At 41.4% G+C, this 121,896-nt stretch overlaps 1 protein-coding gene across 1 annotated transcript; it reads right to left on the reverse strand.

The window, feature by feature from the left end:
• Positions 1-41,349: 41,349 nt before the first annotated feature.
• ENPP2 (ectonucleotide pyrophosphatase/phosphodiesterase 2) lies at positions 41,350-120,618 on the reverse strand. The gene is given in 28 exon segments (XM_069854574.1): positions 41,350-42,135; positions 48,685-48,841; positions 49,466-49,598; positions 52,051-52,128; positions 53,292-53,427; positions 53,918-54,054; positions 58,052-58,103; positions 58,382-58,554; positions 59,451-59,538; positions 59,682-59,769; positions 63,266-63,393; positions 64,207-64,238; positions 66,131-66,256; positions 67,586-67,697; positions 76,105-76,177; positions 76,919-76,984; positions 79,488-79,543; positions 88,181-88,300; positions 89,527-89,606; positions 90,708-90,805; positions 92,042-92,102; positions 94,110-94,235; positions 96,427-96,582; positions 102,388-102,490; positions 120,417-120,479; positions 120,481-120,568; positions 120,570-120,600; positions 120,603-120,618. Coding segments are annotated over 28 exon segments (2,748 nt in total). The 3' UTR covers positions 41,350-41,964.
• Positions 120,619-121,896: the final 1,278 nt, after the last annotated feature.

Genomic DNA, 121,896 nt, shown 5'->3' on the forward strand with positions numbered 1-121,896 from the left:
CTATTTTTACCTCAACTTGGTTGATACAGCTTTTCATCTGGTATCAGTTTTGTTACATTAATTTAGGTTTGTTTAACTTTAATATGGACAAGTACTAGCTTAGATTTTGGGACAATTTCCGTATGTTTCTGCAAAAGGTCACAACACCAATTTAATTAAAACACAACTGTGTTGTGTCAAACCTCTGACATTTGTGTAAGCAGACTCCAAATATAAAGTCCTGACCTTTCCTGTTTTAGGGCTGTGATTTTTCCAAACAAACAAAGTTAAATTATTCAGATTGAACAAAATTAAATTATTCAAATGTCAGCAATTCATTATCATATCTCCCAGGATTCCCATTTGAGCATTTCAGGAAATATCACTTGACGTTCAGTGTACGAGTTCATACAGCGATATGTACTGAGCATGATATGTTGGTGGAATAAGCACAGGACTTGTTCATCCCATTCTCCCTGAACAAATTTACCTTTTCTTTGCCTCTGTCAGTCAAGGACTGTCCAAGAACTGAGCTGGTTAGAAACCCGTATTTTTATTTATTTATCCATTTGTCTTGACAGCTTTTGGTGCTAGTGACTGGTAGGCTAATGCACCTTCAGTGAGTGAAGTTGATGATAGCCAATGTTAACCTCCTACAGCACATACACCCAGTAGAGATGTTTGTAGCTACTTCCAGGACTATTGCATCTCTAAGACTTCATTACTGCAATGTGTTTCTTGCACTTCATCTGCTTTGAATTTGTCTAATGCCAGCAAAGACATATATATATCTAGCTTCAAGTTGCACCAGAGAAGGGTTAAATTGGATATTAGAAAAAAAATTCTTTACCAGAAGAGTGATCAAGCATTGGAACAAGCTGCCCGGGGAAGTGGTGGAATCACCATCCCTGGAGGTGTTCAAAAAGCATGTAGATGTGACACTTCATGATGTGGTTTAGTAGGCATAGTGGTGCTGGGCTGACAGTTGGACTTAATGATCTTAGAGGTCTTTTCCAACCCTAATGATTCTATGGTTCTATATTGCAAATGTGTCTTTTTTTTTCCCTTCACTGACTACATAAGGAGACCAGCTGTCAGCCTCCTCAACTGATGCCTGACGCTAAAGTGAAAACTTCACAGTAAGTAAAATTCTACAGTTGATTTCATTATGATCATGGCTTCACCTGTTCTGTTTTCCAATATAACTCCAAGAACAGCACAATAAAAGCTTCAGAAAAAATCAGATGTGACCTATGCAAAAATTCTGCTCTGATTTTCCCGTTATAAATCCCAATTTGTGCATGACACAGGTATGAACAGCTGTCGTATGACCAGAAGATACTGTGCTGGTATCAGTCAAAGGACCTGCCATGCAGCTATAAGAGGAACAGTTCACTTGAAAATATCTAGTAAATATGTTTATATCAGTTTAATTCACTGCAGTTAACACTGTATAACGTGTTAACTGAAAAAGCAAGGTTGAAACTAGCAGCCTGTTTTTTTATGGTTAAGCATATATTTAAAATCTCATGTTCTCTCCGTGGACTGATGAAGGAGCCCAGATGACTGCCTGCTTGCCAGTGAGCTTGCTGGAATAACATGAAATTAATATCACACTAAGCCTCTCCACTCAGAGAAACAGTAAGGAATAGCCATTGTTGATGGATTGATCTGTAGGTTAGCAAACAGAAAAAAAATACTTATTTATATCTCGAGAATTACATTTATCTGCCTTGTACATGCAAATGGTCACATTAAAATAATGGCAAAAAGTGCCTCACTGTCCTAAAACACTTTAGTGTTTGTGGATGTTAATCTCATGGCTATTTGTCTCAAAGTCAGAATAAAATCTCTCCCCCAAAATATTGCATTCAGTTCATACAGAGACACCTGTATCTCTCCTAGGTTTTATTTCCTCTTCTTTAGCCTCTCATTCTATCAGTATGTGCTGAGCCTGGTTTCCACCCTTTTCTGTAATTTTTCCATGCTTTCCTCCACAAAATACACTTTTTATCCCCATGCTCAAAGCCCACTCCTTATTATTTACTTCATTAGCACTCCCAAGTGGTAAATTAAAAATGTATATCTCTCTGCCAGAAGATATTCCATTGCCAGCATATCCCATTCCCCACGCACCCCATGCATCCTGCCTTCTCCCTTTCCCCATGAGTCTTGAGCCCTCAGAGTACGTTATATCCACTGTGGTTTAAAATATTCACTTGGAGTTAATCAGAGCTTTTTGAAGCATATCAAATTAATTAAATTGCTGAAGGTAAAGGACATTTTAAAGGATATAGTAAAGGATATTCTAAAGAGGAAAAGATCTGTTAAGGGAAGGGAAGATGTGCTCTCCTGTACCCTTGGGTCTGGCTTGTTAGAAACCCAGGCTCAGCACCTCATTTCAAAGAAGTTCAGAAAGAATCTATCCATTGGTCCAGACAGAGGCTGGAGCCTCCACACAACCCAGGACTCTGGTCTGACAATCAGGACAGAGAAATAAGCATGTTAGCTCCTGTGGGAGGATTGTTAGTTTGTGTTGTTTTGCCTCCCCCCCCTTTAAATTAAATAATGGCAGTTCAATATAAAGCTGTTTTTTCTGTGTAAAAAGAAGCAAACCCCAGAAAACCTTTCATAGACTGAAGCACAATTAAGTCCTCTGCGCTCCCTTTGTAAACAACTACAATCATGGAAATATTTGAAAAGTTGGACCCTTGCAACTTTGCAAAAAATGTATCTGCATACTGTAACGTTAGGTTGACCACTTCAGAAACAAAATGCAAATGGGAAAAGAGACAGACTTTCTATATTTTAGAAGTATATACCTTTAGCACCATGAAGCTGATGTTCTCAGTCTGTGGGATATGCATTTGTGATTGTGTATTGAACTCTGTTGGCCTCATACCAGAAGCATGCTAAGGGCCATGCTAAGGGCTGCCTTTCCACCACTAAATTTCTCAGAGGGAAGACAAAAGAGCCATCACTTGGTGGCAGAGTTACAAGCAGCATTTCACTTCAAATTTACAGTAACACATAGGTTTCAGCAGGGTGGCCCAGTTCTCCTGAAAACCATGGAGAAGGGGGACACCTGGTGGCTGCACGTCATTTGGGCTTGTCAGTGATATAAGCTGTCTTTGAGCCTGCTCCAGGGAGCAGGGATGCATCCAAAAGGATGAGGCAATTGTCATGACTGTCACTTGTTACAGGGACTTTAACAACAAGGGAAGACAGAAGCCTGGATAGTTTTAAGATATTTAAGTGTATCCAAATAATTATTAGCATTGGGGGGGCCTTAGCCCCATCGGGGACTTTGTTTCCCTGTTGTAGATCACAATGCAGAAAAAAGTTCCTTATCTCAAAGACTTCCCAGTTCAGGGGGAAAGACACAGAGGGTGATGGGGAGGCCCTTTTCTCTGGTTAGCACACAGGACACTAAAAGCTCAGAACATGGAAAGTCATGGCAGTCAGAACAACATCCTCCACAACATCATTCTCAAATGGAGAGATATGGATTTGATGGGTGGACTATTTGGTGGGTAAGCAATTGGTTGGATGGTCACATTCAGAGAGTAGTGGTCAATGGCTCGATATCCAGATGGAGATCCATGACAAGTGGTGTCCTTCAGGGATCCGTACTGGGACCAGTGCTGTTTGAATCTTCATTGATGGTATCAATAGTGAGATCGAGCAAGTTTGCAGATGACACCAAGCTGAGTGATGCAGTTGTCACACCGGAAAGACAGGATGTCATGCAGGGGGACCTGGACAGGCTGGAGAAATGGGACTGTGAGAACGTCATGAGGTTCAACAAGGCCAAGTGCAAGGTCCTACACCTGGGTCAGGGCAATCCCCAATTTCAGTACACATTGGGGGTTGATGTGATTGAGAGCAACCCTGCAGAGACGGACTTGGGGATCCTGATTGATAAGAAGCTCAACATGAGCTGGCAGTGTGTGCTCACAGCCCAGAAGGCCAACTGGGCTTCATCAAAAGAAACGTGGCCAGCAGGTCAAGGGAGGTGATTCAGCCCCTCTATTCCTCTCTTGTGAGGCCTCATCTGGAGTATTGTGTCCTGTTCTGGAATACTCAACATAAGAAGGATATGGAACTATTAGAGCAGGTCCAGAGGAGGCCACAAAGATGATTAGAGGAACGGAGCACCTCTGCTATGAGAACAGGCTGAGACAGTTGACGTTGTTCAGCCTGGAGAAGAGAAGGCTCCAAGGAGACCTTCCAGTACCTGAAGGGGCTACAAGAAAGCTGGGGAGGGACTGTTCACAAGGCTTGTAGTGACAGGACTAGGGGCAATGGGTATAAACCGGAGAGGGGCAGATTTAGAATAAACATAAGGAGGAATTTCTTCACTATGAAGCTGGTGAGGCACTGGCACAAGTTGCCCAGGGAAGTTGTGGATGCCTCATCCCTGGAGGTGTTCAAGGCCAGGTTGGATGGGGCCTTGGCAGCCTTATCTAGTGGGGTGTCCCTGCCCATGGCAGGGGGGTTGGAACTAGATGATGTTTAAGGTCCCTTCCAACCCAAACCATTCTATGATCTTATGATTCTATGAACAAATGACCAGCTCCCTCCCCATCTGGTTTGTGGTAAAAACAGGACATGAGACCATTTCTCTTAATTCACCATCTACAGCCTTAATCACAGAGACTGACCTCCTCCTTTTAGCTTTGCCTTTTCAAATTCCTTCTGCACTTCAGACAATCATGTTGCAGAGGAAATGAAGAAATATGCTTTCTTGTGAGAACAGAGGAGGGGTCTCAGGCACCACATAAGACCTTTACAGACTAGAAGGACAATGAGCTCAGGACAAATGACCGTCTCAGGAATAGTGACTGTTTGCTCCATCGTGAAGAGGCTCTCCATATATATGATACAGATGTACTTAACACAGTCTTACTTGATCTGATTGCAAACCACCACACTGGGTTACACATCGCCTAGCGGAATATGGCTTTGCCTCTCTCTTCTTTGGGATGATTGCGGAGAAATGTCTCACTTGCACTGACCATTAGTTAATGTGGTTGCCAAATCTTTCGTCTTCCAAACTGCAATGAACATTTTAGCTTCTATACCAGTGTGCAAAACCCTATGAAGCCTAGGAATCTGTATTTGCAGCCCACATACAACAGCAGAACCATGACTCCAGAGAGAGACAATGAAGACTAGGAGCCCTGGGTTTGGAAAGTGAGTCCCTGCCCTGCTTCCCTTGCACTTGGCACATAAAAAAAAAAAAAAGAAGATAGGAGAACTTTCTGCTGCAGCCTTCAGTCCTTCCTGAAGTGGGAGGAGAGTGAAGGGCAAGAGCATAATTTTGAGAGAGGGAAAAAGCCTCAATCCAACTGCAGCTGTTACACAAAGTTCTTTGAGGTATCTATGTTCTTTTATTTAAGCTGACTGGGGCTTTTTATTCCTGAAAAGAGATGATAGATTCCTGCCTTAATTCACATTTGTTCAGCATTTTAAAGCTGCCCCCCTGCTGCCCCAATCCACCCTACCTCCCCCCCTCAAAAAAACCAACAAAACCAAACCAGAGAGAATCCATTAAAATGCAAGTGCTGAGCTTTAACCAGCTTTTCAGCATTTCCATAAAACGTGTTTTTTACAAATTTACCACAAGGGGGAAGTAGCTTAAAAATTATCAGACACTCTTTCTTAGAACTCTTTTTTTTTTTTTTTTTTTTTTGTGAAAATCACAGCGACAGCCAGAAAGAGTGCAAGCAAATCTGACTTCAGGCTTAGAGAAAATGTTAACCTTTTCATGGCTGTTTTCAATTCATATCCTTTTATGTTTATTTTTTTAAATCTTATTAATTGCAGTTAGAATAAAATTTAGCATTTCCCAGAGGAAGGAAATTTGCTAATGGAAACAATGTTCTGTTTTCTACACATGGTATGAAATAATAGAAACAGCTTCTCCAGAATTTAAATTAACCAACAAATGCATCCTGTATGTTTGATATGAAGTAGATCAAAGAAAAAAATCTTGCTAACTTTCAGATGTGTTATAGTACATGTTGAATGAAAAAATACATTGTTTTCCTAAAAAAGGCAACTGCCGTATCTTTCTAACAGACTATTCTATACACTCCGAATCTGTTCCCCAACTTAATTAATTTGCTGTGTGTCTGAAACAGAATTTTTAAGGACATATCTAACGAAACCTAAGAATGTGAAAAGCCTTAGAGCAATAACTAAGGTCACCAGAAACCTTCCACTGCCCACAGCACAAGCAGACAAGGCAAAGAAAAAAGGCAGATGAGACAGAGAGAGTTCAAGTCCCTTCCCTGTGGTCTCGAGCAGATTAGTGGCAGATCAAAAAATACGAGGTATTAACAAGGTATCTCTTGGATGACTTTTCTTTTTGAAGTGATGAAAATAAAAGGAATTTTCCCTCTCGGTCTCTCTCTCTGATGGCTGTACTTCAACAAGCCATAGAGCATTCAAAGTCCAAGGTCAACCTGAACGTGGAGCTATGAAAAGCAGCTGGGGAACCCTTTGGGAACACTAATTATGAGTGTATGAGAAATGGTCTTCTCCGCTGTCTGACAGACCAGGCTATCAAAGATTGGCATTCAATAGCAATCCTGCAGAATAGGCCACCTTTGAAAGCTATAATGAGTAACCTCGAAAGAAACCCTTATAAAATCTTAAACATGCACAAGATACTAGCCAAGGGCTTAATAAAATACACAAGCCTCACACGCAAAAAAAACAAACAAAACAAACAGAAACCTATGGCAACTCCAAACATAACAACACGGACCTCATAAGGAGGAATTAACAGTAAATCTCTCAATAGCTTGCCTTTCGTGGCCAGAGGTCTGCTATCTCCCCAGGGTATGGAGCACAGAGAAACCAAATTGAACTGTGGTTATCTGATGTCTCTGGTGAGATTCACTTTGTCCCACGTCAGGGCTCAATGGGTAGCTAAAGTCTAGGGCCGGGAGTCAGAAAGTCTACATTCAGTTCCCAGTTCTGCCACAGGCTTTCCGTGTAGCTCTGGTCTGCTTACTCTGCCATTGTTTGCCTCAGTTTCCACAGTGGAAAAAGTCAGGAATTGCAACAGTGCAGGATGATGCTGCGATGTCCAGAGCAGGGCTGCTTGCACACTGGGGCTGGGTGGGGGGGTTCTAACCACTGTCAAAAGTGCTGGTTGCTAGAAGTTGATTATCACATATTTTTGAGTACCTAGGATTCCTGACGGGGAAGGACAGCTTTCATACCAGCCTAGCTCTATGAATGGTTGATTAAGCGACTGCTGGAAGATGCCACACTTCTTAACTGCAGGAGGTTGGCGTGCCTGCGTGCTGAGCAGCATGGTAAGGAGAGATGGCACAGCAGCACCCTGTCCCAAGAGCCTGAGACCGTGGTGCACAGTACAAGACTAACCAGGTTGGACAAGGAACCGTGCTCCCTCAGTACCCTGCTGAGAGTCCTGGCTGTTTTCCAATTACTAGTGACCACAGCTATAGGAACCCAGCCACGGAGAACCAGGACAGTCTGATATGGCAGCTGTTATGGGGAACAACTGTGTCACTTTTGTAAGTGTTTTACTGCGGAGCGATAAGCACAGAGTGCAATCAGCATAAAAGGCCCAAATTCTCTAATACTGTTTGAAATCAAGTTTTACTTAACTTATTGAAACAAGAAAGGTAACAAATGATTAGCAGTGATTAACAACAAGTTAACAGTAACAGCTTTAAAGACAATATGTCTAATCATTACTACTAGAAGAGTATAGTAATTAAGAAAGATACATCACCAGCTGTCTTATTATCATCATCCAGATCTGCAGTCACTAAGGAGCCCCTTGTTTCAGGGAGGATTTTGGAGAGCCTTACCAGACAATTGGGAGGTCCTATGCAGTGCTTCCACTCATCAGTGAGGTCTCCAAAGATCGCTGCAAGAGGGTCCAGTTTTCATATTGTTAAATAAACAACTTGCATCATTCTAAAAATGTGGCATCTCTGGTCTCAGCTGCCCATTGCCTCCCCTCTTGGAGTGTGGCCAAAACCCCAGAAGGGAGATAAAGAGACAGGTGAAAAAGCTACATATAAGATGGCATAGCCCAATTCTTCTGATAATGTGACTGTGATGCATTTTCCTATGCTCTAGGTATTAAGAATAGCACAGCACAATTCTAGTTATAATAGCAAGGTGAGAACTTGCAGATTAAACAGTACACATAGCAATGCAATACGAATCATCCATGGGTCACCTATATAGTTTTAGGCCTGTTGATCAGGCCCTGTCACTTCAGTCATATCTCCACTGAAAAGGTATCTTTAACCCTGCAGCTGCATGACGTGGCCTGCAGCAAAGCCAACCCCAGACAATGCACATTTTATGCCCTCGGTGATTCATGCAGTTTACAGATGATGCCTGAGTTAAACTTAATTTCGTAGGAAAGAAATCTTCGAAGAAATTCTCAGACTAGTGCAGATGTATAGCATCACTTGGCAAGCTCTCATCCCATTAGGCACAGTCATTTCCTATATTACCACAAAATGAAAATCCTACATCCAGCCTGAGTTCTGATGAAGGTATACAAAACCACACAAAGAGGAATTTGCAGAAAGCCTGTGGTGAAGATCAGGCTGCAGCCAGTAGCAAAGGTAACATAGATGGCATGTTGGAACATGGGACAGCAGCAAGCTAGACCCTAGCATAACACTGAGACTTATCCTGATTGAATATTATTTCAAATCACAGATGAAAGAGTCAACAGAGACTCCTTGATGCACAGAAGATCAGGCAATCAGCCTGCAATATGGATGCCACAGAAGGAAACATCTGTGCTAAAAATTAAATCCGTTTTATAAGAGATTAATCAACATTTTTGCAAATTCAAGCTCTCCACCAATAAGGCTGCTTGTGGGAGGTGTGATTTGAAGTGGTTCCCTCATCAGTCTCAACTCTTATTTGCTTTAAGTGTTGAATCTTAATGTTACAATCTCCACAAGATTAACCAGAAACTCACATCTTACCTGGGATCCGTGGTTAAACAAGTACCGTGAACACCAAGACCTCTCCTCTGAAGATACTGAGTGTACTGGGTATATCAGGTGTGATCCAAATTAGCAGCTGGAGGAGGCTTTGATGACAAACCAAGATGACAGAGGCCAAGGCAGTAGTAGCTGGTTTACCCTTGCTGACAGACAGGGAAGCAAAATGTGTGATCCCAACATTCTATGCTACCTCTGTAAAAGGTGAAATCAGCCAGAAAGGAGCTGACATGGTTGTAGTCATTGTTGATGTCATTCTTTACTACAGAGCAAGTATGCCACAGCCACTTTGAGTGATCAAAAGAACCATCCTGATTCTTCCAGGCATTTTCTCACTGCCAGATCCACATTTTGCATCTCCAAGGTCTTAATTTCCTAGTAACTCACCAGAAAGTGGCTAAAGGGGGTGAGGAAATAGCTCATTTATACTATTCTCCTCATCATTTTCAACACAGGACTCATACATAGACCTTACTTGATTCAAAACACTTTTAGTTTCTACAGCTTTGGAACGTATATTCTCTCCTGGAAGTATGAATTAAGGCTTGAATTTGTCCCACTAGAAAAATTAAATTTTAAGTAACTTCAGACAGTTTTATTGCTTTTAAATAGCCAAAATTACTTGCTGTGACTGACAATCATTAAAATAGGCAGTGTTTATATGGATTGTAATCTGACAGCACGTGCCATAGGAAGGGCTTTCCATGACCTGTGTCAGACACATCTTAGGTCCTATGATCCCATGTAGTTACTTTAGCTTTTCATGGGGCCTGCCTGGGCTCTTTGCTTTTACAAGGTCATTTTTAGATATTCCTATGTTTCAAATGATGATGTCATTTACATTTCACTTCTAGAAATGCTACAAGACAGCATAAAACAAGAATAAGACTGGGAAGCTAGAGGTGGTAGAAATGTATTAATAAGGTATTTGGGTAATCACGTGGTAGAAATGTATTAATAAGGTATTTGGATAATCACCCAGTAGAAAGGATACCAAGAACCACAGGAATCTTCACATATTGTCCTGTATGCATAGAGGAGCTCTGCACATGGGACATTTCCTGTAAGTGACTTTGGCAGCTGAGATGCAAGCAGTGAGGATGAGCCTTCCAACCTTCAGAGCTCACTCTGTTGTATGCTCTTTGCAGGTTTGCTTTCCACTGTTTAATTTCATGGTTTTGAAGTTGTTTATTATTTGCATCCAGAAAATCATTTCAGGATAATTGTGTCAAGATTTGGTTTAATACACTTTATTTTTCCTGGCAGTCCTTCTATCCACCTTGCAAGTCCTGGAATCATACTGCATATATAAATAAGAAGCGGGATTGTGATATCACCTTCAATATGATGTAGCCATCCTCTAAAAACTGCATTGTTCAGTCTGATCAGCATAAAAAGACAATGTAAAATGTGATTTGCAATGCCCACACGTGCTGTGGGTAGCAAGCCAGCCAGAGCAAAACTTGTCACTGCCTCTTATAATCTCTCTGCAGAGCAGTACTGTTTTAACCTGCTTCCTGTAGGTCTCAAGAGCTCTGAATAAAAGCCAATTGTACAAAAAACATTTGTTTCTTCAGAGAACAAGTCAGTATTTTAATTGTGGTAGAGATAAATAGAACAGCATAAAAAAAATTACCTGTAAGATTCAGACAAAACAAAGATACATAGCATCTCACAGACAGCAATAAAGTTGCCACCAGAAGATGATTGCCCCTGAGATGACCATGTTGTAGACTCTTCTAACTTTAAACCATTTTGGTTCTAAGTTTTACTCTTTCAGTTTCCTGTTTTACTGTTTCTGTTTGGAGGTTTACTCTTTCAGTCCCTTCTGTCAAGAAAAAGTATCAGGGGGCACACAAAAAGCAGGTGCTTACCTGAAACAAAAATTCTAAGTCTCATGGAAAATATTTTCTGAGTAAGGGAGAGGTTAAAATCTCACCATAATCTTTCTCCACATAAATTTCAAACATTTATATCACCACTTAGAAATAAATGTAATTATCTGTGCCTAGCATGATGGTGCTTGTACTTACAGCTCTAAGGCAATGTAAGTAGTGATAATTGATAACAATAATATGTGAAATGTGGAATTAACTTCCACATAAACACCTGGAACTCCTGTAACTGGGCACTTGTACCTAACTAAAACCTGAAACTGTCTGACCTCTGGGAGTTTAAAAATTGCAAAGGCATTCAGATCCAGCAAGAAAAGCACTATGTTTTGGCCAACCCTTCATCCTCTTGTCTAACCAAAGAGCATTTTGGTTTGGGCCAAATTAAAACAGTGTATTGGCCTACAGAGGGAGTTCTTATAATTTGATTTCATACTGCCTTGCCTTACTGTCCCCAAATGCTTCTATTGTTAAGACATCCCACTCTTTATATCATGGTAAGGTGCAGGTGCTGAGGGCTTCTGACCCTGGCTCACACCAACATGGGGAGTGTGCCAGGGAGCCTGGCCAATGGCTTGGAGGCAGCAGCCCTGATCAGCCTGCAGGAACACCAGAGCAGCGCCAAGGGAGACTTGATGAAACTCAGGGCTGGAGGAGCAGAAACAGGGTGAAACTTTGCAGCACATAATGCAAAGCCATGTGTTTTAAGAACTAAGAATATTTCATAGAAAACAAGAGATGGTAGTTTGGAAACATCAGAGGAGAATGACTGACGTTTATCCTAGCTTCCATAGTGAGGCAGCCAGGCATGTGTTATGGCATATACAAGGAGAGATATTTCTGTGAGAAAGATTATACCTGATGTTCTGGGATTTACCTGGACCAGGTTGTATTAGGTTAGTTTATACATACTAAGGTGCAAAGACAGGACCACTAAATCACGGTTAAATCAAACATACTTTATTGTTCAAACACGCTATTATACCTTAACCTATTACACCTACGTTAAAACTTATAAACTTACCAACCTGCCAGATGGTGCCAACTCACCAAGCAGGAGAAGGAGATGGAGCATGATGCTCAGATGGTCAGAGTTGATAAGTACCTGCCAGGGAGTTCCCTTGACAACAAGACATGCACGTATTTCCTTCCCGACCTGACCCATCCAGCCCAGCTCCTTTTATCTTCCTCTCAGGGACTGCAAAAAGGGTTAGCAGCATCATCCACCCTTCATGTGGCCAGGACGTGAGCAGGGTGAGTGCCAACTTGTTAATTGTCCCACGCTAACAGCAATTTCGACACCAGGCCCTGTTCTCATAGTACCTTTCCTGGCAACTCATGCTCCTTGGGCTCTGCTTCAAGGTCTTGTAAATACCAGGCAGTTCCAACTACTTTTCTACTTTTTTTATCCAATTCCCTGCCTGTTATCTGCCTAGTTAAGTACAGTCACATACATTCTCACCACAAATTGGCTAAAAATTTTGTTTAAGTTAATTCACTATTTTAAAATTTGAGTGCAAAATACTTTAACTATATATGTATAATTTGTCTATGTATCATGTCCAACAATGGACCTTTGTTTATTGTCTCTGGTACACAGGTAAAGGAATTTTTGTGAGGAACATTATTTGGTATGCAGTTTTTGTCTTAAATTGCCTTTTTTAGTGAGGGTGAATTTAAGCTAGAGTAGTTAGGGAGAAAAAAGGAGAGGGGGAATGCCTGCCTTAAAAGAGACTATTAGGAGTCTGGGTTAGCCTGAAACAAACACTCATGGAGAAAAGCTGTGATTACTCTCTATAAACACAGAAAACCAGACCAAAAACAGAGAAGGAAAAGAGATAATAAAGTAAACTAGAAAAGCTTGTCCAAGAACACATGAGCATAGAGTGGCAATGAAGTTTAGATTGGAAATTTAAAAAGGGCTCCTAATGGAGAAAGTCAGCAGCATATCCCAGGGAAAAAAAACCACAAAATCCAACTTATTTCGAGGACAGTGCTTGTTAAATTAATTTGAATCATCTGTTAATTTGAACCATCTACAAGAAGGGTCACAGGGAGGATCCAGGGAACTACAGGCCTGTCAGTCTGACCTCAGTGCCAGGGGAAGTCATGGAGCAGGTGATCCTGAGTGCTATCATGAAGCACATGCAAGAGAACCGGGTGATCAGGCCCAGTCAACATGGGTTCACAAAAGGCAGGTCTTGCCAGACTAACCTGATCGCCTTCTATGACAAAGTGACTCGGCTGCTGGATGAGGGAAAGGCTGTGGATGTATCTTCCTGGACTTCAGTAAAGCCTTTGACACAGTTTCTCACAGCGTTCTGCTTCGGAAACTGTCAGCCTCTGGCCTGGACAGGCGCACACTCTCCTGGGTGGAAAACTGGTTGGCTGGCCGGGCCCAGAGAGTGGTGGGAAATGGTGTGAAATCCAGCTGGAGGCCAGCGTCAAGTGGGGTTCCCCAGGGCTCAGTGCTGGGTCCAGCCCTGTTCAATGTCTTTATCAATGGCCTGGATGAAGGCATTGAGGGCACCCTTAGCAAGTTTGCCGATGACGCTAAGCTGGGTGGAAGTGTTGATCTGCTGGAGGGTAGGGAGGCTCTGCAAAGGGATCTGGACAGGCTGGACCGCTGGGCAGAGTCCAATGGCATGAGGTTTAACAAGGCCAAATGCCAGGTCCTGCACTTGGGGCACAACTACCCTGTGCAGTGCTACAGACTAGGGGAAGTCTGTCTAGAAAGCTGCCTGGAGGAGAGGGACCTGGGGGTGTTGGTTGACAGCGACTGAACATGAGCCAGCAGTGTGCCCAGGTGGCCAAGAAGGCCAATGGCATCTTGGCTTGTATCAGAAACGGCGTGACCAGCAGGTCCAGGGAGGTTATTCTCCCTCTGTACTCGGCACTGGTGAGACCGCTCCTTGAATCCTGTGTTCAGTTCTGGGCCCCTCCCCACAAGAAGGATGTTGAGGCTCTGGAGCGAGTCCAGAGAAGAGCAACAAAGCTGGTGAGGGGGTTGGAGAACAGGTCTTACGAGAAGCGGCTGAGAGAGCTGGGGTTGTTTAGCCTGGAGAAGAGGAGGCTGAGGGGAGACCTCATTGCTCTCTATAACTACCTGAAAGGAGGTTGTAGAGAGGAGGGTGCTGGCCTCTTCTCCCAAGTGACAGGGGACAGGACAAGAGGGAATGGCCTCAAGCTCCGCCAGGGGAGATTTAGGCTGGACATTAGGAAAAAATTTTTCACAGAAAGGGTCATTGGGCACTGGAACAGGCTGCCCAGGGAGGTGGTTGATTCACCTTCCCTGGAGGTGTTTAAGGGATGGGTGGACAAGGTGCTGAGGGACTTGGTTTAGTGTTTGATAGGAATGGTTGGACTCGATGATCCGGTGGGTCTCTTCCAACCTGGTGATTCTATGATTTTTACTGCAGTGGCGAAGGACTTGAGATTAAAGTTGAATTACTTTACAGAGACATTACAGAGTCCTGACTATGCACAGTCTTACCAGAGGAAGCAGCTGGGTACTTCACTGACACCTGAACTTAACTAGGATGCCAAAATTGGTCTGTAACTCCTCCTAAACCAGTTCAGAGGTTCAGGTTGAGGTATCAGCTTTACTCTGCGACTACCAGCCAGCAGTATCAGCCACCTAGACACACAAAACTGCTATTCTGCTTTCTTTGAGGTGACAACAGCAGGGGTGCTGATCTCCTATGTGTTACATCATAACAGTGAAAATATTTGTATGGGAAATATTGTATGAATCCAGTCAGAACTCACCCTGACCAATGTTCTGTAGGGCGTAAGGAACATATGGCTCAACAATACAGAGAAAGCAAGAGGAGGTTAGAAGTCCACAGGCAGACGAAACCATAGGTCCTGTCCCAGCTCCCAGAAGTCTCTCTTCAATGTTAACAGACTTCGGATAAGATATGAAAACAGTTCCGGGAGCAGAGAGGAGAAGCCAGGCCACCTCCTTCCCAGATAAATGTCCTGTGCCCTGAACTAAAAGGTCATGATTGTGTCCTTCCTCTCTTCCAATGCATCCTGAATTCTTCCCTACAGTTTCCCCAAGACAACAAGTCTATGACTGGTGACTAAGAAACTGATGTTTGGGGGGAGTCATGGTTTTGAAAGACAGGCAACTGTTGTAACCATCAAAAGCAAGCATGGATATACTCCCTCCTCCCCCCCTCTCTTTATCAGTAGATGTATGCAGTGGGACATGTGATGCAGCATATCTGCAGTATATCTCCTCTCCACCTGGTTGGAGGTGGGTCACACTGTTTTCAGAGGAAACAGTCTGTGAGGGTTTCTACATTGAGGATCACAAACAAGCTGGAAAGTTTTCCAGGATAACCCTCAGGGGTGAACATGCTCCTGCCCTCAGCACATCCTACTGGTTTCTGTGGATGGGGTGTACATATCTGAAGTGACACTGCTCTGTGAGTCTGAAAGTCACTGTCCCCTGGAGTATACGTGGCACTCAATAGGACCTTCTGCTGCAGCAGCATTCAGAAACCCAGGGCCAAGCAATGAGGCAGCCTGTCAAAACCAGCTCTGCTAGCTAAAGCGTAGACACAGTTGTTTTCTCCATAGCAGTCCTGTGGTGCTCCTCCAGGTATGGGAAGGGAACTGGCTTTCATATAGCCTCAGGCTGCTCCCACTTGCTAGCTGACAAAGCTATAAACAGCTTTCTTTAAAAGCTGTAGGCCTCTAGCCAGAGTTTACAAAGATCAAACAAACCTTATGAACAGACTCTTTCCTTTGCCTAATCCTAAACATCCAGCCTAAACTGAGGTACTTTCCCTTTTATAGAATTTCCCTGGTTTTAACCTAAGGAAGCAATAAAAGGACCAACAGAACTTCCCACAGAAAATAAAGTTCATCTCCTTATTTACTCATCTCATCCTAATCTCCTGGAACAGACTGCAATGACTGTCTCTCTGCCATTCAGCTCTACCCCCACAGCTGCCCAACTCTTACTTCAGTGAGTAAAACATGAAAAACACCCTTGTTTTCCTCCCAAAATACTGCATGTCTTTTAGCAAGTAATTCTGATATGTAACTACAGTAAAATATATGAAATTATGAGCAAAATAAGTCATAAACTGGAAAGACCAGACCACTAAGCATTATTTGTCACTACTTCATTATTTTTAAAACTGAGGAGCAGAGCAGGCAATGTAGCTCCTAACACATGAAAGGGGAGAGGGTGCTGTAACACTTAACTTCAAATGACAAAACATATATGATTGTTTAAGCCAGTGTTTCCAAGCTTTTAGTATAATGGACCCACCATTAATGCTCAGACCTTCTTGTGGACCACAATGTACCCTGTATCATCAAACTTGAAATCAAAATTGAAAACATGACTGAAAGCTGTCTGGTTTGGTTCTGCAGCACAGCTGTGGACCATTTTTCATAAGCTTGCAGACCACCAGTGGTCTGCAGACCACAATTTGGTAACTAGCAGTCCAAGTGACTCAAGGCTAGAACTGTGCCAGAAAAAGCAATGATGGAGTACTAATGTCATTACAAAGATATTACACATAACTAAATGTATGGATATAGAACTTTTTATACCACCTGCAGCTTTCCATGTGGAAAATGCAATTCCAGCTTCTGATTGCCTCCTTGCTAATGCCTCCCATACAGTGTATTTTTTACAGCACATCCTGGGACTTGTTTATACGCAAGAGCTTTGTGCCACAGCCAGTAGCTACAATTAAGGCATAATTATATGTGGTAGGGCAGGGAGGAAAACTTAGCTACCAGTAAATTTCACAACCGATGGTTCTCCTACATCTAATAAAATAGCTTAATTGGGCTCCTTCTCATTTGCCTCATTCTTTAACTAGTTACAAGCCTGAGCTGCTTTTTCAAACTCCCTGAGTCTTGTGGAACTATATTTTAAGGGTTGGTTCTCCTCCTCACATACAGGAGGTGGAGCAGTGCAAACCAGAAATCTCTAGCCACAAATGACTACTTCAAGTCTTGCCCAAATACAGGTTTTTTATATGTTTTGGGCATTCTTGAATTCTTGGCTTATGTTTTTAGGTCCATCCAAACTCTGAATGCATATTGATCCTTGAATAGCAGACACTTGTTTAATCTGCTGTAATATACATGTACATACACGTACACACATACACAGAGGGTTTATCTGCAGGACACAGTGAGGTGCTGTGCAGAAATGCCTTAACTGTCTCTAAATGACCTTACTCAGGACTGCACAGCACTGTGTAGAGCTGTGCTCAAAAGACCTTAAAGGCCATTTCTGATGTCAGTGGATACCACAAGGTAGAGAAGCCCAAGTTGTCTCTAAACAAGCTTACTCAAATACTACAAATAGTGTAGCCGCAACCTCATGGAGATATATTGTAAGAGACATATTCTTTATTGCTAACATGCTTCCATGCTTCCATGGTGCCTTCGGGAAGGAAAATTCACATTCAGTCCTCATGTACTCATGGAGAGGTAAATAAGCACCACAAGGCTGCAAAGTCCCCAGGTAGCAACAGGCTTGTTCCAACACAGTCCAAGAAAGCATGAAGGAAGGATTTCAAACTGCCAGATGGGATGAATGAGTCTCTTTAGAGCTTCTTGACCATTCCTAAGGTGAACCCTTGCAAAAACACGTAGAGGCTCAGGAGACATTTTTATGCAAAACTCATCCTTGGCATTTTCTGATTTGGACTTGGTAAGGAATTTCAGACACTGTTTATGGCTACTTGGGAAGCAAACAGCACATTATCATTTGGATACAGCAAGGCTGGGTCAGTTGCTCTAAATTGCACAGCACATCAGTGTCAGGGCCAAAACCAAGGCGAGGAGTGCTGATTACATGTTCTGTTCTCTTGACACTATGCCTACCTCCCACTGCTGCAAAAGGCATCTCTTACTTAAGACAACACAGAAGAGAGAGGGAGTAAAAGGAGAGTAAAATTAAAAAATCTGGAAAAGAGATTGTGGAGAGAAAGACATTGCATACCACCCCTAAAAAGCTGCTTGTCACATGGAAACAGCAGCACTTCTCCCAGGCCAAGGCTGTGGAAACAAGTTTATCTCTTGTGCAATATTAGTAAAGGAAAGAGACAAAGTTACTTCAGGAATGGACTTGGGCCAGTAAACGAACTAGTTTTTATTTGGATGTTAACAGAAACTTGACTTGTTCTTTATCCCTGATCTTTTATAGGGGAAAAAATGAAAGTAGGGCTGAGCAAAGCTGTTCTCTGGGAAAAAAATACATCAACAGCCATGGCTTCATGAGATGGAAGAACCATGGAGATTTGATTTTTTATACAAGGACAATCATTCAGGTATATTCAGTTTATACTAACACTGTGCTGATGCTAATGCTTGCCATTGCCACAGCACTCCACCATGATGTGCTATTCCAACACCACTCAGCCACTGTGACTGAGAAATGAATGTGTCATCTAATGAAGCAATCCTAAGTACCTCTGGAAAAAAAAGTACTTTCTCTTCTTTTGCTTCCAGTGCAAGCACATGTGAACCTATGATACTTAGAGTCCTGAACAAGCCTTGCTTCCCATGTTTGGAGCCAGTCTGTGGCAAGCTGCTCACACAGACACAGAGCTGCATTAGGACATGGTAGAATGCAGCAGCACGTGTTTCACTGCTTACCAGCTCTTGCATCCTGGGCTGAAGGTAAGGCAGCTCAGCTTCTAGGTATCCAGTTGCTTTATGTCCTTCTACAGCTTTGCTGCTCTTCAGCAGGAGCCAGACAAGTCTTTGCTTCCTGACAGGAGTGTACATGTGAATTAACATTTATACGTTTGGTTTTTTTCCATGTCTTACACAGACTGTTTTTGGAATCTGGGAGCTATGGGTCCAAAATAACCGGAGGTCTGTTTGTCTCATGATACCTCAGCTCCTCCTTAGAGGAAGTACAGCAAGAAGACCAGACATAATCTCATTTTATTTCATCCTGGAAGCTCCTTAAGGAATTTGAAAAGCCTGTGAAAAAAATAAAAACAAACACAGAAAGAAAAGAGAAGAAACCCAAAGACCAGCTTCATTTGGGTTTCCCCTAAACACATTTCTTAACTGCATAGCACTGAAGTGATATTTCCTCAGATGTCTTACGACTTACAGAGAAACACAAACAATCTTTGCCATTCATTAGGGCATTAAGTGCTGCATATTTAGTTCATCTCTATCCCTTTGCATTCTTCTCCTTATTTACTCTTCCGTACTGCCTGGCCAGTATCTCCTTCCATCTCTCATTATGCCCATAGTGACCTTTCAGGATAAGGAGACTAGGTTTTTTGCTCTGTGAATTTACCTCCTCATTTCAGAGGAGGTTTCGGATGCACTCTGTTTTCCAATATAAATTATAAGTTTCCATGCCCTTACTTTTCAAATCACTAGAGTCAAGTAAAAGGTACTGATATTGTTCTCAACAATGTAAAGCAAATGATCCCACCGTTGTTTTCATCCTTTCACTAAGCCTGTTATAGCCACCCCTTTTCTAATGCAAACTTCCCATATTCCAGTGCACTTGATGGATATATCTGTGTTGCATTATTAGTGCATTAGAAAGTCATATGGCCATAAAACAGCCCTGATGTCATCCAGTCACAGCACATCTGGAGTTTCAGCTGCTGAAATAGGGACTATTTAAAAGGATTCAGATTAACAAACGATCTGCAAATTTAGATATTTTCACAAGAAAAAAAATTTTTCCTCCCACCCATCCTAGCAGCTGACCTGGTGTCCTGACACTTTTTCCTCTCTGAGGCTTGCCACAATTTTTCAAAATAGTTTCCTCTTCAATTAGTTTTAATCCAGAAAAGAAAAATAAATCCATTTCAGAAGAAGAAAGGGATTGAACTCCCAAGATGCAGTTGGCTTTCATGCCACCTGGGAGTTAACAAACAAGTCATCTCTTTGAAGTTCCTCTGTGGGACTCACATGTCTCCGTTACTGTAGGCAGAGATCTTCAGAGGTCTACCTCCTGCCTTTAACACTACAACAATGCCAAGGAGATGTTCATATAGGGGGCAGTGTACTGTCCTGGGTCCCCACCTCTCTCTGCTCCATGTGGCACCACGGCCTCATCCAGTGCCAGACCCAAAAAGGTGCTCTGCTTTTCAAGGGCCGGCTTAAAGCTGCTCCCTATTCTACACATTGTTTGGACTGAGCTCCTGAAGTGATTTGCTCTCTCCACTGACAAGGCAGCTTGAACAGTCATCTAGATTTTCCTCATCAGACTTGGGCAAGTTGCTTGCTTTAACCTCAGTGAGTGTGAGGAAGGTCACACGCGAGCTCTGTGGAAGAACAAGAGGCCGAAAATGGGGTGCAACTGGTCTTCATCAAGCCACAGCTATCACACCCACAGTCCTGTGAAATGTGATGGCACACAATGACTTCAGTGACTAGAGACCAGACGATAGTATCATTTGTTATGATGTATGGCAGACTATGATATGCTGTATGGCTCAGGCACCTGGATTAAATAAATGAGGTGTCATGAGTCTTCATTTAACTGACTTGGAGCTGAGGGCAGCATGTTCTTTGCAAGATCTGAACCAGTGACCTAAAAATGAAAGGCTCTTTTTCCCATGCTTAAACTACTGGGCTTTCCCATCCATGAATTTTCATATTGGCTTCAAATCAACTGCTACTTCAAGAAAACAACATTTTGTTTGAATATTTTGAGGTTTAGAGAGGAGGCTTTTGGCTAAATGTACTGAAAAATAAAAGTCTAAAATAATGAATTGCCGAGAAACAGCAGTAAGCTTCAGCTGGTTTTTTTTTCTAATAAAAAAAGAAAAGAATCTTAAGAAGGATGGAATCAAAACAATGCACTACTGTCTTGCTATTTCTTATATGAAAAAACTTAGAGTAGATGTGAAAAAATACCACTTTGTTATTACAATAATTAGAGGAATTAGTGTAAACTGTAAAGTACAGGCATGCAAATCAAGAAGTCCCTAGTCCATGGAATGTCTTGACATCTGAAATCAGTTTTCTTTCCATATAATTAAAAGAATAAATATTTATGTAAAAATTTTTTTGAAATATCATTCTAGAACCATAAGACATTTCTTTTCAACAAAATTGCCTTGCCTCATTTGATAAACGACGGCATACCACATTTTAAAAACATGGTATTAATGTTAAAGCAGTCTTTTTTAATCTAAAAAGTGAAATGTTCCCTTCCAAGAAGGTCAAGCAATGCATTTCAAGCTGTATCTAAATGGCTTAATTTATACTTCCCCAGAGAAATAATTTTCAAAATAGTTACATTTTGGGGGAACATTTTTTATTTTGGTGTATGGAAAAATTATAAAGGTCTTTCACTGGAAAGTTTTCAACCCATTCTTCTGATTTAGTTAAGGCAGGCTGAAGCACACCAGCCATGCAAAGAAGCCAAGAAAACTTGCTGAGGTTAAGGCACTTCTCCACATGTAATGCTCAGACCTTGCTTACACCACCTCATCCTGTGTATTAAACTGCATAAATACCCTTCAATCCTTATGTCCAGCAGTGATACTGCAACTGAATGACCACCTGTGGGAGTCAGCAAACCTTGGGTTGAGTCCACTAACCAAAGCTGTGGGCAGAAGCTCCAGGGCAAGGTTGCCCCCAGGATGCTCCCATTGTCTGATGTTTGTCCTCACCTTGCATCTCACCTTGGGCTGTGGCAGCCAAAGGCAGCAGGGGAGGACCTTGAGCACCACTTGAAGACCCATGCTTCCAGCATCCCTACAGCAATGATGACCAGCATCTCCAGGCTGAGCAGAAGACTTCAGCAGTTCCTGTCACAGCCAGGGTGTCTTGGTGGCTGGTCAGGGACTCAAAAGCCAAGATTCATCCCCTGCAGCTGCTGTGGTTAAGCCATGTTCTTAATTACACAGGAAAATGTGCTTGAAACCACAGTTTACATTGCTTCAGCTCATCCTTGCCTGAAACCAGAGTAAAATGGGCAAGAGGAAATCACAAGTCATTGTAGATTTTGCCTATCTGCACCAGCCTCATCAGAATGCAAAGATATTTGGTAACTGGGAACCAAAGGCTTTTTCTGAACAGGGACAGTCATAACTGAGACTTTTCTTAAACCACAGTGTTTTGTCCATAGTTCGCTTTGTCATGGTTGGTTATTTAACCCATTCTCTAAGAAGACATTGCCACCAACATTTATGTTTAGCAGGCACTGAAGGTTTCCCTAGCACGTGCTCAAATGCTTATTTATGTACTTTTACTTGTCCTAGGCAGCTATGTCCAGAAACTCGAAACTAAGGACTCCAAGGTAGATCAACTTGCAACTATCAAGACTATTGCTTTGCTGTGTAACAATGTTTAAATTATACAACTTCATCTTTGAAAATGTAGGATAGATTACTTCAGCAGCTGTGCTTTTAGAGACATTGTAGTCTTCTTGCTCCAAGCAGACTGAAAATCACTTTCATCATACGGTTTGGAAAAAATAGCCAAACCTCAGGGATTACTAATGATGGGTAAATAACCCAAAGTTAGCAATCTGTGGAAGGAGTAAACAGTAGCCATGCTTGAGATCTGACATGGTGACCCAGGCAATGACACTGATCAATGTCTTCCCAGAGGAGAAAAAAATTAGAGAGTGTGGAATTTGAGACACCATTCAGTTTAAAATGAATAGAGCCTTAAGCAAAACAGAGGGGAACAACCTTATAATGTTATAACAGGGCTTTTTGTTCATACTGTACCATACCTCCTTTCATTGTGCAAGGCAGTTATCATCTCTTATTAGTGGCCCTTTTGGCATGAAAGTTTTCTCCTATGAAACATGTAGATTTTTATGGACCAAATTAGGACCATTAAATTAAAATCCTGGGTGACTGGCAATTAAATATGGCTGAGGAGAGAAGTTTAAAAGCACACAAGAAGCAATTGAATCACTTGGCCAAAAGAATAAGTAAATAAATACTTTGTGGCTTGATAAATGTTATTTTGTGTTACCCTTCAGGAACATCCAGGGACGTAAGACCGAGATAGGCCTCGGAGACCAGCTTCCCTGGGCAACCTGTGCCAGGGCCTCACCACTCTCATAGTGAAGAAATTCTTCCTAATGTCTATTCAAAATCTTCCCCTTTCCAGTTTATACCCATTCCCCCTCTTCCTATCACCACTAGCCTTTATGAACAGTCCCTCTCCAGCTTTCTTGTGGGCTGCTTTCAGGTACTGGAAGGTCGCTATAAGATCTCCTCTGAGACTTCTCCAGGCTGAACAAGTCCAAGTTTCTCAGCCTGTCCTCGTATGAAAGGCGCTCCAGCCCTCTGATCATCTTTGTAGCCCTCCTCTGGACCCATTCCTACAGCTCCATATCCTTCTTACACTGAGGATTCCAGAACTGGACACATTACTCCAGGTGAGGTCTCACAGGAAACAGAGGGGCAGAATCACTTCCTTCATATCCTGCAATCACTTCCCTTGACCTGCAAATATACATGACATCCAGAACACAGGTGACCACTGCTACTAAGCTGGGGAATGACTATTTCTTCTTCTCACTGCAAAAGCCCTGTAGGATAACCTGCAGTGGGAGTCAGCACCAGAAGGAGCACCTGGGACATCCTGGACTGATCTGCCCTTACCATGACAGCTGGTGTATGTGCCTGGAGAGTGGTACCTGCACAGAGAAGGTACAGACCTTCTCAAGGGGAAGAATGAACTGAATGTACTGTCCCCATCACCAATCCATGGGGACTGGCTCCAATACTGACCCCTTTCCTGCCTCATGTGGGATGCATCCTTCCAGACTGCGCTTTCTGTGGTTCCTCTTTGTGATAGATAACCAAAATGGGGGTGGGGAGGAGGTTGAGCCCCAAAATCAAACCAATTTGGTGGATTGCGGAATAGTGATAATAATTTTGGTGGCTGTCATGGCAGGCCCTGCTTTCCTGCAGCAAAGGGCCATGCAAAACTGAAGCTCTCTTCTGAAAAGCAGGTCACAAATACACAGTTCCTCTTCTACTCTGACCACAGTAAGACAGGGAGAAACATTTATTTGGCTTCTGTCACAGATCATCCATTCTTCTTGTAGTCCTCCATACTGGCAGTGGAAAAAAGGCAAGAGGAAGGGTATTTCTTACCCACTTCATCATGGTAGAGAGCATGACAAAACTCCCTCAGCTTGAAAAGGAAGAGGGGGAATCCCCAAAGACAAGTAGGAAAATATGATGTGAATGACTAGAGAGCACACACTTTTTACAGGAATGGACATGTAGCAGCACCCACAGAAATTCTTGCAAAGAAATATGGCACCCAGCTCGAGGTAATACTCTTATTAGACTTGTCGTAACAGTTACAAACAAAGGAATCAGAGAGGCTGGTTTACATTAATCGCGTGCAACCAGAATGAAATCCAAACCAGCAATTCTATATACTTCGTGCTTTCAAGAAGTCAAATTTCACAAAGCTGAAAACAATTATGGGCCAAATTATTTCAGAGAAAGAATTTAAACAGGAAAAATGTGAGTGATAATTGGGAACTATTTAAACACAATTTACTAAGTGCCCCAAAAGGCACATTCTCACAATGCACAAAGAGGTCAAATGGAACTGAAAATAAAAGCAAAACAAAACAAAAGCACAAGCTGGCTTACAGAGGAAATTAAATCAGCTTTTATAAAAACCTCCACAAACAATCCCCCTCTACCATTCTCCTAGTAACAAAATATTAAACAAACCAAAACCACATATATCATAATGAATAAGGAAGGAACAGCTGGTAACAACTGTGTATCAAACACCAGCAAAGGTAGGTGACTGGAGCTGGAAGCAATGGGATACCTAGAGGGGTGTATGGCCTTAGGAATGACAGTGGGAAGGGACTTTTAAGTGTATCAGAAGAAAAAGGCCCCCTAACAGTAGCAATTGCTCACTGTTAGATGGTAGAAGTGGAGAAACCATGGATCACAGTTTTAGGATTTTTTTTTTCTTTCTATTTTTTCCATTTGTAGGGAAAAAAAGGTTCTTATTTCAGTTCTGTACCGTTTTGACTGGAGTGGTGGTGAAATACAACAACAAGAAAGTTATAAAAAATAGACCCAAATAAAGTAGCAAGCTCACATCACTTTCCACCAAGTGTTTCACCCAGGAGTTAAGTTTTTCAGTTTGATAGAATGTGAAGAAACATATGTAACAGGAAGAAGACTAAAGTTTGGCAAGTTTTCAGAGGAGGTGAACAAGGGCAACTGAAGGAATTACAGACTTTGGTGATGATGGATACATGAGAAATTGGCATTACCAAACAAACATGCATATTTCTGTTAAGGTTACAGATGTTGTTGCTAAAAGACATAATGTAGTTACTATGTACTCAAATCTCCTTAAGGAGATTTTGATTTAGAACTCAAGAAGGTTCTGTCCAACATTATCATAGAATCATAGAATCATAGAATAACCAGGTTGGAAGAGACCCATCGGATCATCGAGTCCAACCATTCCTATCAAACACTAAACCATGCCCCTTAGCATCTCGTCCACCCATGCCTTAAACACCTCCAGGGAAGGTGACTCAACCACCTCCCTGGGCATCCTGTTCCAGTGCCCAATGACCCTTTCTGTGAAGAATTTTTTCCTAACATCCAGCCTAAACCTCCCCTGGCGGAGCTTGAGGCCATTCCCTCTTGTCCTGTCCCCTGAATCACACCTGCAGCAGAATAAACTGTGTGCTTAGTTACAAATCTGGTCTCTACCTCAGAAGCGCAAAAATCTACTTAGGTATAATCTACCCAAGGCTCTACTTGTTAAACACTGAATGCAGGCCTCCAGATTGTATGCCAACATCTGGTTCCCACAGCTGGTAGCAGCAAATCAGGCAGAGGTGTACAGCGTGAGTGGGGTCAGCACAGAGAGTCCTTTGCCCTCTATATCTAGCTCCCACATTCTCCAGCTTGGTGGGGCCTGGGACCTTACAGAGGCAGATGATCTCTTGGGTATTGTAGGCTTTCTGCCAGTTCATTTAGTCTCTAATACAGCCTGACACCCCACCCTTGAAAAACTATTGATGTCGGTCCTAATGCTCACTGGAATATGATCTTCTGCCCTGCAGGAGGAGTTCTTAAAGAGTCTGCAGAGCCCGGACTCCTACATTAAATCGATACACGGCATTTATGATGACTTCCAAGAAGTCAGGCCATGAGAACAGTGGTTTTAAATTGCTGTGACAGATGGTATGTGTTTTGCTCACAGCTGGTTGCATGTGAATACATTACATTCTTCTGAAAGGATTTGGCAGAGGAACAGAGAGAAACACTACCAATTTGCCTTGTCCTGGCTGCTGTGCTGCGGGTTAGGCAGAGTCGTCCATGGGGAAGGGAGATAACGTCTTCTATGAAAATCTTGGGAAGGGAGAAAACTGTCAAGCAGGAGGATGCTGTGAGCAGAGGGAACATCCCTCCTTTGGCAAAAGGAGAGCCCTTCAACTGGACAGAAGGTGGGACGTGTAGCAAGGCACTTTTCCTAGATGCCCGGAGAGGATCGGGAGGGCCGTGTGCAATTGGAAAAGCCGGTGCAAGGTGGCACGCCTAAGCCCAGGCTTGAAGAAAAGGACTTGTCTGTAAGAATAGAATGACAAGGAGCAAGATTTGTTCACAAAACTTCTTAATTTAATCTCAGTTTTCCTTGAAGCTTTCTTGCCATAATTTCTCTTCCCGTAAAGCCTGGCCATAGAGTTCACAAGCTCCTTGCTCTCAGTTAAGGGTATAGACCGTCCTGAGAGCACTGGCTACCACCAGCTCTTCTCACAGACAATCTCATGGAGAGCCAAGGCTCAAACCCAGGCAAGACACTGAGGGTTTTTCACCCATTGCCACAATTCCATCCTCTCTAGGTAAGTTTTCTTGCATTGACTATTACTCGAAAAGGAAAAAAAATACTAAAATAACTGTTCTCTAGCTATATAAGAAGTCTTAAAATAACATTTTCATGGTCCATTATCCTCAGGGACAAAAAAGTAAATAAATAATGAACGATGAAAGGAATATTAAGACAGTTGCTGGCTAAAAAAGGAAAAGACGCAACCACAGATTTTTCTGCAAAACAGCGCTGCTGCCTGTTTCTGTCACATTTAAGAGACAGCCTAGAGAGGAAAGAGCTACTAGGAAATGATCAGCATGTTGGACTTGATGATCTCAAAGGTCTCTTCCAACCTAAATAATTCTATGATTCTATGACACTGTGGTGCCAGGCTGAGGCTGTGGCTGGCTAGAACCCCTGCCCTAGCTCTCTACCGTGGAAACACCCTCAGGCAGTGCCAGTCAGGAGCTGAGAATTTCTTACAGGTTGAATGCGAGGTCCTTTTTCTGTTTTGCTTCTGAGATAGGATTCCCAAACTGTGGTGCAAGTGCCCATAGAAATAAAATGCAAACATATACATGAGCAAGGCTTGGTCTGCCACCTCCCTGCCTTGGTGCCCAGTTGGTCGGGGAACCAGGGGCTGTTCCTGCTGCTGCCACCCCAGCAAGGACACTTGGAGGGCAGAGGGGCAAACTACTCAATGGGGCACACAAGGCCTGGAAGCAAGGGGGTCAAGAAATAAAACACTATTTCTATATATTTCTACACAGAATTAGAAATTGGAGAAAAAGCCCACCAGGATTTTATTTGCAGCCACTCTGTCACCTCAAGCAGTGATGCTGCTGGTGGCGTCTGCTGCAAGGGCTTTCCTCACCTCTGGGGACTTTCTTCCTTGCTTAGATTATTTGATGACTGTTCTCTTCTCTGAGGTCTCTCATCTCACCTTCTTACCTTACCAAGAGGGCTGCAACAGCATTTCCCAGAGAAAGACAACAAGACTGTGGAGCAAACTAGTTGGTCATCTTTTTGGAAACTGTTCAGACATGCTCCCAGATATAAATTCTATTTAGGCATACAATTATCTCTGGCTCTATTATTTCAAAGAACATTGAGCATTTACTACTTTAAATCATGCCCTGCATTGCTTAAGAAAATTTTAGCTTGGAGACTCGTTTTATGAAGAAGTTCAGAAATACTAGGGATTTTTGTGTTCTGAACTCATGTTTTAAACTGCGGGAAAAAAATGGACTTGATTTGATCCTCTCCACTCAGGTAAAAAATAGACTGAGGTATATATGTAAAAGAGTTTAATTGGTATATGAAAGATGCTAGCTTGATATTTATATATTTGGTCTGGATGTAACTTAACATTTAGAAGCATTAATAGCTGTTACACCTGAATTTTATCTTTTACCTCATTGTAAACAGAGATTTTAATTCAATATTTAAAGATTATTTAAGAACTATTTTTAATGTTAATGTCTTGAAATCTTCAATGGTTCAACATTTAAAATCGCATCTATACCAAGAAGAAATCAGTTGAGATGAATGTATTACTTTAAAAAATACAGAGAAAAATATAACACACATTTGCAGGTTAAATGTATGTATTTAGAGGAATTAAAAGAGATTCTTTATTATGTTTTGAAACTCGTGCACCAAACCAGCACCAGAACAAACACTACAGGGTAGGCAACAGCCCATATCAAGAAAGCAGTCAAAATGCCAAAATTTATTTTGTTTTTCCCTCCTCCCCCCAAATTTTGCAGAAACAATTCTCTCAAGCTCCTGGATGACCTCAGGTCAAGGCAATTTATCTAAGCAAAACACAACTTCTACATTGTTGGATAATTTATGATACCAAACATCACATCAACAGATGAAAATTGCATTCTTTGTTTTTGCTGAGAGCTCACTACCTGATAAGCCATGAAATGTAGAGCTCACTGCATAACACTCACCTTTAATCAGCTTTTCAATGCCTGCTGTTTTGCAGGCAGCGTTGGAGACACATAATTATTTTCTCATTTTCTTTTATATGCCATCTCACATAATTGATGTATATAAGAATTTACTGCTGCTCAGTAAATTCAGATGTAAGTTCAAACTGAAGTTCAGAATACTTAAAGAACAACAAGCCCCCTAAATCCAAGTACTTTGGAATAAACTCAAGCTGGTTGAGCAAACAATTGCTATTCCAGACTGTAGAATAAATACAGGAATGCAATGGGCAAGTAAATTTATAATGTAGTTTGTAGCTACAGACTTAATGCTTACTTATAAAGATTAAGGTTGTTTTCAAACATACATTACCATTTCTGGAAAATCAATCACCTATATTATTTTTAGTACAGCTTAGGAACTAGAGTAACGACAGAGTGATTTGCCAAGGATATGGTTAGATAGACTTGGAAAACTGGAAACTGTGACTTCTTTCCAAAGGGAACACGTATCATAGTCACAGCTGGTATTACTGTGTGGAAGAGTTCAGTCCTACAATTCGTGGTGTAAGAGACCAAACGTATTTTAATAAAATATTCGTAATATTTTAGTCTCCTGCTGCCATTGCAACATAAATTAACTTTGAGCAGACCTTAGTCAAGTCTGGGACCTACACTGGGACTGCAGTTAGCAGTTTAGCACTGTCTAATCCTCATAAAGCTCTAGCAAATGTATATGAGATTACTACTTTTCTTCACAGGGGGGAGTCAAAGCACATCAAGCAAGCCAAAAGATATGAAATGTTTTGCAGTTTATAAATATTATTTTCCAACACCCTGATATACTTCTCCCCCAAAGTAAAACCCGATGTAGAAAGATGCTTTAAAGCTTTAAACACATGCTCAAGGATCCTCAAAATTCAAAGCAATTAAAGTATACAGATGTGAGCTAGGCACACATTTAAGTATCCTGCTGGATTACGCATTGACTCTGATTTATGTGACTGACTGAATCCACATTCCAATTACAGACATGCTTAAGGCCAAGTCAATCACATGGTGCAACATTTCCACTGCACCCAGGTATGCTACCCAGTATTTTGCCCGGGAGTTGTTCTGGGAAGCGACAGGCATCTGTAAAAAAGAGTTAAAAAGGGGTAGGTACGCTGTGAAGAGATTTCTCCTTTGCTGGCATTTTGCTTTATCCAGAAAAATACAACTTTTTAATTTATTTACAATTGGAGCTACCTTAAGGCTGTGTTTCCTGCGGAGCCTCTTCTTTCTCCAGTTGGGAAGTTTGTCCATGCAGCTCCCATGTTGAAGACTTGGTCACTGCTACCTCTTTGTCATGGCTTTCAGGGGCTCTGCATGCAGCTCTGGTCCTGACAAAGAGTACATGTGACATTCTTGTCTTGTGCATCTTGCCTGGGGCCAAGGGATGTACGGGGTTGCTGTGCTGATGGCTTCAGCATATTCCGAACACCCAGGAGTCCTGGGCAGGCTTTTTGCGTGCCATAGTCTGTCCTTCACTGCACCTACCTTCTTGACTCCCTGGCTAAATTACAGGAGAGTTCACTGGAAATAAGCAGTATCAGAGAAATGACGTTGCAGTTTCTTTCTCTTAACTTAACCAGCCGTGGAGACTCCAGAGTTTTGCACAGATGGCCAGGCCAGAAAGAAGTAATTGTTATTTAACATGATTGGATCTAACAGTCAGTGTTCATCTGTCCTCTCAAAAAATTATGTTGTGCAGGGTGAAAAAAATCATCTTTCATAGAAAAGTCTGGAATACTGAAATTCCTTGTGGTTTGAAAGAAACTTCCTGGAACTGCTTTATATTTATAAATTTGCTAATTTTTACAGCTTGAGTAACTAGGAAAATCCTGAGTTTTAACCACATGTAGGACCCAATGTAAAACTAATCTTGTTCCCTCAATAAATGTCGTTAGTAAATGGCTTGGCAATGTTCTACATGAGGAAGGAGGACAAGAAAGTAATACCCAGTGGAGGATCTCATCTAAAAATAATTCGCTGTAAGACCAGGGTGAAAGGCAGGAAGAGATAAAGCACTTTTCAGAGGGAAATACTGCCCTTTACATTGCAAATAAAGAGTATCAAAGAAAACATAGATTAATCAGATAATAATAGGAGCTTTTTCATTCCAGTGTTAAGCACATTTTGAGGAAGAGATCCTGCATATATTCATATTTGCAATGAAGTGTTGCAAAAGGTTTCTCCTGTTCTTTCAGCCCTGCAAGAATACCCACTTAAAAGGTAAAAGAGTGTACAGAAAAAAAATGTCATTGCCTAAAAGGGTCTTGGAAGAGTTCAGTAGCAGAATCTTCAGCTGGAAACAAGGTGTGAAACAACAAAGAAAGTGTTGGGTGCAGGAAAAAGTCCAAACAAGGAGGCCTGTGGGGAATGGCAACAGACTGCCAGTGAAGTGGTTAAGCCCCAGCCCTTGGGTCATTCCAAGTGAAGAAAGAACACACTGCAGGGAACATCTGCACAGGCAACAGTAAGATCATCTAACAGGACTAGCGTCTGGTACTGAGGAAAAGGCTGAAAATGCATCCTATCTGACCCTTCTTTCCCCACGGTTGGTTATTTGCTATCAGAAAACTGGCATATGCAGGACAGAAAAAATGTATAGGTATCAAAACATATCCCCAGTGTTTGCATCTTCTGATTCCTCCTCATTAACACGTCTGTGATTTACAGGTTTATGCATATTATTCTGCTAAGGTCCTCACCCAAGGAGCACTGGGCGGACTATCACTAATATTTATGACACCTATTGGACCCAGACTTTTCAGACCTTTACACAATGGTTATATGGGTTGAAATGGGTCCACAGAGATGAAGGCTGTTGAAGGAAAGAGAACACACAAATGGTATGATCACATTACCAGGTCAGAAATTCTTGCTACTCTAGGAAGGAGCGTATTTTCCCAGCAGCAGCAAACATTGACACACACATGGACTTAGACAGCTCCTGAAATGCTATGCTGAACAGAGCTCAGCAAAGTCAGAGTCTTACAAGCAAGGAATGAAACCTGTTGAATCCAGTACCATTAAAAATCAAGTCATATAGCTACTCAAGCAAATAGGTAGCTAGGCAACTACCTTAAAACACTGTAAAGTAATGATCTCAGCAGATGCAAGGTCCTCATGCTTTGGTTTGAAGTTCTCTTAAGCAAGAATCATAGAATCATGAAATGGTTTGGGTTGGAAGGGACCTTTAAAGGTCATCTAATTCAAACTCCCTGCAATGAGCAGGAACATAGCTAGTTATAAGAAAGCACAGCAAAATGAAGTTGCATAACTGCCCCGCTGCAACTAAGGATATATTCTTTGATACATGCATATACTCTTCAGACATACTCATTTTTACTTTTCATGGGCAGCAGCAGAGGTTTACTTTGTTAACACCTGGCAACCCCTGAGCTGAGCTGCCAGTTATTCCTTTCAGCCATAGGATGAAGTGCCAGGAGATGGATGGGCTGAGCTGAGAGCACACAGAATCCTAATGTCAGTAAGACCATACTTTTGGGTAGCAATGCATAGTTTAACAAGGTTCAGCTGCTTCGTAGCACTATAAGATGAGCCTATACCAACAAGGGTAACTGGATTAGTTTGAACTGTTAGTAAAAGTGGTGTAAAATATTCAGGTTGCTTTGTGTCTGAAGCAAATAAGAGCTGTGAAGAATCATCTCTCCTAATTCCAGCTGTGCCAGAGGCAAATATCTCTAGTTCCCACTAGATTAATTCAGTCCCTCCATCAGTAGCTTTTGGTTTTCTAACTAGGCGTATTTTGTGTTGCTTCCCAACCCATTTCCAAGTAAAATGATTCATGAGTAGGTCTCTAGCTTTCAACCTGTTCAATGAAATAATCATAGAATCATAGAATCATTAGGTTGGAAAAGACCTTAGAGATCATCAACTCCAACAATACCTATCTGCTACTAAATCATGTTCCCAGGCACCTCATCTATCCACCTTTTAAACACCTCCAGGGATGGTGACTCAACCACCTCCCAGCTGGAGTGGATTAGTGAGGAGCAACTCTACAGGTGCTAAGGAAACAAAAACCTGTGCACAGAGAGGAGGCAGTAATTTCTTCAACCAACTCAGTGCAGCTGAAAGAGTCTGTGTCCAAAGTCCAGAAACGTCACATGGTCCACTTCCTCAGTGTCAAGGAATTTAACATTCTGCTGAAGTTGGTGACTTGTTAAACCACTCCAGAAAGTCCTAGAAGAACATATCCTTAGGCAAAACCCAACACTAAACTATGTGGGCATGCTGGAGAATTAATATCTTTGTGCAAGCTTTATTTGCTGGTGTACATTTAATTATAAGAATGGAAAATACAATCTTATCTATGACCATCCATACTGTAAAACTAGAACTAAGCAAAGGCATTCAGGGCATAAAGTGTTGGCATGTACTCTCATAAATCTAAATCCATAAAATAAATACAAAAATGAAACAAGTCTTGTTTCCAGGAATCAGTTGCAACAGTTCATTTCCTTATTCAGAAGAGATTTGCTTGTAGCTTAAAACAAATCCAAACCCCCCAAAAATATGTTTTGGGAAGGAGTGGGTGGATTACTCAAATACTAGTGAGGAAGGAGAGCTTGCTAAAATAAGAATGATGTTGACACAAAAGGGATAAGAAGATATAATCTGACCATGAACACATCTAGACTTGTCATTTTTTATCATTATAGGTCTTGATCTAGCTTCCAGTTCGAGCAGTGAGGCCAACAGGTTAACTCTGCCAGAACTACAGCTTCTTGCCATTCTTACTAGTGGTTTCCTAGATCAGCTACATTCAGAGTCAAGATAAGGTGCATTAATCTGAGGTCTCACTTCTCAAAGTATTTGTGCGCTCTTTGGGGTACTTCTTTCTCTGTTGGGTAATGCCTAAGTTATAAGCAAAGTTCCAGACTCTGTCCCATCCTAGGCTAGCCTTTTGAGACCTGCTCAGTTCATACTTAATTCTTATGTTTTGAGTGGGGCTTGCCATGCTCCTCTATATCTTCAGATGTTGTAGCTGTTGTACAGGCTAGAAGCTTCAAGCCTTTTTCAAAGCCCTTGTGGTATGTCCTGTATCATGTCACAAAAGACAAGCCTTGAAGTATTTACTGTCATGAATACCCACCTGCCTTTACATATTCCAGTGCAGAGAAGGTACTATTAGGAGCTGAGAATCTCAGCCTTTCCCTGACAGTCACTCTTGTGTAGTGAATCCAACATTTCCAACAGACCATCCCGTGACCTGCGACGTAGACCACAAACAGCCATGATGTCATGGGTATTGGACAGCACAGTTGTGAGGCTGTTCCTCTCTTTAGTTACATAGCAAAGAATATACAGCATCAGCACCCTTAAAGGCAAAAGCAATGGGACCATTACTCCTCACGACTTTCCCCATTTTCACCTCACTCTTTCCTGCTCCCTCATAGACCTGCTCCAAATAACCGACAGTTTTGATTCTAGTGTATAATGAAACACTGTCAAAAAGCAAGCAATTAACCATGCAGGAAACAGAATTTTGCTGAGGGTCTGGGCAGAGAGCACTTAAACTAACCCCCTGAGGAATGTTAAAACATTTTCTCCAACTTCAGTGCAATATGAAAATCAAGCACACCAAGCCCTCTGAATCATGTTCTTCTCCATCTTGGAAAACAATAAAAATGGAATATACAACTACATTATTTAATGCACATCTGGAAGGTCCTTAGACAGACTAATGGTGAGAACATGGCTAGATCAGAGCAGAATAGGAGAAGCCTACAAAGGACACATGGAGGAGGACTGTTGAGGGAAGAAAGGTGAAATAATAGGCAGATTGTTAGGATTGTTGAATCCCCCAGCCTTGGAAAAGAGATGTGGACAGAATCAGAGAAGGGCCAAGGGGAGTTTGGTGTAGTACGTTCATGCCCCCCTAAAACCCCAGAAAATCTAAAGGATTTTTTGTTTTTAATTTATTAAATATTTTTCAATGAATACTCCAATGAAAAGGTTTGAAACTGGATTAAGGACTACATCAGATTTGAGGATACAGCCAGGAGAATAGCTCATAATTTTGACCACAGGAGGGCTCCCAGGTTTCATGAATGCATATGGAAACCTATTGAGAAAGACTAGAACTAGATCATGAAGCATGGAAGGTGAAAGCCATGGAGTTACAACCTTGGTTCAAACTGGATGCCTGCTAGGCCCTCTGAGCATGCTACATATAATGGCTTTCTTCTTCAGCAAAATAGAGAACCAAAAGGAACTATTTTTTTTTCTACAAACTTCTTTTTCTCTATTGTTATAAGAAAATTATTCTGAAAATGTCAAGTGTTAGATCCCTAAGGCAGCAGTGTTTCTTCTGGTGTTACCAGTAAGTAGAGTCTTTGAAAGTATAGGACTTTTTAAAAGTGAATAATGTTTGGGGATTCAATTTTGTTTTCACATAGGAATGGATTGTCAGCATCTAACCAGGCTACTGCACACGCAGATTAGATATAGCCTGCCAGAAGATAACACTTCATCTGTGACCTGCTTCCAGGTGTTTTTTTCTCTAGATGCTACAGATATGGCCAATGAGTGGACTATAGAGGAGTTCATCCAGAAGACCTTGGGCATGGGGAGGCAATAGTAGTCAAGGCAGATGAGCATCTGATTAAGTGAGGTGGGCAGAGACAACTGTTTGTGTGGTTGTGCAGTGGAGGAGGAAGAGGAGAGTGAATTTGCTGTTGATCCTGAAGTTCCCAGAGCAGCATGCTCATTCACCCCTAAAATACATTCCAAATGCCAGCTAGAAACACCAGAAAGACTAAAAGGAGAATGTCCATCAGGAAGAGAGCAGGTAACTACAGCCATCACCAATGTCCTAGGGACTTTGTTAGATCAAAAAGAGCAGATGAGCAGAATACATCTCTGCAAAATTGCCACTGGAGTCAACTCTGAGACATATCTTGATCTCTGGTGTGGTCTGACCCCCCCCCACCCCAATCCCAGAGGAGACAATACTTAAGTTACAAATCATTCATTTTCGCAGTTGCTCATCACAGTTTGCTTGGTCATGGCCTGTGTAGAGAATTTCTGGTTGATACATCACACCTTTGATGTCCTGCCCTCAATGACAGAGAAACACACATAGGTAAAGATCACCATCATAAACACTCTGAAGAGGATTTTCACCTGCAAAAGCTGGTACTGGGGTTATAAATGACCTAGATAAGAAACTGGGGAAATATCAGAATCTTCTATCACTTCTGCGGGAAGTCTGTGTAAGGCCCAACAGAACTGAGACCTGGCAGCAGTGCATGATGTATAGGCACTCATACACACAGAAACTGCACTGGCTAGACTACCACTGGAGATATTTGAAGCTAATGGACGGATCAAAGCTGGAAGAAAACTGGGACACCAGAAAAAAAATAAAAAAACCAACAGTGATAAAGAGATAAGAGAGGAAGCGTCCCAATTCAGGAGGCAGAGGAAGCTGAACAGGTCGAAAGCCCAGAAGATGCTGCCAGAAGGGAATCGGGGCTGGTTGAGATTTATTTGACAGATTTATTATATCCTTGTTTCTTCTGCAGCCAGCCTCTAATGTTAGATCAGGTTTTCACATACAACTGATGAAGTATCTCCTCAGTTTCTGTACACAGCCAGGAAAGAGAAAACTTCTCAGGAAAACTTCCCCTGAAAAGAATTTCATCCTTTTCCATTGAGGGTTTACAATGACAAATAATCTCACCTCTTTTCTAGTAAATTCTAGTTTTAGGGTCAATCAGTTACAGCCGTGCTAATCCTCAGTTACTGACTTTGCCTGCTGGCTTCTCCATGGTGAAACCTGCAGATGAAAGAATGATGACCTTCATCTGTCTTTCCCTACCATATTAAAAAAACAGCAGGCAAGGTAGAACAACTGTGCACATACTGTGGATGCTATAGCACGGCGGGGATTTTTCTTGGTGAAAGCAGGTCTGGATAAGTAACGTCCCAAACTTTTGACTTGTGAAGGCAAAGAAACCTGTGGTTTTGTTTACCAGAGTTGACTGCAGCAATGCTGCTTTTTATGTCAACGTACATTTTAGTAAATGTTAGCTTGTACTCTGTAGTGATGAGCTGTTTGCAGAAACCTTGGAAAAACTGCTCTTATCTTTTATTTACACAACAAGTGCAAAGAAAGGAGATCAGGTATTTCTCCACAGTGTTTAAAATGCCTTTTTTTTTCTCCTGTCTTGAACAAGGGCTGAACTTTAAACATTTCAAACACGTATGGCCCCACTTGGAAGATGTACAGTTAATGTTGTACTAATCGTTTGCTGGCAGGTCTGTCCTGATCAGAGTATGCTTGCACTACACTGGCTATACTCTGTACCTCAGGTCAAGTGCAGTTGTCTGGGACTGCAGCAAGAGAAATGGAAACTAGGGTCACAAAACTAAGATGGACTAGGAATAAAGATAGGATGGACAGACAGATAATGTAGTGCCCCCCTGGAGACAGAGGGGGACTCTGGTGAAGAACTAGGCTTATCACAAGCATTTTGATGGATGAGATGTAGGTAGAAAACTAATTCAGGATGATTTAGGGTCCCCATAGAAATGGAATATTGTTTCTATAGCCCTGTATTCAAGTTTTATTTCCGCCACGTGATTCTGAGGCTTCTTTATAAAACTTACCCTGTGCTCTCCCAGCAGTGCTAGCACTATGAGGAGCATTTTAAAAATACCAGATATCAAACCACATGGAGGAGACCTATGGCCATATTTACTAGGCACAACCTTAAACATATTATTCAGCCTTTCCATACCACAGTTTTATCCAGGCCTGTGATAACAGCCATTCCCAGGAAGGCTGTGGAGTTTGGTTTGTCCCCTGTGCCAAAACAGCATAATAATCTCCACTGCTCTAAGTGGACTTCATGATCTCAAAGGTCTTTTCCAACCTTTTCCAACATTATGATCTGAAAACATGTTTGAAGGGCACCATACTGGAGCAGAGGGGAGGTGGCAGATCTGCAGCACCCACACGTGCACCTGCCCTGGGAAAGCCCAGTTTTCTCCCATCTCTCTTGCAGAGCACAAGAAGTACATTTGCTGTGCTCTGGGGAGGGTGTAGCAGTTTAATTTAAAAAAAGGGGGGGTAGGAGGAGAGGGAATTTTCTCTGGCTACTTAGCATCTTCAGTAATATCTCCTCGTTCTTCTGCAGACAGCAGCTGAAGTATGCTGCACAGCTCTGTAATGCAACTCTAAAGATGTTTGGGGTGGACGTGAGACTGAAGGGAAGGACTGGTGGAATGTCAACTCCAGCCACTACAAATTTGTTTCTTTCAGGTCCTGCACTCTGTCCTCATTGCATGGAACCCAACACTTCTAGAGTTCATGTGTGGATCCTGCAACCTGCAACACAATTGGATGGGAACTCCTTCAACTTTCCTAGGAAGTTTTCTGCTTGCTGACTGTGTGCAAAAAGTAGGGAGCCATTTCATCTGTTGTATGCGGAGGACTGATCTGCTGGAAGGTGCCACATGCAGAGGGAACAGGGACATCATAAACCTGCCAAATAAATCTTCTCCAGCCCTGGTTCTCTTCTGGCAGCATGTCCAGGACCTTCAACCTGTTCAACCTCTTCTGTTCCTGAAGTGGGAAACTTCCTCTCTTATGTCTTTATCACTGTTTTTGCTTTCTGGCCTGTTCTACTGCTTTTGTTAGAATCTTCACACAATCAGTTGACTGACTGTCTATAAAGCACTAAGAAGCTGGGGACTGTGGCAGGGTTGTTGCAGAGCACCCTCCAGGGACACAGCAAATTGGCATAATTAAACATGGGTATTAAATTTACTCAAATGATACCCCCATGAGTACTGGAAAAGCTTCAAAAGATGGCATAGATCTGACAATTGTATTTTTTTTTTAATTTTTTAGTTCATCTGGAGGTGAAAGGTCTTTACCACACTGTACAAACTGATCTGCTGTTCCCAAAACAGTGCCAGTGTCCAAGCAAGTGCAGAAACTGTTGAACGTTGTACAAAACACCATAAAGGCATTAAAAGCTGGAAATTAAGAACAGGGAAGTAGCAACAAGCAGAAAGTATCAATTTAATTAAGCTATTAGCTGACCAGGACAGAATATAAAGAGTGGTAATAGAGTATATTCAGTATAATTTTGCCATCCTAACCACACTGTTGGTCAGGTTGCTTGACCTGCTTTCACTGCTTATCTATTTTGGATTTTGTTCTTGTATGTCATTGTGAAAAAGGGGTTAAAAAAGTAACAGTTTCCTGCAGCAGAGATATTCCAGCTGCATAACTACCTCTGCAGGGTTTTTCCCAGAGCAAAAGGACATTGTTAGGTTTTCGGGGCACCTACCGCTTTTGTTGCCTTGACAATCGCTCAACTGAACTGCCTCTAACTCATTAAATATACCTCAAATTCACATCACCAATTGCAAACAGTAATTACTGAAAACCTCAAAACTGGTGTTTGCTCAACAGAAAAAGCCATCACTTGTTCCCCTCAATGGACCTCTTGCAGAAGCTAGAGCAGTATCAAGAATAGGAAACATGTCACAAAAACAAGTGGTATTTCATATTTTCAAAATGGTCTGACAGGAATGGAAAGCAAAGGGGTTCCTTCCTACACGCAGCCTTAAACTAACATTCACCCTGATGAATACCGAAGGGAAATTACAAGTTTCCTTAAAAATGCCTGTTGTTCCTGCAGAGCTCATGTTGCTTAGAGGGATTTATAAGGCTTTAACTTTTCACTGGAGTTCTTGTCTTGATAAGGCATCTTTCAACAGGAAAAAACTCTATGCAATTCACAGAAGTCACCACAAACTTTGGCCAGCACAGCTGCTTCTGCCAGCATTGTAAAATAAAACAGCAACACCATGAGAGAGCACAGGGCCAAGGGCTGAAAAGAAATAAGCAGAACAGAAGTAAATTACTAGTATTTATTCTCACAGTAAGCAACTGAGTAAAAAAAAAAAATCACATTTACCTACACATTAATCATTATTCTTTAAGTGAATCTCAGAGTTAAACCATGTCTCCCAGCAATCATCACTAACTGTATTTCAAAAGCAAACTTCTCTGAACACAAGAACTTGAGTAGCATCATTCAGATCTTAAATGTTCCTCTGGTATAAAAGCCATTTTGGAAGAAAATTATAATTACATCATTTGTTAGATTTAAACAAACAAGTAAAGCAACAGATGAATGTCAAAGCAGAACAGTTGTTGTGGTCGTTAGTTTAGCTTATGAGTAATCACATTATATCATTGCTAAAGCTGGTGTTGGAGGAATTAGGTCTTAACTGAAAACTGGTTTAAATCCAGAGGAAATACTCTTTGTGGCACATATTAAAACATAAAGTTCATCATGGCAGGAAGCCCTGCCAAGAGCTTACAGAAAAATATTTCTGTGCTACCAGACAACCACAAGAGACAATTTTTAAGTTGCAACAATAGGATGTTTCCCAGAGCTTTGTACAGTTGTTAGAATTTCCATCCTAACATTGTGGAGGGATGTTAAAGCATTCAAATTTTGTACTCATCAAATTTAAACAGAATTCGGCACCTAGAATAATATATTTATTTACTGGTCACAAGATCCTTATCATCAACGTTAACATGATTAATTCTGGTTTACTATTTTCTCTTATATGGATGCTACAGGGATGCAAAGTCACTAAAATTGTGCCAGATTAATTTTATTTAGGAGACCTGGCTGCTAGTCTGTGCACATGGCTGAGATGCTTTCCAGCACTTCCTGCTTCCCTCCAACACTTGCAAACCTCGAAAAGAAAACAGACACAAACAACTTCGGTAGAGGGAGGGAAATCTGTAACCCCAAACAGTGGCTTCATGAAACTCATAATACCACTAGTGGATTCAGCCTTATGAGGCATCCTAAACAATAATTTTTCACATCATGTAACTGCACTAATATGCTCCATACAGTACGCTACCTCTAAAAGCCACTCCAGAAAAATTAGGCTGTTGTGTTTTAGTGGTGGACTTGGTAGTGTTCGGGTTACGGCTGGATTTGGTGACCTTAAAGGTCTTTTCTAACCTAAATGATTCTGTGACTCTCTAGACACTAGTACACAACAGTGTCTTTTCCATTGGCTTAAGACTGTGCCATCAGTGTCGCTCATAGGGGCTTGCCAGGATTATGAGACTGTGACTGCACAGAAGCAGCCAACAAAGACTTGACCTACTTGACCAGGTAGGTGATGGTTGTAAATTATGTGCACTGTATGAGGTTCACAGTCCCAGAAGTTCTATATTGCAAACAGGCCAAGGGGTTTTCTCTGAGAATGAGGGCTGGCATTAAGCTTCAGTCTTAGATTAGGGGAAAACTCTTCAAATTCTGGCCATGAGAACAAGATCATGAAAATCAGATTTTCTCTTCTCAGGCAAATGCCCACTGCTGGGTGTTTAGCAATGTCACTCCCATCAACACCTGCTTCATCTCAGCTTTCCTCAAAGTCAAAGCAAAAGATGATGGAACAGGTATCCTAGAAACCAGACCAGAGCCGTGGTTGTGGTGAAGGGATGTGATGCAGCCTGAGTGCCGATAGTGGTTGTTGTCCACCTCACATCCTCCTCACAGATCTAGAGCAGGGCCAAGTGGCCTCAAGCGTAGGGTAACCTCTGGTAGCTTATGACACCAACCAACCTCCTCTCCCACCTCTGCCCTATGTCTCTGTGGTCTTACTAGTGAGTACCAGGGCAGGGCATCTGGGCTCCTGGCAGCCCTCTTATCAGCAAACCTAAGCTCTTGAGAAGGGCTCTGCCCAGTGAATGAGAGATTTGGCAGCACACAGCTGCTCCCAAGACCCTCTGAATGTCGCTGTGAAAAGAAGTCAAAACACATTAAAAAAACTGAATGTGTGGTTTATTATATTTAAGATGCTATTTGTCTATAGGGTTTAAATATGTCTGTCACATAGTTAACAGTAAATGAATGTAATTTTACATGTTCAGTATTTTGATACACAGTACAGGACTACAAGTGTAGTAAAGGAGCATGGGAAATTAATATTTCCTTGATGCACGTATCAAATCCTGCAGCACCACTTGAAAGCTCAGAGTAAGGCCTCAAGCTGCAGTATTACAAGCGCTACTAAATAAACCAAGAGACATACCTATGTTAAACATTAGAGAAACAAAACAAATGAGACAAGGGTTTATTATTTAAGATTTGATACAGGATTAAAATACTAATATTTTTACTGTCCTGGTTTCAAATTAATAAATATAAAAACAATATAAAAATATACACCAGTTGATAAAAGGATGCACTGAGTAAGGTTAGAATGCTAAATTTCACTTTCAAACGTATGCAGGTATGTCTTTAAGGAGAGGATTTCTGTGTAGCTGCGACTGGTCTTGCGGAAGAAGTCCAAGCTTGTGAGCTGTTCAATGTCACGCACACGCGCAGTGTGCATCTTAAGAAGATCTTCAACCCACCTTGATTCATCCTCCGAGCTCTGAAATACAAAATCAATAGAAATTTAATAACATACCATGTCAAACTTCAGCTCCGAAAGCAAATGCAGCTTCTCTAAACATTGGGCCCATTTGAAGAATCTCTGTACCCTATTAGAATGACTAAGGTAAACAAGTTCCAAGAAAACAGATTTGAAACTCAGCATGCAAGAGGATTCCTACAGTTTTATTTTGAGACCCATTTCAGGATGGGGTCAAGACAATGACCACAGTAATTTAGGATAGGAAAAGCTGGCCCCATATTGCAAGTGTTTCAGAAGAACAGTCATATGATTTTAGAAGATCCATTGGTCACTATATCTTTTTTTTCATCTCACAGTAAGAGCTTCATATTAATCGTTTATCACCAAAGCCCAGATTCTAGGCTGTTTAGCTTTGAACCCTGCCATTACATATGATTCTCATCTGACCAGCATCTCATGTAACACAATATTATTTTAATCTTTCCACTTTACAGTTTGGAGACCATTGTGATTCATTACACAGTTGGACCTATACTTTATGTTGTTACCTGTAAAATCCAAGTTTTAAAGCATACATGTTATTCACTGATAGAAAAAAAACCACTTTCACTAAGCATTTCCCAACATGAGAAAAAAAAATAAACATCAGAAAGGTGATGCTGCCAGAGTGATCAGGGTCATGTTGCGTGGGTGTAATCTCTCTTAGGGGACTGCTCCTGCTGCATGCCTTGTGCCAGCTCTGGCGCTTGTTGGAGCCATCAGAAAGACAACCCTGCAAAACACTGCAGTTACTGGCTATTTGAGTGCATTAACCAGATCAGTGACGTGTCCCATGAGCATTGCAGCCAGCCCTGGGAACTGCACCATGGGGAGAAGACATGGGAAAACTACAGAGCAAACAGGACTTTTCCCCCATTGGCCTCTCAAGTTGGTACATCCACACCACTGTTGGAAACAAACTAGGAAAGGACAATTGTGCCTCTGGACATTTGAACCTCACGTGCCTCAGAAATCTCACTGCTAAAACTATTTCTAGGCTTACTCCTGAAAATGAGCCCCTTTCATAGAATCATAGAATAATTTGGGTTAGAAGGGACACCTTAAAGATCATCTAGTTCCAACCCCCTTTCTAACTGTCTCAGCCAGGGCCTCCTATGAAGTGATCCTCTCACCATTCAAGACTGAGCTTCAGGAATGACAGAGCCTACCCAGCACAGCAGACGTGCCACAGAACACACCATGGATCACACTACAAAGGCCAAGAGGGCAAGTATGATCATTTGCACAGAGAGGACACAAAGTACCAGACAGGTCAAAGCTGGCTGCTTTTAAGCAAATGCCCACGACCCAGTCAGCACTCATCTGTTTTGAAGCTTTTCAGCTCCAAACTGACTTTCCACAGCACTAACAACCTGAGGCTCAAAACACCAGGTCTGGAGTAGGAAAAGAAAGATATAAATTAAGAGGGAAAGGAAGGGAGCATGTCCTCCTCACTCCCCTTTGCTGGTAGTGCCTCCTGCTCAGCATTCAGCCTGGCAATCAAGTTGTTAGTCTGTAAAGGGGCCTCAACAAGGTTTTTACTGCAAATGCAATCACCGTGACATTTCTGTTGTGTTCAAGATTTCCATCTGAGCAGGAAACCTGCATTTTACAGACCTCAGAGGGAAATCTCATTGCTACAAAGCTCACTTTTTTTTGAATACGAGAAGGATTCCTAAGAGTTTGCAAAAGATCTGCAATATGTATAAATCACAGGACGGTGAGTTTGGTTTCAAACCAAGTCCAGCAAGACAACATTTGCATGAACCCACAGAATCACAAAAAGTAGGAGTTAGTAGAAGGGTCCTCTGGAGATTGTGTAGTCCTCTACTAAAGCAGGCTCACCCACAGCAGGTTGCACAGGAGTGCATTCAGGCTGGTTTTGAACATCTCCAGAGAAGGAGACTCCACAGAGCCTCTGGGCAGTCTGTTCTGGTGCTCTGTCACCCTCACAGTAAAGAAGTTTCTCTCCATGTTCAGGTGGAAATTCCTGTGCTCCAGTTTGTGCCCATTGCCCCTTGTCCTGTCACTGGGCATTGTTGAAAAGAGTCTGGCCCCAGCTTCTTGACACCTGCCCTTTAGATATTTGTAAGCATTGACAACCCCTTCTCAGTCTTCTCCAGACTAAACAGCCCCAGGGCTCAGCCTTTCCTCATAAGAGAGATGCTCCAGTCCCCTAATCATCTTTGTAGCCCTCCAGAAGTTCCTTGTCTTTCGTGAATTGGGTAGCCCAGAACTGGACACAGTACTGCAGATGCAGCCTCACTAGGGCAGAGTAAAGGCGGAAGATAATGTCCCTCGACATGCTGGCCACACTCTTCTTAATGCACCCCGAGACACCACTGGCCTTCTTGGCCACAACAGCACATTACTGGCTTGTGGTGAACTTATTGTCTTCCGTAACTCCCAGATCCTTCTTCACAGAGCTCCTTTCCAGCCAGTCAACCCCTAACTTGTATTGGTGTAAGAGGTCATTCTCCCTGAGGTACAGAATTCTACACTTGGCTTTGTTGAATTTCATTTGAAGTTCCTCTCTGCCCGACCTTTCAGCCTGTCCAAATCTCACTGAATGGCAGCACAGCCTTCCAGTGTATCAGGCACTCCTCCCAGCTTTGTGTCATCAGCAAACTTGCTGAGGGGACACCCTGTCTGCTGATCCAGGTAGCTGGTGAATACATTGAACAAGAGTGGACTCGGTACTGACCCCTGGGGACCTTTGCTGGACACAGGCTTCCAACTAGACTGTACCACTGATCACAACCCTCTGAGCTCTGCTATCCCACTAGTTCTCAATCAGCCTCGCTGTCCGCTCATCTAACATTTCCTAAGCTTACACACTAGGATGCTGTGGGAGACAGAGTCAAAAGCCTTGATGAAGTTGAGGTAGACAACACCCACTGTTCTCTCCTCATCTACCCAGCCAACCATGCCATCATAATCAATTAACTGGTCTAGGTTTTAGGTTTTCCATTCCACAACTAGTCCATGAAACATCAGGTCCAGCAGCAAGGATTTTAAACACAGCAATCAGCTAATATGGCTTTATATTACTGTTGAACAATGAATGCACATCGAAAATGATAGTTTTCTCTGTCTGTGCTGGTTAGTCTCACCTCAATACCACAGTGAGTCTTAGAAGGATACCTGCATGCTTTCAATTGTTAAATAGAAACAGGCAGTCAAATAGGAGTCTAACCTAAAATCCACTGGAAAAAGATATCAGATATTCTGGACAAAAGAATCTCTCTGCATATCAAATTATTAGTTGGAAAGCTAAGCATGATCAGAGTGTTAACAGCTGAGTGAAGAACTCTTTTAATAAAAGAGAAATTTAAAGGTTTTGCTGAAGGGAAAATAGTGTCCTGGAGCAAGTTTCTACATGGGTTCCTCCAGCTTTAGTCTTGGAAAGGATTCTGTGTAATGTTTTCTTACATGTTTTTTTGCACCAGGGTCATTAGTGTTCTAGTAAAAAAAAACCAAATAAATAAAATAAATCCAAAGCAAAACAGAATAATTGCATCCTGTCAACAATGCAGAGGAAGACTGCAACAGCATACTGGAGAATGCAAATGAGAGTATGCCTGGCATAGTATGAAATTGAGTTATCCACATTGACAGCAAAAAATTTCTGCTAAGCTGGGAGCTTCTCAGATGAAACAGCAGATGGAAAAGGACTTGGGCGTACTGGTTGCGCACGATTGTGAGCCACCATTATAACACAGCTATGGAAAAAGTAAATCTCAGACAGTATCAGAGGAGTTGTGTCCACTGGAAAGAAAACAACTTTCATTTTGAGATCACAGCTGGAGTACTTTACCTCATCTATGTTCCAGGGGAAAAACATAAAACCAAACCCAGATGGGAACAGATGCACAGGAAGGCTACTAAAATGCTCATCCACTCTTAGAAAAAGAGGAAAAATATACTGGGTCTCCCATGAATGGAGAGAAGTATATGCCTTGAGAATCATCATAAATCATCACTAGGGTAAATCCCAAAGAAGCCCAGAGAAGGGCTATTTAAGCCATAGAAAAATGTTGACACAAGAATAAATGGGTATAACCTCACCATGAATACACAGTTTGGAAATGGAACAAATTTAAATGAGAAGAGTAGTGGTGTTCTCCAGCGGCTGTGTGAAGAGGGAGAAAGTGTGTGCAACGAGAGCAGAGTGGGGCGAAAGCTAATATTTCTTCAGATCTTAAAAGAAAGCTGTGGAGGAGTTAAGGGAAAATCTTTATATTATCCCATGCATTTCATCCATGAAGTACGTGAGGTTTCACACAATCACTTCTTTCAGCAAATCAGATGGAACACCATGTGCAAAAGACTGACACTGTATTTGAATGGCAAAATTTTGCCTGACTGTATTTTCATTCAAGAGCTACATTTAAATATTTTTGAAGTGGTTCTTTGCTATGTAAAAAGCACAGACCAATATCTGCTAATGACCTTGCAATAGCACTGAAGTTCCTCCTGGAACTGTACATATACACGCTATAAATAGCATGACCTAAAGAGAAAAGAAACCTGGGTTGGAATATAAGAAATCAAAGAGTAAATGAAGCCATTATTCTAAACAGGTCATAAAAAGGATTTCAGAAGTTTAGGTGGACCATGACACATAATATAGGAAGGTAAAAATTTACTTTACCATGAAGTTACATATGGGCAGAAATACAAGGACAGGTACACTAATAACTGCCAGATTAGTAGCTTCAAGATTACCAACTGGATCTTGATTCAGAGCAAAGCAGACCACAGAAAAGCTACAATGAAATATATGTAGGACTTTGAGACTTCTGGTGGAAAACAATTCTGCCCCAAGCAGTTAAGAGTCTAAATAAGGGGAAGCCAGACCTGCTCAAGAGAGAAGTATACAGCTCCAAAACCGTGGTTTTAAAAAGAGGGACCTGAAAGCAGGCGATGTTTGATGAATGAGAAAGAGACAGTGTTCCAGGTGAATTGTGTACAGAGTTGGAATGACTATTTCTGCCTGTAGCTGGAATAGAAGTCTTAACTTTTTGTGCCAATACAAAATTCATAACATTAATGCGTTCATTCAGGAAACGGTCTCCTGGCAGCCTATAGTGAAGTGTCTGTGTGCAGGAATCTGCACAGCTGTGTAACGGGAGAACAAGTTCAGGCGGAAGGACAAGTCTAAATACAGCTGCCTGGGAGGACTGATGTCCTTGCAGAGTGCCAGACCCCAGAGGGACTCGACCACTCTCCTACCGCAATCAGCTGCCGAGTGTGTGTGTGTTACTTTCTGCAGTACTGACCAGACCAAAGTACGTCACCAAAGTACGTCTTTGTACGTCACCAAGATTCTTACACTACAGGGTCCTGCATCATAAAGGAAGATAGGAAACGAACCAGAAGGCTGTCTAGTCATCTCTGTTAATAAGAATTCAAACTTTTCCCTTGAATCAAGACATGTTCTGGAAATGGCAAGAGCTGGCACTCTAGCCTCAGCAGGTTTCAGCCGAGGGCTGGATGTAGTCATGCTGTCTGATGCACCCAGACTGCCAGAACAGACAGACTATATTTTACCTGCATATGGAAATAACCCTCAATAGAAATATCAGGCTGGCTGCGAGTACAGTATGACCACACATACAATCCAATCTTCCTCTAGTTTGCTCTGAGGTTACTCTGACAACATCTGCCAAAACATTGATTATTTACTGCCAACCTATTATATGTCATTTCTTCCTGATCATTTTATTTACGGTTATAGTTCCATTATTTCTCTGGTACCAGGGAGGAGTGCTTTTGTCTAATGTGTTGAATATCACACCTAGGAGTCGCAGAATTACTAGGTTGGGAAAGATCTTCAGGATCATCGACTCCAACCATTTCTATCAACCACTAAACCATGCCCCTCAGCACCTCAACCACCCATCTTTTAAACACCTCCAGGGATGTTGACTCAACCACATCCCTGGGCAGCCTGTTCCAGTGCCCAATGACCCTTTCTGTGAAGAATTTTTTTTTCCAATGTCCAGCCTGAACCTGCCCTGGTGGAGCTTGAGGCCATTCCCCCTTGTCCTGTCCCCTGTCACTTGGGAGAAAAGGCCAGCTCCCTGCTCTCCACAACCTCCTTTCAGGTAGTTTTAGAGAGTAATAAGTTCTCCCCTCAGCCTCTTCTCCAGGCTAAACACCCCCAGTTCCCTCAGCCGCTCCTCATAAGACTTGTTCTCCAGTCCCCTCACCAGCTCCATTGCTCTTCTCTAGACACGCTCCAGAGCCTCAACATCCTTCTTATGGTGAGGGGCCCAGAACTGAACACAGGATTCAAGGAGCAGTCTCACCAGTGCCGAGTACAGAGGGAGAATAACCTCCCTGGACCTGCTGGTCACGCCATTTCTGATACAAGCCAATGCCATTGGCCTTCTTGGCCACCACAGTCACTACTCTGTGCTTTCATTCAAGACATTTCTGAACATTAGGGCCTAATGGTAATGGGGTTTCGTATGTCCCAGGGAAACTTCTATCACGGGGCTACAGTAGTGCAGCAGAACTTACATTGCAGCTCTCATCATTGTCAGGCCGGTGGGGAAGGATGTAAGAGAGAACGGAGAGTGGCCCATCACACTTGTCAGCTGGCTGAGTGAAATCCAAGCAGCTGGTTATGATGGCATAGTAATGAGTTGGAACAGGGATGGCACTGCCTTCCACAAATCTGCGGGAATAAAGCAGACATATCCACAATGGATAAACTTGTTTATGTAGCCTACTTCCAAACAACATCCTCTTTCCTCCCTGACATGTGAGAACACACGTACATTGCTGAGATGTGTTTGATCCCTAAACACTATCTGAAAATAAACATTCAATTAACTCATGTTTTGACACTGTGCTCTAGAAATACCACACACCAGTGCTGAAACACTTCCTCAGTTTAGTGACACAGACAGAAAGCATTACTGAATTAACAAATGATTTGAGCATCTAACTCAATAGCACTATTATAGTTTGCTCTGCTATCCAGTTGTCAACTCCTAAGTTCTGTACAATTTTAGACAAAAACAGATTACTTCAAACATAATTCACCTTCATTTCAAGGATAAATGCATACTTAATTACAAAAGTTAAGGTGAACAGTTACCTACTGAATTGTCATTTTGTTATTTTTACCGCTGTCCCACCTACAAGGGCATTCTATCTTGATGAACAATAATTTAGAAAGAGCTAGAAAATTATTTCTCCTCCCAAAAATCAAATAATGTGTAGTTCATGAATTGTTTAAGATAAAGCCACCTCTAAAGAGAAGCAACAACAAACCAATCTAAAGACAAACTCTTACTGTTTTATTTTGTCAGGTGTGTCATGTAAACCATCATAGTCATAGTCAAAGATTGGTCCACTTATGACATTGACTCCATTTCGTTCAGTGGCATATCTCTTCACCAAAACCCTTTGGAAATAGTTCCATACCTCTGTGGGGGTGAGGGGGTGGAGGGGAAGGGACAAAAAAAACAACACCCAAAATTTGCATAAGTTAAACCATGTCAAGATTATAAACATTTTTTTTCCTGAAAAAAAAAATTCAGTAGACAACATTCACGTGATAGTAAGGGGAAATCAAAGACTAAGCATTACAGATTTACTGCAGCTTCATTCAGCTTGGTCAATAAAGCCTATTCAGACTTCTTTGTTCTTTGTTGATTTTTTTTCCCCAAACAGCGATAAAGGAAATGCACGGTACCACTCCCAGCCTGGCATTACTATAGACGTTGCACAGAGAGCCTACTGTTCTCTCACCAAGCAGTAGAAACAGTTATTCACTCACTTATGTCCTTGTGAACACTTCTTTTGCCTTTCTTATCTAGTTACATGGAATGGCACTGTGAGGTTTTTTTAATACTAGAAAGGAAACAGCACTATGATTAAAAGCAAACCCCAAACATTTTAAAAGAAAGGGAAATACAGTGGTCATATTTTTCCAGTTATATCTTCCTTCGGTATAAGAAGTCTAACTTTTAAATTAGGTGCCATCAAGGATGGACAAATTACAGCATGGCGTCTCATTACAGCAGCTTTTGGGAAGTGCATGACTCTCACCCACCATGCCCTCCTCAACCTTAACATATCAAGATGCTTGCAGAGACAGGAAACACAACGGAATCTCCGGTTACATTACTCTTTTCCTTCTTTTTTCCTTTTTATTTTAACACTAACAGAAGCATGGGTAAATGAAACATCTCAGACTTTTTAAGCTTTTGCCTCGCCAGCTCAGACTGTGAAGCCCATGGAAGCAAGTTCCCTGGTGGTCCTCACCCTAACACTGCTCGGTGCCACACGAACTCCCTGCCTGGGCTCACACAAAGAGCATTGTCTAACAAGAACCTTAGCTGTGGTAACCACAAAAATATCACTCCTCTGGCTACTTGTTCCTCTAATGCATCAACCTGAACAATAAAAATAGCCCAAAAATCAAAGCTTCCCCCCTCCAAGTATTCCACTGAATCCATTCATCAGTTAGATTCCCACTACAGACACATAGACAGCAACACAAGTGTGACAGGGAGGCCAGCCCAGAGGCATCATCTTGTAGCTCCAGCAAAGCAGGACCTGCTTAAGCCACACTCACTACAGAAAAGACAGACCCAGAGTTATTGGCTGAGTGGATGGGATGGGACAAGGAATTAAAAACACAAAGCAGGGAAGGGCCTCCACAGCCAGCGCTGCCAAAAAAGCCACCATAGTGTGGAACTGCCACCTTGTATTTTCACTGTTGTGGATAAAGCTCCATATAATGAGCTTATAATCAGCTCTCAGCATTGCAACCTGCACACATGGAGTGGTTCATAATTACCCAGGAACAAAATTAGTTCCAGCATTTGTTCCCAGGGAATCCTTTACCCACTTCTGATGAAGATGAAGGCCACTAGACAAAATGAGCTGCTGGTGGTGGATTGTTCTCCTGTGATTAGCATCTCAGGTAATTTGCTTAGACTAACATTAGCATAAAGAGCATTTTTATGAAGTGATTTGAGAGTGGGAAATTCCCACTAATTTTGCACTCTGTAATCAGTTAAGTGCCTTTGCTCAAATTTCCAGCAATCACCACTTGTTCCTACTCAGAGGTTTTTCAGTTCAAAACACTTTTCTGGTTAAAAAGAAAAAGCCTCCTATAGGCTTTGATGTTTATCCAAACCTCTCTGGCCTAAAATCTGAATTGGAAATCTCACAAGAACAGGCTCTTGAGATTCTTCCAAGGCTTCTCAATTCCTGCCAAGCCAAAAGTGCCACCAGAATAGTCTGATGGTTTTCCTACCTCTTGGCGAAACTAGAGAGAAAAGGGATGTGCAGACAAAAGAAATGTTAATACTATATCCCTTCAGTGCTGAAAGTTTCAGCCAGGCTTAAGTTATTCCTCTTTTTCCATAAACTGTTTTCCTCTTCCTTTTTCTTTATAGGTAATAAATATGTTTGGTCTCCCTCTAAGAGTATGGAAGGGAAAACAAAAAGTAATCACTTGTCCCTGAACTACAACAACATACTGAGTGGCTTCAGTTGAGAAATAAAAATGTGTTGCCTAAGTATATTCTGCACTAGCTTAGGCTACTGACAAGAAAATCTCAACCATCTTGCACAGACTGAATTACTGTGTCACAAAGCATAATTGCTGAACAACAGTGTGTCTGTGCTCTTATCTTAGTCCAGCATCAAGGAGAGTAACCTTTTTTGAAATGTAAGCTTTTCTTGTGGTATTCTGCCTGCCCATACCTAATGGTAATACAGGTGCCCACATGTATTATCTGCTGGCTACTAACTAAACTTTATGTTCTAAACTTCTCCCAACACTCCTTTTCAAAGACCAACACACACATTAAAAAAAAAAAGCATGTTGGGAAACAGAAGTAAAGCCATGGAAAGGGCACTTACTTTTGAAGGCAGGATACATTGGAATGACATTTGTTATTAGCAAAGCATCATATTTTGCTTCTGCAGAGGAACTTAATTCTGAAAAGTAACAGAAAAGTATTATTAAGATTAAATATCAGAAATTCAAAGAATATAAAAATGTTTTGAAAAATTCCTTCAGAGATTAACTAAAGGGAATACTGTCATCCAAAACAGCAATCTGAATGCTATATTCAGAAATGCACATTATATGCGCGCTTCTTTGTCTTTAATGTGACAGCTGAACATGGAAAGTAAGGATTTTATCTTTACTTCAACTGTCAACCAGTTCAAAGAACTTTTATAGCTCCTCTATTTTTTGCTGTCTCAAAAGTCAGAGAGGTGCTCTGCGAGCATTTACAAAAGAGGAAAACAATTTCCAGGGAGAGGATTATCTTCTAGTTCTGAGCAATTCCATATCAGAAACTGACCATAAAATATTTCAGCCACTGAGTGAGGCAGAGTAATGAAGTTCACTACCATTAAAGAGGTATGCCCCTTGAACATTTACAAATCTCACAAGATCATTGCTCCAAGAGTTAACCAATGTAACTCCATCAGGAGAACACAGGACACTTGTTTACACAGCTTTTCTATTAGTGCTATTTCTATAGGATGGCAGAAATTTTTATAGCATGCAAGAGTCTAATTTGGATTTAGAAAACATATATATATATATATATGCTTATCCTACTGCTGTTTGAATTCAAAATTAAAAACTCTGACTAGATTCCCAGTTCATATAAGATGGTATCTATCCACTAACTTCAAAGGGCCAGCTTTTGAAGACTGTTTTCTAGCTTGTGCTCCTACTCTGTGCAGCTCCTCATCAAACTTTATTAACTGCACTGGGGCACTTCATTGTTCTGGTGCATGAAGCTGGGCAGCAGTTTGGACCATCTCTTGGAGAGTGAAGGCACCATAGCTGCGATTGCAACTTGTGGCACTGGGCTCTTAGTCCTCAGCAAGCGCAACAAGAATTCTGTATACATCCCACTGGGCCCCTTATGTCGGTGCAGGAGCAGCTCATCTGAGGAGAGGAAGACATCATGGAGGAGGAAATCACTCTAGACAGTGGAGAAATTAAACACTTCCTACCTATACCCTTCCCAACAATCTCAAAAAAACCTTTAGTCTGTCCATATCTGGAGGCTGATGGGTTTTCCCTAACAAAAAAAGAAAATTACAAAACCTCTAGGTATTTAAAAGCTATCTGAACGTACGAGGAGGGAAAAGAAACCCATAGGAGATCTGTTTGTCGCCTCTGTAGGCTGCGCAGCTCTGGCTGTTTGCTGGAGAAATGCGGAGGTCAGGCCTCACACAGCTGGCCAGGTGCTCAGGGACACCCGATACCTCTGCCTGCATTGAGAAACATGGACAGAAATGACAAAAACATTAATTCCAGCATATATAGCTAATAGAAAATGATTTCATATAGTTGACATATTACATGGAGGACCTTGTGTGGAGGAAAATAAACCATCTAGCTGTAAAATCAAATCCTGCTCCTGTATCTGCTGCAGAGCCCCTCCTTCATGGAGCAGAAGCACCACGTGTAGTAATTTAAATGGAGTCACTGATTATTCCATCAAAATAAAACAAAACTCCATCAAGCAAAACTTAGAAAGAAAACAAAAACAGGAAAGTAAATATACGGCCCTTTTGCCTTAAAACTGTTTTCTCCTGAATAAAAACAAGAAGGCTTTGTCATAGTTTACAATGGTATTTGCCATACCTTCTGGTGGGAATTTACCTGGGGAAGAGAACTTTAGGACTTCAAGAATACAGGAACTGGACATATTTCCCTAGGACATTTAAAGCACTTTTTCAAGAAGAAAACAGCACTAACCTGTTTGGGAATAGTGTAGGACGTCCAGAGAGGCATCAGGAATGTTTCACTGTAGCCACTTTCAAAGTCATGGTGATGCAAGATATTGTATTTTGTGCGGTACAGTACTGCAGGGCGCCCATATAGAAGATGCTTTTCTACAGATCAGAAGAAATTAGTTACATTTATTAATGAAAATGTTAAATATGACAAAAAAAAAGGAGTTGGCTTTCCAGCACATGCTGATTTTAGAGTGGTCATTATGAGGATACTGACCGTGAATAATTGCTAGGGAAATCCTGTAACAGAGAGTAGCAGTTCTGCAATACTTTTGGTAGGGATTCCCCTTCCAGGCTCACAACCCACACTTTGAGGTCAAAAGTCCCTTCAGCACTTGAAAGCTTGTTGGGTCATAGCATGGAGAGAGGGTGTTTTTTCAAATACAGGAGACTCCACAAGGATTTTTATGTCCATGTTTCAGTCACACATGAGGTGATAAGCACTTTTTTGCAGCTTTTTTTTCAGCCCCTACCCTATCACTCTTGCCACTCTTCTCCAGACTTTCTCTCCTTCCTACGTTTTTTTGTAAAGCGTCTCGCAAAACGGAGGCAAAAGTGCTCACTCACTAAGTGTATTTTTCCCCCACTCAGCTGATACAGAAATGTTCTGAAGACTAATGCACTTTTTTCTGTCAGTAATATCAAAGACAAAATGAACAAATGAAAAAAATCCTTATCCTAACATCTTCAACTCTGCAAAACTTGCTTTTCTTCTATCTTGGTGATGTGTTATGATTAAATGTCGCTGCATACATCTGACTAACTTACTTATAAAAAGACAAAAATATCACTGAAAGAGGTAGAAGAAAAATAAATTTTCTGTCTAATCTTGCATTGTGCTATGAGGTTCATTGGTTTTGATAACCTTTGGCAAACAGGCTTGGCTCACTTTTGGAAGACAAAACATAGAAACAAGGAAAACAGCCTAACAATGTTCACAGAGAAGCATTTGACCTGAAAGAAAAAGGCACGGTTTATCAGTGTTTGAGTTCAAATAGAGGAGATTTTTTTTTTTTAGGACAAAATGAAAGAAAAGTAGGAAAAGCTTTTGAAGCTTTGTGTAAGGACACAAATGATAAACTAGCCCTACTTAAGAGAAGCTGAAGACATCTTTTTCTTCTGCATATGAACAACATCAGCCAAATACGCATGATGCACCATGCAGGAGAAGGGAATTATCAACTAAACACAGGAATATTCAGGAGCAGGTGCTACAGGTTGTCACAAAATGCAACAAAATAACTTCCACATAGCAGAACTGCTTATATCACAGCCACAAGTCTATGGGGCCTGACGGGATTCACCCTAGGGTACTGAAGGAGCTGGCGGATGTGCTGGCCAAACCCCTTTCCATCATCTTCCAACAGTCCTGGAAGACTGGGAAAATTCCACTGGACTGGAGGCTGGCTGATGTCGTGCCCATCTATAAGAAGGATCGCAAGGAGGATCCAGGAAACTACAGGCCTGTCAGTCTGACCTCAGTGCCAGGGGAAGTCATGGAGCAGGTGATCCTGAGTGCTATCATGAAGCACATGCAAGAGAATCGGGTGATCAGGCCCAGTCAACATGGGTTCACAAAAGGCAGGTCTTGCCAGACTAACCTGATCGCCTTCTACGACAAAGTCACTCGGCTGCTGGATGAGGGAAAGGCTGTGGATGTATCTTCCTGGACTTCAGTAAAGCCTTTGACACAGTTTCTCACACCATTCTGCTTGAGAAGCTGTCAGCCTCTGGCCTGGACAGGCGCACACTCTCCTGGGTGGAAAACTGGTTGGCTGGCCGGGCCCAGAGAGTGGTGGGAAATGGTGTGAAATCCAGCTGGAGGCCAGTGACAAGTGGGGTTCCCCAGGGCTCAGTGCTGGGTCCAGCCCTGTTCAATGTCTTTATCAATGGCCTGGATGAAGGCATCGAGTGCACCCTTAGCAAGTTTGCGGACGACACTAAGCTGGGTGGAAGTGTGGATCTGCTGGAGGGTAGGGAGGCTCTGCAAAGGGATCTGAACAGGCTGGACCGCTGGGCAGAGTCCAATGGCATGAGGTTTAACAAGGCCAAATGCCGGGTCCTGCACTTGGGGCACAACAACCCTGTGCAGTGCTACAGACTAGGAGAAGTCTGTCTAGAAAGCTGCCTGGAGGAGAGGGACCTGGGCGTGTTGGTTGACAGCGACTGAACATGAGCCAGCAGTGTGCCCAGGTGGCCAAGAAGGCCAATGGCATCTTGGCTTGTATCAGAAACGGCGTGACCAGCAGGTCCAGGGAGGTTATTCTCCCTCTGTACTCAGCACTGGTGAGACCGATCCTCGAATCCTGTGTTCAGTTCTGGGCCCCTCACCACAAGAAGGATGTTGAGGCTCTGGAGCAAGTCCAGAGAAGAGCAACAAAGCTGGTGAAGGGGCTGGAGAACAGGCCTTATGACGAGCGGCTGAGAGAGCTGGGGTTGTTTAGCCTGGAGAAGAGGAGGCTGAGGGGAGACCTCATTGCTCTCTATAACTACCTGAAAGGAGGTTGTAGAGAGGAGGGTGCTGGCCTCTTCTCCCAAGTGACAGGGGACAGCACAAGAGGGAATGGCCTCAAGCTCCGCCAGGGGAGATTTAGGCTGGACATTAGGAAAAAATTCTTTACAGAAAGGGTCATTGGGCACTGGAACAGGCTGCCCATGGAGGTGGTTGATTCACCTTCCCTGGAGGTGTTTAAGGCACGAGTGGACGAGGTGCTGAGGGATATGGTTTAGTGTTTGATAGGAACAGTTGGACTCGATGATCCGGTGGGTCTCTTCCAACCTGGTTATTCTGTGATTCTTTGATTATTGTTTAAATATGGGGCACTTCGTTCCAATTAACAGACAAATTAAAAATGAGCAACTGAAATTGGTTTAAATGCTTATATCTTAAAATACATCAAAAATACTATCCTTATACTACTGAAGTGAAGATGCAACAAAACATTAAACCAAAATAAAGATATTTAAATATCTAGTAGTACAACAGTGAGGGTGGTCTTTCCTGATGCCAGAAATTGCCACAGCAGGGAGTAGTTCTTCACCAACTGGAAAAATGAGTTTAAAAAGATGATAGCTGCAGAAAGGCAATTTAACTCACAAATAAAATGAATAATTTCAACTCTAGAAACTAAAGGACATTGTCTGTTTGCAACCAAAAAACTGATGAGGTAGCTTTGTTAAGTCACCTGAGCAATACAATTTGAAGTAGCTCGAAAGTCCACATCTAAACTTGAAGCTTCAGAATTTGTTAATTTGGACAATAATTATGGTGAGGGGAAAGCCATGAATTGCTATACAGAACAGGATCACACCTGTAAGAAGGAAAACTCTTCTTTGATGTGCCTTTCAGTCAGTATTGCTGCTCAGAAAAGTAGTTCCCACCCTCTCCCCTCTGGTCCTATTGCTACATTTTAAACTGGACTACAGCCCTGACGTGGCTGAGAGTGGAGCCACACAGAGTCAGCACTGGCATCCAGCAGGGAGGGTGCAGGAACTTGCACCCTCCTGGGAGTAACATTGACTTGAACGCTAATGAGGGACAGAATTGCGCCGTTTCCCTGAACCAGCAGAGTATTTCTGCACTTGTTTCAGGAGATAAACTGCACCCTAAAACCCAAGCATCAAGGACCCAGTCAGGGATCATCAAAGCAGCTGGGCCGTCCTTTCTACCACTCACCTGGTGAAACATAAGCCTGGATAATATTGGTAAAGCACACTGTGCAGATTTATTTTACCCCATTTATAGCATGTGATTGAATGGAGAACTGCCTTGTGCACTCTTTACTGTCCTCAACTCTCTGCTACCACAGTAAAGATTAAACTTCCTGAAGGTGATGGAAAGTAAGAGCTAAAACTCATATCACTGAGTGATCACTTCACTACAATAAAGATAGCATGCACTCCCTCACGTGAGTAGCTCTTAATTTTGCCCATGTATATCATGTAAGTCTACGTGTTATTTTAACAGTTATTTGAAAAGACAATTTACTGCTTGTTAACTAAGACAAAACAGGAGTTTCTCTGGTATCTGTGACACAAAGTAACTTGCAAAAGAAAACAAGAATAGATTTTAACAATTGAGACACCAGGCTCTTACCTTCTGTTCCCTTGACATGAAAGCGCTTGTTGAGTTCATCCAACTTGTTCTTCTCAAGGACAGAAAAAAGGAACAAGATTAGGATCACTGGAGTATTCTGACTGACATCTCATTTTTCTAGACATCTAGCAAAACAAAACTAGCACTATAAAACACTGATTTATTTTTGTTTCCTGTTTTACAAAAAGCCGTAATTGCTCTAAAAGGGCATGGAGACTTCACAGGAAGGATCTAGGGAATTCTTACAGAGCACGCCCCCTCAAAACAGACAAAGTGAGTACAACTTTACTAGGCAGCTACTCCCAGTGGCAGGAGATCCTAAACACCTACCTTATCATCACATGTGCATCCTATATCAAAATCAGATACAGAAGGTGGAGCGACAGGGTAGAGTGGTTTAGCAACTTCATCTGGCACAGTTGGTTTATAAACATTGGCTCTCAGCAAGTGATTTAAACTTCCATGGGTGCCATTATTCGGAGCAGGCTTTAATCCAAGAAGATCTATGAAGACACCAAAGAGAAAAATGAAATCAGATTTCAAATGTATTCAGCAAAACCTCTACTGATCTAAGACATTTATTTGCAATTATATTCACACACACAACTGTTATAAAAATATCGACAGTTGTCCAAATTATAAAATGGCAGATGCTCCCTGAATAATATGGTAGTCTTTATGACAAGAATGCTAATTTGCAGTAAGACACTAGAAAATAGTTTTATTATAAGTACTCCTACAGCTTCTAGTGCAAACCTACGGTCAATGTGCTGACCTTACACCAGCTGTCTGTAAAACAGCGTTAGTAATCACCTGCTTTATCGATAAAGAATATATACCATTTTGGTATTTCATGTTTGGGGAAAAAATATGCTAGTTATACCTTTGATTTGAAATTCTTCTTTAATACTAGTTTTCTAGGACAATAAAAGACCCTAATGAATATTACTTTATATCGTTAGATCCCTACAGTGAACAGTATAAGTTTCTGAACAGTATAAGTTCAGAAAACAGTCACATCAGGAGACGTCACAGAAAACTAAGGGATGCCCTTGAGCTGCTCTGTGAGATATGCTGGTACAGAAGCAGTCTGTGAACAGAAACCTCCTTCCTAGACTGATGAGGTGTGCAGCCTGTGCTCTGTAGTGGCGTGTATTCAATTTCTGCCAAGCTACATGCAGCAAAACTACATTAATGGCTTTTATTGGCCAGCAGCTAGAGCAGAACAAACCGAGGCACCTGAGAACCACCTTCAGCCCTCCTGGACAAAAAGCAAGTCCTTGTGAAAGGGGGATTGGAGAAAGGATGCTGGGAAGGCACAAGCTCACGGGTGTCTGAATGAAACCCTATTAGCTAAAACAGAGCATTTCACTTAAAATTCTTCAGACAGATAGCTTACCACACATGACGTTGTAAAGTTCAATATTTTCAAAAGGAGGCACTTTAGTCTTGTACTTGAATGAAGGGCCATAACCTATAAAGACAGTCTTCAAAACAAACAAAAAAAAAAGAATACAAAAGAAAAGTATTAAAAAGGTTGGTTTTTTTCAGTGAATATTTATATTTTACAGACCACCAACTTCTTCTCCCTTCAATGACCCTCCCTCAAAGGTTACTGCATTGCTCATACCTGCATGCTGTTTATCTTGTTGTCATAGCCATGATCTCCATGGAAGAAACATTTTCCTGTTGGTTTCTTGTAAACGTCTACAGCTTTCCTAAATTGAAAAAATATTAGAAAATTTCCTCAAAGCTGTAGGTAGGGTGGCTGACCTGACAACATACATTAGGGTAGGAGGGATAAAGTTAGAAGAATCATAGAATCATTAAGGTTGGAATATCAAGTCCAACCATCAACACACCACCAATAAGCCTACTAAACCACATCCTGAAGCACCATATCTACACGGTTTTTGAATACCTCTAGGGATGGTGACTCCACCACTGCCCTGGGCAGTCTGTTCCAATGCTTCACCACTCTTTCAGTAAAAAAATTTTTCCTAATATCCAATCTAAACCTCCCCTGGTGCAACTTGGGAGAAGAGACCAGCATCCTCCTTGCTACAACCTCCTTTTAGGTAGTTGCAGACAGCAATAAGGTCACCCCTCAACCCCCTCTTCTCCAGGCTAAACAAACCTGGAGAAGCAGAGCCTTGCTTATCTTTCTTGAATAGCAGTTGTGGGGACTATAGGATTATCCAACTCCAGGGATGCTCCCTCTGCTCTCACTGTAAGAGGGTGCAAACCAAAGAGCCAACTTCTACTAATAGATAACAATCTTAGCATCTGTTTACTTATTTTCTCAGACCTTCCATATCACATCACCTACTACAGACTGGAGGTATTTTGGACCATACTCTTCCAGTGCTCAAAAGGTCAACATAGTCTAAGAAAGCACTTTTGTGGTGTTACAATTCTGCAAACGTAATACAATGTTGGTAAGTGCTTTCATCTGTTTGCTTTCCACCCAATAAACAAAAATGGGGAGCAGAAACAAAGCTGGAGGGAAGAGAAAAAGATTGTAATGAAGATAAATGGCTGAAAAAATAAGTACTGTATCACAGGAATGGTAAATATCAGCTTGTTACTTTTTTTTTTACAAAATACATGGAAAAACAAGTATTGTGTCATAAGAATTACAATTACCAGCTTATTCCAGAATACATTTTGGTTTTACAAGGGCCATGTGCAGGCAGTGTATGTGGAGAACCAGATTATCCTACAAGTTAATTTCTTCATCTGCAATAAACTGATGCTCAACCAAAGTCTGAGTTTGGCCTCGTAAATTGCAAGATTTACTGCAATCACGTCTGTAACTGCTATTTTCCTGGCGGTGAATATACAATGAATTACAGTTACATTAACAAATTCATTATTTGTGAATGAGATTTCAGAAAATGAACAAAATAATAAGCCAAAAAAAATCTGATGTAATTAATAAGAAATTACTAAATGTAAATGAACTCTGGCCATCCCATCAGTTCCAGTAAAATTCTTAAAACTGAAACCTTTATAGGTCTGAAACTCAAGAGTGTGATCATTTGAAAGGTACATGAACCCTAGCCACAGAAGCTGTACGGGGCAGCCAGCCAGCCAGCTAGTGGCGTTATGCAAGAAAGCAATTGGGGTTTGATCCTTGCATAATTCATGGAAAGATAAGCACAGATGTCAAAAGGCACTTACAACCCACCGTGTGTTTGCCTGGCAGCTACATGGGCAAAAAAACCCTACCATATTTTAAAGCTCATAACAGACTACCATGAGCCAAAAGCTGTGTCATATTCCAAGAACCACTGAGTCAGCTTTATGCATAAAGACCCAGCCGTTCTCATACTGTAATACATAACATGTGTCAAACATCAAAGCAAGAAGAACATATATTAAACCAGGTGCACTATTCATAAACAAAAGCTACTCCTCTTCTGTTCAGGCTATACATACATATGCCAACCAGGTTTTCCTAGCTCAATTTTTAGCTAACTAGGAATACTGAAAATTGCCCATATTTTGCAACAGATAATTCAGAGGCATGTGGGGAAGAACAACCCAAAACAGAGTTTTCTCAGAACTAAAGAATCCTGGGTTTCTGTGGATTTGTTTTGCAACACAATACACTGCCAGCACGTTGACAGCCACCCTGTCATACAGAATCACAGAATCACAGAATAACCAGGTTGGAAGAGACCCACCGGATCATCGAGTCCAACCGTTCCCATCAAACACTAAACCATATCCCTCAGCACCTCATCCACCCGTGCCTTAAACACCTCCAGGGAAGGTGAATCAACCACCTCCATGGGCAGCCTGTTCCAGTGCCCAATGACCCTTTCTGTAAAGAATTTTTTCCTAACGTCTAGCCTAAACCTTCCCTGGCGGAGCTTGAGGCCATTCCCTCTTGTCCTGTCCCCTGTCACTTGGAAGAAGAGGCCAGCACCCTCCTCTCTACAACCTCCTTTCAGGTAGTTGTAGAGAGCAATGAGGTCACCCCTCAGCCTCCTCTTCTCCAGGCTAAACAACCCCAGCTCTCTCAGCCGCTCGTCATAAGGCCTGTTCTCCAGCCCCTTCACCAGCTTTGTTGCTCTTCTCTGGACTCATTCCAGAGCCTCAACATCCTTCTTATGGTGAGGGGCCCAGAACTGAACACAGGATTCGAGGAGCGGTCTCGCCAGTGCCGAGTACAGAGGGAGGATAACCTCCCTGGACCTGCTGGTCACGCCGTTTCTGATACAAGCCAAGATGCCATTGGCCTTCTTGGCCACCTGGGCACACTGCTGGCTCATATTCAGTCGGTTGTCAACCAACACACCCAGGTCCCTCTCCTCCAGGCAGCTTTCTAGACAGACTTCTCCTAGTCTGTAGCACTGCACAGGGTTGTTGTGCCCCAAGTGCAGGACCCGGCATTTGGCCTTGTTAAACCTCATGCCATTGGACTCTGCCCAGCGGTCCAGCCTGTTCAGATCCCTTTGCAGAGCCTCCCTACCCTCCAGCAGATCGACACTTCCACCCAGCTTAGTGTCGTCCGCAAACTTGCTAAGGGTGCACTCGATGCCTTCATCCAGGTCATTGATGAAGACATTGAACAGGGCTGGACCCAGCACCGAGCCCTGGGGAACCCCACTTGTCACTGGCCTCCAGCTGGATTTCACACCATTTCCCACCACTCTCTGGGCCCGGCCATCCAACCAGTTTTCCACCCAGGAGAGTGTGCACCTGTCCAGGCCAGAGGCCAGGCCAGGGCATGGACTCTTCCACATTTTCTGAGGCATTCACCCACTCTACCAATATCTCCATTTTCCTTCCGTTCACCCACTGCATCCACTCAGCGTTTTGTTTCCTATCATCCCCTGGTCAAAAATGCCTTCCCTTTCCTCCCATATTCCCTGCTTTCTGCTTAGAATAAGCTTGCACCTCATTAAAAAAGCTTGTCAGCTCCTATACTATACCCTAATCAGTCAAAACCCACACAGCTGCTTGAGGAAACCAGTCTGGGTTTATACCCTCTATCCAGCTCTGATATTCCCAAACTTTAAAATCATTTTTACTTCTGAGCCACATCCCCTTGCACCAAATATAACTGAACCTTATCAGGAGTCTAAACCTCCTCTTGTTCTGGAGTACAAGGCCAGGATGCTGACAGACAGGGCATTCCCAGGTGCCTCATTTCCTTAGAAATAACGGCTGAAAATCAGGATGGAAGCAAGAGTGAGAGTTTACCTTGCCACATGCCATTTGCGATCCACCAGTAAATGGACATCCTCAATTCTGCGGTTGTAGGCATAGTGCAAGCGTTTAGGCAGGTGCTGTTTCAAGTAAGGCTTGAAGTGCTGGTCTGGCTTTCTACACTGAAAAATAAATAGTTGTGATCTACACTGCTGTCAGTTAGCACAGATGTGCAAAAGACCTTGAGCTACAGAAATCAAGCTGCTAAGGTCATTATTGGTGATGTCTTGAAAACATAGTGTACAGCTAGGATACGTGCTTCAGCCGTCTCTGTGCAGTATTTACCTAAAACCAGTGCCCAGAGAGTCATTCAAAGATGTATTTGGAAAGGTTAATTCTCATGACAGTCTTTTTGAAAGCAGTATACAAACCAGCACACTTACTTGGCTCACAGATGAAGAATTTTATTCTAACTGGAACAAAGCTTAAGTTTTGAAGGAAAGCTGAATGTTCAAAATATATCTGCAGATATATTTAAAGCCACCTGGTTACAAAATTTTATATTAATTTTTTTAATCAGCTTTTATTTTAAATCTTTTTTTTTCCATTTAAAACAAGGTTATAGTTGAAGGCTATCAAATGAACTTCTTCAGCATCTTCAAAGTGCTAGTAAAATATTTACCCTAAAAGATTACTTTTCCATTTCTGAAGGAACGAATAAATAGACTCAATTCAGGGAGTCAAGATGGTCAGGGAGATTCTGGCTCTGCACTGACCAAAAAGGTTATAAAAGCTACTACAGCACCAAACAGTGGAATTTATGACAAACATTCATCTGTACTCATGAAGAGCACCATTTAACACTCTTTATTCATCTTAATAGTTGGTTTCCCTCCCTAAAGAGTGCGGAGAGAATGCTGAATAATGCCCCAAACTAAGATGTGAAGTGAGCAGTGCAATACAGACAGAGGTACCTCCCAGTCCTAAATACTTACTGTAAGGTTGGCAACAATCACTTTAGGGTCATCTGTCAAGCAAAGAAAAAAAAATAGACAAAAATATAAAAGATTAACAATTAACAGAAGAAAACACAAGATAATAATGTAGCTTTACAGAAGCGATGTTCTAAAAGATGGCTGATTTTTACTAAATGTACACTGTATGAATCAGGTAAGATACCCTGACTATGAACTGAAATTTAACTGTATACCCTTTATTTAGTGATATTTTAGTTGCTTAGGTACTGTTGGTCAGTATTTTATAATTTCAGCCTTAGCTTAATATTTATTGCGCTTTCTGAAAACATTTAATTCCAAGTCTTTTGACTGCTTTCCTTTAAAACAAAAAATCATCCCCAAACACAAGACTTTATTTGAAAATTTTTGAAAACATATTTGAATGCAACATTGTGCTTCCTTAGAATTAGTAAGATAAATACGTAGCATTTTCTGTCTCTTTTTGTTTCACACATTGCGTGGGCCACTATAGAGTAAGTGAAAAGCCACAGTATAATACCCTGCATATGTCTTAGAACTATTGAAGGGACATTTAAAATGCAGAAAAGCCCAAAACCAGAAAAATCCACACTAACTTTGTCTTCTTCTGAGGGGGCTGGGTGAAATGAAGCACTTTTCAGTCCCAAGAGAAAAAACAGTCTAGGAGAAAAATCTTAGGAAGTGAAAATCTCTTGCTTGACTATTATTGCTTTGGTTGCTTAAGCATAATCTTGCTAAGCCTGAAAAGAACTCTATGGAATCTTAAATGAATGTCTGCCATCCCTAAGGCAGTGTTATCAATACAAAAATGAAGGAGGAATAAAAAAAGCTGGTAATTTGCTCTTTAAAGGGTCAAATCTCAGTTCTAAAATTAAGTGATGCATTTCTTTATTCTGTGTTCAAACTGCTGATTTATAAGCCATCACAAATATTCAAACTAGGAAGCTATGGATGGAGGCCAAAAGGGTAAAATTGTATTGCGGGAACACCAGTAGCATGACTCAGAGGTCAGTCGGTTTAGCTACCCTTGTTGGAAGAGGCTGCTATTCATCCTCCGAAGAAAACTATATTTTCTCAGCAATTTGGGAATTCAAGGATTGAAAGATCTTAAAAAAAAAATTCTCAGAACTGAAGTATAAGTTTTCAACATACTGCGCCGTGCAAGAATTCAGTCTTTATGGTACTCTAGGAAGTTTTATTGACATATGCACTATTTGAACAGATCTTTACACACTCATCCCATATTCCTAGAGCGTAAATACCCAGGGTAAATTAGTTTATAGTAGAATAAATGCATACATAAATCATTACCTAAGCAAGCTTTACCACATGCTTACGATTTCTACTACTATTCTGAAAATTTTTAATTTTCAAAGATCAATTTTTTGTGAAATCTGTCCTCAAAGTATATCTGAAGTGTTATGAGGAGTCACTTGACTGTCCCAACTATCTGATCTTGTCCTCTAGCAATTTATGCTGCTTTTCATCTGGGCCAAAAGTATGAAGCTGTTACTGAATTCAAATTTAACAATTCCGCTTTTCAGACACCTTTTTTCTATCCAGTCTGTGCAGTGCTGATATGCCCCAAGTCTTGTTTTTGTTACAGAGGGAAGAAATGCATGAATAAACTCACAATGACGTGCAAGCTGGTGTGTGAAACTGGCTTCAAGAGATCCCACTTCTCCTTGCTATAGAAGGGTGGGTTTTAACTCAAAACATTTCAGTCATCCATTTGACATTGCTCTCCCACTGTGGGGTCTGTGAACTCCAGACTGGGAAGGGAGCACAGAGATGGCCCTCAGAGGGCTTCCCTCTGAATGTCCCAACAACCATCTGTGATCTTACACCCTTTGAAAAACACCAACCAAAGGAAGTGATAGAATCTAATTTTGAGGACATAAGAGGTACAATTCAATCAACTTACATTTTAGGTTACTGCTAGGCCTAGGGCGAATTCGCCCCAAAGATCCAGGGAGTAAAATGATATCTTCCACATTAGTCAGATAGTTGCTTAAAAATTCAGTTCTCTCACAAGTAGTGTCTTCCATCCCTGCACAAGAAAAATGCAAAATAAATCCAGCTTGAAAATAATCATGCTTTCCAAAACAGCAAAGAAAGAGACCACAAACAGTCTATATCTTCTTTTTCTTTGATGACTAATCTTATTTTTGGTCTTTCCAGTCATCTAATTCCAACATCGGACACTGGTAGGAGCCAGACTAGGGGTGATTTTAGCACTTGCCTATGTAAAAGAAATACCAGTCTCGACACCGTAGGAACAGTCACCCCATATGGATTATGGAAAATTCAAAGTCTGTTTCTAGTTTAGTGTACTACTTTGGGAATTTTTATTTTTTTAAACAAAGGATTTTGAGAGAAGTCACACACAAAAGGTATTGTCTGTTGGTGGTCTGTTCTAAGGCAGCCGCAGATAAACAATTCTCTCCTAGAGCCATTTGTGGTGGGAAGGAATTTATCACCAGTCATGGCACTTCTCAGCACCAAACCGCCTCCTCTGGAAATCCTGCCTGCTCCTTACCTTTCTTTCCCCACAGCCAGAAAGGAGGCATACAACAGTTTATTGCTAATGTAGCAGTTCTTGTGAGATGTCATAAAAACAGAGCTAAACGAACAGGACCTTTTGTAACACTGCTAAAAAGTTATACAAGAACAGATTTATCTCTAACACGGTCAAATTTTTCTTTAATAAAACTTGGTTTTGATTTTTGTCTTTTCTAGTATTTCCTGTTATTATAAAGTTTCTTCTGATGTCTGACAGAATGAGACCTACCAAATAACATCTCTGCTTTTGGGTGACACTCCGTCTGACCTTGAAATATCTTTTTACTATTTTACTCCTTCCTCCATTATTTTGATGACATTTTCCATCCAAGCTGGATACAGTTCCTTACTGACGTTCCAGTCTTTCTCCTAGTAACTCAACCATTAACTGCAATGGAAATGTCTTGTTCTAAAGTCCTATTCCTCTCCTCACGAAAAGAACAGTGCTACTAAATTTTTTCCTTCCATTAAAGCTGCCAAAAAGATTATTCTAGGCACATTATAGTCTTCCAATACGTGTAAGGAAAGCTGCATTTGGATGTGATATCAAAAACGCCAAGCTTTGAAGAAACTCTAAGTGGAGTTTCTATCACAATACCCAGATCATCATTATGAAAGAGAAGTATCCTCCAATGAAAATTAACAGGTGAGCTGAATGGCCAGTCCACACTGACTGCCTGGTATGGGGGATTTAAACCTTCAGAAAAAAATGGCACAAAAAGTATCTTAAATGGAACTTTCATTTAAGCCAGCTACTATATGTACAGCTATATTGCTTAAGTATTTACATATTGATAAAGAATACTGTTTATTTTACCATGATCACCAACAAATATGACATTGACACATCGATGCAGTTTCAGCTGTTTGAGTCCATCCATTAGTTGTCCTACGGTCTTGTCAATCTCTCTCAGGTGATTTACCATCATCTGTATAAATTTGCAGAAAGGAAAAAAGTCAGTTTTGTCATTGCAATGTTCTTCCTCCTTCTACAAATGGAGGTCCTTTGGCAAAACTCCGACAGGATAACCAACCAGGTCAAGAGGCAAAGCCTTGGCTGAGCTGTTACAGCTATAACTATCACACCATTTCCTTTTCTATATCCACACTATGATTTCATCATAAGAAAGCCGCGCTGAGGTGCTGACTCAAGACAGCAAAAGACCTTCGTGGCTGATCCTAGGCCTCCCATGGACATGTGTACATTTCAAATAGATATAAGTAGATACATGAGACTTTGGGGTTCCATTGGTTTCTCACAGATAAAAAGCAGTACTTTCAAAATACTGTTTTAAGTGACTGGTTTAGTTAAAACACAAACATGAAATGAAGCCTTGGACTTGGGATTCATATGCCAAGTCACATAATGAAATTAACTTCAAAGGACATCTGATACGAGGATGACAACATGCAAGTTACTTGAGAAGCACATTGAGCAGCTCAGAGGGAACGTTCTTCAGCTTCAAAGCCAAGAGTTTCCAACATTTCAAATAATAGTTTGGCAAAATTGTCAACAGGCACTAGAAGACATGGATACAGTACTGTGACTTCTTCATTTAAGTTTCCTTTTCATTAAGAAAGCAGAAAACATCAGGACACGTTCACAGGATTGCGTTTTCAGTGATAAGAAAATGAAACATTTTTTACCACATGGCACAGAGAAGGTAAATATTTTAAAGTAAGATTTTAGGCAGAGGACTCAGATTTTGGTTTGGGTTTGAGAAGAAAACATTTCTTGTCACTATATGCCAGCTTCCTCCTTGCTTGCCTATTTGATTTGGCTGGTCCAAGCATGCTCAACAAAATATCCTCCCAGTGACAAACAAAATACTAACAGATTTTGGATGAGAAGAAACTAGATTTTGGCAGAATTTTCTTAAAAGAAAAAACAAACACCACGTTAGTGTGACCCAGAAAGAAATGGTTCAGAAACTCTCCCTCTGTCTGAGCCATCAAGAGATGGATGTTAAATGAATCTGAGAGGTTATGAGACGGGAAATGCCATCTCCCATAAGTACACAGAGAAGCAGCTCGTGAGAGATGGAACCACAGTGGGGAACAAGAGGAACATTTTCTGCAGCATAGGGAAGTGGTTCAGGCAAAGGAGGAAATTTTGCAGTGTTTTAATTCAGGAAAGCCTAAGTAGTCAGTTTAGTTAAAACTTTGAAACATTACTAGTTGAGAAATAAAGAAAATTGTCTGCTTCAGCACCCTTCCACCCTTACAAATAATTTCTTCAACAAATGGAAATTCCATTTTTATGAAATTCTATTCGTACAACATCAATCATGTAAGGAAATACAACTTTCACTTAGAAATCAAAGCTTATTCAAGGAAGCTGGAAATCCAGATGGATATCCCATTAATCTTTACTTTCATCAAAAGGCTTGAAGCTTCTTTTAAAAATTAATAATAAAACCAAAATATAGCAATAATACTTCTAGAGATGCAAGGATTTCAAGTGATGGTAATTTTGTTTAGCCATTCTCTTCACCAATTTAATCTGTAAACCTGCAGAGACATTTCTAAAACTGAGAAAGTCAATATAAATGAAAAAAACCTGTTTTTGAAAGAAACAAAACCCACACAGAAAACCACAGAAAAAACCTTCAATTTTGCAGTTTTCACTACTTCACTGTTTTCAAAGCAGCTCTTAGAAAGGCCCCCACAGATATTTCTTCACCTCATTGCCTTCTGTGTCTCTTCAATTTTTAAATTCAGCTATTATTTATTATTCTGCATGACACTCAAGTTTTTCCTAAATGGCCTTTGCAGCCTGAGGCTGGCTGTAGGTGGCAGGGACTTTGTGTGGACATGTTCTTTCTCAGATGCAACTTACAAAGAGTTATTGGTAAATAACCCTTGCACATACCTTTCTTGACCTATGTTGGTACCAAGACTTGGGAAGGCTGTACAGAAACATTTTATCTGCCAAGATATATGGATCTCTAAGTTGGTGCTACAATAAAGAGTTGGTACTACTGTGAAAGCATTGGGTGGGGGATCTGAGGAATATAGACCACAATTGGATTGTCTGCCCAGTTTCCCTTACAAAAAGCTTGATTAGAAGGAAGAAAGAGTTGAACTTTATCTTTTTGTTGTTGTTTAAATTGGTAGGATCCAGTTCGCACTATATGCCATTGCTCTCAAACAGCACCAAAGATTAACTTGCAGAGACAATGGGAATTATTGTGTAAAATTAGGATTTTTTTTCTGAAAAGATAAATTTTCACAGTTGGCTTATTAGGAAGAGATCTTAAGTGATAAGTTCGTGATGACCTTTTCATCCAGGGAAAGAAAGGGGGGTAGAGGGAAGATATGGTCACATACGCTTCACGTGACTAGGAATTATAAAGGCCACCTAACATACTGCATGCCAGAAGGGTCTGGCTTGGAATGACAAATTAATAATAGCAACATCCATAGCAGTTATTAGTTCTTCTCCCAGGTAAATCTGTGTCAAAAGTTCTCTGGAAAAATCCTGTTGCTTTATAAATGATAATGTTTTGTATGTCCCTGTCTGCCATGTCTTTACACTTAAAAGAAACAGTTTCAAAATAACTATTTCCAGTTCAATCATGCAACAAGTCAAAAAACATCCCCACAAAAATTTATGGAGCATTTCTAGCCTCTTGAAGGATATAGTGGAGTGTCAAGGCTTTTGTTTAAAGCCTAAAACCAAAATATTTTGGTTGTTTTTTTAAAAAAGCTTTAGGATTATTTAGCTAAATTTCTGAAATGAAAGTAATATTGACGTGGTCTATAACGCCTTCCCGTGTATTAGTTAGTACCAGGCAAAGAAAGACAATAAGGAACACCCTTTTCCTCTATCTGCATTTTTTCCCAATAAAGCTACTTCTATTTGAACGTTTTCTTGAGAGAAGAGAGTTACGCACCACTTCTATTGTAAATACTGCATTCAAAAATCATGTAATCAAGAACCTTCTTCCCTCCAAAGTCATAAACTGACTTGTTTTTTCAAAACAACTTTTTAAAGTTCTTTCTCTTTCAGATTTTTAGAGTGACACTTTCAGGACTTTTCAACAACCATGATGACTACGCACAGAATACCCCAAATCACCAGGCTCCCAGGAGCTGGGGAGTTAAGGATGCTACAACATATTGCAGAATTTGTAGTATCTCTGAAGGGTTAGCAACATGGTAGTGTCTTCCCAGGGATTTAGCCAACCTTTCCTCCAGCTGATGGCTAGATTTAAAAATATAAAGAGGGTATAAAGATGACTTTCCCTAACGCAAACAGAGCCTGAAACAAGAAAAACATGGCTCCCAGAGACTTAGTCTGGTTTGGTTGCCTTCCTTTGGGTCCTTCAGTACATTTATAGAAGTTCCGTCTGCAAAATCCAAACCTGAAGCATGGGGTGAACTCCAAAGTTGAAAAAAATAAAGCTAAAGGAGTGCCTAAAAAGTGGCACTTTGATCATAAAATTTTTGAAAGTATGTAAACTTACTTTCTTCCGACGAGCTTCCGCAGCATATTGATCCACTCTATGTACTTTTCTTCTTCTTTTCGTTGGAGCTGCAACTGGTCTTTCCTGTCTCCTCTTAGGAGGAAGTTTTCTCTTAGGTCTCTTAGGCGGAGTAAGAGGGGAGCCATAACTACTCTCCTGTACCGGCGAGGAGAGATGTCTGGACTCAGAAAAAAAGCCTGTCTCAACTCACATCAGATAGTAAAGCTACCCATGCCAGATAATCCTAAAGCATAAATACTGTGGCCTTTTCAGCTTAGGTTTTTGGACAATTTAGGATCTGTCTCTCTTTAAGAGAGAACCACCGAAGCACAACAGTACTTACAAGAGCGGACAGCATAAAAGCAAATTAAAATAGTTTTTCAGAAGATAGGTGGGGCTTCTGGCTTTGAAAATATATAGTCATATGGGAGGGTTTTATTGATCAAAAATTAATCCATAATACATTAATATTATCAAAACTTAAGTAAACTATTTCAATTTAGGCAAAATTCATTGCATACAATTTAATGAGCGTCTGGGGTAGAGTGCTGGTGGAAACACAACATTCCACTTGGATCATGGTTCAGATACGAGCACTAGAGCCTGTCCAGACCAAACAGCTTTCTGTGCAGTTTCCTACAACCACTTTTTGGCTGAATCAGTGACACCAGGTACCCTTATCATTAGCATTAGCAGGTGCCACCACAGTGTGCCAGGCTATGCACTCCATTGAAATCACCAGAACAACTCCAGCCACCATCTGGGGACCGCAGGTCTGCAGGACAAAGCTACAAAGGTGAGACTCGGTTAACATGGAGCTTGTATCCTTCAAATCAGCTAGTCAGGGCATGTTAGTGACAGCGCATCAGGAAGTTGCACTGCTACCTGTCTTATTACCAGCCCTATGGGCAATTTGAGAATTTAATTTCCTAGTGCTTTCAGTGTGGCATCGTATTGGGTAATGTTATTGTTCATAAATGCATAAATACTTGAGATAGACTTATAGAAGGGGGAAAAAGCTTTTAAGACATAACTGGGAAAAAAAAAGCACATTAATCAGCTCGCTGACTGTTTTAAGCTGTACCACTCTCACTGACTGTAACACAACCCGCAGGCTCTTGGCCCTGCTTGGGACTGCATATGAAGTGCTGACAGATGATGACTACCAGGAGATAGTAACTACAATATGCTGCGTATAATGGAGCGCTCTGAGTGGGCTTGAGAAGAGTTGGAGATTTATGATGATATTTAGCTTCTATGTACTTAGGCAGCTTCTCCCAGTTGTTCAGTTACAGAGCTATGTAAACAGGGAAGGGAAGGAAGGGGATGTTACCATCTGCCATGCTGTTTCATTGCTTCCAAGGCAAGCAGCTGGAAAGGAGATTCTACTCCAGTCTCATTCGTCTCTCTCCAGAAAGGCATTTTAATAAAGCAGCACCAGTTTTCTGTTTTTAAAATGCTTCAAGCTTTGTGCAGTCCTGATGAGAGGAGCAGCAGGGAAAGGAAGGATTCTCATTTTACTGTTGCTGAATCGGCCCAGCCAGAGGTCCACAATGCCAGAAATACGCGAGCGCAGGAGACCCAGGTCTGAACACTGAAAACGGCCGTCTCAAGACAGCATGTTAGAGGAGTAGCAGGGATGGCTTAGCAATGCCAGATTTTGATGTGTTTTAGAGCTCTTATGGTAGTATATTTCTAGAATATTTTATTTACCAAAAAAAAAGTTAGCTAGGAGAAAAAAAAAAAAAAGCCAAGTTCTTATTAACCAGCCAAATCTTAGTCTTGCTTGAAAAAAGTCAGAACAGAGTTATGGAGGAGGGAAATTAATCCCTCCCTGCTTACAAAAGGGAACTGTAACATCACAAAGGTAACTAGCCAGCCAAAGCTCTGCTTCTTGACCCGGACGGACCAACCTACCAGAGTTCAACTGCCGAAGCACAGAGGGAAAGAAAAAAAAAAAAGCAGAAGTAAATCAAAAGCAAGCACATATTTGATAACTCCCATAAGTACTCCTGGAAGCATAATGGAACCCACTGAAATACTTCTGAAGTTTATTCATGACCCCCCAAAAAAGAAAAATAAAACAAAACCAAAATCTGAACAACTAACTCACTTAAACTGAAGTTCATAATATTGAGGACACACAAAGTTACTCTAGTGGACACTGGTCATAATCCATATTCCATTTAAATCAACAACACTGGCAATTCACTGATAAAATTTAAGCACATCTAAGTCACTTTATTTCTAACTCAGCAGCACGCAGGTTGCATAGCCTGTGAAGCTCAAAGTGCTATATGCTGAAGTCTGGAAGCTGAAAAAGATCAGTTATAGATGCCACATTAGACCTTTAAGATTATACATTTAGAACATTATTTGGCATAATAAGCTCTAGTAAACATTCACTTTACTGTACTAGACATCTGCAAGATTTGGAGATTTTTAAGGTACAAAACTATTTCTCAAGCTACTAAATGCAGTAAGAAAAACTCAGCATGATATCTTCACTCTTCAAAAGAAGAAATAAGAAGCCCACCTTAAACATAATGCAAAAAATGTTAAGAGCTTGTTTTCAGACATTACTGTTTGGCTGATCTGCCTTTGCATGAAAAAAAAATAAAGTGGTCAGTACTACTCCAGCTGCCTAGATGCTGCCACTGTATGCAAGAAAAGAATGATTTCAGAAGGAGGTTGTGCTATTCATATCAAGGAAGCAGCTGAAAGGGATGCCTTTGAGGGCTCTCTTCCCAGCTGATTTATTTAAATTTCATAGCTCTTAAAAATTACATTGAAAACAATGTCAAGAGAAACCACTTAAAATACTTCCTAGCTTTTCTATCCTGAAACCTGACCCCTAGCAAATCTCAGCATCTGTATAATTACACAGCTGTATTAATTTATTTAAATTTCCATTCACAAATGGCCACTGTTTGAACTGCAAACCCGTACTTGCTCATCTGCTAATTTGTCTGTTCTCTATTTACTAAAAATCTATTTCACGGTATTCTTGTGTTTAACAAAAATGGCATAAATTAATTTACTTGCAAAGCTTTCAAAGGCTATTTATTAATACTTTTTAAGACTCAAAGCTTTGCCTTGCAATTATATGTCAACTTTCAGGTAACCATCCAGAAGAACCTCCAAACAATAAGGATCTTTGGGGGTTTTTTTTGCTTTTATAATGACTTGTCCTACAATGATACAATTAGCCTTCACTTTTCAGGCACTGATAATTAACCTGAAACTAGATTCCCACATTGGATGCTAAAACGGCTTGTTAAAGACTACAATCTAAAGAACAAATATAATATCATCATCTTCATAGTCTCTTTTGAGTCCATGGAAAGAGCCCCACAATTCTGTTCAGAAGGAATCAGTTGTCTACAGATAAATAAAATTGGAGTGGTCAGTCATAAGCAACACATTATACTTGTAACACTTCAGGAAGAGTAATTATAAAGTATTGTTGAGTAACATGTTTTTGAATGAGAGAGCTTCCATTACTGATACCTTGCTTGACGGAGTTGGACATCTCTCCGGTTCTGAGCCAAATGAAAACATTGAGACATATTAATGCCTGTCAATTTAGCAAGAGTGTCGGCAGATTTTAACCCCTACTTATCCAGAAAATGGACTACTACTTCCTATCTAGCATGGTGTGTCAGTGCTCGTTTTGAATAATTCCACACACTCAAGGCTCTGGGACCATGGCTCAAACTACCCCAACAGTGATGTCACTCACAGCAATTTCATACCCACTACAAACATGCTTGAACAGTTCAAATAATTAAAATATATTAAAAAAACCTGTACTGATGCTTCTCTTTGCTCTCTTCTCCAGTATGGAACAGCTATTAGATGTACACTACACAAGTAAGAAACTACTGCTGGGTACTTGGATGCCCAGAGAGTTTTGTATTACCTTCCAAAGGATAGGTATCTGATACATTCCTCTATTTTGCAGATTTCAAAACACATTTTTTTTCCCCTTTAGAAAGCATGTCTAAAAACTCCTAAAGTCTTGTGATGGCAATATGCAATCACACATGTGAACTGAATCTAGGCAACCTTTGCCAGATGTCATCAAAGATGCCAGATTCCAGCCACTCAAAAGTAGTAGCATATTCGGGTGCAAAATTTATTTTCCCTCCGCACAAATCCCAGACAAGTTCATAGTCATTAAGCCCTCATCACCTGGACAGTGTTGACAGAGAAGCAGTATTCATCAGGCCCAGACAGCTACTCAAAGCTCAAACAAGGGGTTAAACCACTGTTGTGTTTTGCAACTAATTTTTCACTAAAATACTTCATGGTGCTTCAAAATTTTTTCCAAACTCAACAGTCTGGTCCTGAGGGAACAGTGCTGGCAGAGCTTTCTGAACCCCTGTAAAGCCTATATGAAACTGGAAATAGCAGCTTTTTACAGTTTATGACAGGATGGAATTATTACTTTGGCTACTGTAGGCTGTCAGTTTTAAGGAAAGCTTTTTCTAGCCTGCATTTTTCCTAAATATTTTTTTGCATTATATTTTTATTACTTTTAAGAAGGATAAATTTTTAGAGAAAAGTTAAACTATGCTGTTGCACCCCAATATACTTCTGTCTGTGCCAAATAAATCTTTCCATTTGCATTATCATATCACACAGAGAAATATCTTCCTGAAAGACACAGGCAGTTCCCTCTCTCAGAAGTGAATATCATACAATAAATCCGTCAGACAATAACTTTGCTTTCTCTGGCAGAGGAGAAGCATACTGCAGAAATGGGGAAAAAAGTTGCTAAAAAAAGTTACGCCTGAGCAGCAGTAGTTATAAAAAAATTTATTTGATACACATTCTCTTTCTGCAGAGGGAAATCTGTACTAACCTCTGAGTTGAAAGGACCATATCTGTGGCCAGCAGCATCTGGTTGCTCAGAGTAAAAAGCATAAACGTAAGGCCTGAAAGAAAGAAAGAAAGTCTTGTTCAGGATAGCTTTCCTTCAACAACAAAAAACGCTAGACCTGTTAGGTCAAATAAAATCAAGCCAACCTTCCAGTGAGAGTTGACTTTATGGAAAAAGAATTGTTTCTCAGTCACATGTCATATGTGTCTCAGTTTCCATGGTATGATTAAGCAATTAGTTGTTCTATGGTTTTATTAAATCCAAGAACACATGCAGGGAGGCACATGGGGTACCATCTGAGGACACATGCTCTTTCTAAGTCTTGTAAGAGAGATCACAAAGCAGTTCGCCTGAGCTTTGCAGCCAGCAGCATGTGGGAACTTGTGTACTAAAAAATACTCCTAATTAAAATCTTAACATTTTCCCAGTCCTCAGGGTCCAGTTCTGCAACTGCCATTGCCTGTAAGGTTTTAAATCACATCAGACTCAGCAGGATTAAGAACAATCCAAGTTAATCCATGTAACAAAATACTTCTTGATAAGAAATAAATTCATACCATATATGTATTGAGAAGAATCAAAATGCTGATGGCTAAAAGAGGACGTAAAAAAAACCAAACTAAAACAAACAAAAAAAAACCCAAACCCACACAAACCCCAAAGAATCCTTAAAACGGTGATAGCATGTAACCAACAAAAATTATTTTTACAATTAGATTTCTTTATTCCTGCAGCTACTTTTAGGGAGAAGACAAGCTAGCAGTTATTCAACAGCAGATGACAATAACAGAATTACCTTTCATTGTCTGGAAGGGTGAGCCACTGCAGTATTGTTAATATTCTGCGTTCATGGGGGATGACGCTGAACCACAAATAGAAAAACATACCTTGTTATCACAGAATACAGAAAGCATCAGTGCAACCTTGCTAAGAACTGATTCTAACGTGATTAAAATCCATCATAGAATCATTTATGTTGGAGAAGACCTTTAAGATCAAGTCCAACTGTAAATCTAACACTGCCAAGTCCACCACTAAATAATGTCCCTAAGCACCACATCTACACATCTCTTAAACACCTTCAGGGAGGGTGACTCAACTACTTACCTGGGCAGCCTGCCTCAATGCCTGACAACCCTTTTGGTGAACAAATATTTCCTAATATTCAATCTAAACCTCCCCTTGCACAACCTGAGGCCATTTCCTCTTGCCTTATCACTTGTGAGAAGAGACCACCACCTCCTTTAAGCTCGGTGGTGAGGGAGATAAGATATCCCCTCATAATATCATCATTTGTTTTTAATATGCTGTGTCTTCTTTCCTGCTTGATACTGGTTCTTATTTTGCAAACAGAATTGCTTCAGATCTCCTACATGCCCACATACTCCAAATGAAAGATTATTAAAAGGTTATATCTTTATTCAGCACCTGAGGCAGTAAATCTAACTGTTTTAAACAGAAATGAATAAAGATCCATTCTGGTAGCTTTAACCCCCAAGAACCCTTTTTTATGCGCAATGGTGATGCAATTGGATACCTGGTATGAGTAAAAAACATTATATTGCTCACATCAGTACAGGTTTAAACAACCACTCTGCTCTAGTAGTCCTGAAGACTTAATAGTAACCAAACTGAGGGCTAGGCTGGTGTAAATCAAAGCACCAGGGTATCAGCATGGCGACTTCCATGACTTTTCACTCTGCAGAGCGGACTCATCCTGTTTCAGTGTTTGTATCTTGAGACTTCTGACTTGGCCGCTGAGGCCAAGTTCATGCCAGAAGAATGACTAACTTTATAAAAAGCTTTTAAAGTTCCAGAGAGCTCATCTTAGGAAAGCTCTGCAGGTCAGTGACCACGCAGTTATTTTAATACAATAGCATAATCACTCCAGATTCCATTAAATAAATAATGGAATCCCAAGGCAGAAATCAAATACAACAATCTTGGATTCACCATGCTGAGTTGAATTTAGCACTCTTTGGAAACATCTGACAGAGAAAGAGATCCCAACAACCATTTTGAAATAAGTCAGTTTTCAATATCTTATAGAACAATGGCCCTTAGTCTGCAATTACACAGGAAGCTTTTGGTTGAAAAAAAACCATAAAAAAGAGAATTTATGCTAAATTTTTCAAACAAGGCAATATCATGAAGTGGAATAACAATCTTGGGTATTGTCCAGTTTTAATTTTTTTATTAATTGTGCAAAATGAGAAAAAACTTTCTTTCAATTAAGCCATTTGTGACCAAGATCTTTTTAACACTTCTTAAAAACGCTTGTCTGAAAATTCTCCCAAAAACCATTGTGTCCCAAATTAAATAACACAGTTTAAAGACATATAAATTTATTCATACATTAAGTGGCTGTCTCACCCCCTTACAGTTGTCAGTAATATGGCATATCCTTGGTTACCTCCCATAACATTTTATATCCCCAAGTATGCATTGGTCTGGGTGTTTTTGGTAACTATGTGTTAGCAAGCTTAGGAATCGCATTGATTTCTTTGTTTTGTAGAGCACCATATAGGAGCTCTGTCAGACAACTACCTTGCAAGCCTAAACCTATCACCAGTTTTGTACATTATACATTTTATTATTTATTATCATATGCTATATGATATTTAGAGTAGCTGCTATATGATATTTAGAGTAGCAAGGAGTATTATTCTTAATGGAATCACAAAAAATAGGCAAACCCCTTTAGTACTTCAACCTTGAGAGTGTTCCTATTTTCTTTGCTCCTGCAATCCTGCCATTAAAATGAAATAGACACATTGATCCACATGAATTCCCCAGAAATTATCAAAATTCATTCATTTTCAGTTGGGAAGATAAGACTTATTTGGGAAAAGGAAAAATTATTTGGAACCATCAAACAAAAGAATAAAGAGCAAAGATCGTCAAGGCTGTCTTTTAGGAAAGGGAAACCAAATATCTTGTTCAAAGGCTAGATTGGATTGTAAAACTAACGAGTCAGGGTTTTGAGTCAATTAGGTTGTTGATGTTAGATGACATAGAGGACAAAAAAAAGAGTCTTCCACAAACACTCAGAGGACCAGGAAACATGGCTAGCAATGAGGAGGAGGCAAAACAACACACTATGAAATGAAGGAAAGTAGGTTTTTCACATAGTTACGTGTCTTTCTTCAGACAACTGCTAAAAATCAGTATATGAACTTAAAAGCAGAAACTGTAGCATCAGCTTTGGTTATCAGAAACATTGCGTGAATGAAACAAGGGAGGGTTACAAGTACCGTCTCCAAGCTACCGAATGCTTAGAGTAAGGAAAACAACTAATAAACACCTGCATCAAATTAATTCTAAATTATTGGTTAAAAATCTCCAGGAAAACAGAGGGCACTTACACAGACCAGAAGAACGTGCCAGCTTTCACTCCTTGCTTGGCTGCAGTAATCCAAATCTAATGAGGAAAATATAAGAGGATTAGACTGTGTTCAGATCTTTAATGGCCCTCTGAAATCAAAAGAAAATGTTTTCAAGACATTCTTCAACCCCGAGCATAGAAGTGAAAATTGCAGTTTTCAGCCTGTGTCCCTAATTCAAACACATAGAGTGACAAACATATGCAAATTCCATACAGTAGACTTTCACCCCTAAATCTCTGTGTTGCTTTTAATGCAACGCGTTAAGATTCACAGCCAGGAATTTCTCCAATATTCCATGTAGTTTTCTATTAATAGCCATTACTCACCTGAATCTTTTAGTGTTCACATTTTGGAGGATACTCAGTTAGGAAAGAACACTGCTTAGTACTCAGTGTTTGCATACATGTCCCTCTTTTCCTATATTCTACTATCAGTAGCCATCAACAGAGGATGCGTTAGAAAAGAATACTCAAAAAAGGGTGCAGATGAATGAGCAGGAGTATAAAGAAAGCAAGCAAGGAGGGACGCTTTCCTCCATAACTGTTTAAGAACATTTAGAGCTCACCCAAAGTGGTGATTGATGGAAATGATGGAAACAATCTCCATGAATTTTTCATATCTTTTCTTCAGCCTTCAAAGCCCATATATTTCAGTTTGTAGTAGAAAGTGCTATAATGTAGTTGCACATTGCATGAGTGTACTTTTATTTTTGTTTGGTTTAAACCTGCCAGTTTCACTGAGTTTACGGTACTGTTCTTATACTTTGAAAACAGGTAATCAATTCCTGCTCTTTCCACTTACATACAACATTCATGATATTCCCCTCTATTTATTCCTTTTTGAGCAAGAGTAGTCTTGGTTTATTTGATCTTCCTCTAACAAAGGCCATATAATACCCCTGGTTATCCTCACGGCATTTCTCTCTCTTCCTTCACCCTCTTTCTCTTTTCTATTCTATGAATATCTATACAAGGCAGGGTAAAGAGAATGACCAAACATCAGAAAGGTCCAACAATCAAGGAAAGTATCAAGGAAAACAAACGATACATGTTTGTGGCACTACAGAACTAAATTGCTATTGCAAGGAGCTATACAAATTATCTCAAAACTCATTTCAAAAGTGGCAATACCCTAAAGGCCAGCATTATGCACACAACTGGATTATTTCTTCCCATTATTTAGCAGTTAAGCCAAAACATAGTTCCCTTACTTAATAATTGCAAAATTTTTGCTTTACTTTAAATCAACTTTTTGAAAATACATTCAATGCCCCCCTACATTGCTCAAACAGGCACTAATAAACTGTCATCTAGTCACGCATTATTCAAATGTCACGCCTGAAATATTCATGCATCAGTCTTAATTGAAATTAATTTGGCAGTCTGACTGAAGATCATTTGCACACTAAGGCAACTGCAATTAAATGTGGATATTGTCATTCCTTATGGGAAAATTTGTCATCTTTGCCTTTGCAGTGTCCTGGACACAATCCCTACCTTATCTCTCATCTTCTACTCCTCCAAATCTTACTGGACTCAATCCAGTCAAATTAAAATAACAGCTATAAAAGAACATTTTTTTAAAATGTTTTCTATTTTTTTGGTAACATGTCCTCTTTTTCCAGGAAAGAATACATCCATGACAACTCTAGAAATGGTGTTTTACTAAGTAAGTGCAACAAGAACAGGAACAGAATGGCCACAGATTTGCAGCCCACATTTCTCTGTTTTCAGGTGAAAATCAAGAGTCTGATTTCAAAGTTGGCCCATATTAATCTATGCTCAAAATGCCATCAAATGGGGAGCCTCCCAGCTATCTCCCCCAGCCTCTGTAGATCTAGCCTTCCACCAGCACTGGGGTTTGCATGGTGACAATGACCACAAAGTAACTCCCCCCACCTAAAAAAACCCATTGCTTTGAATTTATATTGGAATTTGGTTTTGAATTGCTGAATAACAGGAATATTGTTTTCAAATGCTCACAGAACACTAGACCTGACAGGATGGGCAGAAGGATGCAGGTGAACAGGAGATATGACAAATTGTGCCTGGAACCCACTGATCATGTCACTGAGTCACTATATGCAGTCAGAGAGGTGACCACAATGCAAGGATGCATCCACAAGCTCATTTGTGTCATATAAACCAGCACAGGGTATAGAACTTATGCCTGGACCCTGTGCCTAACTAAGGCAGGAGCTACTCTCTATATCTTTATCGGTGGCTCCCTGGGGCTTCTCAAGTAAAAAAGGGCTCACATGTAAAGCAATTACGTTTTCCTGTGCATTACAGATTTATTCCTGGAGCAGAACCCCATAATGGCATAGAAAGAAAAGAGGCCAAATACAAATTAAGCACGAGGAGTGTCAGATCCACTGCTGTTATGCCCTTTAGTCTTGCTGTACTTGGAAAACCATTGTCCCTACAGAGCTGCAGCAGATTTACTTTTCTGTGAAACTGTTTGTGTTCCTGAGAAGTTTAAATAATTCTGCAGATATCTTTGGGAAGGTACCAACACACTAAGTCCAGGGAATTCAGTATTTGGATTTTAACATCTGTTAACTCTAGTTTGACTTTCTAGTGCTTTGGCCTGCACAGATCCAAGTGGTCTAGCCAGCCTGGTTGGTCAAATCAGCCCAGTGAAGTTCCACCCTCAACAACTGAAACCACCAGGTGCTGCTCCTGACTGTTAGCACTGCTGAAATCACCCATGACCCAGTCTATTTAAGGCAGTTGTTTTAAGCACGTGCCAAAAGGCCAAGCAAACAAAACAGTAGTTATCTTGACAGATGAATAATTAGGTCCTACATACATTGCCAAAGTACCCAGCATGCCTTAAAGAAAGCCATTTTTTCATTCCTGTCAAGCATAGTGTGCTTCATGAGTACCACGTGAAAACAGCATGAACACCCTTCTGAACCAGGAGTAATGCAAGTAAGTGGAAACCACTCCTATTTGTGCACTCCTAAGTGAACAGTAAGGGGATTGAAGTCCAAAGGCATCCAGACCAATAAAAGGCTTTGGTTTATTTAAAAACAAAATGAGACAATTCAACACTGTTCAACATCATACCTAATGCTGCTACTCATAACAATACATTCACAAACACATCTTTAAGCACGCAGAGAAGCAGCAATCATCTAGGTGGAATAATTACCTGCATTGCATAACCTTTAAATCAAACATCTAGTCTGTTTTAGAGTTGTGACATTTACTGCTGATTAATCTAGAAGTAGCAATCTCTACTAGAAGCACCCTTGGTTAGCCAGACTCTTTACTAGCTAGGCAAAATTAGACAATAGACTGGTGCAACTGATAGGAGTATGTACGTTACCTTACTACTCACAGCTACAGGATAGTAACTCTAGCAGAAAAGCATGGCAAATTGTCACTGCAGCTTAGCCCCAGTGAACATCTCTCACTGTCTTCAAATTTCCAATTCATTGCCTTTCAAGACAGACTATAAGTTGGGCTTCTTGCAGACTAACCTAAGTCTACACTGTCACTCACTTTAAGACAGAATAAAAAAGTTAGCTGATGCCTTCTGAAACTTGTTCATCCAAGACAAAGGAAATTAAGAAGGGAGTAAGTGTTATTGTTCCGTTCCCTCTCTGTTGGTTAGAGGCCCAGTCCTGAAGTCAATTAATCCTAGATGTTCCAGTACTAGGCATGTAAATGCAACGCATCATATGCACTCTAGGGCTAGTCACATCTGTTCAGGTCACTTACCATAAAGTTTGCTGTGTTAGGTGTTGCAAGGTCAGTATCATTTGTGAGATTATGTAATTTATTTGCCATATGTAAATACATTGGCTTTAACTGTTAATATGTTAGAATTTTATAGTGAGCCCTTTAACTACGTCAGATGTGCCTTCCTGGTTTGTGTATGTAACAAACTTTATTATATAACAAGATATATAGAGCCCATATTTCTGAATAAATACTAAAAAAAATCAAAGATTAACTACTCTGTCTTCATACCATGCCACAGAAATTAGACAATATCTGACTTTCACAATATAGAAAAGCCTGTTAAATTATGGACCCACGTATTCAACCCTAGTACACTGACAAATATCCCTAGGATAACATACATACTTTTCTAGACCTATATAAAACATATCATGTAAGTTAAAATGCTATCATTTTTATATACTCTGTGTTGAATGACTCAATTCTTCACCTTCATTTATGGATAAAAATAGACAGGCTAGTGATAGCTTAAGTGGCAATGCCACATGGAATATGTAAGTCCCAAGTTCTCCCTTCTTCTGACTGCTATACACCTTTGTGCAGATAACAGAGAGTTATTCAAAATGGCTGTTGAATTCTTTGAAAACCTGCACAGAAAGTGAGGTATCTCTCTACTTCTAAACTTCTGTGAATGAATAAGAGCCCATAACTTCGCAAAGGCTACCCCATGTTTGACGCATTATGAAAGGACTGGCAGTGGCACATCTCAGGTCAGGGCTGATAGGAGGGACAGCTCTGAAGTCTGGCTCTGGGGCCAAGTTGTACAAACATGCCTCCCGCTTGCTGGCCAGGGAAGGAATTTCACTTCAGGAGCAGAGGAAGCACATGCACTCACTGTGGCAGAGAGTTGGTAATGCACAAACGGAAATTATCTTCCACATCCAGACAAAGGTGGGAAGGGGGAAATCACAGCATTTCCAAGGTGAAGAAACACATCCAAGATCAGTGCAAATATGTAGAACTAATACCAGGGTGGTGCCAAATGTTACACTCCTGTAACCCCTGTTAGCATGTCCCGCTAACAAGATCAAATGCAGAGGAGCCACTTCTACACTCCTTACTCTTTAGCAGGACACAAATGATCTCTCAGTATTGACAAGTGATCATTGCCTTCTTGCCCAGACAGAAGATTTGGGTACAAGACGCTTACTAAATAACGAGACAGCTTTAAAGAGCCCTGTTGCTTGTTCATGGCTCAAGCTAGACAAAAAAAAAACAAAACAAAAAAAACAACCTATACAGAGACAATTACAGATCTGCCTCCTGCTTCCCCCACCAATCAAGAAAGTGATTGGAAACTGTGTTCAGGACTAAAAGGCAGGTGGCAGCTTTCTGCAGAGCCTGAGCTCCTCAGATGTAACTACCCTGCCAATGCTCAGGCTGACTATGCAAGAAAACAAAGGTTCTTTCCGTAGCCGGTGAACAGTCAAAACAAACAAAATTCCAACAAACAGGAGAGAAAAATGGTTTTATCCCAAACAGTGATATAGAACGTGAAATTTTAATATCAGTTCAGATGTGTTAGTGTCCACAGGCATACCTTGCAGATTGTAAAAACAGCTTCATGACATGCTGCTGCTTATCTACGAACATCACATCATGACCCTTTTTAAGGAGTACCTCAGCACCTCAAGCTGAGCCCTTTTTGGGGGCTGTATGCTCTTTAAAAGGTTAATAGTGAAACTAAAGCTTCATACAAGGTGTCCTAAACAACCTTCAATACTTTCATAACTAAGATATTTCTGAAGAGAGAGGCTTTGGAGGCAAACTCAGATCCAAGCTGCGGGAGCCTTTGTGTTCCCATTAACCACAGAGTGTCAGTTTCATATCTGTCACTCTCTGATTTCAAGAAGCCAATGGATTATTTCTAAGGATCATGAAAATTACTGAAAAAGTTTGCATTGTTTGTAGCGTAAGCTTAAGCTCGCTACATCAAATCAAGGCATGGAAAACTACTGTTTAACAGAAGCCAAAGGCAGCTGGAACCCAATTTAGTGCTTTAAATTACTCAGGATGAAAATAGAATCTCAGTGACATGAAAAATGAGCAGCAATCTTAGTTTCCCCCTTGAGAGCATGAGCCCTGACACTCACCATTTCTGTGAGATGCTGTAGTATTAAGAGGAGTGGTTTTGCAGCTGTTTTGTATCAAATACTTTTGTTTTGAAAACAAGGCAGTTTTAAGCCTATATAATAAATCAAAGTTATATACTAAATCAGAAGACTGGCTTTCAGGAAGTCCCACAAACAACTAAAGCACCTCAAAACACTTCCAAGCTACCTTCTCTCCTCCCTCCCCCCACCCCCCCCTTCTCCTTTTCCTAATGCTTTTAAAATTAATTTCTCTTAACTCCTAGTGTAGGAACATTCAGCTACTCATCTGCTAAATCCCACCGACATCCATGGTAATCTGGCTGCTTCCTAGCAAAATGCCAAGCATTAGAACAAGTAATTAAAAAAACCAAAACACAAAACACATCAACCCCCCACATTTTAACAAAACCATTTTCCAGGAGCAAGAAAGCATTTCAGAAATTATTAACATTAATAATTTTCTAGGCACTTTTAGCCATAATATAGGACTGGTGGCCCTGGACATCTTTTCTGCCTTCACAGGCAGGAGCGTGATAAATACCAATTCTGTGCAAGCCAAGTACCCCTCTGAAGCTGTTTGAGTACTCCACTTTGAGACCTAAGGCCTAAACAGAATCAGATGAATTTGTGATATGACAGACAAGAATTTTGTGATATGTAGACCAGGCTTCACTTCCTTCCCTCTTAATTCTACTGTCTTGTCTTTCAATACCCAGCTATTTTTGGCAGTTTGTGTCAATGTTTTATTTAGAGAAAATTATTAAAAGGAGTTAGGGATCATATCTAATCCATACATAAACAGTGATCACTTTTCTCTCTGCAATTCTCTCATCAAATGTGCAGTTCTTTCACTTGCAAGGAGCGTAATTTATCTATTTCAGCAAGAGATCTACAACTTCCTTGCCCAACTACTATGGCCACCATATGAGGTATGCCAAACGTACAGGTTTTCCTCATATTAAGTGTGTGGGGACTTAATTACAGCCCTTCCTCTATGCATTTGTTTCCAGTTCTACAAAGATGTTTCCAGTTTATTACATTATTTGTGTGTTTTTCCTTTTTAACACTTCTTTGGATCAGCTGGTTTATTTTATCATCCCTACTTGTGTATACAACAATCGCCCCATCTGAGGATTTAATCTAGCGTATGGTCATCCACTGTTACGTAACTTTCTTGAACTCTTCTCAGCTGACATTTTTCATGACTCTTGTTTACAATCCAGAAAAAATTTTATTCTCTGGAGCAGCTTAAGTGTTTCTAATGAATGGGTGGGGATTACCAATACTCTCCACTCAACACAGCAGGTGATGAAGTATTTATAGACTTATATCGTACTTTAAAAATATCCTAGCTTATAAAAATAGACACATTTGTACAATCCCCAGTAGTCAGTTCCACAATAACTTGTTCTTAATTGTGATTAAGATAAGATGCACAATTAAATTTGCAATGCAGACTTAAATTACATCTGATTAGCAAGTTTTCACACAGCAGCTGAGCCACAATATTGTCTGTGAGCTCAATGCCAGACTGTAGCGAGCAAGTCTTGTTAGCTGTGTGCCTCTAACAGAAGCGGAGATGGAAGAGGTTACCCACTGACACCCCCTTTGGCTGCTCCTGGTTTTCACCCTGCCTCTTTGCTCACATCTATAAGGATAACAGCTAGGCAAGTGCCTCACCCCTTCCTCTCCACACAATCCATTCTAAAAGCTAACCCAGGTCATGGCTAGGCAAGAGAGTGACTACACATACTGTTATGCTGACATATTTTACAAGAGCACAAATACCTCATTCTGGCTCAGCTACAGCAAGACACATCTGCCCATCACACATCTGCCTGCAGCTCTAAATTATCTTGTCTTGCACTTGTTGCAAACTAGAACCACATGCAGACAAGTAACACATGCTTGCTAAGCCTAGAACCATCTGAGTATCTTCCTTTAGTCTCTTGGGATATTTGTGTCTTAAGAGATTTGAGGGAGGTCACTTACCACTTTAGCAAACAGCAATGGTCAGGAGACTTCTAAACTAGAGTTCCCTAAGCAATCAGTGCAATGAAATGTGCATACACCTTGGCTGCTTGTATGTAAAAAAAAATCTTAGTTTAATTTACACCCACTTTTGCTGGTAAAAGAAGCCACCATCGCATGCAACAGTAGGGAAAAGTGCAGCAGAAGCAAGGGACCTTATTTAGCTTCAGTAACAGAATCCTTCAAAGGAGGCTACCTCCTTGCCCAGAATAAGGATTCAGACATAGAGAAACCACTAAGTCCAGCACTAATCTAAGAGAGAGGACCTAGTTCAGCTACTGCTGCAGGGCTCAAGGCAGAAATTAACTCACAAACTTCTACAGCCCCAGCAGCAAGTCAGGTAACAGTGATCGCTTGTGCACTTAACAAATAATAATTATGAAGTTGTGCTATGCTACTCTGACAGAACATTAATACTAAAACTGCCACAAGAACATTACTAGGATGAAAACCTGAGAAACCCATAATGAAAAGGAAACATTATGCCACAGTGATGAAAATATAGTAATTCATGTTAAACTGCTGCCTAAGTGAGGGTTTTTTCCTAGCCACATCTAATTTATACTTATCAATGCAAGCACCTTTCCATAATCAATGGCTTTATTATTCTGAAAAGCAAAAGCCAACTCAAAAGGCTACATTAATTTGATAGACACAGGGCCAGACAGGGGGGACGGGGGAGAAAGGTTACGTATAAATTGTTCACAGATGTATTTTTTTAATTATTATTATTGGCTATGTTCCACAGCACAAAGGGAGGGGGGAGAGGGAGGAGATGAGGGAATCTGAGACTTACTGGTTGACCTCCCCACCATCTGTGATTGAATTTCTCTCGCCCTCGAAGACTGAAGCTGGCATCAAACACTGGGTCATACATCAAATTGCCAACGATTCCATGTGATTCAGGATAGAGTCCCTTTGTGAAGAAGTAGATTAATTAGTAAAACCCTAATGCACACAAATCCAGTTCTTCATGGCTATCTGCAAATACCATTAAGTTATTTTAAAATAGGTACCTTTGTAACTGCACATCAGAAAAGGTTGTAACTTTAAGATAAGCACATTTAAAACTGGCTATAGTAATGAAAGCAGTAGAAGATGGTTGAATTGTGATAAAAAGCACAAAAATGCCTGTTACTTGATACTTTGAAGTATTTTCACACTTGTTAGAAGTTAGTTTGAGGCCATCTAAATTAAGCAAAAACTTATGAAAAGAGATTAATTGGAACTTTCAGTTCCCCTTCATGAATACCCTTTCTGGAAACAGTAATTCATTCTCTGGTTGCAAGAGTAACACTCAGCATTCCCATTTTACAATGTTTTATCTTCACCAGAGCCTCTGTGAGATAAGAGTTACTTCCAAAAAAAAAACACCAACAAGGCAAATCACCCAAAGCCACAGCCTTATATCACAATTTGTCCAGCAGTAAAGGCAAAGGAGGAAGTTTCTGCTCTTTTCCCTTTCTCTTGACTCTCTCCCATCCCCAGCTATTCATGTGTCCATCCCCTCCTTTCTCTTGCCATTTAACATTTGTGCAGACACTGCAGGAAAAGAAAGGAAGGGGGAAAAAATGTAGCTGCAGGTCAGGAAGTCCCTTAGCCCAGCTTTGGGAGCACTGTCACCGTCAGGCAAGAGCATTTGCAGCCCAGGGTGGGGACAGCCTGGCCGCCAGCCATGCCACCAGAGTGCCAAAGGGATGGTTCAATTTACCACAGGGCCAATGCAGCATCCAGACACACTCAGCAACTGTAAATTTTAAGTCAGCTGCTAAGTCATCCCCACTGACTTCAGCTGTCCCCACTAAGGAACAACTGCTGGTTGTATTCTGGGTAGGATTTCAAGGGTGGTTCCCTGCCCCCAGCTCACCCCCCCCAAAGAAAGTGTGACCTGCAATTACACAGCAGTACAAATAACTGTAAAAGCAGGCATAAGGCAGCACAGGAAAGCTGAAACACGGTGTATAATGGTGAGACAAGCTTTATCTCATAACTTCAAATTACTGAAGGAAATACTTAACATAACCGAAGGCCAAAAAGAAAGACAGCAAAGCAGTTTTATTTTTTAAAAAAAGTCTTCCCTTGGGCCATGTTTGTACTGCAATGGAACATTTTATCATCAAAAATTCCTTCCCAGGGACTTACAGTAGCAAGGGTGTACAAGTTGGGGAAGGTTTTTGTAGGGTAGACAGGTCTCATGTAAGGAGAATGTGTTCCACAAGATCCTGAAAAATCAATAGGGAAAGCAAACATTAGCAAGTGAAGCACTCAGACCTAGAAAACAAAAACAGAGTCATTTGCTGTGACTCAAAATGCTGCAGAGATTGGTTAAATTGTAACTGATTTAAATGAACATATTGCTGCTTAACATTGGCAGGTGTTCCTGTGAGACTGTAGTAAATCCACTCACTCACACTCTGTACTTCACAATAAACACCTGAAATAATGCAGCCAAAGGACTACAGAACCAGCAAAACTTCCACAGACTATTTTCTTATCTGAGCTAGCTTCCTTCCAGGGTCCTTTAAGTGTCTTGCTAATTAAAACAACATGAAAAAATGCAGGCTGATTTTAAGCGACAAATATACTAAAGCTGCAGTTTCACAATGGGCTTTGGCCACAGCTCTCCAAATGGCTACACAAATATGATAGCCAGCACAAACACAGGGGTGGGAACAGAACGAACAAACCCCACCTTTCAAAGATATGGGTACACACACAAAATACCATGCTGCACTTAGAAGCTCAAGCATACACTACATCCAGTACTCCACAAAGCCAGGTGGGTGCCCGTTGTCCCCAGGCAAGTGCAGGGCTGCTTGTGGTTGGGGCATGTCCCCAGCCAGTCACCACACACTCACCACAGCTCCTGCACCCACTTACCCGTATCTTTAACATTTCTGCATGTGGAAAATTTTGTTGGCAGCTCCTTACTAGTCTATAAGGTTGCATAATACATATCATGTACTAAAGATGCATTTGTTTGCTGACAAAACCATATGAAGGTCACCAGTTCTGAGCAGCACTTCTCGAAGCAGCAGCACTCTCCTCACTCTGATTGCTGTGCACTGCTTTAGACAGGGTGCTTTCAAGCCACCCACTGATACCATCTAAACCAAAGAGGACTTTTGCCATTTCACTTTCATAACAAAAAAAAGAAAACAAACTTCATCGTTGTGAGATATTTCACTCAAAGGAAGCCTGTGTTTGGCACAGCCTTTCCACCCACCAGCTCCATGCTGAATTCTGTTGCTCAATGAACAATGAAAACAACTGGGCTGCAAGAGATGGTCTTTCATTTATTGTAATAAAACACATGTACTTACTCAGCTTTTCAATATTGGGCATGACCTTGTTCCCTTTCTTCATATATGATGCACGGAAACCATCAACAGAGAAGATGATCAAAGGAGGACGAACAAAACTAAAAGCAAAAGCAGCAGGAGTGTTACGCAGCATTTCAAAAATTTTGGGTTTCTTTTTTTCCACTTGCTCACTGAGACTCCAGGGAATACAAAGTACAGTTAATGCAAATGCTGTATGTCTGTAATTTTTTTCACTAACTGAATAGATCAGCACAAACTGATAATCTTTACACTTGGTAAGATCCAGCATTGGCTCAGTCAGTAAAACAGTTGAGCTCCAGCATAAAAGACACCTTCCCTGAGTGGCTAAAAGCATGTAGCCCAAAAAGGCAACTGCTTATAAAAGGAGGGAAAAAAAAATAGTATGCATGAGTACCCACCCTAGCATACAATCTGTTGTTAAAAACCACATGTCTCATGATAGCTAGCCTTCTCCACAAACAAAAGTCCACGTGACATTTTGAGGGAGCTCTGCGAGGCAGAGCTCATCCTCAGTATAAAGATGACAATATTTCGTCTTATTTCATTACAATTTTATTTACTATTGCTACTAGGAGTTGACACTGAGCAGACAGAGGTGTCCTGGACAGACACACCCGAGCCTTTAATGTTAGTCACCTTCTGCAGAGGTAAATAGCCTTCACTGTCACAAAGAGAAGCAAGCAGGGGCTCCTAAATTCTCCAAACTGTCGTCCTAATAGCACAGATTGAGCTGCAACCCAGCACAGCAGTTGAGCAGACTCTTACCTGTAAGGATAATAGTGGGCCAACAGGCTTCAGGAGCGCCTACTTTCTCACTGTTATTTCTGTGCACAAATCCCTCACTAACACAAGTCGGTATCCCATTGCAATATAGGAATCCTTTCATTTAGTAAGATAACACTAAAAGTACATAATTAGATTTAAAAAAAATAAAAAAGGCTTGAACTGTGTTCACACTTGGCTCAACATGAATTTTACTGAAATTGGAAAAAAACTAGACTTTTCCACTGACATTAGGGGAATATGGTTACCTTCCCTGTAAGTGAAGCAAGCAAACCCATTAGCAAGTGACCAAAGACCAAGAGATCAAGCCTACATATCATAAACCACCACTCAACCTACCGGTCATAGGCAAAAGCATTACAATATTATCAGCCTAATTGTACAAATGGTAAAGCACAGGAAAGCGTGTGATCCACAGCCATTCAGTCTGCATGGCAGGGCCAGTGCAGAAATGTAGCGTTCGGAAGCCCAGGGCAGAGACCATTGGCCTTTACTCCACTTGACTTTGCACTTGCATGCAAAACACTTACCCAGCTGGACATTCAGGAGCCTTTATCTCTTCACAGTCATCATCCACCCAATGGGTCTCTCCTACCAGGAAAGTCACATTGGAGTTTCAACAACAACAAAAAAGACAACTGTGGACAGAGCTACAAGTTTCACAAAACATCAAAAATATTAAAGTCTGGCTCCAGTTAATGGATTTTCTCATCATACTTCCCATGAATAATGAGCAGGTTCTTTCACAAAGCTGAACAAATAATCTGGTTATACTCTATTAAATAAGATTATCCAAACTGGCACTTGTAGGAGTAGCTGTTAAAACTAGAGTTAGAAGTGTTCTTTGACCGCAGGAGACAGTGATAGTGCTTTAGGCACACTGGTCAACTACTTTAATTTTTTATTTTCAATCCTTCAAAAACAGGTAGTGCTGCTTCTGGCTGTAAATTCCCATCCTTCTCACCAGCAGCTCTGATGTCTCCATGAGCTGATTCAGTTGGCTAAAGACACCAAAAAAAAAAATAATTCTAGGGAAGAAAAACAACCCTAAATAGTTTCCAGGTGGTTTAGAGCTGATCGACTCATGGATCAGGTGAGACTCAGACATAGCTAAAAAAAGCATTAATACTCTTTCAGAGCTAGATTAGTTAAAATTACTTTATGCAATCAACTATTTTCTTAAGGTTTTCACTGCTGAATGCTGACTATAGAGTGGCTCATGACTTGCACTTTCACAGGTCAATAGAAAAACAAATTATTAGCTAATGAGGCTCCCTTCCTGAACTCAGAGGAACTGCAGTTCAATTAAATGAACAAAACAAAAAGCACCATAGAAGAGATTTGCAGGAAATGTGTCCTGCAGTAATTCCAACTGAGCATGACAGGAAATGGAGGGACAATTTCCAAGGTAAAAAAAACTCAACACACTATCCTCAGATAGGCCAAGGCAGGAATAAAGAGGAAACACTGTTCTCACATAAGGCTTACTCCTGTCAGAGTGCCAGAGTCATTGACATAGTTTGTTATTAGCCAATTAAACAAAGATTACATATATTAAAGCTGGAGACATGCAAATTTCTCTGTCTTGACCCACTCAAGAGAGAGCTCACAAAAAAAGGGAAGAATTGAAAACTGCATATATATAGCAGTTTTCAAGTGGTCTCAGCCTTGATCTTCTTTGGGAGGGGGAAGAAGGTGATCTATGGGGACTTGCTGGAAGATATATATTTCATGTGGATTCTAACAGCAAAACTCACATAAAGAAAAGTCCATTTTCAGTGTATGGATCTGGACTATTATAATTTTCTGAACTTATACAAGTGGCCAAAATGGTGTGGAAGAATAAAATTTCAAACTTTAACCCTTCCACTAGTAAAGTTAATGAACGAAAAAAATTAAAACTAGCTGAGATACAAAAGTGAGAACATGTAGAGCTCATTACCAAGGATCAGAAGACGTGCTCCAGATGGGAGACACATTATACAAGGCAGGACATGCTCCAAAAGACGGCTAGAAGATGAAAATTAAGCCTTCATGCCCCTTGCACCAACCAACCAGTGCAGGCTGTACTGCAGCCATGGTGCATCTACAAGGTCATCTGAAGGCATGGTCATCTGAAGCCCATGCCAGGCATCTGCAAATTACAGCCCTTGTATTCTCACAACTTCTTTCCCACAAGAAACAAAGCCTACAAGTTTTAGGCCAAGTAGTTTGAGAAGCTTTTGTGGTGGAGTTGGGTAGAGGACTTTGAGACAGGGATAGCATCTAGGAATGCTCAATTCCTTCTGAGACCATCCATGCTTTCCCGGTGGTACTGACAATGCTTTTGTGTTTTGCTTGAAACTGTTCATCCACCTATGACTTTTTTCTATTATCTCTACAGGCAAAGGCAGTGTCCTTCTACCATAGACAAATCAGAAGAATTTGGGCACCTCTACTAGTTTCCAAAAAAAATGTAAATGCAACTCCCCATGCTTCCCTCCTCTTCCCTAAAACACACTAAGGACTGTGTGCACTCCCAGAAGAAAACTCTTTACCCACAGGGCTGCTTTTTTATCGAGTTTGGAAAGATAAGATGTAGAAAGCCCAAAGACGTACCTTTGCAAACGACTTGGTAATTAGTACAACAATCTCCCCTACTTAAGCAGTCTTCAGAGCAGTGACAAGCATTGTCCTCATTCCTGGTTTCTCCACAGCGATCTTTGGTACATTCCCAGCCCCGAGCTAAAATATTCACAAAGTAAGCAAGAATGAGAGATTATGATCTAAACAAAAAGTACTCACTCAAGCCATAATGACAACACTCTGGTCGTTACCGTTGGATGAAAAGTTTATAGCCACATTTTAGTGATTTCAAGTCCTCTGAAGCAGACAAGTCAACCAGAAATAAAGAAGGCTCCTGTCTCCTGCCAAGTGAGGAGGGCTCCTCCACCCACCGACAAGTGCTTCTCATGCTCTTGGGTGTTGTTTACCAGGCTTTGTACAACCCGAATGCCAGAAAAAGTTTGGAAAAGAGAAAACTAGAAAGTATCTTTACAGATAAATGTAAGGACCTGAAGCACAAACTAAGAATTCTGATTTTTCTTGGGTAATCCATTCTTTTTCTCACAACTACTCGAGTGCCCAGTTCAATCTATAGGAAATAAGAGGAAGCTGAAAAGAGACTACGCAAATGCAAATTTATGCTTTACTCCCATCAGTTCCTCAACACAGGGTGAGATTCAGCAGCAACTGCAGAATTATGAGAATGAGAACTGTTCTTCAAGGAAAAGTATAATACGGCCACCGTAAAACACTCCAGCTCTTCTCATCTTATGAGTGAAGTTAGTATCTAAGGACTTGTCTAAATTGGAGTGCTCTTTCAAGGGCAGTACATTGCTGCTTCAGAAAAGGAACATAAACACATGGTTTCCCGTGTCCTGGGCCAACCAACAACAAACTTTAAAAATCACTTTAGACAACATGCACCAAATAAAAGACACACCACATCAGCAATGTCTTTTCCCCCTTTGTCTCCTTCATTTGGCAGTTTTTCCATAAAGAAGGAATATTTTCAGATTGCGCATGTGATTACTGACTTAACAAATGCTTGTGGGAGTATATGACAAGTCACTCAAGAGCCCCAAGGGTGTCCATGTACTTATGTGGACATGGTGCACTGGAGACAGGAGGTTGAGGAACTGAAAGTCTGCCCTTTGGTAGCAAATATATTGTGCTGAAAGTCTTCAAAAAGAGGCTCTCATTCTACAGTTACTTACACCAGGACAAAACAGCATTAGCCTAAAATTCAAAAGATTTTGACCTGGAACCAAAGTAGATTTTTGTACTGGATTAGCTCACCATTTTTTTGTACCAAGATACTAAAATGATATCATTATAAACAGATCCAAGGAAGTTAGAGCTCTCAAGCATGACACATCCATGGGCAATGATATTTTTAATCGTTAGACTTCTCTTCTGGCTGCTTAGTACGTAGAATTCTTTGATAAAACAAGAAAATATTTAATGGCAAAAGCAAAAGGCACCTGTGTCAACTCTGATCACTGTGCTAACACTCAAGGATATGGGTACTACTAATAATTTAAATGCACTATGCTAAGAAGTAAAATGTAATTCATGGCCCTCTTTGAAGTTTTCCTTGCCTATGACTCATAAAAAAAAAAGCACAGCCCACAGGTGAGCATGAATTGCTCCAATATTGTGTCACTTGGGAGAAAAAAAGATGGCTGACATGGAATGGTCAACCTCCAGGCCTTTACCACAGCTCTTTTCATTGTAACCTGGAGGTCAAATTGGTGCCTGAACACTGATTATTACTTTTAATTGAGTATCAATAAGTTCTGCTTTTCATATAGTATGAATAGAATCATAGAATAGTTTGGGTTGGATGGGACCTTAAAGTCCATCCAGTTCCAACCCCTGTGCCATGGGCACGGACATCCCACTAGGTCAGGCTGCCCGAGGCTCCATCCAACCTGACCTTGAACACCTCCAGGGATGGGGCATCCAGAGCTTCCCTGGGCAACCTGTGCCAGTGCCTCACCGCTCTCATGCTGAATAAATTCTTCCTTTCATCTAGTCTAGTTCTGCCCCTCTCCAGTTTATACCCATTGCCCCAGTCCTGTCACTACAAGCCTTTGTGAACAGTCCCTCCCCAACAGTAAAAGAATAGTACCCTGCTTTTTCTGCCCTGGCAACCTTGGCTCAGCAACGAGGAGTGATATGTGCACATCCTCACTGCTCCTTGCGAGAAAATATGGGACACATTTTGTGCTGAGCCAAGTCTGCTCAGCAAGGCAAGGGGAGGTGAGGAGGAGATGCAGTTTATGGCAGGGAGTGCTGGCTTATCAGGCAGGTCCTGACTGCTGGCAGAAACCAGTGGCAGTGGCAGTGCGGGACAGGAGACCCATCATACCTGTCTTTAAGCATAGCTCATCAAAGTCGAAGCAGCAGCTGTTGTAACTCTTGCACAGGTTGTCACAGCGGCAGCCAGGAGGCTCTGCCTCTTGAAGTTCAAAGCATCTGTTTTTGCAGGAGCCAGAGGTGCTGATCCAGGGGGAATCTGACAAGACTGTGTGGAACAAGAAACAGCGCAACATTTGTCAGGCTGGCAGTGGTAGGAAGGATGCCTCAGCCCCACGCCACTTGGATGAGCAAAACCTCGGCTGCCTGCTCTAGGGAAGGGAGCAGGGAGAGGAGAAGGGTTGCTTGAAGAAATTTAAAAAAAAATAATAATAAAAGGGAACAAATTCTGAAAAGGTTGCTCTTCTTGAAGAGGAGAAAAATAAGGGGGGGGGTGGTGTGAAGGGGAGCGAAGGAAGCAGCATGCTGTGACAACGTCCAGCAAAGAAACAGCCTTGGTTTTACCTCTGTAACAATCAAGAGATCATTAGCAGACATGTATTGAAGTCTCCAAGGCCCCATTCCAGGAGCTGCAGCTATTCCTCAGAAGGAGGCCTTTGTTTTCAGAAGCCAAGTGACATTTTCATGGCTGGCTGGGCAGTTTGCATAGGAAAGGACTGCAATTAATCTACATGCAGTCAGCAGGACTCGGTTTGCTATACTGGAAGGCACCAAATCAATGTCAAGCATGAAAGAAAACTGTAAGATGCTCTGTAAATTAACGGCAAGGCATTTTGGTGGGCTTCTTCAGAGCATTAAATAATTAAAACTTAGTAAAATACAAATATAGTACAAAACTATGTAAATCTTAACTAAATGCAGGACTGCCAGTCTGAAAACCATGAATAATGTATTAGACTTCAATAATCTGTTTATTAGTGAGGGCCTTTGCGGTCAAAGCTGATATGTATTTCTGTGCTTGTTTCTCAAAACTTAAATGTATTATGCAATTCATACAATTACCCTGTAACAAAATTCTACTTAGCAGCTTAGATGAAGCAGGAAAATTTTGTACTCCAGGGTTAACTGTAATTTATGAAATAAAACAACTAATACATGTTATTCTTTAAAAACAGAGGTGTTCCAAGAAAAAATTTCACAATGCTTTTTATTCCTTGAGAGACCTATTAAAATTAAGCCTTTGAAATTGTCCTGAGATTTGCTTTCTTTTATACCACAGTTTGGGTTTGGTTTTGGCAAACCTCACACCATGATTAGCAGGATGATTTTAAGAGGTCTGATGCAATGGCGCTTTTGGGAAACAGTTGCTCTGATCTTTTCTTATAGATTTTTTTTCCTCTACTCTTTTACATAGCTGAAAGTTTAGTCTCCACATAAACTGAGGGTAAATCTCTGCCTCAACAAGATGGCATTATCCTTACACTGTGAGAACGAATGGAAAAGAAGATGAAGAGAGAGTTCGGAGGTGGCACTGTAGTAGCTGATGTCCCACCAGCTCCCATCCCCAGCATCTCTGCTCCACTGCTTTCCTTGGAGTGGCACTAGCACTGGTTACACAGCAGCATAAACCACATCAGGGAGCAAACATGACAACGAAGCAACACGACAGCAAGATAATGGGTAAGAAAAGCAAACCTATCAAGGTGCAGACATAGATCATGGCAGCGCAGGGCACATTCATATGACTGCTGGAAAAGGTAGTACAGACAACTGTGCCTCTACTTTTGTGGTTTTGTCAGTCAGGTCAGTAATGCACAGAAGCAAGTAACATCATACACACAGTGAATTTCACTCCATAGGTACATACATAAGCATGCTCTTAATGAGCCATCAGTATTTTGGCCATCTGGAGTTCCAAGAAGCTAAAGGTCCTGTATCTAGGCCGGCAACACACAGGTCAGGATTTTTTTGCTCACATGAATAGGCCACAAAGCTATGCTAGAAAATAATCAGGTGAGAATTGTTTCAAAGCGTGCTAACACTTCAGATTTTCAGAGATATGAAGTCTTGTTCCTTTTTGCTAGTGACAGCTGCTTTCTGCCAAATACTTCTGAAAAGCTGTTACTAAATAATATACCCCTGTTATTTAACCTCCTCTACTGCTTTTCTTTCTGGAAGATATGTAATATATAATCACAGATCAAATAAGCCACAAATCAAATGGATTATGGACTCACCTTAAAGGTATTGCATACTAGTATATGTTCGATATCCCTTACACTGGCATTACCCTCTTCATTTCAAAGGGATGAGAGGGAGATCATTTCAGAAGGCTAAAAACACATATGCTTGAGAAAGAGAGCATGTAAATCTGACTGCAGATTATGTAAGGGACAGAATCAGCTGCAGCTCAAAGAAATACTGTTGTAAGGAACAGCTCATTTATCAGGGAGCCACTGGGACAAATTGCCCACAGAGGCAGTACAATCTCCAATCTTGGAGATTTTGAAGACCAAGATCTATCAGGAGCACTTCAGTAATAACCAACCATGTCTTAGGATACAGAAAACATCTACACAGCTGTTCAAGGTCCCGTCTCACTTCTTCTTCTATAACTGCAAGTAAAGTTTCCATTTCACATAAGAAAGATTTTGCTCAGCTACCTGGTCTGTTATTTTTTCACATCTGTTGGCAATCGTTTTATTACTGATGTGACAAATTATCCCAAATTACTTAGCAAATTAAAGTCATATCTCCTGAGTCAATGTAGGACACTCTCCATGTACCAACATGAAAGAGGACTTGGTTTAATTCCTCTAATCTCTGAATACATTAAGATCATTCCTTTGTTTATCCTGCTTGACCTGGCTTTACAGCCAGACCATGATTTTCAGGTCGCACACAATGCCATGGCATGGGTACTGGTGCATGCAGAATAGTTTGGAAATCTATCATCAGGCACTCCATCCCTGGTGAGCATTTTCAAATTAGTAGAAGCCTCTATATAGAACAAACTTACACAATTACAAAATCTGTTTAAGAATTACTGCATCCTACCATGGGCCCTTGCAGTCAGACTGCGCAGCAGGCAGAGGGACCTCAACATTAAGATCCTTCCCTCCTTTCTTAATATCTAAAGCTCTTCACATCTTTTTCCATGCATTCTTTTTATGGCCATTTGAGCTCAAAACAGACATCTAAGGATTGTCTCTAATGCAATAGGTTAGAGAGCCATTACTTAAGGCAATAGTGCCCTCCTAATTCAGTCCCTGGAGGTTTTTACATTTTCATTGTAAATGTGTTATATTTACTTTGGAAAGTGCCATATCAAACTGCTTCATCTGATCACAACATTAAAAAAAAAATCAAATCCATTATACTTCCAGTAGTTTTTCAACCATAGGGCTACACAACATAGACAAGTTTACACAATCATTACGGGAAGGAGACTACTTGATAAAGATTTGCCATTTTTGATCCTGTGGATCCTATACAGATCAATCAAATACCTACACAAAATATCCGGAACATCAGTTTTGCTAGATAATATTCATATGATGAACATGCGTTTCATTTTTGCAGAATGTCATTGCAATGAGTCAAATTTCAATGGAAAGTCACATGAAGTAAAAAATACATCCTAACTGTTGCAATACGAGGAAGGTATGACTACATTTTTAATGACATGATTAAAAATCCAGTAAGAAGGGACAGAAAAAATTTCGGTGCTTCTCCTTCCAAAATTTAAGCTATCATCCTATCATGACCAAGGAAACTGCTGCAAGAGACTGCCGTTTTCCCTAAAAGTGCTTATAAGTATGTCTAGAAAGCTCATCAAGCAAATAACTTACAAAGGCAAAGTTATGAAAAACTTGATTCTCTAATGCCTTTAAGAAACTTTAAGTAAAAAAAAAAAAATTGGGGTACAAATATTAAACATCTTAAATGTATAAAGGCATATATAGCTGTACAACACTCAAAAATAACAGGAGGGGAGTTTTAGGCATTTGGGTACTTCTTTGACATGCATTTATAAGGTACTAGGAAAAAACCCAACATTTTTGACTTGTAGAGGATTTCTATGCTATATGGAAACTGAAAATTACTTACAACCATGGCATACCTCTAGAGAAATAACTTGGTCTGTACAGTAATGGCTGGTAAAGAGAGTTCTGTCAATCCATGATAATTAACTCTAAATACCAAGAAACTTGGAAATAAATAAACCAAGGCAGAGTGAAGTTGAAAAATAATTATACTAATCTTTTATTCTGGATATTACATTGCACTGGACTTCTGATGAAGTATAGATGGAAGTCATGCAATTAAGAGAGTCTGAAAACGTTGTTTAATCACAGTGCTTTTGTTTTGTTAAGAGCACCTCTCCAGTGTAACTTTTTACTTTCTTCTTTAGACAGATGTGACTATAATGCTTTATTCTTTATTAGTACACATCCTCGTTTTTTTACTGCAATAAAGGTAACCAAGCTACATAAAAAATGAAGGGACAAAGCCCTCTCTTACTTTTCTGCATCTCATTGTTGGACCCTGGACCGGACTACTTCAAGGTCAAGTGCTGGTCCAATCCCACCTGTAAGCAAATTCACAACAGACTGCCCAAATTACCCTATCTCCTGCCCACTTCCAAGAGAAATTGTATTTCTTATTTTCCTGTGATTCTCCTGCTACTGGAAGCAGCACGCAGCTATTGATCCCAGTCCTGGCGGTGTTGGAACAGTTGTGGTTGGCTCAGCAGGGTTGGCACTGATGAGCTGCAATGCATCTCCAAGATTAGATCTTTGGGACTTGAGTAAAAATCAACTGAACAGCCCTGCCCTAAAGCCTAGACAGCCACCAGTGCAAGAAAAGGAACTGGCAATCAGGTGTTGAAGCCATGACATTTAAATCCTTCACGTCACTATTATACACATTGTGCAACTGCTCTACAGTTAATGCATTAGAAGATAGAAATAAATTAGGTTTTCAAGCAATTTTTTTACTGTTCAAAAGAAATTTGAAGTTCAAAAGAAACAGCTGCTATGCTTCTACTCAGTGATGGGCAGCCCTGATGGTGTCTGTGATTACACACTAATTCCTGGGGGCAGGCGGGGGAGGGGGAAGAGAGACACATTCATTGCCAGGAACACAACAAACTCAGGGCACGGCAAACACTTATAATTTAAATTCACAAGCTATCATTACAGAGGGGCGTTGCAAATGAAACCCATTCACTTCAGTCATATTAACCAGCTCTAAATCAAATGACCACAGGTTTCCTTTCTCCTGCCAAAGGAAGCAACAGAGACGCAAGCCAAGACTAGTTTTGGGGTTTTTTTTAAAAAAGAAAAAAAAAAAAGATTAGTTTTCCATTTTATATATTTTTCCACTTGGACTATGCCTGAGCTCACAAAACCCTATACTGCCCCAGAACACAAACAACAGTCCCTTCTGTGGCATGTTTTTGCCCTCCTCCAAAGAAAAAAAAGGCAGGAGGCTAAAGAAAACCAGAAGACTTGGTGACAGCACATCTGGGTGAACACCTGCTCTGCTCTCCCCAGCCCTCTCTGCCGTCAGATGTCTGCCGTCTACTGTTCACAAACCAGCATGACCTCAGGAGCTGCGGAAATCCCAAAAGCTTTTCTCACCAGTGCCTCCTGAAAGCATTAATCAGGTTTCTAGAAACCGCTTCAATAGCTGCCAAAATAGACCAATACCCTAAAACCCATCGGTGAGTTTCTCTTAGCTCTAGAAGGAAACCGTGCGGAGCACAAAACACAGCACATGCAACATGGGAACCGAGGAGACCGGTCTCTGTAAGATTGACAGTGCTCAGTCTTAAAATAAACTGGATTTTCCATAGTCACATGCACACAGAGCAAAAGTTTAAGTAAATAGGAGACCTATAGGTGAGTCCCAAAGGTCAACCAACTCGGGCTCAGCAAGTTATTTATTCTTCTCTATATCCTACAGGGAAAAGGAACAAGCAAACTACTGTTTGGAAGTAGGAGCAGTTTCTAACCGCAGTATATAACATAAGGATATTGCGATGTACAATTTATTTCTGTTACTGTACCTGAGATCGGGCCCTCATCCCATTCTTCTGATCTCCTAAATCGATTTGTTGTAAATCCCATGCAGATATTTACTCCAAAGGCAAAAGCAAATAAAGACATAACCTGCAAAAGTAAAACAGCAAAGTGAGCAAACCGTGAAAAAGCAGGACTTTGGAGCTGGGAGCATTAGGGCCAAAGGGACAGAGATGATCCTCTGTACATTCGAGATGCCCAGCACTGCAGTTCCCATCACTGGAGCAGCAGCTGACAGCGTCACTGTTGGAGAGTAATACAAACCAGAAGGGGTTTATGAATAAAACATCTCTTTCTGAAGCTGAAACACTTCTTTTTGCAGGAACTTATTTAGGAGAGACGGGCTACTCCTCCTCTAAAAGCAAACATGCTCCTCTCCTCCCCTACCTGGTGCGAGTGGACGCAGCCCTTCTGAGCCATACTAGGGAGTTCTGGAAAAGCCTACGCGGCACCGTCGCCTTTTCTTTATAGTGAGCGCAGAGCTCTGTTTGCTCTGGGAGTTCAGGCTATTAGCTACAAGTAATCCCACCTGGTGAGGTTGACAGGCTCGTGTGATTTGTCCAGGGAGCGATTTCATCATGTTTCACTCACAAATCACAGCTCCGAGTGCAAGAAGCTCCAGGCATCATCCCTCGCTGCGCCCTCCCCTCAAACACACACACGCACGCTTTTATGTGGTTTCCTCTGGCAGAGCAGTGCTTTTCTGATGTCGCTGTGGCCAACAGCGGCTCCTGCTTGGTTTATTCCCCTCGCAAAAGTAACATGGTTAAAAGAGAAACCAAATGCGTCTCCATCTGGCTCAGAGGATAAGGATGGGGGAGCTCGCTTGGGGCTGCGATGCGGTGCAGGGCGAACACCAGCCCAGCTGGGACCCGGGGAGCTGGGGACATCGGGCATCCGTCCTGTTCTCACGGTTTGCCCCTGAAGTTTCTAACCAGGTCGTGGAGCAGAGTTCCCCACCCCAGCCTGGGGACAGCGCGTGATTGTCGTTCGATGCTGTTCTCAGCGCTGTGGGGCTTGCATGGATGGAAGTGCAAGTAGTTTCAATAGCTGGAAACCGTGGACTTCCAGAAAGGAAGGGAAGCAACACGTTCCCTCTGCCCCACATTTTCCCATTTTCAGCAGCAGCAACAGAAAGCTCGGCTGTTTAGATAAGCGCTTCTATTTACAAAGCCAATGGTAACGCTGGCCAGAATTACGGTTCCAATCAGTGGCTGAAATATTATTTGCCAAGGGAGATTATTTACTAGTGTAGTTTGACGCTTTTTTCTCTGATATAAGCTTCTTTCATTGAAGTGTTTACTAACAATTACATTTAAAGGGGCAGAGCCAAGGTTCATAAGACCTTGGGTGGAATGAGCTTCCCTCGAGACCTGTGCCGTATCCTATACTGGCATTAGGAAACAGTATAGTTTAGTTTAAACTATCTTGCAGTATTAAACATACAACAATTTTGAACTTTGTTTAGTGATACCTTTTACCTGCTGCAATATCTGTCCTTCTCCACCCTGTAGCCTTGCAGGGCAACAGCTAAAAAGCCCTCCTCTTTGCTACCCATGTCTTATCAGCTGCCACTCTTTGCCAGGAGCTGATCCTTTTTTATGCAGTTTCTTAACCAAAAGTGGCTCCATTGTGCATCTGTATCTTTACACTGCAAGCCTCAGGGAAATGCAATTAGCCTGAGAAAACCTACCTCTTAGGTACACCAGGACATCTCTCCCTTGCACAGACCAGTGCTGTGAAGTAAAGACTCATCTTCTAGTGTTCACTTCATCACTAGCTGAGTTGAAAATGAAGTAGGTTGTGATACACAATATTTTTCTCGACAAGAAAACCTCTGTGCAGAGGTCTAGAGAAAAAGGAAACACCAAAGCTTTTGCTGGCTGTTCTTATAAAATTCTTCACACTTAGTGTCTCTTATATCATGTGATTAAATAGCTTCACTGCTAAGCACTAGGTAAGTACAGCAGTGCGTGACAGCAGCAAAAGGGAAACCAAAGGTGTCACAAATAAAATCTTTCAACAGTGTTTCCTATTTATTTCAGCAAAACAAGTTCGTCATTTGATTGGCAACAGCCCCAAGCTCTCCTCCAGCCTGGGATCCTCAGGTCACCAAGTGACCCAGGCTAAACACAACTGAATTTTCAGATCTGGTGGCTAATTTTGGGTGTCCAAGTCCATACATCCAGCCTCATTTTCAGAGATGCTGAGCCTTTGCCATTCCTGCCTATCTTCCTAACACAGAGGTGCTCAATTACTTTGAAAGAAAATTGCAACGTAAATTAAAAGTAACCACTCAGAAAAATAAAGCAAGAAACAAACCTGAAAAATATAATTATGTGGATGAATTCTACTTGTCTGAAAATACATATTACATGTTTTCATTCACGTAACCTCTCTGGAGCTTGTAAACCGCACAATTCCACATAAATGGAGGAGCTTATTTTGTGTTTCCTACAAGGATATTATATTAATTAACCTCCTTTGTAATACCCTTTAGAACTATAGATGATGATGACAACTCTGAAACTGATAATCTTTTTCATATGTGTTATGTAAGACACATTATCCAGTAGCTCTGAACTGACCGCATACTCAGATGCACAATCATCTTTTTGTCGCAAGGATTCTGCCTGAAGCCACCCCACAGACACACAAGGAGCTTACTAGCACAAACAGGGTCTAACAATTTTGTTCGGGCAAAATTTCACTGCTGGCTCACTGGTAATTAATTTTTTTAGCAATCAGTTGCCATTTTGCTCATCAGAATAGGAAAGATTGAAGCTGAAATAATGCATTCCTGGCCCAAGAATATAGCGGTTCAGTGCATGTTTTATGGCTTAAATGAAACACATGAAAAAGGAATGTTAATAAGATCAACAGCATATGAAATGCCTCTTCATCAATTATTGTGCATAAGAATTGGCCTTTGGCTTTTATGGCTTATGTGATTATACCAATTATTATTTAGCTTGGGATGCAGAACTTCCAACCATCCACTAGGTGACACTTTAAATGAGAAGTTCATACTTCAACATTTCCACAACTACAAGCATTGCTGTTCTGCTATTCCATGGAGTTAATATAAGAAAGGCAATATTTACAGTCTTATATCAAAATACAAAACTGATTTTTCTTGAGCAATTTTCTTACTAAGCAAAGAAAATGCAGATAAATCAAGTATACTTACTGAGTCAGAGGTTAGAGATGGAGTGAACTTTAAAGAAATGAGCCTTTTTAGCTATTCATAGAATCATAGAATCATAGAATAACCAGGTTGGAAGAGACCCACTGGATCATCGAGTCCAACCATTCCTATCAAACACTAAACCATGCCCCTTAGCACCTCATTCATCTCATGTGGATACAGCCACATTGGGTGATGGGAGGCCAGGGTCAAGGCTTCCAGTACGCTTGACAGCAGCATGAAAAGCAGACAGGCAAGGAACTCCTCCAAAGTGCGGAAGAGCTCTCACCCCTCCTCAAACACAGCTTCCACATATGTATGTGGAATATATAGTTGTGATCAGGAAAAACAGTAGCAATTTCAAAGAACAGAACCTTTTGATAAACTATAGAAATTCAAGCACCATCCACATCCAGTTTCTCAGATACAAGCACTGTAAAACCAAACAAGCTTCCAGCAGCCAAAATCAACATGGTTAGTGGTGGCGATTTCACTGAAAACATCCTGAAGCTTTTTACTGAAAATAATTATGCACAACATAACAAGAAGAGCTGATTCCAGTGTATAAAAGGCTTTAAACCCTGGTTTTATAGAACTTTATGGATCAAAACCAAATATCTTTGGCACTTAGCCAGTGCAGTGTCTGATAAACAAGATGGAGAAGGGAGGGAAGGTGAGTGTGTGAGGGCAAGGACAGCAAAAGGACAGCAAAGGAACAGCAAAGCTAGCTACAGTCAGCAGTCTGATGACAAAGAGATCAGTGAGAGGAGTAAAACTTAGTGCAGGAGGACAATGACCTCTGACGAGCAGTCCTTCAGCAGAGATCATCGTGGGATCCAGGCTACAGCCACATTCAGGAGTAGAGAAATATGTTTGCCGGCATAGGTATGCATTAAAAAATACACAAAAGCTACTGAAGGATAACAGATCTGTATCTGCTCAGCCTGTGGGAGTATCACTGAAGACCCCAAATAGGGTCACTGAGAGGTTCTTTTTACTCCAGCAAGTGACAGATTTAAAATGGCTTACATGCTGGCTTGGGAAAAAAAAAATTACAATCTGATCATAAAGGGTGGGACAGGACACAACTATTTGCATTGATGCATTAAGGGGGCAGGCAGGGTATCGAGGAAAATAAACTGTTAACATAGGCAAGGCTCAGACTGTCCTTTTCTTGGGCTTTGGGATATGCTGCGAAGGTTGAAGCAGCTTCTGCAAGTATCTTTTATTCTTACTCACATAAAAGCTGCATTTTGCCAAGGAGATAATTTCCCTGGCCAAGGGCACAGGACCAACTGTGGAGGAGCTGCACCACCATGCCCACTGCAACTCCATGAGTCTGGGAATACCCACAAATCAGGCTGTGCTCCTGGAAGTACACACTCACTGCTGTGCCTCAAATCACCACCCAACAGCACCTCGAGGCTTGAGGATGAGTCACCAACTATTTGTCTGTTCATCACCACCCTGAGGGGAAAGGTATGCAAACCGTAGTGCCTGGTGCACTGGGGGAGTGTGCTAAGGATGACTTTCTTAGCCAGAAAGGTCTATAAAGAGGTGCCAGATTCTTGGGAACAATCATAGACAAATTAAAGTCTTCAAAATTACAGTTTGCTGCAGCCCAACCCCTGAGGCACCAAGTGCCTTAGGCACCTACAGGCCCATCAACATTTCTGAGCACCCCACATAACACCTGCAGGGTTCACAGGGCTGGGAGGCAGCATCTAGATCCACCCTAAACCTCACTGAGGACGACCAAGAAAGCACGTTCATCCCTCCTCACCTTCCTTTAAGTGCCCTCCCAGGGCTGCTACCAAACCATGTCCTGCAAAAAACACAGGTATATCTGGTCTGAAACTAAGTCTACATGCTCTGCCTACACAGAGAGCGAAGAGGAACCACCGGCCAAGGGAGGACCTGAGTCCCAGTCTCTGCTTTACTCATGTAAATAGTTATACAATTATTGGTTTGGGGACTGAAACCCAGGTGGAGAGCCTGGTGAAAACAAGGGCAAAATGCAGTACAGGAATAAATTCTTCTAATTCTTCTAATACTGCAGCTTTGCTGGCTAAATGAGGGCTGTGGATTCTTGAAGGTGCCTCCAAGCAGCTTCTTGAAGGTGCCTCCAAGGGCCTGTGGAGGGTACTAACAAGTGTATCCTACACACACAATCACCATTTCTGTCCACACTTGAACAAAGCAAGATTTATAAGCAAGGTCACCTCTTTCGTCAGAGCATTTAGGTTAGTGGGAAAAATGAAACAAGTTTTCAGTGACCTGAAGAAAGCTTTGTGTGCCTGAATGCCTGTCTCTGTCCTCCCAGCAGCACTAGAGCTAACAGAGCAGCTGCTCCAACACAGGGCATTACACCTCTCCCTGTGACCTGCACATATGATGGTAACAGCACTAACACTAGTCCAACATCTATACGTTCATCATCTTTAAACAATCATTTTCCCTATTTGTTTTCTGGACGATGTTATGTTATGAAGTAGCATGAACACTTCACTGAAATGCACTGTATTTAGAACTATATTTCTTAAGATAGTCATATATAACAAATCTAGCACACTGCAGAATAAAAACTCTTCTATGATGAAAAATCACTTCTTCATTCAACAAATGAATGAATGAATGAATGAATGTAAAACAGCTGAATGGCCCACATGTGTTTTTAATGCAACCCATCCAAAGCTCAACTTCAGGTTCTCATCCTCGCTCTTCACTGTTTGAGATGGTGATGGGTATCACAGGTACCCATCGACAGGTTTTCATCTGTCTTTTTAAAACACCTACCCCCTGACAGTAGTCTGGATGACGCAAAGGCCTTGCATGGTAACTTCTATGTGCCCCACACAATCACTGATAATTTATTTGCATTTTATAAGTGATACAACCTATTTTGTCCCACAAAACCCATAGCCCTTTAGAAATGAGTTAAAGCTAAAGGAAGAAAACCAAACCAAACCACACCAAACCAGCGATGGAATAAAGTAGGTTTTCTGGACTTCAAATCATGTCCCTGATTTCTTTGTGTAACTTGTATGTACATCCTTTACCATGTTCAAACCTTTCTCAGGTTATTAGCTTTGAATTTCCTGAGTATATAAAACTTCTTGTAGGGACTTTTACAATAATCCTGTAACATATCTTTCCTACTTAATTGTATTTACCCTCATCCCAAACTCTGTTTTGGCACACTTTTCAAGCTCAAGGCTTGGCTATGATTAAAAGATTTCCAAGTGCTAATCTCTTCCCTAACAGTAAAATGTGGATATAATTAGTACTGTTTCATTTACTTTGAGATTGTTTCCTTTGCCAAACAAGAGTTTCTGTTTATTTGTTTTAAATCTCTCTTTTTTTAAATGTTTTTGGCACTTTGATCAAAAAGTATTTTAATTAATATTTTTCTTCTTATTAATTTAAAAAAAACACACTGGTATTTTCTAAATAGCAAAACCCTGTTTGATTTCCTTTTAAAGAGATATGTCATTAGGAATGTTGTCCTCAACTTGCCCGAAGCTGAGGCTTTGGACATCCATGCCCTGCAGCACTGATACTTCTTCTGGGGAAAAGCCAAGTGGGATAAGCTGGAAACCAAGGATTTCCCCAAAGCAAACAAGGACAGGCCCTCATATGGGCACAATTTCCTCCTGTTTCTGTGTGCAAGGAGTCATCTCAAGAGTGAAGAATTGGCTGCTGTTATGGTGACCTCTGTACCTCTTACCTATGAAAGCTTTTTGGGCATGACTGCTGTGGCAGTGTTGTAGTTAAGACAAAAAATGGCTGTGAGCCTTCTAAGGTTTGAACCTACTTCACATAAACACAAGTCCAACTCAAGTTCAGAGCTACTTTATTTCCATAGGGACTGTAAGACTGCACCACTGAATGCAGTCAGTTCAACATAAAGAGAATGAAATCTTCTATTTAAAAAAATCCTGAAGAAACAAGGACAGCTGAAGAAGAAGATATGACCTCTGAAAAAGAAAAATAACTATTATTACAAGCTGGCTAAACTCCCTGATCCGATTCACCGAGCAGCCTCATAAACACTTCTGTGGAAAAAGATACAATAAGAACTGCACAGGCTTCCGCCCAAAGAAAAATGAGGACACAGATAACATTGTCACAGACAATCTGCAATTACTTTTTGAGAGTACCGATTTATCTCATATTTGAAAATACATCTTCATAACTTACATAAGCTTAAGCTATTTCCAGCTGTTGAGAGGTGTTAAGTATAATGATTGATTAACTTGGAAATAACTGGATTTTCTGCCCTTTTCTTTCAGAAAAGAATAAAACCAGCAGGTATATTCCAGATACCAAGCATCTACCAGCAGCTCTGGCAGACTGGCTTGTCCTTGCCATCACTTCCATCCCTCTCACCCCAACCAACCATTCCCAGGACCACCCTGTGACCTAAAAGAGGTTAAAAAATGTCCTTCCTTTCACAGGTTTTGCAGTTGGAGGAGTTCCCTGCTCTGGTCCTTAGCCCTGAAAACAGCGTGTCTGTGAGATACAGTGAGCTGCAAGCTGCTTCTTCTAAACCCCAAGCTGGGTACTGTAAATATTGGCTTCCCACGGCCAGGGGAGCAGAGGGCAGAGTGCAGCCAAGCTCTTCTCTTCCACCTGAATTGCTGCTGCTTGCAAAGGAGCAGTGGCATTGCAGCATATGATCAGCTCTCCACATTTCTTAACATGCATCTGCTGCTGCCTGTTTTAATGGCAAAACATAAAAGCATAAAACAATTGTATATTACTTTTTAGGTCATTTCAGGCAGATGGGCTACTTTCCAAGCATCACAAATTTTCCTAAGTTGAATCATGTCAGCACCACTGTAGTCAACTGCCAGCTTGCTTTTTTTTTTCTGATTACAGCCGAGTGCAAAGATGACAAATGTGAGTTCAAAGGGAAAAACATCCTGTTGGAACAGTACTCCCTGTTTTCTCCAGCTGAGAAAAGTATAAGCGACATTTCAACAACAAAACAATGTGATCCATTCATTGCTAGATTAAGTTTTTAAACCTTTATCTTAATGTGCAACTGAATAGATGTCAAGCCCTGTGGGAATGAAATATATTTTAAAAAAAACCACCGAGTGCTAGAAAACAAAAATACAAAATGATAAAATGTTATGGATTGGAAAGAACTTTAAAGATCATCCCGTATCAACCCCTCTTCCATGGACAAGCACGTCTTCCCCTTCACCAAGTTGCTCTAAGCCTAGTCCCACCTGACCATGTGCACTTCTAGGGGTGGCATCCACAGCTTCTGTAGCCAGTCTGCTCCAGTGCCTCACCACCCTCACAGTGTTGTATCCAAGTTAAGTCTCATCTTATTATACCCAAGTTAAATCTCGCCACTTTCAGCTCCAAGCCATTCCCCCTTATCTTACAGATACATGCCCTTGTAAAATGTCCCTCTCCAGCTTTCTTAGGCCTCCTTTAGGTACTGGAATGCTGCTATAAGGAGTCCCTGGAGACTTCTGCAGGCTGAACAAGCCCAACTTTCTCAGCCTGTCCTCATATAGGAGATGTCCCAGCCCTCTGATCATCTTTGTGGCCCTTCTCTGGACTTCCTCCAACACATCTATGTCTTTCCTGTGCTAAGGGCTCCAGAACTGAATGCAGTACTCCAACTGAGGTCTCACGAGAGCAGCGTAGAGGGAGAGAATCACCTCCTTCAACCTGCTGGCTTTGCTTCTTTTGCTGCAGCCCAAGATACAGTGCGCTTCCTGCGCTGCAAGTGCACATTGCTGGCTCCTGTTGAGCTTCTCATCAGTCAACACTCAAGTCCTTCTCCTCAGGGCTGCTCTCAATCCATTCTCTACCCAGCCTGTATTTGTGCTTGAGGTTGCTCTGACCCACGTGCAGGACCCTGCACCATGCAACTCTGTGCTCAGATGGATTTGCATAAAAATTATCAGGAGTTTTTTTTGATGTAAATACTTTTTTTACCTTTTCAGCATAAAACTTTGGAAAGGAATAAAGGATTATTTTTGTTGTTGTTATGGATTAAACAAGTTGACTGTAGAGACATTCTGGCCACTTAAATATTAATAGATTTATTTAATATTTTAAAGCAAATAACCTTACTGACTTAAAATTTGTTTCCCTAACTCATCTTTTTTTTCACGTAGCAATATAGGATTTTCAGAAATAACCAATTCCTCGGTTTAATGATTGCTGACTGCTGTAAAACAAAAGCAGCTCTGCTTTACTCAGTTTTCACAGAAGGGCCCCCACCCCAGTAAATCTCTTTTTCACAAGAGACAAAAGTCAGCTTGAAATTATATTTGTTGAAGTTTCTCAGAGCAGAGACAGATGTTCCTGGGTATCCATAGAAAGCCTGCGAAACAGCTGAGGCTATTTAATTTAGTGTCCTTTCACTGTCTATGCTGCCTCTTCCCTAAGATGCTGCAACCAAACAGCTTTGAAGTCAACATCCAATTCAACATAATGTAAAAAGGACTTGAGTAAACCCCCACTCTGGTGAAGAGAGTGGAGACACCTCCTTTTCCAGCAATAGCTTTGTCAGTTGAAGGAAAGGCCTTCAGTGTCTGGTGTCCTCACTCAGATCCTTGAATTCAACATTTCTTCCTTTCTGGTAAGGGAAGGAAGCCCAGCGTGCCTACCTCTCTTCTGCACTGCACTACATCAGCCACAGGACCATCACTGCTTGTGTGATTTTCCTCCAGCCTGGTGCTGAGGAACTGAGGAACATTATGATTAAATAATCTTTGGAAAACAAAACAAACAAAAAACCCCAAACCAACACACTTTGGGTAAAGAAGCTAGGATGGACGATGGAAACAGACAAAGAGTAGCAATATCTTCAGGAGAGCTGAAGTCAGCAAAGAAGGAGCACTCATACCTCTGGGGTGAACTAGGTTCTCTTTGCACTGAGCCAGCCGAAGCACATAGAAGTTTTTCTGTGGCAGCTTAAGCCATGACAGCTGTTTTTAAAATGAATATTGGACTATAACCTCATGTTCACACACCAGCTTTTAGGCAGCCTAAAGCTGCTGAAACAACTGCTTGATTCTGCAAGAGGGGTTTGGAAGGTATTGGATTTTAAAAAATGGCACTAGGAAAGCTTCTGCTTTTGTTGCTTCCTACTCTGATGCATTATAAATAAAATAAATAAGCCAGCCTCAAAGCCCCATTGTAAAGGGCAGGTGGAAGCACAGTCAGACTGCAGGACAGAAGGCACAGGGCAGAGGTGTGGGAGGATTTTGGAGAGGCAGCAGCTTCAGCAAATGAATGAGGCCTGATACTGCCAGCAGCAACTGCCTGGACATCACTATAGATGAAGGGCACCCAATGTCCCATGCCTGTCGGAGCCATCTCCTGCCATGTGTGGGGACATGCTGGCAGGGCAGAGCAATGGAAGGGCAGAAAAAAAGAGACACCTACATGGGAAGAGTTTTTTAAAAAAGTGATGAAAGAGATTAGGAGAACAGAGCTCTGGAGATTCCAAAAGGTAATCTTTCCTTCTTGTTCTCTCTGTGGTGGGGTTTGGGAGGAGGAAACTATCCTTGTGACTTCCAGTGTATTGTGATTCTGTTAAAACTCTGTTTCAGTTGTACTGTACAAGTCCAATATACATTAAAGGAAATTAAAAAATTAGAGCCTGTTTGGATGCATTGAATTTATCTAGTCAAGCACAAATGCCCAAAGTAATGAAACCTTTTGTACTTGGCAGACAATCGAGACTGTGATCTTTCAGGTTGTTTCCTTTAAGAGAGGACTTAAGATTGTGGCATCAAGCAGTACAATCCTGTCATTTACAAACAATGTCCAAGAAATGCTGTTTCCCTGAGCAGGGAAAGGAATCCTATTGTTTTGGCTATCCAAGAGGCAGTTCATGGCTTCTTACATTTATAGTGAATGGTCATCAGCTCCAAGGGAATTTCACTCAGTTCTATAGCAGTGATACCTTCCCTCTGTCCCACCTTGAAGGGGTAACCTTGTTTTGGGTCTGCCTGTTGTCTTCACTGCCACCTTAGCTATGCTGCCTCATTGTGGAAAGAAAGGAAAGCAAGTATTTACAGGTGATAGCAACTCAATTACTTACAAAGTGTTGTTTCATGAGGACATTTCTCCTTACCCTCTCATAGTGCTGTATTTTCATCCAGTGGATATTTTTGATTGTTTCAGCGAAAATTCCTTTTGAGGATACAAAGGCAGCCTCTGAGGAATGACTCTCCTGGCCTGAGCCACACACTCAGTCTGTACAGAACAGCCATTGTCCCCATCTTCCAGATCCCATCATGGTCACCTTCCCCCATCCACAAACTCATATTCTTCCTTCCCCAAAGATGGCTGAAACAAGCCACATTTTTCTGTTTATACAACCCATGAAATCTTTCAAAGTGTTGCACGCAACATTCTTCAGTGATGCTGATGTAAATGAGGGCCGCACTGCCTTGATGTTTTCCCACCATCTCACTCACGTCCAAGGCCATACTGACATACCAAACTCTGGACCGGGGCAACTGGAGGGGTGGCAATTCATTACCATCCCTGCAGCTGGTATCAGAGTTTCTCTGTCCCAGCTTTGGTAGCCCTGATGCTGAATCTGGTGTAGGGTTGATCCTCCAGTTCCTCTGCTGCTGCCAAAAATCCAGTTCCTCACCACTATCTTGTCCCAACTCAAGTAACCCCCACCAGCCTTTGGCTCATTCCCTGATCTCCTGCCATGGCCAGAAACCTTTCTGAAGCTGTCATATTCATCAACAACTAATATGACTGAAAAGTTTTTTCTGCAAGTGGAAATACATGGTAATAAGTAAGCAACTATTCTGTAGATAGTAATTTCTACCTTGAAATTCACTCTATTTTCTTTGCCCTTTTTACTGCTGTTCCTCAAAAGTACAGGAGCTTCCTACTACACCAAAATCTCCCCCTGCCCCAAGGATTTACAATTAAAAAGGGCAGTTTGAAACAACTCTGCAGAGCTGAGCTGCTGGAATAGTCATTGAAAACACAGGGTGTGGGACTGAGTGTTCCCAGGTGGTATCCCTCCCCTCTGCTTTGTTATGCTGTGTGCAAAGTGCTGAGAGAAGTGTTCAAATCCTGTCCCAGGTTTGCACAGGGCTTTCCATAAAACCTGCAGTTATTGCCTGTGGAGCCCTTTTGGAGATGTCCTGTCTGTGCTGATTCAGACAACTTTTGCTACAGGATAGACACAGCAGTAAAATCTTCCTTCCTTCAGGTTAAAACCTTTAAATAGCCCAAAATTGCACAGAAACAGAACGTCAGAGAGTCCAGAAACTTGTAAAATTGTGCATTATTTTTGTAGATATAAGGTCAAGAATTTTGGCTTCTGTATTGAGTATCTATGTCCAGGCACTGGCAATCAGGGCTGCAGGGCAGGCTCTATGAGGAGTGGACAGGGATGGCCTGTGCCAGACACAGCCAGTTTCTACCAATTCCCACAAGCTCCAACCGACCCACCTCAGGACACAGCTCAGCCTCTCATCCATGATGGGGGTGCCTCTGGTAAAATACATTTGAAGAAAGGGTAAAAAATGCTGTGCTGATAGCGAAGACTGAGAGGAAAATTGTGAGAAACAGCCCTGCAAACACTGTGGTCGTGAAGAAGGAGGGGAGAAGGTGCTCCAGATGCTGAAGCAGAGATTCCCCTACAGTCCATGGGAAGAGAACCCACTGGAATATGTTGATCCTGAAGGTGTGTAGCCTGTGGGAAAGGTTGACACTGGGGCAGGGGGAAATGTGAAGAGGGAGAAGTAGAGAGGGGCTATCATGGACTGATCGCAACTCCCCGTGCTACTCAGGGTGGTGGAGTCAAAAATGAAGGAGTGAAGTTGAACCTGGAAAAAGAAAGAGGAGGGGGAAAAGGTCCTGTTCTACTTTTTGTGTTTGCTTCTCACTACCTAAATCTATTGTAATTGTTGTTGAATTAAATTAATTTTCCCCATGTCGAGTCTGTTTTGCCCATGACAGTAAGTGCTAAATGATTCCCCTGCCTTTATCTCAGCCCATGAGTTTCCACATCTTAATTCCTCCCTCTGTCCTGTTCAGGAAGAGGAGTGAGAGAGCAGCAGGATGGGCATCTGGCAGCCAGCCAAGGCCAACCCGCCGCAGCTTCCTATTGACAATCTCTATAAGATATTGTGAAATTAGATACGCAGAGGAGAAAGCCTATAGATTAAACTGTTCATAGAATCATAGAATGGTTTGGGTTGGAAAGGACCGTTTCCAGCCCCCCTGCCATGGGCAGGGACACCTCCCACCAGACCAGGCTGCGCAAGGCCCCATCCAACCAGGCCCTGAACACCTCCAGGGATGAGGCATCCACACCTTCCCTGGGCAACCTGTGCCAGTGCCTCACCACCTATATTGTGAAGAATTTCTTCCTAAAGTCTAATTGAAATATTCCCCCCTCCAAATTAAAGCCATTCCCCCCAGTCCTGTCACTACATGCGCTTGTAAAATATCCCTCCTCAGCTTTCTTGTAGCCCCCTTCAGGTACTGGAAGGTTACTATAAGATCTCCGCGGAGCCTTCTCTTCTCCAGGCTCAATATCCCCAACTCTCTCAGCCTGTCCTTATAGCAGAAGTGCTCCAGCCCTCTGATAATCTTTGTAGCCTTCCTCTGGACCCATTCCAACAGTTGTGGAGGATTCTAGAACTGAACACAATACTCCAGGTGGGGTCTCACGAGAGTGGAGCAAAGGGCACAATCGCCTCCTTCAACCTGCTGGCGATGCTTCTTTTGATGCAGCCCAGGATATGGTTAGCCTTCTGGGCTGTGAGCACACATTGTTGGCTCATGTCAAGCTCCTCCAACTTCTACTGGAGAAGTTGGCTTGTGTGAACCTCATGTGGTTCAACAAGGCCAAGTGCAAGGTCCTACACCTGGGTCAGGGCAATCCCCAATTTCAGTACACGATGAGGGTGACATGATTGAGAGCTGCCCTGCAGAGAAGGACTTGGGGGTGCTGCTTGGTAAGAAGCTCGACATGAGCCGGCAATGTGCGCTCACAGCCCAGAAGGTCAACTGTATCCTGGGCTGCATCAAAAGAAGCGTGTCCAGCAGGTCGAGGGAGGTGATTCTGCCCCTCTATTCCTCTCTTGTGAGACCTCACCTGGAGTACTGTGTCCAGTTCTGGAATACTCTATGTAAGAAGGATATGGAACTTTTGGAATGGGTCCAGAGGAGGGCTACAAGGGGGATCAGAGGGCTGGAGCACCTCCCATTTGAGGACAGGCTGAGAGAGTAGGGTTTGTTCAGCCTGGAGCAGGGAAGGCTCCGAGGAGATCTTATAGTGACCTTCCAGGGAGCCTACAAGAGAGATGGGGAGGGACATTTTACAAAGGCTTGTAGTGATAGGACAAGGGGGAATGGCTGTAAATTGGAGAGGGGCAGATTTAGACTAGGCATGAGGAGGAATTTCTTCACAATGAAGCACTGGAATAGATTTCCCAGGGAAGTTGTGGATGCCACAGCCCTGGAAGTGTTCAAGGCCAGGTTGGATGGGGCCTTGGGGAGCCTGATCTAGTGGGATGTCCCTGCCCATGGTGGGGGGGTTGGAACTAGGTGATCTTTAAGGTTCTTCCAACCCAAGCTGTTCTATGATTCTATGATTCTCATCAGTCAACACACCCAAGTCCTTCTCCACTGGGCTGCTCTCAATCACATTGTCCTCCATTCTGTATTGAAACCATGGATTGCCTTGACTCAGTTGCAGGACCTTACACCTGGCCTTGCTGAACTTCATGAGTTTCACACAGGCCCACTTCTCCAGCTTGTCCAGGCCCTTCCAGATGACATCCCATCTTTCTGGTGTGACAGCTGCACCATTCAGCTCGGTGTCATCTGCAAACTTGCTGAGGGTGCACTCAATCTCATTGTCAATATCATCAATGAAGATATTAAACAGCACTGGTCCCAGTATGAACCCATGAGGGACACCACTTGTCATGGATCTCCATCTGGATATCGAGCCACTGACCACTACTCTCTGAATGTCAGCATCTAACCAATTCCTTATCCACCAAATAGTCCACCCATCAAATCCATATCTCTCCAATTGAGAAAGAAGGATGTTATGGGGGACTTTACAGAAGTCCAGATAGATCACATTCATTCATTTTCCTGTGCCCACTGCTGTGGTTACCCCACTAGGTTTGTCAGGCAGGACTAGCCCTTGGTGAAGCAATGCTGGCTCTCTCAAATCACCTCTCTGTTCTCCATGTGCTTTAGCACAGCTTCTAGGAGGATCTGTTCCATGATCTTCCCAGGCACAGAGATGCGGCTGACAGGTCAGTAGTTCCCAGGTTCATCTTTTCTACCTTTTTTAAAAAAGGGCACAATGTTACCCTTCTTCCAGTCACCAGGGTCTTCTGACTGCCACAAAGTACTTCACAATAAAAAGGGGCGGGGGGGGGGGAGGAAGGGGCATTTAACAGAAATTAAAAGAGAGTATGGCTGGACAGGAATTGTTAGAAGAAGGGACATCTGGAGACACAATTTCTTCCCCAGTCAGAGATGTAAGGAAGGTCCATCTGCAATAAGAGAAAATGTCTGTCTGGCTCAGGGCAAGATGACATCAACTGAGCGTACCTGCTGTTATTTTGTATTTTTAATCTCTTTTAGTCTAATTTGTCATATACAGCACTAGCAACTGGAACTTCTAAGCAATGGAATTTAAACAGTACACAACAGTTCTTCAATGGCAATAGAGCCCATATGTATTTATTTCTATATTTACATTTCTTTATTTACTGAATTAATTAACAGTGACTCTGTTCTCCTTTACTCTAAATGTATGGAGTGCACATAGTTTCATGGCTTTAGAGACAAAGAAAGCCTGTGAGATCATTTGGTCAAACACCCCGCCAACATAGTTGTCATTTTACCCAGGGAGGAGCCCAAGGGCTGGCATGGGTGGCGTGAGTAGAGCTGTACTGGGAGGTTCAAAAGACCCCATCCAACAAGGTGCGGTAGAGGTCAAGGATTCCTCCAGCTTTACTTAAGCACATGAAACAGTGTGTGTTGCTGGTGTGTCAATAATATCAGGTTTTGCTGCATTTCCATAAGTGACCCATTGATTTGGTGAAGCACCATAAAAGAGCACTTGCAATAGCACATGGGAATTTGGAAGAGGTGGTGCTAGCCCCAGCACTGCCAGGAGCGCTCTCAAGCCACCACCATTCATTCATCTCTCAGAAATATTCCTTACCTCCACTTCGATTTCAAATAATACCAAGAATTACATTTGGCATCCTTGGGTAAATGCTGCTTGAAGCACTGTTATTAACTGCTATTACTTTCAAGAATGATGCTGACATATCTTTAGCTATCTGGTATTCAAACTCAGCTGGCATTCTTTATGAATAATTGAAACCTCCCCACTGCAGTGACTTTAAAATTACATCCTCTGAAACAAGACAAGATTTTCTAGAATAAATATTGCTACACAAATGGAGTGCTGTTTTGTTTTTTTAACATACTATACAGGCCTGATAGGAGGAAATATTCCTGCAGCCTTGGACTTCATGAGAAGCCCTTTCTTTATCTAAAAATGTCCATAGCTGTCCATGATACAGGCCAGCAGGTCACCTGTGGGCAGCCACTAGGAAGGGGCAGTCAGTCTCGTCTTTTTTCTAGGTACAGGCAGCCCCCAGCTATCTCCACCTACCCACCAGGCACAGCCAGTGCCCTCTGCCAGCCCCCAGCCCACCTCCCCACAACACTAACACTCGTATAAGCTGCCAACAGAGCCTTGACATAACAGTCTTTCACACCTGCTTCACAAGAGAAATGCCCTGTTTCCCCCCCCCTTTTTTTTTTTTAATCTGACAAGTCAACGCCCTGCTTTGACTTGCAGAGCTCAGGATTTCCATCCCAGATGTGGTGGCATCAGGAGCAGCCTCCACAGCACTGTCACATGCTGACAGGAACCTCACATAGATCACTAGTAATTGGAAGCAAATGACAATTAAAATCTAAGCAAATCAGAAGCAAAAGAAACTCAAAAGAGGGACCCAATGGTTAATATTACACAATCAGAGTAATCAAAACCATTATGAGTCCAGCCATAGGGGGTAGCTACAAGGCATGCACAGTTTTATTAACTTCTTATCAACTTGCCTCTCTAATCAGCACTTTACATTTGTGGCATACAGAGTTATGAAGAAAATCATAGATCCTTGAGGTGTTATTACCCTGATTAAAGAAATACATATATTGCTTTTGGAGAAAAAGGCTTAGGGGGAGGTACCTGTAATGGGAACCTATTTAAAGATTGCCTTCAAGCCCAGGACTGTGCAGCAAAGTTCCTGACAGTGGGAATTTTAATAGAAATCAAAAGCCAAGTGGTGGGGGAGTTTTACATTCATAATTACATATTTGCATAATATTAATATTGTAGGAGGTAAATGCAAACAACATCCAAGACACTTTTCTTGTGTCTGTGCTGGGAGCTAGTTTTAACATTGCTACAAGGTAACGTGTATAAAAAGCCAGTTTATATTTAAAAGGGTAAGAGATGAGGCACGCTCAGAAGGCAAAACATAGAAGAGATCTGCGATGGTTTTTAAAATACATTTTCTTCTGTCCGCATTAAATAATACCTTGTACTTCACTTCTGAGTCTGAGCACTTCCAGCATCGCCCCTGAATGCACGTTGTAAACTTCGAACTTGCCATATCCCAATCCAAGCTGCACTTGGCAAAAATACGTTCATGCTACTTCATAGCTTGACTTTGCTTGTAATTATATTTATTCAAGACTGCTTTAACAAGCCACAAAAAAACCCCACAGGACAGAAGAGGAGGGAAGATGAGCCTACCGTACCAGCGGGTCTTTTCTTTCCATAACTGTAGCTTGACGCGGAAACTTTGCTTCGTCCCTGTCCCAGGCAGCAGCTCCCAGCAGATGCTCTGGCTGCCTTGGCCCTGGGCTGGCTCCTGGGGGCTGCCTGGCTGCCCCGGGCCTGGGATCCCGAAGCTGGAGCTGAAGTCAGGGTGCCAGCTGCCCCGCGGGACAATGGCTCCATTGGGAGATGGCTGGGGGACAAAGGAGCTGCTTTCAGGAATGATTTTATATGCACGCATGTGACCTTTGCCTGAAATGACTCCATGGAAAGCATCCCTGTCCTGAAGCTCTGCTTTCAAATGCAGCGCTCTCAGGCACTTGCTTAATCGTTCTCTTTTCTCTTTTCTCTTTTCTTTTTCTTTCTTTTTTTTCCCTCGGATGCCTCAGGAGAGGTCATGTGCAGATAACAAGGTGATGCTGAGGTCTTTCTGATCATTTAATAGAGCTATTCAGTTATGGATAGGATTTTTTTTTTTTTTTTACTTTTTTTAAAGCCCTACACCAGAATCTAGTGACTGAAATGCATTTATCTGCTTTTAGCAATCTGACTAGAAAACAGAGTTCCCTAATTTCCAATTCCGTATTACAAGCCAGCCGATGAGCCACTTCCAAGCTCAGGCCACCTTCGCTAGAGTGCATATATTTATTAAAAATCATTTACTGTAACTATTATTTTTAAACATTTTGAAGGCTTCCTACTTGACTGCATATAAAATAAAAACTGTCAAATACACGTGAAATCCAAATATAGCTGTAGTTAGCCTGGATGTGGGGTGGTGAAGACAGAATTTAATATGCTTAGATTGGGATGCCATAGCAAAGCCTGCAGCTGTGGCAGGTGAAAGGAAGGTCCCTCAGAATGATTCTTTGTTAGGTTATAAGGAAGGATAATAACATTTTGCCTCTTTAAGGTTAGCCAACCTTTTCCTTTATAAGATCTTGATTTTGCTGTTTATTGTTCTGATAAACTAACGTTTGCACTGACCATTTTTGTGCTGGAAAGAGTGGGGATTTAGAATCTATTTTTAATTTAAGGCAAAATATCACAAACATTTTTGAGATTAAAACAAAGAATGTGTAGTCTGCTATAACAATGTTAAACTAAATTCTCTGTCCTTTCTATAAACAGATCTCAGGCTTACATACTCTAGAGAAACAGATTGGATTTGGGGGAACAGGGAAGAATGGCCTTTTTTAAGTTAAGATTATCATCCATCCCTGACAAATTCCAACCAGATTTGGTCAGGTTATAAATCTTGAAGAGGTCTTTGTTTATGCTCAGCACTATGTGCTACTGGCTCACACTTGGTGGCTGAGGCCTGTGAAGATCATCATCTCCCGATGTGTCTGAGCTCCTTACAGACCATGGATGAGACTAGATTTATTTCAAGGGAAAGGAGTTTTAAAGAGTGTCCCCATTCAGAACGTGATCCAGGAGTGGGATTGTGTCTGTCCATCC

This window comes from Phaenicophaeus curvirostris, chromosome 3 (genome assembly GCF_032191515.1).
Source record: "Phaenicophaeus curvirostris isolate KB17595 chromosome 3, BPBGC_Pcur_1.0, whole genome shotgun sequence".
Classification (NCBI taxonomy): Eukaryota; Metazoa; Chordata; class Aves; order Cuculiformes; family Cuculidae; genus Phaenicophaeus; species Phaenicophaeus curvirostris.